Here is a 144,179-nt window from a genome sequence, read left to right on the forward strand (position 1 = left end):
GTTTCCAAGTAAGATATCCCTCTCCTACTATCCGAAAAAAGAAGTTGATAATATATTTTTAACATTTATTCTGTTCTATAATATAATTATTGAAGTATACAGCACAGAAGAGAGGTGAGGCACACTGTAACTTCTAGTGATATGCCATTTTACCAAGTGTTTTATATTTCAGAGTTTGTTTTTCTCATATCATAAAAATTATTGACTTGTTTGTAAAACTTACACTTGAATTAAGAATAAATATGTGCAGTAAGTCTGGCCACATCTGTAAGAAACCTGAGGAAAATATTGAATTTAGAATTATTCATAGCTCTGATTTCTAATAATCACAATTGAGGAAAATGTTGCTAATCTTCCCATGAGCAATAAAATGCTGAGGAATAATAAAATTGTAGGTAAAGACGGTATTTTATATCAGTGTACACAAGTGCACTTTGTGCATGAGGCAAAAGTTGGTTTTAAGAAAAAAACTGAGAAAGAATAGCAACAGTCTTTGTTGAATTATTCGGCTTTCCAGTACAAGGACTATTGTAAGACAGCCCGGCATCAAAAGTTGCTACTAAAGCTTTCCTGTCTATCCCCATTTACAAATTCTATTCTCAGTTGTGGATGGTTTTCTGAACTCTATTCATTTGGACAAAATTTTCCATTACTAGTGCCAGTTTTAGGCTGCATTATTTATGGAAAAATTTAGCCAAAACACTTCCAAGTAAAAGGGTGGTTAAAAATACATTGTTTTTCACACTCTAAAAACACCCTGGTCCCTTTTTCCTGGACAGATTCAAGCACTCCTCTGGAGCAAAACATGGTCTAGAAATTTGGCATGGCATGAAGGCTGGAGAGAAAGGGGTGCACAGGCAGTCCTGAGCTTAGAGCGCGCTCTCCTTGTATGTTTGTATATTTGCAATAAACCAGCAGTTCCCAGGGACTCCTCATGGGGCTCCTGACAGCAGGCTTCTGGAGTGATGCATCTTTTTCCGCTATTCCCTCACCACCGCTCTGCGCGGATCCAGCAAAACTGACCAAAATCTCACGCGCGGCTCCTGGTGGGAGCCGGGGATCTGCAGCGGTGCGGGAGTCATTCTGCCTTGGTGCCACAGGGTGGCAGGGCCTTCATTTTCAGCTTCTGTTTTATACTTCTATTATTTCCTTTTCTCTCATTTCGTTTTGGTTCTGTGTCATGCTGTGAGGTGCTGTTGCTTACATGGTTTCTCCTCGACAGGCTTAAATAAGGAGTTTAAACTCGTCTCTGTGGGTGATGAGGTTTGGTCCGGAAGGCATTTCTGCTCTAGCTCTGGTGCAGGTAAAGTACTTTTAAAAATGACAGAGTTTTAGTAGGATAACCCTTGATGTGAGCACTGCTACCCGAGGACAAAGGCTCCTTTTTAGAAGCAGTTATTTCCTTGCCCTGCTGGGAGCAGACCAGCCACTGCAGGCATTTTTATACCCATGTACATTACAAACAACATCACAGTTTACTCATACAATGCCTTAACTTTGCCGCCAGAAAAATCCTGAGGAAAATGATTTTTATTTGCAGAAGGCAGATGTTCTTTGCTGTCATAAGGGTAATTTCTGAAACAAATGGACAGCGCCCACCACTGGGCTTGCCCAACGTCAGCCTCTTCTCCGTCCTCTCCTCTGCACCTCCTAAAGCAGTAGGAGAGTCAAGCAGACTGAGACCTGGGACAAGTTTTGATCTGTGTCCCCCTGCTTGCTGCTTTGATCTCTACTGAGTTCTGTGCCTTAGCTTGGAGGGCAAGTAGTAGGGTTTCACCACTGACCATAAAAAATATTTCCTTGAATAGTTCCTTGACAGAAGAGGGTATTTTCTCCCCATCCTGCAAAGTGTGCATTTTAACATTAAGGAGCCTTGTACCGCTATCACATGCTAATCTCTCGGGAGGCAGCAGAGAGTGCTGTTCAATAAGCAGTTACTTTCTTATGCCTGGTTCTTTTTCCTTATTTGCTTTATTTCAGTGCAGAACTGCACAGGAAGATATAAAAGGGAAGAAAAATATCTCTCACTCTTTTTGTTCATAAGAAAGAGCCCTGCGCCCCCTGCCAAATAGGTAGCGTATTGCATATGAGAAAGTAAAGACGAGAGCAGCTTGTACTGCATCTGAAAGCCTTGCATTTCACTGTGCTTGGCAAGTCCATTCCTCCTACCTGGGTATCTCAGCTGCACATTTCTTGAAGACTAGCGATGGGAATACAGGAACAGACCCAAAGCCAGACATGGGACAGGTGGCAATTGCCTGCTACAAAGACCAGAATTTAGCACTTTAAAACTCCTCCTCTAGCGCTGTTCTTTGCGTTCTGACCTGCTTTTCCACATTTTTCCAGCCTTGAAGGGATTTTCCTCTGGTGCTGAAGGACAAGGGAGACTCATGTAGTCCTATAGCATATTTGGGTCATTTTATGCCAGCAAGTGAATCCAATCTGTCAAGATTAAAAATGTTTCCAGACTCAAACACTTGGATTTCAATCTCCCCAGAGATATGCAGTCTGGAAACAGCTTCTCCCAGATTTATTACTCGATGGTGCAAATAACGACCAACACCTGAGCAGCTTTTAGGGCTCTCACAGAGTATGGCAAACTCAAAGCTTGATGTCTGATAGACATCAATACTGCCTAATGGACAACAATTATAGGGTTTGCTGCATTCCTCAGAAATACTTTCAAGTATACCAGATTACAGTTAGCACAAATTATGAAGAAGTTTTTAAATCCTATCCCTTTAAATACCTTAATATTTCCTCTAACGACAAGCTAGGTTTCCAATCTTAACACAAGTAAGCAAAAGTAGAATACACTGCACAGCATGTCCTTTTAGACCTGAGAGCAGAACCTTCCAATAAAATCAACAGGAGATCCACAGAAATGCTATTCCTTTTTTCCTATTTTTAAGTGTTTTATCTTGTGTTGATAATCTATGCTTAAATAAAATAAACCCCCAAGTATCTGACATGGTCACATTACCTTCTTAAAGTGAGGCTTTTCCCAGCATTGTATTAAGACATAAGAACTTTTTGTTGCCACATTCCTTGGCTAGAGTAAGGAAAAGAATCATCATTTTTGGGGGGGTTAGATAGGTTTCCTTTCAAGAGATTAGAAATTAACCATGAAAAAAATACTGTGTTTTCCTTAAAAATCGCTACAAACTGGAAAGTCCATGAATAGTTAAATTATGATGATGTGCTGAGGAAATGGTTGCTCAGGTCTATAAAACTAAAGGACAAAGTAAATTTTTTTGAGGGCTACTTTTCTGTAAGGGAATTGTAATCTATCTGTAATGAGGCTGCCTGGTAGTTAATTAGTGAGAAAGCCACATTCATCTCCTAGCTAGTTTTTTTGCTCTCTAGGGTGGAAAAAATAGAAGCATTTACAAGGTGATATATGTAACCTATGGGAGACATAAACAGAAGAGAACAAAAGGCAATTTATTTTTTTCCGTCACTCTCTGTACTCAAGGAGAATTTATAAAGTCTGTTTGTGCTTTATAATAAGAGTTTTCTGTCTCTCTGGGCTCACAGTGAAGACCTTTGTTAGTGAAATTGCAATGTGTTGTTCCAGGTTAGATGTGATGTCTCATGTTCAGTGTTAACATATAGAGTAGTTGGAAAATGTATAAAGAGATATTTACTTAAAGTAAATATTTTGTTAATGTGATCTTGTGGAAAACTTTTCTTATGAAATACTAGCAAGGAGAGTTGCCTCTCTGGGAGGACTCATGTTCTGCACTGTCCTCTGGTATAAAGAGCAATTAAAGATCTCAGGTGACTTGCAGCCAGAAAGAGAGAATAGAATTTGACTTCATTTAAGGAGTACTATAATCTCCCAGGTAAAATTAACAGTATTTGAGAATGGATGACTAGGAAATGAAAAAAAAAAGTATTGCAGTGGGTACCAAAAAAAAGGAAAAGAAAAAATGTTATAAAAGCATCTGAGGTTTAAATGCGAGATATAAAGTATAAATTGAATGAAGAATATGTCCCACTGTGTATTCTATATCTTTCAATGAATAAAAGGTTGATGTATTTCTGGTAGGCAGTCCTAAGATGAGAAAGACTGAAACAGCCCTCTCTCAAAAAGCATGCTCTGCAAGCTAAAACATTCACAATATTTATCAAATTGGTTAATTATCTGTATGACATAATAAAATTTGATTCCTCTAGTATTGTCTGAACAAGAACTTAATAATTAAAAATGTAAATGAAATAATTTGACTCAAAATGAAATAAAAATAGTTCAATTCTAGTAGTAAAAATAGTTCAATTCAGTTGTCCATCCTAGTTATGAAAAACCCTTCTATGTCTGTCCTGGAATCTTTCAATCAAGGGAACAAGTAGAAAACTGAACAATGATTTTATTCTGAGAAAGTGGTGATAAGGAAGTTGCTACCAGCAGAGCCTGTAACACTATCTCTTACAGAGCCCCAGCAGACCAGCCTTCCTTTTTCTGAACTCATGTATTTACAATATTAGGGTTGCTTTTGTTTTGACTAAAGAGATGCCCATTTAATTCAAAGGTCTCCTTAAAAATGTTACGAACACAGGTCAAACTTCTCTAATTTTGAAAGGACACTTCAAGAGAAGGATAATCAACCATGACTGCACCGCTCATCAGCCTTCCTAATCATGCACCAGCTAAAGTAGGTTGTAATGAAGATTTTGTTTCTTGGGCAGGTTTTCACAGAGAATGTTTTTCCCTATGTACGAGAGTAAATAACCTCATTTATACTGTTAAAAAATAATGCTTTCTTTTTCCCATTAAATTCATCAGAGTCCTGCTGTTTAAAATCTTTTCAATATATTGATACAGCAGCAATACAGATTCTTCCATTCAGAAGAATCCTTGCATAATGTCAGAATATTTTTTTTTCTGGAAATTAGCGCATGTGTTTTAAAAACAAGGAAACATATTTCACCTAATCCTTATCAGTTTCATTGAGATTTGAGGAAATTTGTCGAGCAGACATGAAAAACCCAAGGAGCACAGTCACTTTTACCCCTTTGCCCCATGGCAACATGGCCATGAAGTAGTGATCAACAGGGAGCCTTCGGTGATGCAAATACTGGAAAGGCAGGACCCTGGAAAAAAAAGATTTTGCAGGACTCAGTTGAGTTGCCTGGTTTTCCAGGCAACTCCAAGATCTCTTTTATTTTAACAGTTATCATAAGTAGTCTTGAAAGTTGACAGATGTAGCTTTGATAATGGAGTGAGTTATCATTCTTCTGTACCATTTGCAGTTACATGAACCAAGACAAAGCAGATATAAAAACAATTATGTTAATGATGGCATTTAAAAATCATTTTGCACTGCTTAATGTTGGCACTGTTATACTATATAGGAGAAAATGGCCCTCAGTGAGCATTATCTCGTGTGTATTTATTTTAGGTTGAAAAAGAATAGGATGAATAGGAGAAGCAATTACAAATTTAGCAGAATAAAACCTCGGTACCTGTGAAAAATTCACAGTGCTACTGCAAATGCTTTTCAATATTGGAGTCTGTACATATAATGTGGGTAACGGAAAGAACCACATATGATTAGGTGGAACAATGTGCTCCTATCTAAAGGTGATAGGAGCAATTTTTACTCATTGGTTTGGAAAAAAAAAATGTACTGAAATTTAGCATGCAATCTTCTGAGCAGAATGTGATAATCTCAGAACCGGACTATAAATCACATTTTTAGACACTTTAAATCATTTAATATTCTCCTGGAATTTAATATTCTCCTAGTCTTTTAAACTAGAGGTACTGGAAAAATAACAATTCACTTTTGCACTAATGTTGCAAATAACAATGCATAAATATTGCAAGGTTCCAAATTTTATATTTGTCACGATAGAGAACAGAGTCAACAGAACTTTTTTTCTTCTTCACAGAATAATAAAAACTCACTAGACTAAACAAGTCTGTAGTGAGTGAGAGACGGAAGATCAACTCACTACTTTTGCTAGTTTTTGTGTATGTACATGAACAGTGCTCATGGCAGTATCACAGGTGAGTGCTCAGGGCCCTAGGATTTATATTTCTTTTCTCTTGTCCAATGAATAGCTATTACTTTGTGCAGTATAGCTAGATCGGCAGGGACGGAAGAAAGTGAAAGAGCAGACCTACGGAAGTAATTCTTTTCCATACTTAGCAGAGCAAAATCTTTAATTTTTGTTAACAAAACCGTTGACTTGGTAGAATGCTCTGGTTTTGGATGAAACATGAGAAGATCAAAAGAGATGATAGAACAAACAGGAATGGGGGCACACTGCTAGAATGAGACACTTTGAGACAAAAGGGAAGGAAACAGAGATGACAAGCCATATCAGGAAGGTAAAGGGTAAAGTAGCATTAACATATACCTTGACCTGTGCTTTACTTTGATGTTCTAAAACAAAAGTATTAATAAACATTTTCCAGTCACATTTTCCAATATTTCTTGAGTACAAGTTTAGGAATTTTATTTTGTTGGTATTAGTTGACTTCTGGATTCCAGAATCTCTGTCTTTATATAAAAAAATATGTGATTCACAGTAAAACTACAAGAACTCACTCTCTTGGCAGGCTTCATACCATATTATTCCAATAGCTAGTGACTTTTTCTGATTTTCTCCAAACCACAGAAGGACTAAGGTCATGACTCTGGAAGATACTTACCTGCCTAAGACACAATTTGGTAGCTGTCATGCATTTTTCTTTTTAAGAAAATAAAAATAAATATTTAACATCTGTGTGTTCCTACAGCCCACCACAGACACAGCAGTTGAAATGCTTTAGAAAACTGACCACGAGTGATTTATACTTGGAGTCACACAGAGATCAGAGCAGCAGCAGGCTGTAGGCCCTGAAGTTCATCCCTTTAGCCCTGAAGGCTCAAAAATAACAAGGCAGCTCAGAATGGAGTGTTTAAAATTGCCTTTAGAGACAGCTTTTGTTGGTTGTTGCAGTAAACTGCGATATTTATTTGTTCCTGGGCTCCATTTCATGACTCCTAGCTTGGCAATGGCTCCGTTTAGAGTCCTGCTGTGGCACAGCTCTTGGGAGCTCCCCAAAGCAGGAATTTCTGCATTTTTGCATAAACAATGAACCCATTGCTGAGTGTGTTCTGAATTATGATGACTTGAATGAAATCACTGAGTTTAACAGTTTTTGCCTGCTTGTGAGTCAGTGAACCCTAGGTTAAACCCTAATGGTCAGTGGATCTTCCTGATGCCTCACCTAGAGCCTTGACAAGCCTGGGGGTTTATAATACTTAACCATAGGAATGAGTAAAACATGCTTTATGTCATGGCTCAAGTCTCAACCATGCCTAAATACTCTTGGTAAGTTTGCTGTCTCATTCAAGACAGAAGGATCAGAGAGGAAGGACTAGAAATTCTTCAGCATTCCAGAAGTAATACATTTGGTTTAAAAATAGTCACATTCTGCATGAAAGGGGGAGAGTGGAGAATGAGACCAGTGTTTTCATGAGTTTTTATTTACTAAATTTGTGCCTCTTCAGCATCTGGGATAATATGGCCATACAGCCCCTCTTTTTAACCAGCCAGGCTGGTTATAAAAGAAGACCTCGCAAGCGAAAAGGCTTTGGAGCAGCACGGTTGCACTCGCTGCCGCTGGCTACAGCTCTTGCACCAAACAATACTTGCAACCAGCTTAGTTGTCCTCATGATCCAGTCATGGATGGACTGACATAGGATCTTATGAAAGACACTTGCAGTAGAGACACATCAACACTTACCCCTATATGGGTAAACCCCATAAGCCCCAGATGCTCTTTTCTCAGTATTCTAGAATCCTGGTTTTATGATAAACAGAAAAAAAAAAATCCCAGATGGTTATTGATTGAGAATATGTGAATATTTGACATGAGGCATGTCTTCATTAAATAGAAGCTTCATGTTGAATAAAGAACAAAATTAAAGGGACATCATTTTAAGGTAATATACAGGTGATGGGCAGCTGATCCATTGTATGATTCCAGAAAGCCCCTTCTTACCCTGCTAAGACATCAGATACAAAACTATTTACATATTTAGGCACTCAGTAGAAACTCTTAAATTATTTATTCACACAAAATACTTTCAAATGGCAAAATTATTAAGGAGAAGAATTACATTTGCTCAAGAGGTTTTCTGCTTATTCTCTCTAATGCACTTTTTGACAGCATATACTCAATATCTTCTACCATGGTATGCTTAAAAACAGTATTTGGTCTCATTCCCTTTAACTATAACTATTAAACTTACAATGCATAAGTGTATGCTTTAGCATAGTACAATACAGAAAAAGAAAACCAGATATTTGTACCTGAGGGCTTTCTCATGTGTAGTGTAACTACGTATATTTTTGTACTACCTGTTTTTTATCACTGTCATGGAGTTAGCTTGTGTCATTTCTCACCTTCACACTCATTTAGATTTTTTGACAATTTCCGATTTTCAGCTTTTATTTTCTTATTTCAAGTGTCATAAGGTAATGTGCTCACGCTTGTTTTGGATTTTCCTGGTTAGTAGCCCAGAACAGTATTGTCAGTCTCCCTTTCTATTTACCTGCAAAGCAATCTTTTCCCTTCTGTTCCTCCAGAAATTGTTAAACAGTTGCAGGTTAAGACAAAGCAAAGCTTCAGTGCATACAGCAGGTCCTCCACTTATAGCAGCCGTTATCTTTCACAGATATTCTTTCTGAGCCCGCTTTGCTTTACATCATCCCACAGCATTCTAGATGGCAACAACAAACACCCATCTGTTCAAATGCTACTAGGCCGGGTGCCTATGGAAGGGAAATCCCCTTAGATACGAAACTGCATCAAATCAGAGAACAGCCAAGTGAATGGAAAATAACCCCGGGTCTGCTTGATCTTTGTTGCAACCATATCAACATAGGACTGATGCCAGGAGCCCATGCGTCTGCTAGCAAACGCCTGAGATAGCAACGCTTCATTTGGAAAGAGCACCTTGTCCAACATGCACCCTCTTTTCTCATTTCATCCTCCTCTCTATGCTCTGATAATAAGTTGTGCAAACTTGCCCATTTCTAGGGATCAATTTCATAGTGAGAAATGGGGAGGCTCTCATTGACTGCTTTTATAATAAGATGCTTACTGGAGTCCGATGATAACAGTGGAGAGAAATCTAATTTTTTTCATGTCCCAGATAAATATGTACAAATAATCATTCAGAATTTTCTTCTTTTTTTTAAATCTTTTTTTTCTGATACTTTACAATATCTATAATATTTTTTTCCCCATTTTTCAACCATTTTTATCCAGGAACATGAAAAAGAAAAGTGCAATGCTTGCAGGAAGGAGTCTCTTAGGTAGTTACATGTGTTTATTTGAGCTTACGATTCTGAGTTGCTTTTTTTTTGACTCTGAGTGCAGACTGCAGCATGGGGAAGCCATAAGTAGTCTCTGTGAACCTTTATCTTCATGCCTTAACCTAAGCTCCCTTTGTACATAAGTGTCGTAATGAGATTGCTATATCTTACAGACGTTTAATCTGGCCTTGATTAATTCTCTTATCCCCACTGGAGGCATCAGCTTCTTCAGTACCCCTTTTCTGTGAAGCAGATAATCACAGAAATTGCCTTTTTGCATATCCATACAGGAGACTTCCCTTCTCAGTTCTGAACTACAGAGAAGACAGTTTCCAAATCCTGCCCCAATTGTGCTATTTGTCAACACTCAGTGAGCAAACATCTGCAAAACCAGTTCACCTCAGCTAACTCGGGTTCTTGACCCTCTCTGAACAGTGCACAAAAAGGCTCAATAACACGAAACGTGTGTAACAAAAACCATGGTGGTTAGTTGTGGTGCATGCACTGCCATGGCCTCAGAAGCACTCCCAACATCCAAACCAGCTTATTTCTGTATCAACACTGCATCACACTTTATGTAGCATGATGGACAATTTTTATTTACTTTTATTAACTGTGCAGAAGTATTGGTTTAAAAATAATTTTTTTTTGGTGTTGAAAGTAATTTTCCACTGTGTTGCATGATTTCACTAGGGGGCAGAAGGGTCTATTAATCAACAAATTGAGAGTCTTCTCTATTCAATACCACCTGAGTGAAAAAAAGATGCATATTTCCAAAAAATAATAATAAAAATGTAAAAAATTAAAAAAAGGAAAAGTCATGCACACAGAGGGCAAAAATAAACTTTTAACAGTTTCGCATATCATGATGCTCAAGATGTGTTAACAGTAGCTCCTGGCAGGCTCGTACTCTGTGTCCTTGTGTGTACCAGAGCCTGGCTACAAGTCAGATCTTTCCTGCTGTTATCCAGATCAAATCTAGCAAGGGTGTGCCTAACCCTGCTCCAAAGCTTTATTTAATATTCAAATACCACAAGATGTGTGTAAGACAAATGAAACACATTGAATTGCCAGGGACTTGTTAAAAAGTAAAGAATAGAAATGGGGAATGAAATGTCTGCTATGACAAAAGACATGTATATGAATCACTGTACTGAGTTGAGGCTCTGGCCACATTTTCATCCATCCTACATCTCTGATATTGGCTTGCCTGAGGAGGAGAAGGTTTGCCATGCATTGCTTGTAGAAATGTTCTCTCTAAATAAATCCTTCCTGCGGCTTTACTGCAGGTGTCAGTCAGGCATGCCTAAATATGTCTGCACGATCTGCCCATACAGCAATAATTTCATAACCTGTGGATGTTGAGGATCAAGACAAAATAATAAGCACACTCCAGGTTGAATGAGGTTAACTAAGTTGCGTTTAGTTTATTAATTTTACCCATATACATAGCTGGTTTTGTAAACACCATGTGAAGAGGAAGGATAAAGTGTAACAAATTGGTAGGGGAAAAAATTCAATATGTAACGTGCCAATGTACCGACTGTGCTTTATATATACTTTACATTGAAAACCAAATAAACCAGAGCTTTCCAGAGGAAGTACACATTTTATTTTGAACTAGCAAATTTAGTTTATTAATAAGTAAAAAAATAAATCTACAATAGCAACAGTGCAAACACATCAGAACTTGCATGGCATACAGTACACAAATGAATAAAAATTATTATACAAAGGGCCCGATGTTTCCTATGGTCCTGGCTGTGACATGTACAACAAACAACAGGGTGAGGAGTGTACTGCAACATAAACATGAAGATGAGCTGCATATTACTGGTTCTGTCTTGTATGGTCTCTCTATTTCAGGAGGTAAAGCTGTCATGCCTTGGATCTGCAATTAAAATCATCAGAAAGGGTCAGAATTTCTTCAGAGGAGATTAGGAGTCTCTGTTTTGCTCTCTAAATATTTGGTTGCTTGCATAAAGATCTATTGTTTGCTTTGTGTTGAGGTTGTGATTCTTACTGTGGAGACCTCAAGCTCAGTAAAAATTCATATATTCATATATTCCATGCCAGGTTATCAGTGCACACATCCATTCTTAGTTGGTGAGCAGCTGTATGCACTGCCTCCTCCAGTAGAGTAAAATTAGGCTTTCACTGGTGATTTTTATGACCTTACTTAGTTTTGTGGAGTTATAAGAGATAAGAAAAGAAGCATACATTGTTACAGTGTGATAGTCATATTGAATGATATTTGAACCCATTCTTTTGTACATACAAGGCTTATACTTGTATGTACAAGGTGGTTAATTGGGCACACATCTATTTCTATATACTTATTACCTCCTCCCTAAGAATTCAGTATAATTTTTAAGGGGGTTGACATATTCACTTGCCTGTCCTGGTTTTGATACTAAATGGGAAAAATGTGTGTACAATGTTTGATTATGCTTTTCCTAAATGTTTTCCTTACTTGCATATTTTAATTCTTAAAGTAACACTGCAAGTATGGTATATTGAAAAGAGAAGTTCTGTGAAAGGCAAGAGACTGAGCACAAACATTTCTGAAAGTCTGAATGTCTACTTATAAAGTATGAGCTTGTCTTAGGGGTTTTTGTGTTGCAAGTATCCTGCACTGCTGAAAAAATAAACTCTCCAAATATTGACTCAATCTAAGCAGATGTAATACAAAACTAAAGCCGACCATGACACCGTCCCTAGAGAAGGAAGGAAGGTATTTTTCAAGTCACTTCCTCTGTTCCAAGCTTTTTCTTTCTTGTAACAACTCACCGATTGTTTGGCTACTCAGTGTAAGTCTGTTTTTGATTTTGATGAGGATGGCAAATTAAATGTAATATTGCCCATGAGGGAAGGAAAAGGAAAGAGTCCTGATCTTAGCTTTGACGACTATGCCTTAGTCATTTGAAATTAGAAACTAATGATAAAAAGCAAGAACTAAGCACTCTCAGTTACAGTGAGATCACTCTTTGACTATGTTCTCTAAGTTGCGGGCATTATTCTTTCATCCTGTAAGATAAAAGGGAACAGCATTTTCCAGAAACCATACCATATAAAAAGAAAAGTCTATCTGCTCCTGATAAAATTTACATGTGTTTTCCATCTTTTTAACTTGTCCTCTGATAAATAATCAGGGAAAGAGTGGCTAGGCTGTTGCTACTGGTAAGTAGTTGTAAAGGTCAAGAAATTTTACCAAAAATAGTGACTGGTCATACGTATTGTCAATATGCTTTTCATAGAAGGACCGAAACAGGGTAATACAAAGAAAAATCAGAACATCTTTGATTAATTATAACTCATGGTATTTCATTCACATTCTGCAGGTAAAATGTTCTGATCAGTGTTGGAAATATTGGAGAATGCTATTGCAGGAAAGGTAATTTCTCCAATGCCCTTAAAGCAGTGTGTGTTCAGCAAAGAGGTAGAATGGCCTCTACTGGGGGAAGATCAGGGTGAACGAAGGTCCCTTCTCAGGGAGCACTTCCCCAGAAGTGTTTAATATAAGCTCTGTTAGGCTGGCTAAAAATCATATTAGGATATTGAGAAAACAGTTTTGAATTTGGACTCAGTAAAGGAGTTTAAGGCACTTAAAGTCACAATATATGTTTTTAGTGTCTCTTTCATGGATCATACTCTCATGATCTGGTAATTCTTTGCCAACAGGTATTGACACTGAAGATGATAGTTTTTCCCTGAGTGTACTGTTAAAATACCGTTAGACATTTAGAAGAAAGAGCAACTTACAGGACAACTATTTTTATCTTCTAATTTATTAATCAGGAGGAATGAGGAAGGGAAAAGCACAGAAGATAAAATCTTCCAAAGGGCACATGGGAGAGAGTTAGTGTAAACATACTTTTGTGATCCGCTACTGTAGTCATCTCTGAGACATTAGACTAACAAGAGGTAAGAGACGTAGGGAAGAGTACTTATATAACCTCAGACCGTGTAGAAGCCTGTGTTAAAGAAGTTTGTTTCTTGAGACTCCTTTGGCAGTTAATACCGCCAGAGTGATTCAGAGAACAAACCTTCTTTAAATCCCACTCATCCATTGAAAGACCCTAACTGACAATGGAGGGAGCCAAGGGAGACTTGTTTTTGAACTTGGACACCTTGTCTGGATACACATGGATGTTCTCATCAACGTTTCAGATGCAGTGGAAAACTCCATGCTTCCATTACTGCCTTCAAATACTGCTTGAAGTTCGAGCTTTTCTACTCTTTTTTCTACTCTTACTTGGACCTTGAGTCAGGTGGAAACAATAAAACCATTCTCATTATTTGTTATTTCGTTTCTTCAATGGCTATGTAATCTGTGTGAACACCAGCTACGTATTCACACCTGATCAAGCAGCAAATGTCGTATCAAGCAGTTTCATGTCATTGTCATTAACACTTTGAAAGCTCAGCAATAGACTTACCGACCACTCTGCATTGTCTGTCTTTGAACATCGCACATTGACTGGTAGTTTAAGAACAAGTTCGTTATAGGAGACACCTTCTGATCTGGACCATTTGAACTTGTTCATTGCGTCCATAAAAGACAGGTTTTTGTATTGCTTAGGACTCTTGATAATAAAGGGCCAAGTCCTAAAGAAAATAAATAAATAAATAGATAAAAAATAAACAGATAAATATGATACCATCCAGTTGAGAGTGATGAGGGAAAACTTTTGGATAATCTACTCAGAAAATGAAATACACTATAAACATATAATTACATGCAACTTACATTCTCACCTGGTGAGAACTGATGTAGTTTCACTGACTTTAATAGACCAATGAAAGTCTGGCCTCAGTGTCTGACCTGCTACCAGACACTTTTAAAAGTGAAGGATATTTAAGAAACAAATTACACTGCTCTTCTCTGATCTACAAACTGAATACACAGGAAATTCAAAACAAACCTTCTTTGGTGACTTTAAAAAAAAAAAAGAGAGAGAGAGAGAGAGCAAAACAAAAAAGGCACACTGTCTGCTAGACTTGGCAGGCAGCACTACAAATAAATGTTTGCCATTAGGAAGCTTCTTCCAAATCCCTCTGCCTAGCTGTGGTCACAACTTGGATAATAGGACTAAGCTCAGCATAGCTCCTGGGTTGCTCTAACATGTATCATTTGGCAACTGCCACAAAAGACCAAAGTAAAATAACTGGAATGGAAAGCATCCTGGACATTTCTGGTTGACATGTCCTGGCACCCTGTCTGCAAAGGAACTTTTGGTAAAGCTTGAGAAAGAAATCTGTTATGCTGTCTCTAGAGATCTGACAACTCTCCCATTTTCCCATTCTCCCACTTTTTATCCCCACCAGGAATGAGTCAGGTCCAAATCCTGTTCCCTCCCTGAAATGTGGAGAGAGAAAGAATAACTTCTCCTGCCAGTCCCAGAAGAGGGAATAGAAGAAAAAAATCATAAAGAAAACTATTCTTGATTGTTTCTAGTTTGATTCTAATAGAAGTAATGGAAAATAGCATGGTGAATATGGCAGGCTTTTAAAAACAGAAAACCAAAACCTGCTAGTGCAAAAATGAATGTGATTGATTGATTAAAACTTTATTTAACTGATCTAAGCAGTACTTTTGATGAAAGCATGAGTGAATCTTTTTGAAATAATTTAGACAGACCAAGTTGAGATCCATGCTATGCTTAGGTATGTGGGATATAATTTTAATCACACATTTATTTTACATTATTGTATCCCAATACTTTTTTATCTCAGCTCCTCATGACTTTTGCCACTGTTTGTGTCAGAGTAAGGAAAATAAGAGTTTTAAGGTGAACCAATAATGCCTTGATTCTGCTTCCAGTTTGTTTTCATGTGTAAGTCAACAGTGAATTTAGAGAAGTCAGTGAAGTAATTCTAGTGTAAAACTGACACAAGAGAGATGAGTATCAGGTCAAATATCCTAAGGCTAACAGAGCTTAATGAAACAAGAATTGCGGATTAGGTCATAAATACTAGAGGCATTAATAATCTCGTCTTCTAATTACTATTCCATATGCAGCAGACAGTCTGCATACTTACTCTATTCAAAACATCTTTATTTCCTCAGGCCAAATGTCCTTATTTTTTCCTTAAATACAGTTATCATGAATGAACACTCAAGAGAGCACGAATTTGTTAGAGTATTTTCTTTCTAAGCTCAGAAAGACTCTGGTAGGACCTGTTTAGAAATTATGTTCTTTTAGTATTAAAAGAAGTTGTAAATAGAAATGGCAAGAAAACTGAAGCAGGCATTGCACTGTGACTTTCTTCAAACTTTTCTGTTGCAGATACTGACTTAGGGCCAGTAAACTTATACAACAAATGATTTTGCAATAATAAATTTAAGAGGTTTTGTTAAGAGTTACTGCATAAGGAAAACTGATTTTAAAATATGATTACAGGCTATTAGTCTATCACTTGTATTTTAAAATCCTACTAGTGCCTTCATTTATGACAACTAACTTTATGAAAGTATTTTGCATTTCAGCATTAGTAAAGTACTATCACCAAAAACTAAGGGTCATTTGAAAAATCTATATAATCTCATAGACCAAAACAAATGACAGAAATATATATACATATTCATAAATATTTTACTTGCCTGACTGGTCTATATATTTCCTTTACCCCAATAAACTGGAGTTGTTCCATTATGTCTGGAATACTTGCACATCGCGTGAGGTTGATTCTTGGGTAATAGAGTAGATATGACAGGCACATTTCATTCCTGGTGCTCAGACCACCCTGAAAACGAAATTTTTCTTTTATTTAAGATAGTGTTGGAATTTCACAGATAAAAGCACTGATTAGCATTTATATGATAAGGAAGCTTGCAATGGGAGGTCCAATTTGACATATATCCTTTGCTCCTTAGATTATCAAGTAAAAAATTATTACATAATTAGTCACAAAATACCTTTCAAGCTCAAATGGCATCTCCTGAGCTTAAAAGATATCAGAAAGAATGTCTATCAATATTGAGTTGGTAGTACAGTTACAGTAAGCTTTATATCATGCTGAAAAGTATGATCTGAGAAGAACAGATCTATTGCAGACTGTCTGCAACATACTTATATCGACCATGCCTCAAAAGGATGGATTCAAACTGGAACAGCTATAGATAACAAGTAGAATGAGCTTTTTTATGAGAAGAGATTAAATGAATTTTGCCTAGTAGGTTGGGATGGAATATATATCTATATGTAATCCCATTGTAAATACATAAACAAAAAAGAAAAAGAGTTATTATCAATAGAAAATGTTGACTCAAGAACAAATAAGCACTAACTATAAATGAGTACCTTAAAATAAGAGTTTTGACTCTAAAAAAACAGAAGTGAAATATTTTTCCATTGAGAGTTGTGGAAAAAACAACTAATTTAAAATTAATCTTGATAAGTATGGACAAGGTTGTGACATGTGTGTTCCTAAATCCTGTGTGGAAGTGGTGTCATGGATATCACAAGTCTGCTTTTGTAAAATCTTTCATGTACTGGTTTGCTTATTTTTATAAGCTAGTCATATGAATGCCTTATACCACCAGACCAGACAACGTTCATAATAACCCTTATGCCTTTAAAATCTAAGTACTTGTGAATGAAAGATAACAATACATAGCAAACTGAAAGAGTCTAAAGCGTACACAGGAATTAGTAGGTGGGTTCATACTTTTAATAGCATCCTATGGGGGAAAAAAAAAAAGAAGAATTTGGTCCCTAATATTGTTTTTGCACTTATGTTGATCCATTAACATTTTTTCTTACCCATGTCATACGAATTCGGTCCACAGTACTGTAGTGACATTCTGTGATTAAATTATCCCCCTGAAACAGAAGATTTAAGGTATTCACTGTTATTAAGTTTATCAGCACTAGCTTCAGGTGACCGAAAACGATGCAAAAACTTAAGCAATAAAGGTTATAATAGTCGATATTAGTTTTTGAAAGAGCAAAGAAGTAGAAGTAGTTGGTCTAGACTAAAACTGGGCACTTAGCATTCATATTGTCCCAGATCTTCGGGGATCTGTGCCTGATTATACTGAGTCTTGTCCAGTATTTGATACATTTTTTTTTTCAAATAGCACTGAAAATGTCAAGTTATGATCCTACTTTCAGGGAAATTATATATGCAGACAATGTGCACACGATTTGTGCACCAAAACTCTTCCAGCACTGCTTTGGGTATCTTGCCCCAGGCTCATTCATCCTGCCAAAGTCAATAAAATTGTTGCCAAATCAGAAAAACAAGGTTTTCCACATCACAGTAACAACGATTTAACTACCAAGCCTCGAAGTAGAGGAGTGGCAGGCAAAGACTCATCTACATTGACAGATACGTATGAGAAAGGCTGAGCAATTACCTTCTCAAGTACCTGCAGTTAACTTTCTGATATTTTGACAGACTGATCTACAGTGTTTCTAAATAAAAAAGGTAGTACATTTATCCCCTGTACCTAATTAAATGCTTATCTCAAAATCACCAATATTATCAAATGGAAACAAAAATATTGAGGAATTACACTAGAATGTGTAGAGAAGTGTGCTGTAGAGAAGTATTTTTGCATAAGGTGAAAGCAATAAATGGCATTGAGCAAGGCTCACTTCAGAGAGAGAATTCTAGCTTCTGTTCTGCCTATCCTTTTAACTTTGCGGATATCATCAAATATCTCATTTCTCTTTTTTTTGCTGTCTACTGCCTTTTGTCCTGGAATTTTAAAAGGCCTTTCTCTATAATTTACTTGCATTTTCCTAAAAAGGTTACAGGCTTTCTCTGCAAGGGCGTCTAAACTTGTCATCTTCAGCCAACCTCCCTGCTAAACCCTGAAACGCTTCTTTCCTGGAGGAGGTAATATGAGTTTGTCTTTGAAGTCCCAGTAGAGTACAAGCAGTAGATCTTCAAAGAGTAAATGCTGCACCTGAACTTCTAGGTTAAATTAAATAAGAAAGTTGCTATTTGAGCTTCTTGCCTTTAAAGGACAAATAACAAATTTGTCCTGGTAGGGGAGAGAAGATATAAGGAAGGAAGAAAACCTGGCTGTTTCAAAGGATGATGTTCCTGACCATACCAGTCATTTCATCGGCCTTTTCAACTTCCTAGCTTCAGTTATGAACAAAATGTAGTTGTTTAGTTTTTTTGCATGCATTCCATGAAGTTAACGGGCTTGTTCACGTGCACCAGACAAGTGCAGCTGCTCTGCTGGCCAGATCTGGGGCACCCAAACCTTTGCAGCACTTAACTTTCTGTCCTCTGGCCAAAGCTTCAGAAATGCATTGCCACATAACGAGATGAGTGAATAATTTTTTAATGAGCAACTCATTCAAAGCATGTAGACTCTTTTCATGAAAAATCTATGGATAGTTAATGATTTAAAGTTTTATAATATGTTTGCATTTTCTTTTAAGTATATTACATTGTTATTACAAGAAGAGCAATAGGGTTGCATGATTTCTTATTGCAGAGTGCTTTTTTTTGTTTACTCAGCAAAACCTCATGTGGAACACTAGCAGTGAGTTTTTCTCCCAGCAGGAAATAAAAACATGAAATAAAAGCAGACCTACTTGGCTGATCTGTAGAGGCATGTTTGCAAAGCTGAATGCTTGCTGCGTGCAAGTACTTGGGATGGGCTGCTTAGTTCCACTGGCTCAGTAAAGTCACACTGTCTTGTTTCTATTCTTAGCTGGCTGGCTGGATGGATGCACAAAGATGGCACAACCATAGGTGAATGAATTTATAATCTCCTTTGCACAAACATATATGATAGTAAAACTCTGATCTGCTGATTGTGAACATCAAACACACGCCAAACTTAGCTTAAGTGGAGGGTCCAAATCAATTTTTTTGGTGAATGAGCAGAGACTTTCTTGGGCAGTGCATTTGTGACCTTGTATAAGTGGAAATATGAACAAAGCATCAAAGAAAATCAAATAAATTAAAGAAATCAAGGAAATTCTGCTGCAAAATTAATCCTTAATGTGAGTAAATGTTAAGCACATGTTCTTTTAAAGCACATTCAGGAGAACAGTGACGGGTGTCCTACAGGCAATATGGTCCTTTCTTCTTTCAGATACTGAAACTCCTGGAAGTTGAAGTCAAACTCATCATCATAAGCAAGTAGCTTCTGTTCCTCGCCGTTGCGGAAGTGGCGCATCCTGATGGCTCTGCCGGCAAGATGAGCATGAAGAAGTACTGCAAATACGTGGATTCCACCAGGCCTCTCAGCACCTAGAGCCTGGCCAGGAAACCAACATTAGTGTGCCCAGATGTCATGTACAAACAGAGCTAAGATATATTAATAAATGCATTTCATGTTCCCTTAGTCTCCAGTAAAATAAGTGGCATTAACATCTTTGCCAGGGAAAGTAGAGAGGATTAAATCGGTGTATGCATTGCATCATCAGTATTACTTACGTCAACAAAGCAACATGAATACTGAACATCAGCCTAACGATTTAATAGAACTCTCTGAAATCTGAGATAATCATAATTTAACAAGCTCCTTTTTTGTAAAGTACTAAGGTACTGATACCCAAAAATGTTGAGAGTTCTGGTTTGTGCCATGAAGCAAATGCCATTGCTCACATGTCTTCAATGAACATCTTTCAATCTTACCAGAAAGTTAAATAGGCTGCCCTAAATTATGTCTGCGAATATAACCCAGCACTGTCAGACAGGAGACATACCTCTTCCAGACATTCCAGCGTGCAGTGACCCTCTGACACAAATTCAGGCATGCCTGGTGGGATGTTGTGGAAGAGGCTAACCCAAAGACCAGCTTCAATAACCCCAGCATCGTATTTCCTTAAAACTGGAGTATAAATTAGCCTCAGTCCAGAGTTATCTATCAAGCCTGCAACAAAAGGACACAGTCAATTGTGGGTATAAATCTGCACAAAAAAAAAAAAAATCCAATCATATACGTTTTTCAAAGTTTGTCCTCTTTTTTTAAAATATTTTTAAATGCATATTCAGGAATTAGCCTCAATAACCCACAAAAGAGTCAAAGCATTCATGAGGATGCAAAAAGTATCTTGTGGGCAGCCCACAGGAAGGTTGTTAAGCATAATATGTTGGTATCTGCATTGATCAGGTGTAAATGAAAAATGTGTCATTTCTGTTAAGTGTTCAAACACAAAGCTCAGAGGAAAAAAGGTAGAGCATTGAGAGAATGAAGGGTAAAATAAATTAATTCTCAATAGGTGCTATATGTGATTTTTAAAATTAAACATTTAAAGAAATGTCTTAAAGTTTTTTTTTGAAATGTACAAGGCAAAGAAGACAAGAAAACTACAGAGAATTTTTGAAGACTCACAAACCCATCTTGATTTCAAAAAATAAAGGAATCAAAGTTTGCCTTAAAAAGGTTGACTTTGAGTGATATTGGTGAGACTTTTATTTGTCTAAATGTTTAACCATATTAATTTGCTTTTATATCTATTCAGAATTTATAGTCCCTCCATCAGTCAATGGTTTATAATGATCTCTCTTGTATTTGACAGTTTTACCTGGAAAGATATACACACCATAAAAGATTGAATTGCGGAACAAATGTTAATTTCTGTGTTAGCTCATCTATTATTTTTCTTTGTTTTGCCCTTCTAAATGTTAGCTTTAAAAATTAAAAATGCAAATAAACTTCCCAGTACCTGAGAGAAAGCAAGAGGCTTCCCAGTGACCTGTATTTGTCTTCTAAGAGACAAAACAGACATAGTAGTGCCTGAACCCAAACAGTTTATCTATATGAAATTAGCAGGCTATTTTGAGAGGGGCAAATGCTAGAGGTATAGAGTAGAGTCTAAGGTGTCCAGTAACCCTAATAGCTAACAGAGAGCAGTATATAATTACTAAAGAACAAAGGATATGAGTTATGGACAGCCAATTGAGCATGGTAATCAAGAAACCAGTAATAAGGCTTTCCACAGGATACAAATGATAATCACTGCTGCTGTCCCCCAACACCTCAATTTTAATGCACTTGGGAAATTGGACCAACTCCCTTTCCAATGCTCCTAGTACAACCTCATCAAGCTGAATTTTTCCCTTGCCATGTGCTATTCAACATTCAGCCTGCCTGTTACCAAGACTGAAGTGCCAGACATGTTTATGTGATCTAAGGAAATTTAAGTGTTTCTGATAAACAATTTCAAAAGTGACTGTCTTTCAAATTAAAAGCAAATGTTAACAATTTCAAAACCAGAAACATTCAAAAACATGCAAGTTAGAAGCAGTTGAAGTATTTATGAGTCTAACTGAGAGCCAACAGTTCCACTGCCTCTGAGTCACTTGGAAAAACATTAGGCAACAGCAATAAGTGACCCTGCTGGTAAACAGTGTGCTCTTTAACCGCGAGAGGCAAATCCGGGAAAAACAGATCTGGAACCAGGGAAAAAGACGTGCTTTTGTAGCAGTTTGACCATAGTGCCTGCAGGACTGGCAGGATGGAGATGGGGGAGCCAGCCCTGCAGAGCAGCCTCATCGCTCCAGCAACCCTCCAGCTCCTCACACTCTTCATCATTTGCTATCTTAGCAAGCAGAGAACCACAACTTTATTCCTGACACCCATTCTTGCCTCCACAGTCTGAATTTCCCTGCTCTTCTGTGGACTCTGTATCCACATATGAGCATCCCAATAAGGCCAAACTGTTCCCACTCCTTACAAAGGGGTAAGAAATGTGATTAATCCCTCGACTTTCTAGGGTATGTTGCATCAGTGATACAAATGACGTTTACTGCATCCCCTGAAAATGTACATTCTGAATGGACAACATTTGTCATTGCTTGTCAGTTTGTCAAAGATATTTTAAGATATTTCATCTGAGTTATTACAAAAAGGAGAAGTTGCACTAAGGCAGAATGCGTTAACTAACCCAGAGAGCTTTATTTAAATGCATGGGGATATAAAGACCAGTGCAGTATGCTGCTTTTACCCAACTCAAGTGCACCAGGCATCAGAAAATATTCAGGCAGCAGCTCAATATAGCTTTGTTTAAGAACAAAAAAAAAAAAAAAAAAAAAAAGTATTATTTATCTTTTCAAAAGTCAGCTTTAAACTATTCTAGCATTTCTGGGGCACTCTGGCTTCACAGCAAAATTTTCCTTTGCTTCTTTTAAATATAAGTAAATTTTAGAATGAAGATTTAAAAATAAAAAAAAAATACAAAAAGAAAGTTTATCTTTTAAGATAAACTGCTTTTGCTGAGGGAATGGTCTAGCAACCTGAGACTTTCCTTTGCTTTAAGAAACTGCCCTCAGCTGAGGTCTTAAAAATACTAGAAAAAAGTAAATAAAAAGCCCTAACTGTCACTTTTTTTTTTCTTTTCTTTTTTTTTTTAGTGCTTCAAGGCCATTAAGGGCTGCATAATTCTATTCTGCTACGTGTCAGTTTGATTGGATATCTCAGTGAAAGGAACAGGATATAGAAAGAGCATAAGGAAAGTAGTGATAAAGAGATGTATTCACTTGGTCTGTTCTTTGGATATCTGAATCTCTCCCTGGTAATAATCAGAAACTATTGACTTGGAAAAATGAACCTCAGATTTGCTTTTGCTCTGTTTGCAGTGGGATGCAACAGGAAGTGCTTGTGTCCAGTACATTTCCCAATCTTGCGTGTTTTAAAGAGTGTGAAGGTACAAACCTTCTATGTATGATGGGTTGTCATAATGCACTTCCATAAGTACGAACAGAGGATCACCTGCTGTACCAATGGATAAACCGACATGAGGGGGGTAGGTGAAGCCCTGGAATTCAAAACATATTGTCAGAAGATTTGTTTTACAATGATTATTGTTTTTTTTAATCTATCTATCTATCTGTCTATCCATCCATCCATCTGTCCACCCATCTATTTATCTAAACGTATAATTGTAACATTGTATATATATAGGGAGAGAGAGAAAATATTGAATACATTAAATTGTTTTGCCAATATAAATATTAGATTCTCTGCTTTCTAGAGGATAAAGCCCAGAGCAACCTGGTCTGACCTCATGGCTGACCCTGCTTTGAGCAGGAGGTTGGACTAGAAACTTCCTGAAGTCCCTTCCACCCTGAATTATCTTATTATCTTACGATTATTTACCTTGCATTTGTTGCCTCAGCTGAAAAGGAAAAGTCCATTTTAAAAGTATAAACATTGCATCATAAAGCAGTTAGTTTGACAATAAAACCCTTATGAAAAAAAAGAGAATCTTCATTTAAAATGCTCCTATTTTTAAAAAGTGGTAATTTACAGGGGATGCTGAGGTTGCACGCAATGAGATTGCTTTCATTGTCCAGATAATTTAATTCTATGGAAAATTATTTGAAGGGTAAAAATGAGCTTTATGCCTACGTCTGCATTAGCAAGTAGTGTGGTGCAAAAGGAATAGATCTGTCCAGTGCAATAGTTTGTGCTGGACCTGCTGCCCCCACAGGGGGCAGGGTCACATTCAGGGTCATTTCCTTTGGACAAGCTCTGGTCTGACCCTATACACTTAATGCCATTAGTGGCTGAGGGTGATGGGTTCAACCCCAGGATGTGCCAGGTGGCTTCCTCCCAAGGGAACTGTGCACAGACTCAAATTATTCATCATGCAAAACGGACCTTTGTATGCGGGGAAAACCTAGAGGGTTACTTCAAAAGCACTCTCCTGATCCAAAGTGCAATGCTTCCAACTACTGAGCGAAGTCATCAAATCAGGAATCATATCTGCACCATTTTAGAGAACACAGATAATAATATATTAATGTGCAGTTTGAGATCCTTTCTAATTTTAATGTGCTTTGATGATCTGATTGATATATAATAATAAATATTATCATCATCTCTGTATTACATATCACAGAATCATGAAATCACAGAACTGCTGAGGTTGGAAGGGGCCTCTAGAGATCATCTAGTCCAACCCCCCTGCTCCAGCAGTGACACCTAGAGCACATGGCATAGGGCGGCATCCAGGTGGGTTTGGAAGATCCCCAGAGAAGGAGACTCCACAACCTCTCTGGGCAGCCTGTTCCAGGGCTCTGCCACCCTCACATTAAAGAAGTTCTTCCTCATATGGAGATGGAACATATGGGTAAACTGAAGCACTATGAATTTCACAGCAAACTTGAGTATAACCCAGATCTGCCAGATTCTTCTCTATAGAGTTTTAGCAATGCAGCCATGCTTGCAAAAGCCTTCATAATCCTTGTTAAATGATAATTTATTTATATGAGTTTTTTATTTCACTTGGTTGAAGACAGTTGGAGGTACAAATACTAGGTCAGAGCATAGCTGATGGCAAAAAATGCCCAAAGTATACAACAGGGACAACGCTCAAAGTGGATCAAAGCTGCTTTTGATGGGTCTGTGTTGCAGCCCTGTGCACAGCAGCCCTGGGATCCCCACCAACAGTCCTCTGGGACAGTCCTTGGGCCGCACAATGCAAAAGAAAGGCCTTAGATACTGCCATCTGCCTGGTACCTGCACCTCTGTGTGGGCACGCCACAAATCAGGGGGGTACTGAAGGGGTGGGGTGTTTCTTTTTGTAGTAGTGCTGAAAGCACTGACTGGAGCCTAAGTATGAAAGATGAAAGAAGCTTGGGATCAATATGGCATCACAGACTCTTTTCTGTAGATGTAGCCAAATGCCATGAACCAAGAGGTCCTTGTGGGGGCTCTACACCAACATAGGATTGGTGGTGATGCATGAAATTAATTGAACCAATACCTAACTTCATTTGGAAAGTGTCTTTTTGCATCCTTGTCTTTTGTACAGTTGCCTATAGATGGTGCTTTCACTTCTCTCGTTGTCTACAAGCAACAGATGTTGGCCATTGGTGGTGGCAGTGTATTGGACCAGGTGGAACAATCTGATATGGGAACAGATTTTCATACTCCTGAGTTGCCTTTTTTGCTGTAGGGCAACAGCTACCTCTATATTATTATCATTTCATTTAGTTTTTCACTCAGGATGTTCAATACATTTCATACTTAAAGGTCAACAAGAACTTGGTGGTGAGACATTTGTGAACTGTGATTATATATACCTTTAAAAAGAGACAGATTAAGTAATCATTAAGATACTAGGAAGAAGCTTTATTACAGTACACACTCCCTTCAAGCCCTCTTGATAAATCATTTAGAAAGCTATTCATCCTACCTCTCCTCCAATGGCCCAAGCAAAAATTACTGTCTCGCACGTGAGAAAAGAATCTGGCATGTTGGGATGGTAACATTCATGCCCGTAGTCCAGCACACTGTCGTTCAAATTGCTGCTGCACTGATAGAGTAGGATATGGTGCACCAGATTCTCATGGCCTTTCTGTATTAATGGCTCAACCTATTGACATTGAAATAAAAAAGATGGAAAATACACCTCAGATTTGACAATGTAAATGCAAATAGAACAGAACTGCAAGTTATGTGGTGCATTTATTTTAAAAGAGGAGGTCTGGCATTAGACTGCAAATAGGTTCAGATGGTCTTTGGCTCTCTGCAACTCCAGACATTAAAACAAAAACCTCTTAGCTCTACTGTGTCAATGGGGAATAGAAAAAGTTCTGCATCCCAACCAAACCTATGCTGCCATTTGTCTTGTTTTCCCTTCTCCCATTCCAGTCTTGCACTCTCTCTTGTCTTTTTCCCTCCCTGATCCCATAGCTACATTTAAACCTGAAACAGACATAAACCAGTCAAATGTCTTTTTAGATGCACCAGATAGATTGGTATTTAAACTACTCAGAACCTTTTGTTCCCATTTTTTACCTCTTCTGTGTGATCTTGAACTAAGGGTGCCCATAAATTCTGTATACCTAGGGTGAGGTCTGGAAGTATACTCCGTATTCCTTAGCAGCTCAATATATACTTTCTGTTTCTTTTGACATCTATAAAAATCAGAAATAGTTTCCAATCTGTTAAATTGCATAAAGTTTACTAACAAGAACTCATTCCTTAGAGGCTGCGTGCTCCTGTCTTTCTGCGGCAGTGACAAGCTAGAGGGCTCTTAGGAGTGTCCCAGTGCCCCCAGTAAAATTTGACCACTGAACTTAAGGGTAGGCAGAACTGATTTCATTCCCATCTAACATTTTATTCGCTCTGTCTTTGGATGGATGATGTTAAGTCATGTCTGCCAGAGATGTCATGCCCAGGGCAAACATGAATACTTCTGAAGCAACATTATTTTGCTTTTCAAAAAGATCATATTCAAAAAACTCAGCAATGGAAAACAATATTCAAGTAAAAGGAGGTTTTGCCTTGCTTTTACTTTCAAAGATTTCATTTCATCCTCTACTAAATCTACCTTCAGTCAAATAAGAAACATTCTCTGCAAATGTTTTCACAAGAAAAATAAACAGTTTTGGCAATGCAGTACTTAATATGTGGATATGCTGTGCAGCATTGCCTTTTAATATTATTAGGAAAAAGAAGCTACTTTAAACAAGGAAAAAAATGAATATACACCTTATATTTGCATCCATTGGTTTTGCAAGCACAAGAACCCCACGTACTGAAGACACAAGCAGGATAAGCAAGAAATTTGGGTTTTTTTTTAAATTACCCTATTAAAATATCTTCAGCAAAATATTGTCACCAGAAGTGCATTCCTCTTGCTTTATACAAGCCACTAAACTGAAGTAGAAAATAGATCAGAGGAGGAAGAAGCAATCAGAACTTTTGCATATTAAGACCACCCTTGTTGACATAAATCAACAAAATTTCATTGAAGTCAGGCTCTAGGGGAGTCCAGTTGCTTGCTGAGTACCTGCATGTCTGTCCAAGAATAGTAAAGCAGTTCACTGCTCAGAAGTCAGTGGAATGATGCCAATTTAAATGAATGTTCTAAAGTTTTATTTTGACGGCAAGGCTGACATACTTCTTTGCATAGAGATCTCTTGTATTAAGTAATCTCTATTTTGGTTAGCATCACAAATTATAGTGCTAAGAAACTAAAGTATTTTTGAAAGGAACTAAGATAATGCAGTCAGTTTTCCCATCAGATAAGAATTCATTCCCAAATAGACCACAGTAAGAGACAAAGATTCAAAAGTTCTCTTCAGTTTGATATTGCTCCTTACCCCTTCTCCTTCATATAACTGCATATTTATCTAAATCACACCCATATCACACTATCTTATACATTAAATATCAGTCTATGTCTCACTGTCTCACATAATATATGGACTAGTCACTGGAGCCACAATGGGGACATAATCTCTGTATCTACCAAGAAATAACAGTGTATTGTTCAAAAATGTGATAGTTCTGCCTGTTGATACAAGATCCCAGCACCTGCTGTGCTTACAATCACTACTTCAAAAACAACTTCCCTTCAAAACAATGGGACATCACCAAAATTAGAAGCTCTCATCCTGCCATCAGCTCCTCAGTGGCAGTTACCTAAACAGTAATAGTACTTCACAAAGTATTTTTGTTCAGCTTTCTTTAGCTAAGAAAAGAAGAAGAAGAAAAAAAAGGTAGAACAAACCCCCAAGCATCTTTCCAAAGCATCCTGTAGATCATTTTATATTCTTCAGAACATTCATAAATAATAAAAAGCAGCAGTTTGACCTTTTACACATTTTTATTACAGTTTGATTAAGGAATGCCACCTTTCTCACCTTTTAAACAAACAGAGGGAAAAAATGACCAGGATGGGTAAAAAAAAAAAAAAAACTTTTTAATAAAAATAACAAGAACATTTCATTAATCACAAGCTGTTTATTTCCTAGGAGAGTATGGGAATATTTTCATGATCAGATCTCACAAGTTTCCAGCCTCATTTCTGACTGAAACAAGAGAAGGAAGAAGAGTAGCCTCCACTGCACTCTTTAGGTTCTCTTTTTCCGATCCAATTAATAGCTAAATATGTGTACTAACTGGAATAACTTCAGCTGAAAAGAAGAAAATAACAGTTCATTTCTATTCTCTGTCCTAATGATTAGATGAAGAAGGGATTTAACCCTACCATTCCTACATCCCAGGTGAGTGTTGTTCTAATTACTTGGACATTTGTTATTTCAGCTTACAGAATAAGCCAGTTGCTTACGCTGTTTTCCTCTTCCTCTCCCACTTTCCATGGAGAATATCTGTTCAGCTTACTTTGCTCCAAGTTGAAAATAAATTCCAGATTTTTTTTTTCCCCAGTAAACAGAATTTTTGTTCTCTGGTCAGTTTTATAAGCAACAATGAACAATGACAGAGTGCCTCAAATATAAGGCCAAATCCAGCAAGTCAGCAAAGAACTTAAAACATGCAGATAAGTAGTCCCAGCTGTAAAATGAGTTGCTAAAACAGGTATCTACAATAAAATATGATGACCTGGCCTGGTTTCCAGAACACTCGCAGCCACAGTGAACCGTAACTCCATTTATAGGGCTTATTTCCTACTAGTTTATTCCTATTTTAAAACTAAATATCAACCTTGATCCCTAAGTATAAGTGTTCAATCTTACAGCATGAACTGTTGAATGTATAAGTTCAAAGTTTCAATTAATTGAAAAGATTTAAAAATAAAATTTGGGGGGTTTTGATAGCCTTTAATTCCCAAACCATGAAATTGAAAACAAAGTTAACCTAAGGTCTACTCTTACAGGTCTCCAGTCATAATAGTAGTGAACCGATGCTGAAAAGTTACCATGATTTTCTTGCTAATTTGTCTTGGGAAATAACCCAACTTTCAGATAGTTATAAAAAGATAATAACTGAATGCAGTAAATTATAGCAAAATATTGAAATACAGACAAAAATGTGATAGAAATAGGCATATTACATAAAAATCAACATATTCTGCAGATTTCAGTGTTTAGTTCATTTTTCATTAAATTTTCAATTATATTTAGGCTTGTTTATATTGTTCTTGTAGTTTAAAGGGACTCTCAGAGCCACTGGCACTCGAGGATTTTAGAAAGTGCCAAGGAAGTTGATCTTTCACTTCCAGCAATTATGAGGAAACTTTAGCATGTAATTCCTTCCTCCTTCCTTGCTAATTCCTACCCAACTCTTGTTGGCCATGGGAGTCAAGAAAAATTCAATAATCAGACCCTGTTACTTAATTGAAAGAGGATTGTGAAAGGAAACTTATACCTAATGTCTTACTGACGTACTCGTTTCTCCATTTTACCCCATTCTGATCGGCAGTGTGGCTGAGATGCAAGGCAGACTCGGCTGTCAGGGTTCATCTGCTCGCCGTGTTGGGAACAAGCCTGCAGAGACAGTGCCCTGGCAGGGCGAATCCCCCAGTTTGGCCCCTGCAGGCAAAGTGCATTTTCTGCTTGACATTTCCCAACTGCCAGAGGCTCAGAGAACAAAAGCCCTATATCCACCCTACATCAAAATGCCAAAAGCCTTTGGGACTGCAAAAAAATATGCAGACACACAAGACGCCATCTCTGCTGCTTTTTACCAAACCTGCAAAAAGAAGCTGCTGTTTTATTATTCATGATGATTTACTTTCTGCATCCTGTCTATGTTTCCTGAAAGCGTGGTCTAAAGATATTTTCTAACCAAGCATGCCAATGTGTATGAACAAATCTGGCTCCCAGTGACACACAAGCAAAAATTAATACACTATAATACCCCATCCCATCAGACTGTAGTTTCTTGAGAAGGGAGTATCTAGAATACACCTGGTTCAAATGCAAAACCAAGACAATGCCTTTTGTAACGAAAAGTTGAGGTTATGGTGTTTCATTACCATGACCTGTACCAACTGTGTAGTTTCTGAGGTTTAGTGCTGAGAGATACAGCACTTCTCAGAATGTTTACTTTCAGAGAACATAAAATAACAATTTTTCAACTTATTGTCACGTAAAAATATGTAGTATGTATTTCTTCCTGTTCGCAGAAACTCTGTTAAAGTCAACGTACCCTAACATACAAAATGCTTACATTCTCTAGTGCATGGTTGTTTAGCTTTAGTTTTTCCTCACTGTCCTCTCTATTTCATATTATTCCTTCTCCTGTTGCACAAACTGAAAATACCACCTTTTTTAAATAAAAAAAAAGAAATAAGCCAATATTGTCACATAACAGAAGCTTGTATCTCAACCTGCCGATAAGGACAGTAAAGATACTAATGTAAGGCATAACAACGCAAACTGTTCAAATGATCCAAGCAGTCAGATTCCCTAGCAGGAAGAAATAGCTGCAGAAAGCTGAAAGTCTTTTTTGCTTATTCCTACTTTCTCTTCCTTTTTATTTGCTTTGCTTTCTTTGATGTCACAGCTGCGGTTTGGTCTTCAGGCCTGTTTGTGCATATGATGAAAATGAGTAAACTATATCCATATTCTCCTTGTAGTGTCCCTGTCAAAAAAAAAACTAGTCCACTGAACTTAAGGAAACAAAATGCTGAATTTAATGTTGTATACAAAAACAGGAACAGTTTTTGATCTAGTTCCAGTGAAATGTCAATTAAAAATAATGTTTTATTTGTTCAGGCTCAAAAGCTAGTTTCCGCTTAATTTTAACATCCTCAAATAAAATTATATTAAATTATCTGTTGAATTTAGAAAAGTTCTTCAATGTAGACACTCTCTTCTTTCTAGGGATAATCAATACTTTTCTGATTTTTTTTTTTTGTCTTTTCAGAAGTGTAGTTCTGGAATAAAGAAACATTCACCTAAAATATCTCTTTAAAGGTTTTACATTTTTTCTTCAGAAAAGTGAACACTCAGAAATACTTGTCCTTAAAAAGTTGGGACTTTTTCATCAAAAACTCCATGTATTCCAGAGAAAAATTCAATAAGAACATGGAGTTATGTTCACACAAATGTCCAGAAAGAAAAATTCTCATCATTTTCTGGATAGCATTGCCTCTTGCACTCAACCTGGAGGTGTGCTAAGCAAAACCCCCAAGAGTTGGAAACACACCTCTGCATGGGGATAGACATCAAAATCCATCAGCGTAGACAAGGATTTGAACCTCTACCATCAAACAGTGACCTTTGTCAGGAGCAAAGCCTGTCCTGGCCAGCCTCCTGTTTCAGTCTAACCTGCTGCAGACCTTCCCCCCAGGGCTCAGGAGTGCAGGGGGTCAGGAAGGGACCACCCTCCCCACTGATAAATTACTGGAGCAAAGCAGATACACTGGGCTGACAGGGGCACCCTGAATGCTCCACAGGCTGCAGTTGTGCATGATCGGTGGCATAATTTGCACATATACAGCCAGCTGCCCAGAAAACCTTGTAAACCTCTCCCAGGTGTTTCTGGTGCTTTTTCTTTAAAAAGGGAGTATATTTTGGTGATTGACTTGATGTTAATCTAAATTATTTTCATACACAGTTTTCAGATACTGAAGGTGGGGAGAATTTATATATGCTGTTTTGTTTTTAATGACTCTCATGCTTTTCATATTTTAATATAAAAGAGATGGACATGAGAAAAAGGTGCAGGCAAAATCAACTTCCTGCCACTCTTAGAACCAAAATAATGCAACTAGGTAAAGTTTCCTTGGAGAAAGGAAATTTTTCAGATGAAAAACAGAGGTTCCATACAACTTAAGACATTCACATCTGCATGATTCATCCCTAATACGTGTGCATGTTTCCCCCTAAAGTGAGATTCAAATATAGAACTTAATCCTGAACTGAAGTAACAGTGCTGGTTTAACTGGTTCTGCCTGTAACTTTAACCATATAACAAAATTCTGACATCAGTGTGAAGACAAAAATCCTTAGCACATGAACGAAAAACTTATTTAAAGTGTTAAAAAAAATCATTTTCTGTTCTTGATATAAAGAAAATGTTTGCTTACTTGGTGACTACATTGTTCAATGAAGTCTTTTATTCCAATCTTAATAATTCTATGATTCTAAGATTCAAGCTTTATTAGTGGTTTCATTATGAACTAATTGCAATACTGTAGTTTTAAGCTGCAGAATTTTCATAGGAATAAAATATGTATTTTTAGGGGAAAAAAGTTACTTTTGCATTGTTAGTTTGTAGAGGGAGCTGTATTTTTGAATTCACACAACTCCTTTCATCCATACATTTTACTATAATTAAATAAATGCTAATGCAGTTCTTCTAGAATTCTCTTCAGTGAGAAGAACAACAATTATTTTTATTGAGAAAGATGACCCAAACAATACAATAACCAATAAAAAAGATTTTAAACTGAAAACTAGACTTGGGCGCAGGGCTTCTTGTTTTCACTGCCATCCAGTCCTTTCCTAAATCTTTATTCCTAACTAATCACCTTGAACTCTGCCATTCACAAAGAGTTTCAGTTTTTTAAAGGCATTTTAGAATAAGTCCAAAAGAAGCAAACCTCAAAGTGATACCCATAAAAAAACTGTTTCTCCCTCAGGTATGTCTGAAGATTTAAGATAACACATTTAGAAACAGTTAAAAAATATAACCCTGAGGAGCAATCTGATAAAATGGTTGGGTCAAGAAGAAACATGTTTTATTCGGTTATGCTTCCTGGCAATACGTTCATTGCATCCCTAAGGAAGAGGAATACAGGCAGAGTAGCTGCTGTATTCAGCACGGCCACAGAGTCTCAGTGCAGGTGACATACACCAAACAGAATTCATCAGCAATTAATCAGTAACATCATTATTCATCTGTGAAAACAATGTAATAATAAAGTAGTAGGCAACCAAACATGTTTCAGATGAAAAGCCCAAATGAGTAGTCGGTAAAGAGCTTATATTTATTAAAGAAGAGTATATAATTTGGATAATATAAATAATACAGTCAATGAAGGTACACCTTTTTATTCATGAAATCACCCTTAACACGCAGTGATGTCTATCTGTTTCTTTGAGTTCGCAAGGGAAGAAATTTTAATTCCATTTTACCACTGCAACCTGCTCTCTTTGATGACCCAGCTTAATAATATTATATGTTTTCTCATATTTTATGCACTCCCGTATGGGAATGAACAAAAAATTTTGCCCAAAGACTGAATGTGTGTATTTACAATGTGGTTGTTTCTGGTATATGGATATGAAACCTACTTTCTGACAAGTAAATGCTGACTTCTACCAAGGAAAAGCAAAAGAAAACATACACAAGGAAGGTCTTAAGCATATAGATGCAGAGTTTCTACAATAGTCACCAATTCATATTCTTTGGCACTTAAAATTTATTAAAGTGAAAGAATAGAATAAAAACTGCAGAAGTCTTAAGATTTTGAAGTGGCATAACTTCATGAGTCAATAGAATAATTTTTGCTATGTTTAAAATGTTACCATAAGCATGGAGAGGAACTCAAAATATATGTTGCTAAGTAGTGTGTGATGTTAGGTACTGCCTATGTTAATTTTATGATCTCAACCTGAGCCAGATTTTGGTACCCTGCTTGCAGTGTCCCAACAAACTTCAGTGGTACTTAGTAACGTAAAAGCTCACAGAGCCACAATAAGGGACATTTTCAGATAACCTGGTTCTTCTGGTCTATTTGAAGAAGTACTATATATACCAAGTAAACCTTCATTCAAATGTCAGTGCAAAGAGAAAATGTTCATCATCTACCAGTGATTTGGCTTTCATCTGTGTGGATTCTGGCATTATGTATGTTATGCGCAGCTTCAAACAAGAACTTTTGTCATGTGGGATTGTCTAGCTAAAATATTTTTCCATTGTTGTCAGTTCTTTTTCTTTTGATTTTATCCTCCAGAGTCACTGAATCTATACTGTCTACACCAGTACAACTAGTGAGCATTCAATAACTGGTCAGTGGGAACATATATGAAGGTACAAAGGTAGGTACCTCTGAAGGTAGGAGAGTGAGCAGGGTACTGAAGAGAATTACTTCAGAATCCGATTGAAAGTGAAATTTCTTTTCCAGCTGCAAAATATATAAATGACTTTGTGGCCACTAAATGTGGCCCCACAGAGAACTTGCTTAGGATGTTGATACTATGTGACTGCCAGATACCAAGTTTACTGCCAGAAGCAATTGCAAAAAGTTAGCAGGTCCAAGGTAGAGACGTCCTGTGATCCATCCAGATGATCTCACTTTACAGAGAGTAAGCCAAACCCATAAACTGAGATTTTACTACCTACAAACCTTTTCTTCTGGCATTTACACAAAGATGGTTTATAATCGCTTATCAGAGGCCCAGTCCTACTTTTTGAAATATTTTATTGCCTGCCATGATAAGAAGTGAGGATAGATTGACTGCAGACAATTCCCAGGCATGTTTTAGTTAAGTTCCCAGCACACTAGCTAATTACAATTAGCTACTATTTTAAAACCACACACATACCTAAGGATGAAGAAGTAACAACAAAAAAAGATATGGCACAAGACCAAACAGGGTCATAATAGGAATCCTATACTGACGATCACCTCGTGAAAATCACAGAGATCCAAGACAAATCTCAGAGATATTCACAAGAGTCATACCCTCCTCATGTTCTATTTTAAGTCTTGTTTTAAGTTAAGGTTCCTTTCACTTAAGACTTACATGTAACCAGAATTTAGATAACTTAAGATTTTCAATTAAACACAAAGTCCCATAAAATGCTACTTTCCAATTATATGCTGGCATAGTCGACACATTGCCATAATAGATGTATACTGTTTCAATTTTAAAAAAAGAAGAAAAAGAAAATCAAAGAAACTGGACTAAACTGAGTAGATGTTCAAGTTTGCCAATAACAGAAATTGAGTAGATTATTTTTGCATGCTAAAGTTGGAATAATTAATGCAGCATTAGCTCCTTACTTTAAATTTTCTTACTGCAAATTATACTAGAGAAATCAAAGATGATGACCGCAAAATCAGAATATGTTCCACTAAGAAATACAAAGTTTGGTATGACAGTAAAATCTTCAGTCATACCTACTTTCATCTTTGATCACAAAGTCTTAGATATGCATATACCTTGCACATGAAATAATTAAGCAGGATATGAGAGAGGACAGTATTTCTCTTATTTCCACAGAGAGCTCCTTAGGAAAAATTGAATTTCCAGCCCATTTGGTTATACAATTCTTTAACACTGCAAAAACGAATGGGTCTATTCAGACTTGCAGTGACGAGAGAGCCCAGCAGATCAAAGGGCAGATAGCTCATGAGCTCTGCCGCGTGTGATGGTCACTGAGCTGCCAACCTAATTTACTGAGTCTGAGATTGCTTTTCAGGGAAGCATACCGTAAAATACAGAACATTTGTTTGTTTCAGGCTGCATGATGCAATTTGCCAGAGTTATCACATTTAGCAAAACGTGAAAGTTCAAGCCAGAGAGGAACAAGCAGTTACTGTCTGGTATCACCCAAGTTAAAAATCAGTGCCCTCATTTAGGTGCTGACGGCTACAAGCTGCCCCTCTGGCTTCCAATCAATCAGGCTCTTAAACTGGAGTCCCTTTGTGTTTTCACACTGGGGTCTTTGGTATTACTAAAGCATTCCACTGTCAAAAAGCTGAGTTCCCCTTGGCAACAAGATTTTTGGGAGTTTTTGCTTCCTTATCAGAGATTGTCCTGAAACTGAACATGAAGATTAACTTGCAGCTGCTGGGGCACGCTAATACAAGCCGTTCTTTAATGGAAAAGAGGCTCCCTTTCCTAATGAGATCAGCAACGGAAACTTTGGTGCTTTTATAAAAATATGTCCAATGTAGCATTTTGCTGCTAATGCTAAACAACTAAGGGTTTTTGTTGGTGGCGGTGCTGATTTTTTTTTACTGAGAGTCACATATTTGATCTACTCCAGGCTAGCTCTCTAAGTTTCTTTCTTCAGCCAATGGAGAGAGACTGAATCCTATCGGGAATGTCTGAACTCCCGTATTTTAGACACCTATTCTAGGACGACATAAATCGCTATTGGGAAGTATCTATTTTTTGCCACTGTCTATTGATGTCATCTAAATGGCTAATTCAGACTTGGGAATGGTTAGATGAGAGACAGCCCAACTTCATGGCTGGAAATTTACCCTCTGTAACATGTCGCGTGGGTTTAATTTAGTATGCTTGAGGAGTACTAAATATATACTTCATTTTGACCACATAAACCTAATCCCCAGCACAGAGCTTTTTCCCACTTCATCAGTGGTTAACCTGTTTGCTCCATACTCATAAGCAGGTTCAAATAGCACACATGAAAAGAGTGCTTTATGCAGACATCCAAGAGTGCTTTAAGTACTTGCAAAATGCAATCTACTGCTCTCCTCTCCACCTCTGAATGGCCTCTTCCCATTAAAGATTCTCTTTTACAGATTTTGAAGTATTTTATGCTCTGAGCACAGCTATACCACAACCTTTCTGCCAGTATTCCTCCAACTCTACTTCCAGTTTCCCAGAATAAAACCCAGAAAGTTCAGAACTATATGAACGTAATTGTTAAGTAAATACATGTACATATGTACATGTACATGAATGAAGCTACTACTGTCTCTGTTGTGTTTTTTATTCTGTATAGGCTTGTATTCCTATTCTTAAGAGTAAAATTCAATATCAGACATGCTTTTGTCTACAGGATTACCACTGCTCAAGCCTAGGGAACTACTTCCCCTAAGGTAAACGAAGTACATTTTAAAGAGGCTATTAAAATAAAGGGAAAGTGAATGTTGAGACTAGCATGGTCGTGCTAGTTACCAAAGATGAAAAAATTCATAGAAGTAGATTATGGCATGCCTGACGTACAATATACATACCATTTCTCCACCAACAACTACTGCAGCTTTTCAGAAGCATGCCCCCAGCATTAAGTAATTTGTCAGGTGTAGTGGTTAAGCACAGATATAGAAAATTTGTAGAAAATCAGAAAGACAGTGGGAGAAATATTGTATTTCAAAGTTTTTGATTACTTCAGAAAAAGCAATGATGTACATGGGAGACTGGAGGCTAACATAAAGTCAAAAGAATGACTCTTTAGTAGAAGCAGTTATATTCATAAGTAATCCAATTAAATAAATGGAAGATAAGTGGCATCGAACACTAAGCTATAAAGAGTATTAAAATAGCTATACTTGCAAGATTACAGATAAAAAGAGCCAAGAGAAGTAAAAACAAGCTTTGAAAATACAACTTTTGGGAAAAGTAGTTCTTATGAGTGTGAAAGAAACTTTCACTTTCATGACAGTGATAAACATCTGCATGATGCCAGCTCATAGAAAGCAAAAAAAAAAATCAAAGAAAACAATAAATAAGCAGAAAAAAATGATCATAACCAAATAGTCTTACAAGTTAGAGGGACCTTGCGTCAACATGTACACACATGCATGCACATTGCAAATAACAGAAACCAGACCTCTTGATTAACTAGAGCATTTCAGCAGGCAGTGTACCATCACTGAATGATTTTTTTTTAAATGAAGGAGACAAAATAGAGAGATATTAAAAATGGCCAATTTACAAGACTGAAGGAGCTGCACAGACAGCTCTTTCCCATGCGTGCTGCTTTCAGTGAGTGCCTCTAGCCGTCCAGGCCTTCCCAGGCCGAGCATGGCACTGACTGCCCCTCTATCAGGCGTATCCACACCCAGGGTGGCTCTGGCAGGGAGACAGAGAGCTTTTCATGAGAAAGGTGGTGCCTGGACGTGCCTGGGTGTTGGCTTTACCAGCAGCTTTGGGAAGCCCTTCTGGAGCAGAGCTCCTTCTCCAGGTACATTCAGCAAAACAGGAAAATTTTCTTTAGTACATGATGAAGAAGCCCAGGCGGGACCCGTCAGAGAGATGATATTTACAGTGCACTACAAAAATCTTAGCAAGAAATTACCTTAAATCCACATCCAGAAAGTCCGGGATAATAAATGAAATTCTCTTTTTATTTTTATTAAGAAAGCTTACTTCTGAGAAAACTCAGGACTAACTTCTATATGCAAGAAAAATAAAACCCTACTGTACATGTGGTACTAAGCCCTAAGCGTACAGCACAACCTGAAGCTTAAAGCAGCAAAACTGGCAAATGCACATTTTGTAGATAGGCAATGATGCGTGCTCTCCCACAAGAAGGGCAGTCAGGGTCTGGGGTTGCAGGACCACCAGCAAGCCACCCTGCAAGCTGAGTGACACAAGAGAGCTTCTCGCTACGACCTCCAAGTGATCCCTTTCATCTGTTCTACCTATCAGCATTTTCAAGATGAACCTATTACTCTGATGTTCGGTTCTGCAACAAAAAAAAAAAGGCAAACAAACAAACAAAAACACATGCAGTGACAGAGAAAACCCTTAGAAGTTTAAAGATTTTTGAAGTAACCATTGCTTAACCAATTAGACACCTTGGAGCTGAGGAGCTTGAAGCTCCCCAACTATTTAAAAATAATTTTATTTTATTTCTTAGCAGGCACATTATTATTATAAACAGTTTTATTAGGTATTTCTCCAAGAGTTCCCAGAGGCATAAGAAATCTTGTAATCAAAGGCATTGTAGAGACATGTAGGAAGACACTGTCTCTTCCCTAGGGAAGATGTTGCAAGAAATATAAAACAAAGGAAGACTAAAAAAAGAAATCTTCACCCTGGCCGAGTACCCTGTTACCATACTGAAGTACTATTCTCCAATGATAAATGCAGCATAAAGAGAATTTATTTATCCATGCCCTTATTCCACCTGAGATGAATGCCTGATGAAGATTACAATCTTATCAATTGCATACTTTACATATCATGTAGTGCAGTTTGCTCAAGAATAGTCAAAGAAACTATGCTGATTCTCATCACTTGAGGTTTTTGGAAAGTATCATAAATATTATGTAAAGAGCAAGAAAAGACAGATCTTACATAATTTACCTTCCAATGATTTTATTATCTTTTATGCCAGTTGCTTCATTATATTGTGCTAACAGAAAAATGCAATACACTGAGTCCTTACCCCAAAAAGCACTTTGATTCACTTAAAATCAACAGATTGCTCATGTGAGCAACACGCATGGCTGTGCCTTAACCACCCGAATGGCAAAGCTGGCATACTGGGATGTCTGCAAAATAACTCCTCACTGCCTAAAGAGTCATTCAACAGGCTTTTTCTATAAGAAGAACATATAGCCCAAAAGCACAGAAGAGAAAAAGGGTGCGGACCTGACATCCATGCCACACACTACAAAGAATTTTTATTTGGACGTGCTCCATCTGGTCCCCTGGACTGCTGGCCACTTGCCCCTGGGGCATACCCGGCGTGCTCCCAGAGCACACCTTCGGCTCAGTACCATCCGAAGGGATTCAGTTCACGAGCTCCAAAACTATTCCATGGTGCTAACCAAATCAATGTGCAGACTCACTTCTAAAGCACACTAATGTTCCAAGCTAAAATACTGGTGTAGACGCATCCTGCGACCAAGTGTATCACATCACGCAACTGCTAGACCACCGACTTATATTTATGAAATATGTTTGCAAATGTTTTTAATATGTTTTGTCTGAGAGCATGTATAGTTACCCTTTTTAAAAATAATGTGAAGGCCGTTGAAGATTAAAAATAATTTTCAATTTAGAATCTGTATTCAGAACCTGGCATTTGCTAACTAGAGATGTTTAAGAGTCTTGGCCTCTACCTTTACTGCGTGTTCTACTTTTTTCTTAGACATCCTCCTTCATGAAAATGTTGTGCTTTCCTGAGTAAAACGATGATTTTTTTAAATAAATTACTACAATTTTCCAGAAGAAACAAAGAAAGAAAGCAACCAAACAATATGAAACAAGTTCTCATTTACTTGTGGTTTCTGCAAATATTCATCAGCAGGCACACCTGCACATCTAAGCACATGGTTCCATGTTGTCAATGGCACACATCTCGTCCAGCTTGAGTCAAATAACTTACATGATTCATAAAATCATAAAGAAAGACGTGCAGATATAGCCAAAATCAGCTCCCTTGTACACTATCCATGCAGACGGAATCATACCAGAGATGAATTTGAACTATTCTATTAACTCTTTCTTTCCTCTATTAAAATGGTATGCATAGGTTGTATGAAAGTCATACTACAGAAGAATTATTAATTAACATCTACATAGTTATTTAGCTAACACAGTAATTTTGATCAGGGCACAAAATTCATCTATCTTTCCCTTTGTCAAATGTAATCTTTGTTTGCATGACTGATGTCCTTCGGAGTACTCATAAGTCAAATCATCTGTGTGTCAGTAAGCTTTAGGAAATGTTTAATAGATTGGCAAAGATGCACAGAATTCCAAAATAAATCTGCGTGCATCAGCTACAAAAGTCACATATATGAAAATTGAAGCTGTAGCTCTGAAAGAAGATAGCGATGTATTTCTAGAGTAATTCTTTACTCTTTTTCTCTAACCATTTTCTCTCTCTAAACATTTTTTGAGTTAGAAAAAATAAAGTAATATAAAATTTGTGTGCTTTTCTGAAGCTGGGAAATCTAGGAATGACATTCTCATTTTAATGCTTAATAATAAACAAAAAAAAATCAGTCCTCAAAATGTGATTTCTAAAATTATAATACTTTTATTCGTCATACTAAAAATAAAGAATATGAAACTTTTCTGAAAAAGTAACCAATGTATCTCTGAAAGAAAATTTTTTTAGCTTCAGGTGAACACAAGTTTGTCTTTACTTTTGTTTTGTTTTAATAACTGTGTGTGCTGTCTAGCAAAGCACACTCAGTTATTTAAAGTATTGCAGTTAAATTCAGTGGATATAAATAACACAGTTCCAGAGATCTCTTTTACTGAACTGCCTGTACCAACTTCTAACAAATTTAACATGGAAAGCAAAATCCTGAAGTTCTTTCGCTTCAAAGCAGAAAGCTAGAAATCCAAACAAATATATTTTATAGACAAGTAGAAAATTCATGGAATATTTTTTAAAGAAAATTACATAGGTTTTGCCATTTTTTAAAGATCAGAAACAATTTCCACTCTCATTCTCTGTTAGGGCGCACCGGAACTGGTCCTTGCGATACATACACAAACCCTTTACCTATTCTTGTGAAAATGCTCTAGAGGTCTTGCTTCTACTCCAGCAAGTAGGGAAACAAGTTTTGAAAGCACAAAAAAAAAAAGATTTGAAGAGCAATTGTTGTCATCTGCATTCACAGTCTGAACCACTCACCTTTGTCACATGATGCTTTTCATGTCGTACAGGAATCTTAAACATTTGGCACCAATATGTTGTATCTTTATCTGGTATAAGCACCTGTCTTAATAAAAAGGGAGAGAAATTACTATTATAAAAGTTGCATTGCCTGTTGCTTAGACCAAGAAGTCTAGATGCCACCTCACCCCAATCTCCACATAAATCCAAAACTCCAAGTAACTTACGTCTTTGTTTGTCAGGTCAAAGTATGCCAGAGAGACAGATGAAACTTCTTCTTTCTCAGGGTTCAGTAAACGTAAACTCTTTGAACCACGATTAGCCCCGTGGTAATTTTGACCCGCTTCTCCCATGTCTTTGTGGTGATAGGCCCATATTACCCGTACTGTGCTCTCCTTAAAGAAAAAGAAAATTAGAAGGAATAGGAAGAATGTTTTTCTCACAGTATGGTTCATATAACTGCTGGAATAGATGGGACTTAGGTGTTACTGTATTTGAACAATGACGATTTACACTAAATGAGAAAAGTAGATCTACAGAAGTTGAATCTCTCCCTCATAGTTTCCTTTCATTGATGCAGCAAACTTAACTCATATTTGCAAATACCAGAAAAGATTCATAAAAAAAGATGCCCATCAACTAAAGACACAAAATGATTTTTTCTAGAGGTGTCACTCATTTGGCCCACAATTGGAAACTATCTATCCAAAACAATTTCCAGCCTTAACTGTGTAAACATCTGAATACCTCCTGTGGATTAGTGTCAACTGTATGGGAGGGAAGATAGACATTAAATTACAGGAACAGATTTACATCTTAAAAAATTTGTCTACAGCTACAGTGTAACCTATTCTCAGAATGCAATAACCACCCATGAGACAAAATATTCTCATAAATAGCAAAGTTAAGCTATATTGAGGCAATTTGGAGCAGGTTCAAAAATCATAGATCCATTGGCTGCCTGGGGTTCTGACAGTTTATACAGCTGTGGATCTGCTTCCTGCATCTTTCATCTTCTCATGTTGTTATTATCACCCAAATTATAAAAACACAGATAATTAAAATAGCATTAAACTATTATAGAAATGCTTCTAAGATGAGAAGTAAAATGTCCAAAGCATACAAAAGTACAGAAGTCATCAGAGTTTAAAATTATTCATATGAAAGATTACAGCTGTCACTAGGACAGCAAAAGAATTTATCATGAAAAGTGAGGACCTATTATTATACTCCTTCGGTTTTTGTTTTAAATACAGAAATAAAGCCATAAAATATAATTTAACGTCATACTCTTGAAAGCTTTCTAAAAGCTTTGAGAGCAATTACAAGTTAGTGCAAGACTTGAACAGTCTTTCTGAAGTTGTCATGATGGCGTACCCTGGTTCACTCCTATGTTCATACACTGCCTTAGAAATTAGAAAATATTATGCACTTATTTAGAGGAATAAAGAAAGCTGAAAATAAAATGCAATAGTCCATACCTAGTAAAATATATAAAAGTAATTTCTTAGCAAATTTAAGTTGAAAAACTGAAGTTTTGGAAAATATATTGTGAGTTGGATAAACTAATTTTCTAGTCGAATTTATATAATTCTTTCCTTTTATTAACATGAGAAGATTTTAATAACCTGCTTCATATTCAGGTATGCTATCTATCTTAGTTACTTGAACTATCTACATATTATCCACACATCTTTCTTACCGTTATACTCTTATCATTTGGATCACAAGTGTGCAGTTCCCTGCTAAAAGCCAATATTGTATGTGTGTTATTTTCCATGGCATACTCCAGATGGTAATCCTGTTGAGGGTCCTTTTTCAGCACTCTGTTCTCATCTGTAAAGTAATCCTGTTGAAAATAAAAGGGGAACCATTATTAAAATCTAATATATTATTTAAAAATACAACTCTATGACAAATACTGAACCCCTTAAAATAGATATTTATGTAAAATATGAAGCTTCATGATTTTGTATGAAATAATAACTTTGGGGTGATTCTTAAGAGTTTGCTAAATAAAAATGTATAGTAAGCAAGTCTTCTTGATAAACTACTTATAAAAAGTCTTGATCTATGAATATATCCTGCTTGTACAAAAACTAAAATTAAAGGGCATGCTCCAAAATCTATTAGTCTACCTTATTGCAGTGGGATGCCAAGGACTTCTGGGGAAATTAGTAGGAATTTCACTTAAAATATTGTAACAACATGGAAACTGCATAAACAGTATTGTTGTTACTTCTTTCCCAATCACTTTTCTTTTTTTTTTCCCCCCACTAAAGACTAACACCGGAATCAGAAACATTACAATTAATTGGCATTAAAAAAAAAAAAAAAAAAAAAAAGGTCTTCTTCATACGCAAAAATCCCTGAAGTGGCTTTGGTGTTTATTTGACGATTTGGTGTTTTTTCTTTTTCCTTACTTTTTTATTTCTCTCTTTTTTTTTTTTTTTCAGTTGAAGAAAGATGAGCTCCATCTCCAGTTTAGCAGAAGTATTGCACACAGCAGAACCTGCTCTGTCATTAACCTCCTCACCCCTGAATTCCTCAGCTCTGTGGCCAGCTGCGGCCCGCCTGCACCCCGCTCTCTGCTGGAGCCCAAATGCAAGGCTTGGGCCACCCGTTTTCAGTTTTCAGCTCTTTCTGCTGACTTTGAAACAGGGGAGGGCGGGTTGGGGCAGCTGTGCTACGCACTGAACCCTAGAGGAGAGCATCTGCTCCTCGCTTAGAGAAACATCTCCTTTTCCCCGAATACATGACCTTCCTCTCTGGTGTCAAACTATTTTGTCAAGTGATTTTTTCTTTTTCCCCCTCTCCTCCCCCAAACAAGTAGAGCTTTTTCTGCTGCCAAACAGCTTACAGGCAGACACCATCAATCACATAGCTTTCTCAGCAAAATAATGCGACGCCTGCTCTTTCTCGGAGGTATTTGCTTCTGAAGATATTTAGACGTTATTTTTACAGAGGGTTGCAACTTTCATGTCCTTTGGCTGAAGTGGGCATAAGGCTGTAAATTTGTGAAGTCTTTCATATTTTGATGCTGTTAGATTAGCTGATGCCTTTCTAATTCACTAAAAGATCATTTAGAAGCCTTAATCCTATGCTTAGACCTAATTCCACCCTTGACATTTTTGTATGTGTACAAGAGACCAAGTGCACACCAGTTGATATGCACAAGCTGAACAGCCTTTATACATGTATGAATAACTGCACGTCTAATCATTTCATCAAGTATATTACCTTGTATGAACATTTTTATAAAATATTGTTTCAGTCAGGATGCACTTCCCAGGAAGAAAAGAAGAAATCTAAATTTCAAATTTTTTGAAAGTACTGAAAAGATTCATTCTTTTCCTGTCATCACTTTTCACGACTATGGGTGAATAAGTACATATATGGCAGAATACAGATGTGGAAACATGGCAGAATACAGGTGTGGAAACATAATCATCAACAAAGAGAGGAAACAAGGTCTGGCACTTGCACTTTACATGCTGAAAGAAAGGAAACTGACAGTTATGTTTGTTTAGAGAAAGAATTTGAGATTTGCTTTTCCATATGGAAATAATGGACTTGTTCTTGGCTTGTTCTTTAAGATGGATATTTTATGGGATCACACTGATGGAAACCCTCTTTACTCCTACATCAGAGCTTGGGAAAAGGCTGTGTATGCACATGCAGCACTCTTCCTGCTTTGAAAATATGGCTTTTCAGAATCTCTGCTTTCATCTAAGTAATAGTAAGGGCTTGCCTGGACTAGAAATGTAACCTTGTGAACAATTAACTTTTATCTAAATGTAATAGCTTTGCAGAAATGTTACATTAAATCGGAAGAGGGCAAACTTTATACTGGAGTAAGCATACACGTATTGAATTGAATTATCCAGAAAGAGAAATTTTAGAAAGGTTTTTACAGAGTAATTCCACATTGAAATAGATTGAAAGTCTTTGCCTCAAAAGGTTGTGAAGGAAACTTCAGAAATGCAAAGCAAAGTTAGGTGTCTATGAGCTTGGTCTACGCTGCAAATAATTTTCTGGTAGAACTATACCATTTCTCAACAACTCTAGGGGACATAACTCTACCAAAAAAAATTGCATGTGTTGTTAGAGCTCTGACTTCTAGGAGCCTGCAGGGAGAATGCAAGAATAACTCAAGAAGTTGTATAATTAAGGTAATAGCTCAACTGTGCCTTGATAACATCGGTGTCAACGTAATTATTTCATTCACATGGATGACAGTCAAAGAAAGGTCACAGATCTGATCTACCCCAGAGGGTTCATTTTGTCTTGGCAAGTGAACGCTGCTTCGAAGGCAGGACCACTGTGGCCTGTTCTAACACCCGGGGCCACAGGAGAGCAAGGCTCAGCCAGGGAGAGCATGAGGTGCTCGCCCAGCCGCATCATGGGCTTTGAGCAGTTTCTGATGACTCACCTCAACGTAGGTTGTGCGTAGATGTTAATCTGAACAATTAATGCTAATCTGCCCCATGTGAAAATTTCTGTGAAGCAAAGAACATAGAGTGTCTGTCTACATTTGCTGCCTGGTGTGTTCCACCTTGACCCTTCCCTTCAGTGCACGCAGAATGTCGCCCAAATCCCAACTCCACACAACGCAAGGAGGCACCACCAGCAGACTCAGATAGTGACAACGTTCAACTTCAGGAGCTACTTCAGAGCCACTAACCATCTTTATCACTATATATATTACTTCTGCTGAAAAATATCCAGATGCTCATCACAAAAATCAAGTCAAATGACAGGAAAAAAACTGACCTGCTCAGAATTTGATTGCTCAACTTCTGACATGAAAAAGGTTTGTTTAGCACTGTAAAGCCTCAATGTCAAGGAAACACATGGGCATCTTTCCATTTCGCAAAGTGGATTTTAAGTCAAAGTGCAGAGACTTTTCCCAATTTACTCACTATAGTTTAAGAGTGTTTGAGGCCTGTGTAAAGCATTAAACACATCATTGTCATTAAACAAATCTCCTCAGGCATTAGCATGGAGGACACATACCCTTTGATTTATTTGCTTAAAACATATTTAGTTAAGGTCCTGGCCATTCAGCGAAGTGGTGTCATGAACACTAGAAAAAGATCTAGGGATGCTTCCTTTCAGAGTGCAAAAATAAGAAAAAATTAAAGAAGTCTTGTGTTTTACAGTACAAATCCAATCAAAACGCCATGTTTGGACTGCTACAACAAAGACTGACACTTAAGTCTTTGTGTCTAATCAAAGAAAAAACTGGCTACCTCTCACTTTTGAAAAGTAACACAGAAGAACAAAGCCGAGCAGAGAAGATGAACACACCAGAAGCCAGACAAGAAACATCAGTACATGAACTTCAGTTGAAGTTAGGATAGCTAAACACCCTCCAAATTCTGCCTGGAATCTATTCCCATAACACATTTACACATTTCATGGACTCAATTCTGTTGAGAATAGAGGGCAAATATTTGCATCAACAGAGTAGCACAGTGCTTCAATATCTAGCATGGATGGGCTTAAATGGGCCTCCTGTTATAACGATTTCTTCTTTCTGAGTTGGAAAAGGCTCCAATACACTGGCTGCTTTCACAGAGATTTAGTTTTTCCACCCCTTGTAGTTAGTGTGAAAACCTGTGTCTTTTGTAAGAAAGATTATACTGATCCAAGTTGTCTGGAATTTCACGGAGCTCCAGAATAGATCTGTGAAAATCATAAAATCCTTAATACCAAATGTCTTAAACAAGCAGAACAAACCAGAAAAATATGGATTAATTTACTGATTCAGCACTTGAAACCAGATTCCTCAGCTTCTTGTACACACAAAAGTATATATTATACTTAAAATCAAAACAAAGTTGCTGAAGTTTTACATTAACTATAAAGAAAGAAGTGTAAACGGTTGCAGAAACAGAAGAAAAGGGTGAAATTAACCATATTTTTCTAGTACAAACATCTTATTTTGGTTATTTAAATAATAGATGTTTAAAACTTACAAAGTTTTGGAGGTGCGATTTGTCATGCTACATAAAAACAAACAAACAAAAATTTATTTGGGCATTTGACTCTGTATACTATTTATATTTGAAACATTGTACATTTAAAGTTTCTGTCCATTCTTTGATTATATTGCATAAGCTGGTATTTTATGCTCCAGGCTAAACTGTGCTATCAGTCAAATAATTAGATATCTTGTTCCTTATGCCATCTAGAAGTTGAAACAACATATGGAAAATGAACAATCTTTATGATTATACAAGCTATTTTATGTTCTTTACCACAACTGAAGCTGATGATGTTTCATTGTTTTTCAAATCCTATTAACTCCTCTTTCTCTCTTAAAAATTGTTTTGCAGCATATACGGTTTCTGATTGCTGCTACATAAACCATCAGGGAGAAGAATTTCTTATGGCTGTAAAAAATGATTCAGATGATAGGCTGTTTTATCCTTCAAGAACATAAGCACAGCTGCACAAGGAACCCTGACTGAAAAAAATGTTCCCAGCTGTCATCACCTACTTGAACAGGTGTCTATGGAAAGCCCTCCCTGGACCTTAACAACATACAAGATTGTTTTGTTTATGATATCCGTTTCCTATGCTAGATTATATGCAGCACTGTTCAACCTCAAGGAGCACAAACTAGCTCTCAGACTGAGGCCCCATGCAGCAATTGCCTGGCAGGCTCGGCTTGTGAGCAAAGTTCTGATCCCAGGATTCACAGACTGTGCTCAGCTCCAACCTGGGCATTGCTCTGGGTGCAGCACGAACTGAAGCTTCACGAGAGGGCCAAGGGATGAGCCAGCAATGGGAAACGGGAGGGAAAAACAAGGTGTGTCGCAACCAGTCCTGGCTTAACGACACACAGCCAACTCAGGCAGCTCCGAATAACCTCAAACTATCCAAACTTGTGACAAAGAAACAGGGCATGTAAATCTGGCAAAGGAATTGGGAGGCTGTACCCAAGGGGGAACTTGGTGCAAAGCAGGGTCTTTTTATAAACAGAATGGATGAATTGCTACGGTATGTAAAAGAACAGATCAAAACTTTTGTTTGAAAAACTCCACCAAGCTATGCCTTTCCGGATTTCAAAAAAAAAAAAAAAAAAAAAAAAAACCTAGCAAACAACAACAACAACAACAAAAACTCCTTTTTATTGTTGCATTTTAATTTAAATGGAATCCTCCCGCACATGGTTCCAGCACACACTGGATAATACCACAAAAAAAAAGATGTTTTCACATTTTATTTGGCAAGAAGCAAACAGAACATGAGTTTGCAAACAAGCAAACCCAACTATTCTCAACCCCAAATAAATTTCAGCTTGAATTGAAGGCAAAGATCTTACCATACTCTTGTTTTATTAAAAAGCAGAGCACACAGAAAAAAAAAACAACACCAAGCAGAAGTCTGAAAGCCTCACCGCATCACATAGAAACACCTTGAGATCATTCCAGTTGACTGACCCAATCTTGGGATTGGCCGCAAAGGAAAAAATAACTCCAAATAAAAAGATATTGTGTCGGCAATTAAGCGGTTCCTAAACTATTTGCGCAATAGTAAGTTCAGCTGCTGCTTATGGACACTTTTTTCATAACTAATTTATGGATTTTTTTTTTATCTAAACACCAAATTAGTAAGAAATGATTCACTCCTTGCTAAGAAGCCCAGATTTCACTCATGTGAATAGTTCCGAGAAATTGTATCTCCTCCTGGTACAATTAAACTAACTAGATTATGTTAGAGTAAATGTGGCTTGTTTACTTCAGATAACTTCAAAAAGGACAAAAAGAAAATTATTTGTACCACATACCTGTGGGTGTGTCTGCATTTTAAATGCACACTTACACAAATCCACAAAGGCACATATTTTCCACTTCTCTATTTACATAAACAGATAATGTGTGTGTACATGTATATATATTTTCATTGCAAAAGAAGGTTGAGTACTCATTACATGTGGGGCATAGTAATTTACTTAGAGACATCTTTTTCCTTCTTCAAACTGTAAGTCATTTACATGCATTTCAGTGTATTTCTTATATCTAATTAAATACAGCCAGGGGCTTCTTTTTTGCCTGGAAAATCCCTGTGGTGTCTGTGGCATTCCAGGGAGATTGAAAAGCCAGTTATGACACATACAAATGAAAAACACCAAACTGTAGAGAGCTCTCCAGCTTATCACACGAAGACATAAGAACTAAGGTTACAAGTTGAAAAATGACATCACTTTTGGGGATAGATAACATGGTTCCAAAAATCTCTTTGCCTCAAAAACATAAGTTCATGTAAAAAGTAATCCTCTAGCTATATCAGAAGCTATAGAGCTAGATTAAAGGCTATTCTAACAAAAGCAGACTAGACAAAACATGCAGCAATGTGTTCTAAGGGAAAGAAAACCTGTAACGAGGAGATATTTTATGATCCAATCTCACAACTGTGCTTTATCACAAGGAACATTCCTTGTACAGGAGCCACATTTAAACTGTTCCCATTTTATTGTTTTAATTACTTTAATTACTTCAATTATGAGGAACAGTTTTCAAAACACTTAAGGGATTTTGGAGCACAATTATCAATGATGCTGGTGTCCAAAATTCCTCCACGTGCCTAAGAAAATCTCCCTTTATCCTCCTGCTATTTCTAGGATCACAATTTATGTGAAATTATCCCCCTGTTATTTAGAACTTTTGCATCACTCAGAATGATTACATTCCTATCCTCTCCCAGGTGTGAGACACTGAACATTGAGAAGTACAGATTTTTGTGGAGCAGTAAGAAAAAAAATAGTTTTCTTGGTGTTTCTAAAATCCTAAGTACAAGAAATACAATAGAAATCAAAAAACCTCACCAAAAACAAAACAAAACCTTTACCAAACTCCCTACCCCCAAGCCTGCAACATAGGAGACCTACAGAAATATTCTCATCTTTTGTTCATCAGTTGTTGCTTCCTTGTCCTAGCTATTGTACCTGTGAAAGAGAAATACAAAGCTCCCAGCTAGCAGAGATGTATGGGATGGTGTCTCTTTATGCCTCGCACCAAAGCCAAGCTGGACTCATTAGTCATGTGGAGATTTTGCCACAATGCCCAAAGGCACGAAATACCTCTGACAAAGCTCCAGCTGAGATATGTCAATGTGGCCCGCACTTTGCATCTCCCTTTTGGTGCCTTTCAAGTTGTTTTCCAAACACTTCTTTTGTTGTTGTTGGCATGAGTGCACTTAAAAGCAGCATATCGTTAAGTACAGAGAATGCTCACTGTTTTCTGGCCTTTAAAATCTATTCCAAGTGCTTCCCTGCGAGCAATTAAGCTAACTCTATGGGATACATTTGATAACAGATATTCTTTAGTTTGGGTGACAGTTAACAAGCAAGGCGGTAATGAATAATAAAGTACTTTTTAGTGATACACAGTCCCTATTCACCCTGAGTAAGGACTCTTTCTGTGCAAGTTCAACAGAAGACTCGAACAATGCAACCCTCTTGTGTGACTTGCACAAAATAGGCATTCATCAAGGAGGATTACTCTCCCCAAAACAGGGCTCTCAGCAGCTACGTGCTGTGGGTGGGGATGCACAATTCCAGACAGGGGTGGAGACCAAGGAAAAACCATGGCTCTAGCATGAAAATGCGTGCAGTGTCAATTCATATGCACGAAAGAGTGATGTGTAGAAAAAGCAGAAAACTGGGTGCAAAAGCTGTCCCAAGAACTGTTGTGGTGAGTAGCGCATGCTGCAAAGGACCACGGCAATACGGTAGGGTAACATTTTTCTAAGTATGGACTGTTCTGCAAAGTGTCCCCCCCTTACAGAGAGAAAAGCAGCTCTCCAGCTTTCCAATGCCAGCCTCCACTAGACTGTTTCACTTTCTCTCAAACATCCTTACCCAAGTCCCACATAATCTGCAGCTGCATCATCACAGGCTTCTCAGTGACATGCCAGAATAATTTGCACGCTGATCTCCCACTTTTTGTCCATCTCCATGGTAGAGGTGGCTCCCTCAGAGCAATACAGGATGCTGTGTAGCTATGCTATGCATGCACTCGACATCCTCCCCAAAAATGTCTAGGATTCCCTTCCAAATACTGAACTCCTGAAACATTAAGATATTATTATACATCATTTTCTGATCATCCAAAGGCCTCTTAAAAAGCTATTCTGATACTCTGTGGAGGTTCTTTCTTCTCTCATATGGCTTGAGATACTCAGAGGGAATTAAAATTCAGTCTTTAAAATCATTTTAGCCTTTGTTCCTTATGCTGGAGATCCTTTTAGCTTCAGTATGGCTTCAAAACAGAGAAGCAAAGCAAAACAGGAAGACTACCTTGTTATACCAAAGGTCAAGAAACACCTAAAGAGCAAGACAGTACAATCTACTGCTGTCACATATCCAGGTCTTAGAGTCATCACCTTTTTTTTACAAGGAAGCATTGGTGGGAACAGCATCCTCTTGCTGTGAGATGGTGAAAAATAAAAGTGGGAGGAAATGCTTTCTCTCTTGGAAAACTTTTCTCTACCTCAAAGCACTTTCACAGGTTAAGGAGTATCTGCTTTTACTTTGATTGATGGTAGTCTAAGTACATTTACATGTCTGCTCCCAGAAGACCATGGACTTTTCCTTGAGTAGAACACTTTCTACTTCTATTTAAAGGAGGACAGAGGATTTAAGGTGGGGGGAAAAGAGGCTAAATTCTCCCAAGAGACTAGCAACTTTAATGCCCACTTGAAAGGCAATAAAGGTGTTTTTCAAACTTCTGAAAACCAGGCTACTAACAAGAATCTCAAAACTTTCAAAGAAACCAAAAAAAAAAAGAACTTTTTAAGAGTTTTGACCATGATTAACATTTTCAAACTGGTGATCATGGAATAAAAACATATTTCTAAAACCAAAAAGAAAAGTAAGTTCTTTCATTATAGGGTGTACATATTTTATAGAGCATAGCCAAGCATAAGATCATACACTTTCAAAGGCACTATCTATGAAAAAGTCTTGTTAAGTGAGAATATTGCAAAGATCATACACACTTAATAGTGCTCTTAAAATATTAACTGTGTTTGTGGCTTGAATCAAGGGAAGAATTAGATATAATTGAAATAGCATTTTAGAATGAGTTATTCTTTTTATATCAACCTATGTTAACTGCCTAGAAAAAGCTTTTGGACAAATTTTGCTTCTCCAAAGGGTTTACTCCATCCTCTTTGTTTTCAGCCTTTCCTTCTGTTTCTCTTTAAACTGCAGGGAGGACAATTGAAAAAGTTGCTCTGTTAAAAGTTGCTCTCAACAGAGTAACTTTTTTTTAAAAGACTGTACCCAAGTTTAGAAACAAACACTGCCATCTAAAACTGAAGAATTGGGGATGGAGAAACAGATACGGAGAAAAAAAGGTTGCAGCAAGTGCTGCAGGGTATACACAGCAGAATTTCAGCAGGGTATTACCCACGCTGAGAGTGCAGTGGAATAACTTATAGCACTTGGCATAGGCGATATTTGTATGTTAAATAAGAATTTCGGGAAAAAAAAAAGATTAGGAGTCTGTAACAGGAGGCACTTGCTATGATCCATTCCCTTTTTTTATGTCAGCTGTAATTTATTGTGTGCTGACAATGAATAAAATCTGTGGAAGAATTGGATTCTGTATGGATCGATCCATTGTAAAGAATCTTGAAAATTTGGGTGCTAGGGAAAATGCCTTGCAGTGCGATTTTTAAAGAAGAGCTTCTTCTATGTATTTTATGCAATAGAAAACTTAAATTGTCTTGATTACAGCACATAAATGACTACAGGACGGAGACGGGGAGTAGGCTTTTTAATTTAGTAAAGAAATTACATGGTTAGAAGCCTAGACAAGTCAACATTGGAAAGAAGAAATAGCAAAGACTCTTCATTTCCACTGACTATCATGAGAAAAGATGGATTCCCCATCTCTGGATATCTTTAAAAGAGGTTTGGATGCCTTTCTACAAGGGTCAGAATTTATGTATTAGCCAAACACAAGGCTTGGGTTTCTTCCACAGCTTCGCAGGAGGTGAATCTTCTTAAACGTACGGCTCCACCAGGCCTTATGTTCTGTGACCCAAACAGCTCCAGCACTAGAGGACTAGAATAGGGCTTTTATTATTAGAGTTTTATTTAGACTGAGGTTTTCTGAAAAATGATCTTCATTTTGAAATATGGAGAAAACAAACAAACATGAGGAAAATCATTGGTTTGAACTTAAATAAGACAAATATTTGCCTGCACTTTATGTAGCAAACTAATAGAAAAAAAAAAGGAAATATTTATATTAAAAGCTCCCCCTTTCTAAAAAAAGGTTCAATTCTTTGCGATTGCAAAAAATAAATAATAGGATGAATATTAAGCATTTTGTTTTCTTGTGCTGAAAAGATTAGTAAGATTCCATATTCTTAAAACTCTCAAAACTTAAGGAGTAGCTTCAAAGATCAGCCAGCAGTAGCCCGATGAAGAAAAAGAAAACTCAACTGTACTAGACGACTCAGCTCTTGAACTGCCTCCTGAAAAGTTATCACTTAGGCTGTAAGGCCAACAAGTTGTCACCCTGGGGCGCTGGGCCTGCCTGTCCTCCCGGTGACCAGCTGGACGTGCTGCCCCTCTCCCCGAGCTTCCCCACGGAAGCTCCTGTCCTCGGAGCTCCGAGGAGAAGGAGGAGGAGGGTCCGTGTCCCTTCCCCTCAGTTTCCACCTGGCCAGCCCAGCGCTTACTCCTGAAGTCCTTTTTAAGGACGGGATCGAAGTGCATCCAGGTGAGGAGAACACAACTGACCGGAGCCATGGGATGCTGGTGGCATCGAGCCCTTACGCGGGGTTGGAAAGAGGGGCGGCCCAGCAGCTCAGGAACGATAAAGCTCAGTTAATCGTTAATTGCACAAATAAGGTACAGCACCAGGAGGGAGGGAAGGAGGGAAAGGAGCTGCACCTTGCTGGTAGAGCCTCAGCAGTCCTCCACCCTCCTCTGCACTCGCTCGCTCAGGGGCCCCGCAAGAAAGAGCACCCAAGGAGATAAAAAAAGGCAGTTGCAACTTCTGGACGAAGAGGAAGGAAACCTGACACCTGGGACGAACCCAGCGTGGACGTTTGGAGGGAAGGTTGGCAGGGAGAGGCCCGGGAAGGAGCCGGCGCTCCGAGCGGAGAAGAGCAGCCCACAAAGCACTGACGGGCGAGGGAAGGCGCGGGGCGAGAGCGGGGGCGACGCGGCGCTGCCGCGACGGAAGGGGCGACGCCGGCGGCGCCCAGGCCTTACCTGCAGGTAGGGCTGTCCCCGCTGCACGCCGCCCACCACGATGTCCGCCGAGGCCATGCCGCCGCCGCCCGAGAGCCCGAAGCCCACGTAGCCGCGGGTGCGCACCTCGAGGCGCAGGGCGAGCGCGCTGCCGCGCCGGCCCCAGCGCAGCAGGTAGGCGGCCGCGCCGTCCAGCACCGCGCTGTGCGGGTAGCTCCGCGGCGGCGGCGGCTCCGCGGCGGCGCCCAGCGCCAGCAGCAGCAGCAGCAGCAGCGCCCCGGGCCGCAGCCGCCGCATCCTCCCGCCGCCCCGCGCACTGGCGGAGCAGGGGCGGGAGCAGCGAGCGCGGAGGGGCGTGAGCGTGGGTGAGTGTGTGCGTGAGTGTGCGCTTGAGTGTGCGCTCGTGCGAGCGCCGAGGAGGGGGGCAGGCTGCCCCGGCCAGCCCGCCCCCGCTGCGGGCGGCCCTTGCCGGCCGCGCCGTCGGGGAGCGCCCCGCGGCAGCGCCTCTGCGGAGCGCGGCCCCGCGCTGCGGGAGCGCCCCCGGCCCGGCCGCCCTTGGGGCAGCGTCACCCCCTGCAGCCCCCGGCCCGGCCGCCCTTGGGGCAGCGTCACCCCCCTGCAGCCCCCAGCCCGGCCGCCCTTGGGGCAGCGTCACCCCCACCGCAGCCCCCGGCCCCGCCGTCCTTGGGGCAGCATCGCCCCCCTGCAGCCCCCGGCCCGGCCGTCCTTGGGGCAGCATCGCCCCCCTGCAGCCCCCGGCCCGGCCGGCCTTGGGGCAGCATCGCCCCCCTGCAGCCCCCGGCCCCGCCGTCCTTGGGGCAGCATCGCCCCCCTGCAGCCCCCAGCCCGGCCGCCCTTGGGGCAGCATCGCCCCCCTGCAGCCCCCGGCCCAGCCGTCCTTGGGGCAGCATCGCCCCCCTGCAGCCCCCGGCCCGGCCGTCCTTGGGGCAGCGAGCGCCACTGCCAGCACCTGCCGCGGTTCTGCTGCCCACAGGGAAGCGCCGCTGCCCACGGGGGAAGCGCGGCCCCACTGCTGTCCCCGTGGGGTGTGGGGAGCCCCTTCTGGGAGCCCCATTTAGTGTGAAGCGTCATGCCTCCAAGGGCGGTGGGGTATGCGGATCCCGTGTCAGAGTGGAGGGTTATTCTTACCCCTGAATCCCCCCGGAAGGATTGGCCCCGAGGTAGTTTGAAAAACGCAGCTGGAAACAGCATCTGCACCCCTGGACAGCCCCCCAGCTCCAGTGGTAGTGTAGGCCATGTGCTCCTGGGTACACGAGTATCAGCAGCTGCATCCAGCTCCCATTCGTGTCCCATTCAGCACAAACCAGAAGGAATCTTTTGTGTAATGTTCCCCCCGCTTTCTGCAAAGAGGAATGGAAAGAAAAAAACTAGCATGGCATCAAAACTGGGGAAATCACGGTCAACAAGAAATCATATCAGCCCTTGGAATCTCCAAGTAATGTGAAATTAGCTTTTAAATTAAGTTACTCTGCTGGAACTGTGCTTTGCACATGCTTACATGAGACAGCACCTGGCAGCCAAAACAAATGAAACATTACTTCTGTGAAAACCAAACAGACTAGTGCATAAGGGAAATTAGCAATGTCTCCTTTTTTTTTTTTTTGGCTTTTGCATGAAAATATTTCATAAATACATATTTCACCAGGGCTTCCAGAATAGCACCACATACTGTAATGTGAGGAATACATCAAGCTACAAAACAATTTCTAAAACAAAATATGGTAAAAAAAAAAAAAACTTCAAAAGTTACAGGGAATGAAAGAAATATAATAAATGAAAAGATATTGGTCCGATAAAGGTATTTTTAAAAGAAATGGATTGGTCTGACCTTTCTTCCAATTATAGCAATAGCACCAAAGACACAGACTCTGATGGTCACAAAACAGACAGCAGTGAGTTGAGGACCACGTAGTTTCTTTTCTGAAAAAAAGAAAATTGCTGAACACCTGCAAGGCCCATTAATTTAAACAGAAGTTGGAAGTACCTCTCAAAGCCAAAGATGTGGCCCCAGCACCCAACTGGGGAACATCCCCTTGCAAGTCTGTCTTAAAGGAAGGATCCTAAAATAACTAGGAAAAAAAAGTACAATTATGCTTTCCAGGGATAGAGCCAAAGAAGGAATGGAGGATTTTTCTTAAAATGTGGCTTAATTTTCCTTCAGAACGGTATTTTGTATTCTGACATAACAGAAACGCTGAGGTAAACTTACAGCCATGTGGACTTCATAAGCTCGTGCATCAACTTGCCTGCCAGAACGAGGGTCTGAATTACCCATGTGGCAGGAGCATCGTTGCCATTCAATCACAACAGGTTGCCAAAGTCTGGCTGGTACTTCCCAGCTAGAAGCTAGCTAGAGCTCTGTTGAAGAAGCATCTGTACAAAATAATGGCAAACACTTGTTTCAGACTGTTCCACAATGTTTCCATTTAGCCAGGGCACTTCCAATAGCATCTTAAAAGCGATCTGGAGCAGGTTTATAAAAAGCAGCACAACAGGTCACTCACGTGACCAGTGAGTTGCCTGGGTCTCCCAAGCCCTTGAGAGCTCGTGGCCCCTGAATCGCCAGGCGTGCAAGTGTCCTGGGAATGCCGAGCCTACAGCCAAGGCTTCCCTGCTCCACGGCTCTGGAGCTAACACTCCATCGCTCCCGGGCTTTATTTTCCTTTGTGGTGAGAAATGACGTTCTGGAGGCTGAGAGCCGCGATGAAAACAATACTGGAGTTCTTGAAATCCCCATGGGACTGAGCGATCTTGCTTCCACACCGCTTGAGGGTCAAGCTGCTGCTTCCCAATGCGAGAGCGCCTTTGTTCAAGCCTTTATGCCCAAAGTCCCTGTGAGCCCCTCTCCGAAAGGGGCCGTGCTAACCTGTCCTTCCATTCTGGGGCTGGCCTCCGCAGCATTGCTCGCCCCTGCATGCTGCCTAAATCTGGAAGGGTAAAAATGCCACAAGAGCAGCCCTGTTGCTCTCAAATCTCAAACAGATATTTTTCCATTAAAACAAACCATCCAAACAGTTTTATTGAAATGCACGCTTGATCTACACATACAGTAACAAAACCAACCTTGTAAACTTGCTGCTATTTTTAATCCTAAAAAACAATGCTAATGTAATAAAACTTTCCTAGCAGAGTTAAAAGAGGCAGTTTGTGGGCAGAGGAGTGTAATTCCCAAAACTCATATTAAGAGATTTCAGTGACTTCACCAAACATTCTTGCATCATTAAGAGACCAAGCTCATATGAAAACACACTCTAAATCCAATCCTTGGCTAGAAGTAATCCCACAAACAGGAGTATATGTTGCCATCAAATTACCACCTAGTTGAATTCAATCCCATCTCTTCCTTTTTAAAGGAAGACAGTCACCTAACTAAGCACAGAATGATTCAACAAGAGTTTTTCTGTTTTAAATGTCTCAGTGTCACTATTCAAGATAATCTTGCCAATTCTTCTCTCCCACAATTAAAAGCCATGGTTCATCTACTAAAATGCCAAGGAAAAAAAAAAAAGGCACTTTATTCTCCATATCACAACTATTTGAGGAAAAAAAACACAAGTTCTCTAAAACCCAGAACAAAAAGATCACTAAAAATGTAGACATCGTCTTTTGATACAAACCAGTGCACTTTGTTCCAGGAGACATCAATTCCCCGAGCTATGAGACAAGGGAGAACATGTCACAGCTGAAACAACAAGCTGTGGACATCAGGAAGAAAGCTGAGCTTCAGCCAATGAGCTAATTAAACTGTGCAAGAAGCAAACCTTAAAGATCACTTGGTGCTAACAGTGACATCGTGGAACAACTTTGACATCTCTTCCAAACATACCACTTACCTAAAAAACAGTGCTGCACCAGATACCTCATGTCTAATCAATGTACGAGCATTTCAAACTTCCTCAGGGAGGACTACGCTGTGCGTAAAAAACATTTCAAATCTGTGTGACAGATATATGGGCAGACAGAGAGATAGAAATGTAATAATGTGTGCTAACTTAGTAAACACATATATCAAGCATAGACAAGCATTTCTACAATGCCTCAAATACTCTTTAAAATGTGTGTACTCAAAGATACATATTTTAAAAGTATTCCACTTCTGGGAACATCATTGCTAGTGTTGATACATCCTATGAAATGTGAAAGAACAGAGCTGAGAAAAATTCAAATGAAAAGGAGGAAATTCTTGCCCACACCTGAGGAGACACAACTGTGCAGAGTATTTCTGAAATATTCCCTTGTGGCACTTTCTGTGTATCAGCTCCCAGAATTACACCCTGTGAGTGACTGAGGCTAAGCACTTTCTTTCGCAGAGGTACTCTTAGCAAGAAGTGGAAAGATACCGGTCACAACCAAAAGCAACGAGCGACTCTTTGCTTTCAAGCTTATACGTTTTTCCAGCATGTCTAATAAGAATCTGTCCCTCCAATTTTCACTTCCAAGAGATGTAAGAAGTTTATATGAGCTTGACTTGAGGTGTCTGCAAATTTGGCAATGTCTGCAGACACCAACCTGGAAGTGTGGAAAAAAAAGCTAAATAATTCTACTAATGCCCCAAGCACAGGATTGGGAAAATACTTTTTTTTTTTTTCCTAATGCTGGTTTTGTTTTTCTGTCCTCAGGCAAGTAACTTAAAAAGGCAACCAACATGAGTCAAAATTCATTGTGAGAATAGCTGAAAGTATGTTATACTTGTTGGAGATTAACAACATTTGGAATATAGGTTGAACATAGCACAGATGATCTCCAAAACTATCCTAACTTGAGCCAAGGGCAAAGCTGTTTCAAGAACAGAAAGTTAGAAACATTCTACTTGTGTATCCAGTGGTGCCAAACATTTCCTGCAGCTTCAGTGATTAATGTACATTGCCTCATAAGAAGAATTTGTGGATCTACGGTATGTCAACCAGAAAGTGAGAACAACTATTTCTTCTTCTTTAATCTCTCCTGGCAAAAGAAAATAAAAATGCAAAACAAATATGTACAATGCATAATAAGAGGATTAAAAATGAGTTACAAAAGCCTTCATACAGTTATTCTGCTTAGAGTGATTGGTTATATGTTAGGGATTTTCCATTTTACAATAATTTTCAGTATCTGGGAAACAGTAGAAAAGGACAGGGAAAGAAATAAAACCTCTGGGACCAAAAGGTGAAGTAATAAAGCAAATTCCAGACAAAATATATACTGAAGTGCTGGAAAACTTGCATCCTCATTTTGTCTGACCCATTCCTGTAAGAGGCCTTCTATTTTCAGGAAACTAATGGGGCCCTATATTTTTCCGCAATATTTTTGATATTGATATAGTCAATATTTCTGATATAGTCAATATTTTTGATGCCTTTTCAACTAGAACACAGTAGTATATAGGAACAGTGTACACACAACTTCTGTTGTGCAATGCAACTTCTGTTGTGTGTACATGTTGCTATTATCCTAAGTGTAGCACCAACAACGATCAATTAAATTCACCACCATGATCTTTTCTCCCACCCTAATCCAGTAGATTAAGACAAAACAGTTGTTCCAAACTTGAAGATCTTTTTCCCGTATAAATAAAGCACTAAATAAGTAAACGTCTAACAGAAGCCAAATCATTACATGTTTCTGAGGAAATGTTTGGCACTGGCAGAAACACAGGTGGAACATTTCCACCTTTCTGCTCTTGAAACAGTTTTGGCCTTGGATCAAGATACAGTAGTTTTACATCTCCTCTTGTTTGTGCTGGTAGTGATACTTGTTAGGAGTCTGTCCTGCTGGCTCAGCATTACGGAAAGAATATTGAGGTCAATCCAAAGACCTTCCTGCTCCTGTCACCCTGTCTGTGTTGAGCATAGTCATGCACCTCAGAGTCACAGACCTCGGTTTTACTCCAGGTAGGCATCCTCCTGCTGCTATAAGCTAATGGAAAACCAAACCTGCATAGTTCTTGACCATCCTCTTTGTCTACGTATTGACAGATGGAATAAAGCACTAGGTTGGGCTGCTGTCTAGCAAGAATGCTTCAGTGCCATAGCACGCCAGCACAGGGCTCACCATCAGGCTAAATCACCATAATCAAGAAATGCATTAAGAAACAACAATCATGTCCTTCCCCTTTCTCCGCAGCTCATATCAACATCTTTGAGTGCACTCAGTAGGGGAGCGCCCGGAGCAAAAGTGCATCTCTTATTTTCCCAAACTTGCTACCGTCTGCTAAAACGAACTATTCAACACAGAACTAAAGACTGTCACATTTAATGTATGCATAGATCTTACAGATGTAACATATAGGGCTGAATTAATGAGACACTCATTATATGTAAAAAACATGAAAATAGAATACAGTTTGGAGAAAAATCTATCTAATTTTAAATGCACACAAACCATAAGTGACAAATTAACTTACTACCCTAATATCTTTATTCTATATTTAGAATAGAATCTTTATTTTTTTTCAAAACAAGAGAATGGTCTGAGGGCGCTGGTTCTGTTTGAACAGTTTAGAGTCCTCCAAAATCTCTGAAATTCTGACACCTGTCAGTTGGCTTCCCATAATCACATTAAAAATTCAATCCATCTTTTAGATCAATTCAACAATTTTGGGGATAGCATCTGGATTTGATTGACCAAAAGCCAACACAGCTGCCGTTGGAGCACAGCTTTTCCTTGTCCCCAGTCCTCACTGTCTCATTCTCTTTGTTAATATAATTCAGCAAACAACTAGTAAACATGTATTTTGCACCCACATGATTTTTAAGAAACTGAAGACCTCCCTCATGTGTAGTCTCCACAAAGTTCAATAGACATCCATTTTTTCTGAATCTAAACAATTTTCACTTTTTTTCTAGTTTAAATATGGACAGATGGATTCAAAGGACATAGCTTACCTCTGGATTTAATTTCCCTCTCTTAATTATAATGTCAAAATTTGTAGGATAAATGCAAAACAGAAGGACGATGGGAGGTGGGGCTTTGGTGCCTTTATGGAAATACATCATTCTGCAGAAATGGAGTGCGTCTCCCTGAAAACAGACTGAATAGCTAGTCAAAAACTAAATATGCACCAGAAACGACAACAAAAAAAATCAGCAGAAAGAGGATGCCAAACGTACTGCATCTTTTGGACAACAATGATAGAGTCTGTCTTCCCAACGAATTATGAAGATTAGCATGCAATTTCTCCATAACATAAAAGTTTCCAGAATTTTCAACACAGCAAAGCATTGAACCCAATCCTGTTTCCACTGAAGTCAGTAGTAAATCTCCCAATGCAAACAGGAGAAGTAACCTTCCATTTGAAAAAGAAAACATTCCTAGGAGGAAAAAACTTACCATCTCTAAAATCTTCAAGCACTCTGTTGAACTGAGTTTTTCTCCTCAGAACTGATGCAAGACATTTTACCTTTATATATAGCACCTCCAATCCAAACACACACATTCACATAGAAGTGGCTTGTATTTATGCAAACAAGCAAGTTTTGGTCACAGAAAGTGGTAAAATTAACCTGCTTAAAATCAACAAATGATGTCACCTGTGGACATTAGCGATGTTAAGAATGAAATACGAACTTCACAGAGCACATAAACCCAGGCTTGAAGAAGAAACACAAGATCATAACATCAAGAGTAGAAAAAAATGTCACTGTTATAGGATAGGAGAAAAAGCTTTGACGCAGTGACTCTGAAAGAGACCATGGGGTCATACTATATAATCTACCGAACATGAACTTCCAGTGTGAAACAGTGACAGGAGAAGACCTTGACTGTGCTACCAATAGAGGCAACAAACATATCTATGTTATGTTCTTTATACTGGGGTCCACATAATAAAAAGACAGTTAAGAAACTGCAAATATACATCAAATGACTAAAAGACTGAAATCCTGGAAAACCTGCCTCCATTTCTTATCTCTAAGCTAAAATCGAGAGACGATTTAAACGTAGTGAGTAAATGCTTATGTGGGAGAAAACTACACTAAAAGAAAGATATTCCTTTAAAAACACAATCCAATTGTGTCACCAAAATCAAAACCTATACAGATTCAGAACAAGGAGGAAAATTGTATGGAAAAGTTAAATGATAAATATAACAGTCTCCCGACCACAACTTCCAAAAGATCACAGAATCACAGAATAATTAAGGTTGGAAGATACCTTGGGAGGTCGTCTATCCCAACCCCCCTGCACACGCAGGGTCACTCTGAGCACATGGCACAGGACTGCGTCCAAGTGAGTTTTGAAGATCTCCAGGGAAGGAGACTCCACAACCTCTCTGGGCAGCCTGTTCCAGTGCTCTGTCACTCTCACAGTAAATTTCTTCCTCAAATTTAGGCAGAACTTCCTGTGCTTCAGTTTGTGGCTGTTGCCTCTTGTCCTATTTCTAGGAACCACCAAAAGAGTCTGGCCCCATCCTCTTGACATCCTCCCTTAAGGTATTTACACACGTTGATAAGAGCTCCTCTCAGTCTTCCTGTCTTGAGGCTGAACAGGCCCAATTCTCACAACCTTTCCTCCCTCATAGGAGAGATGCTCTAGTCCCCTGATCATCTCTGTAACTCTACGCTGGACTCTGTCCTGTAGCTCTATATCCCTCTTGTACTGGAGATCCTATAACTGGACACAGTGCTCTGGACATGGCCTCACCAGGACTGAGTAGAGGGCAGTATCACCTCCCTTGACCTGCTGGAAGTGCTCTTCCTAATGTACCCCAGGATGCCATTGGCCCTCCTGACCACAAAGACAGTTTGCAGGCTAAAGGGTACATGTGGTGGTGGGCACTCTGTTACGGGCATCTTCAAGGCGGAATCTGTTACATGCCAAACTAACAAAGAATTGTGGATTTGAAGCAGCAGGTTATCTACTAGCTCTATAATTCAGGCGGCCAACTTCAGAATCCTAATGGCCATTCCAACTTTAAAATCTACAGAAAAAGGCAGGACTTGGATTTTAAATAGTTGAAGTTAAAATCTTATTAATGAATTATCATTGCAAGAGATTTTCATCAACAGTCCCAACAGTAATATAATCCAAAGTGCATTTGGGCTGCTGCACATGTCCTGTTCTTGGTGCAGCTGGGTTATAAGATTACTGTCCCAGTCGAGTTTCGGATACCCAGCATCACTTTCCTAGCCTGTTTGAACTTTCTCCCACCTTATTTCCTCCTTCTTTACACTACTTCTGTTTCTCAGTATACTGGACTAACTACTTCCTAATTCAATGCTTTCAAAATGAACAAGGATATCCTGCTTTAAAATAATTCAAACTAACCTAATTCAAGATATGGATTGTTTTTTTCTTGCTTGCTATACAGCCCTTCTCCATATTTCTATAATTAGTGTAATCTCATGTGATACCACTTTTGCTCTGATCAGCTGTTTATCTAGAGTCTACACTGGATCGTTTGCTGCTATATGAGAATGTCATATTTAATAAAATATTCTTCCATGGTCATTTTGCCGCTACTTTGTTGGAAATACTAATAGCTTTACATTATTGTTCTTTCTTAATAGAGCTAGGTTAAGCATACCATGCTTTCAGTACCTATAATTTTATGAATTGCTAACATTTTTAAAGATGCTATGCAAACGTCAGAAAAGAAAGAAACACTGAAAAAATTCTACATTCCTTGATGATACTTAAGTTCAGATCACAACAAATCTCAGTCATTTCTTCAAAATACCACGAGAAAAACATCTGCCAAGTGTTTCTCTATGACGACTAACTATAAAGATCTTCAGCTGTCTAACATTCACAGACACAAACATTTTCAGATTATGGCTCACTTCACCAAAGCTAGAGCCTTCCAAACAAAAGCGAACAAACCATTGTTTATAGCACACAGTACCAATCCAAAACATGTTATTTCAATTTTCAGAGATGACAGGTTTGCTAATATACCCACAAGACTGAAGTCTGAAACCCATACTTATACAAGGAACCTTTCTACATGTGACTGTACCAGCTGAACTCAGAAATATCCACAGAATATTTGCAGGCTCCTGGGTGGAAACATTTTGTATTGGTGATGTGAATTTGGGTCTCTCTATGCTTTATAAAACATCAGATGACTCTATGGTAAACTGCGTGGGTGTGCTGGAGGGGGAGAATATAAATCACGCAGAAGCAATTGCCCATTTGCCAGCTTTTGTTTTAACCAAGGCTTTAATTCCTTTTGTATTAGTCATAAGTCATGATATTAACAAAATACATAGATAATCTCATTTTGCCAAAACATCACTGGGCTGTGGGAAAAGAAACTATCCCTTCCCGTAACCAAGCTTGCTTTGAAATTCTGGGAATTGCAGTTCTTTAATATGAAAAGCTGACAAGTAAGAAAAAAAAAAACTTAAATATTTATTTTATTTTATGAAAACATTTACTTTTAAGTATGAGGATCAAGCCCAAAGGATGGATTCCTAAATTTACTTCAGGCCAGGTTGTGTGTGGTCACTTCACGGTTAAGGCTGGATGAAAGAAGGGAAAGGGATGCAGAAGAACACAGGGGCCCTCCCTGCTCCTACTTTCCTACAGAAGGGTCCACTGCTTTTTGCCTGGTCCTGAAGGCCGCAAGAAGGCATAAAGGTAAGAAAACAGCTCTGGCTGGGGATGAATCCTGCCCAGTCTACATACTTTTAATCATTGGGAATGTCCCAATCAATGGGAGAGCTCCCTGTGGGAATGTCTCAGGGAATCCAGGGGACATTATTGGCTTCCATGAAGCACATTTACTGCAATTGCACAGTCAAAGTGCAACTATAGGATCAGTTGTCCAGACCTGTAGACTTTTGTACAATCTGGATATGGAAATACATATGTACAAACAACCTGCTGGCCACTGGGAGGGAAGGTAGAAGGAAGCCCCAAACTGCACTTTTGTGAAGATTTGCTTTTTCCTTGTCTGTCTGCCCTATTCCGGTGCACAGATTTTCAGCAGCTGTCCTTGCTGCTGCTGTGTGAAGTCTGTGCTGCTGTGTAAAGTCTGTGAAGCACCCTGAAAGCAAAAAACTCTTGGAAAGTGTTTTCAACAGACAATGTATCTCACAGGCCAAGATTTCTTCACGATAAGGCGTTTTGAAAACAGTGATGGTCTTCATCAGAGCAGGAAAATAAAAATCTTCCTCCAATAAGAGAAAAATAGTCTTACTGAGATCACTTGGATACAAGAACAATTCAGCAAGGAAAACCCACAGATAATTACAATCCCTGCTGGGAGTGAGTTTATTAGAGAGGATCTTCCATTTTTCGTTTGGAAGGGATGCAGAAGTAAGGTAGGCCTCAGAGGGCAGTGTTAGGGATCATCTGGCACATGGAGAAGTTCTCCTGCTTCAGTGACCTGCTTCAGTTGCTGAACTTGAACTATTTCTGCTTTTGAAGATCTTCTCAAGAAAACAGTGAATTCAGTGCTCTCCCCCGAAACCCTTTGTGGAAGCTGAAGATGATTGTCATAATACACATCCATCTGTGGTCATGACCTCAAAGGACTCCTGTGATACCAGTGCTCTTGTTGACCATTTCTTTCCAACCTAGAGGCACAATGTTTCATTTTCAGTAAGTAGTAACATTACATGAACTTTAAATCATGACTTTTTCTTGAGCTTCGTTCAGTTCTCTGTATTCCTACAAGCCGCACATTGCAACAGCTAAAATCTCAGTTTTCCACTAAATAGATGGTCTACAGGTAGTGACCTTTGCTTCATTGGGGCTACACTGTAATTTGATCATACTAAGTACAGATCAGAGACTGACTCCTCAGCATTTTTCAATGGCCTCTCTGTTATTTTAACACCATAGTCTTGTTATGTGCATTCCAAGGCCCTGGTAGGATAAAAGAGTACATTCCAAACCCAAACTTCCCTGCAAATTGCTAGTTTACGTTCACTAGATTGCAGCCTCTTGTCAGAAATCTCTCTGGGAAGTACATCACCACTAGTTCCGAATAAATAAATAAACACATTGATAAATCTACAATCACCTGTTCATTTTTATAGCAAATCCAATCAACATCAGGGAAGAGGACTAATGGTCTAAAATAAACCTAGGGGGCTTTTCACCCCTACAGATTTATGTCTATGCTGTATTTTGATGGAATCTTTTATTTTTTTTTCCCCATGGTATCCCTGATATGGGCTCTTACAGAAGGAGGTACAAGCGGCCGAAAAGTGTCATAAATAGACTGATTGTTTTGCAAATTATCCGGTATCTTCTGTGGCTTTTGGGGAGAAAAAGCAGTCTAAATATTAGCTTCACAGTTTTTCAGACTTCACACTCTACCACTAGGCAGTTGTTTGAGTTTCAAATAGACATTCAGGGCTTGAGTTCTTTTTAAGTGATTTCCTCATCACCACCTTGGAAGCAGCATTGCTTTCAGGTGCAGCCCTTGCCTATCTGTTATATACACACCAGTCCAGGCTAGCTTGTGGCTTGTGCCACCCGATTAAATCTTTCATGCCATTGCTCACAGCATCTTTAACAAAGTAAACACTCAAGATACTTTGGCACCCATTAAAAGCAAATCAGTACTATTAGCACTGTAATGACTAATAGTCATTAAGTACTACTCAGCTCAGTGGGAAGTATTTTGTAATGCAAATCCATGGAAAATTTTATGAGTCTGGATAGGTAGAAAGAAACAAAACACAAACAGCTCCTGAAAACAACTTTTACCAGAGGCTTTGTTAAACCTTGTTCAATTTGCACTGTCCTTTCTCATTTTAACTTAAAAAAATGCATTTTCTTTTTTCTTTGGCATTGGGGAATTCTTGAATAGACAGATGGTTTCTTGAAAGAGCATTTGATCATGCTCTGCTTCTACCTTCATTGAACACTTCTGGCCTGAATCCATTCAAGATCTCAACAGATCCGCTATGTGTCTGCATTGCAGAGCCTCCAAGCAAAGACAGCAATCCAGGGTCTGTTTTCCTCCAAGGTGCTGGCCCTAACCTCAAGGCTATGAACTCATGCTGCTGCCCGCTCTCTTGTTCCCTGTGCCTCAAGATTTATTTGGGGTGGAAGAGCCCCCACAGGCACTCAGAGCAGTTGCTGTGTAGAAGAGCCTGCTTTGACAGCTGGGTAAGAGGAGGGTTTGGGCTATGGTATTGGCACAGGGGAATCATGGAAAAAGCACAAATGAACACAACATGCATTGGGAACGGCAAAATTCCTTTGCTAGCAGAGTCCTGATAAAACAAGAAATGATCAGGGGACACATCCTATGCTTCAGTCCTTAGGACATTATGTCTTAGAATACGTTCCCCTTGCAAAACAAAAACGTAACTGGGAAGCCAGGAAAAGTTTAGGGATTTGAGCATTCCCTTAAACTCGTAACAGAAATGATTCCAGCAGTTTACTTATGGTCCAAATGAAACAACACGCAGAAAAGCCAGTGTTTTTTTTCCTCCTGAAGCTGTAAAACAACAACAGCAGAGAGTTTTTCTAGGTGCAGAAAAGGAGAGCTTTAGAAGGCTATTCATAAACGAGTAATTTTATAAATCTGAGTCATCAATAATGGATGACAGTTGGTCCCCATTTATTGCACAGAACAATGTTGCACAGTGTTACTCCGTACAGCCGTCTGCCACTACATGCAGTTTCTCAAACCTACAGTTGTCATATTTGTGTCTGCTTTTCTCTACTGCAGAAGTTATAGAAAGATTCTTTTCTATCTCTCCTACCTCTTCCTCAAACATTTTTCTGACTTTTGTTTAGTCTTGTGGTATTTATGGAATACTTCTGGTTTTCAGAGCATTACTAGTACATGGTTAAAAAAACACTTTCATTCTTTTTATCCAGAGTTGTGTTTCTAAGTGGATGAAACACAAATCTTAAGAAAAAAATCCACTGAAAATACAGAGGTATTGCAGTTCAGCTAGATATTTTAAGGACATCATATATCTGAGAGTAAAGAGAAAGTTGAGGTCGAAATTCCACACTCCTGGCTACCATGTTCATAAGGAAACTAAAAGGTGACAGAAGAGGTAATGGAAAGGTTGATTTACAAGGAATTACTTGACTCCCTGTGCCCTTGTCTACTTTCAGGTTCAATCCCATTGTAAAATCATAACTGGCACAATTAAAACAAACAAACAAACAAAAAACCCTCATCTTTGTGCCTGCCAGAAATCTATTAAAGTTTCTTCTTCAGGATCTACAATGAGATCAAGGCCGATTGAGAAATGCATGAAACCTACTGAACTGATTATGAGAAATCACTCTACTACTGAACATCTTCGATGCTGAGTGAACATAAGTCTGCTTTCTGTCTAGAGATACTGACTTGCACTGAGATCCTGTAGTCAGCCTAAAGGACTTCATTTTTCAGGAAGAAGGATTGACAGACCCTTAAAGACAAGCTGATTCTTGTCTTTAAGGGCACACATGGGCTGCCAGACAAACTGGAGCAGTGGAAATGGTACTGGTAGAAAAGACAAGGAGAAATTGTGCTGAGCCGCTCTTATAAAAATTGCCTGCTGCCTGGGAAGGAACCAACCTGAAAAACACAACAACTTCAACTATTAAAACTCTTAAGCTCCTACATGAACAACTCAAACAGTGACCCAGCTGACAACATCTCAGCCCATACAGCCCTATCTGCCCCAAACCAAAGGTTTCAAAAATCTTAGCGAGACAACCCATCTTTTCAGACTGTTGCCTACTTAGGGTTTAGCATAATTAACAACAAAGAGAATATCTGACACATTTTACAAAAATGCATTCATATTTTTCCTGAATAAATCTCAAATACTATACAGCAGACTGCCCTCCCTCTGTACCCAACTCAAGTAAATGTGTATGTTTCAAAATGCATTTTATATTCCAAATTTATTTAACAAAATTCATACTGCTAAAGGCAGATTAGGAGAAGGTAATTTCAACCCTTATGAAAACATCCAGACACCAAAGCGGTGAGTGAAACTTCTATAAAGGGATTCAAAAAGAAATTCTTAACTCATCTCAAGGCACCTCAGCCTTTCATGAGAACTATTCCAACACTAATCTGCAAAGCAAATATTAAGAGATACCCTATGGGGTTTGCACCAATAATCGAACTACATTTTCACACTAGCATTTTAGATTTTTCAGATGCTGAGACGCCAAACCCTATTCCTATTTGCAACCATTCAAGCTTGATTATCACAAAAAGAGCAACGTCTACTGGCTGACCAGGCTGTAGGAAAACCATTTCCCTGACTCCTAAACCATTTCCCTGACTCCTAAACTTAGTCACACATCACAGATATCTATTCCTCTTGCACTGGTGGATAATTAAAAGTATTTCTTCCTTTAAAAGGATGAAAAAGTGCCTTTTACCTTCAGAGTTGAGAATTATGTCTTGCTCTTTTTCTGGGCAGCTAAGGTGCCAGACTGTCCTTTTCCAGGGACACTGCTGTCCTGTCCAACATGGGTCTGCAGCGGAAAAGCTTTTCCCACGTGTAAGGATAGCTGCTTGTTGCTGTTGTTGTCCCCGCCAAATCTTCAAGGTTTACATTTTCCCAAGCATATGCCAATTTATAAACTAATAGAAACAATGCAGATCAGAGGAGAATGCTCTATTCTGCTTCTCCATTTAAAGTTCTCTTTTTATTACTTTAAATAAAGAATGATTTGCTGAAGACATCAAAACCAAGGAAGATACAGAATGAGAAAGCTTCTACTTGTTTTTATCACTTTACAAAGACAGTTTAAATCTGCTTTTTAATAAGCATTTCTAATCCTCCTGGCTTCTTCAGCCTAATTCTCCCTGACAACATAGCGGCTAGTCTCCAAGATGTTATGTATTCTTTATCTAGTCGAAGAGAAGACATCAGGGAATGGCATATCAGACAATGGGAATTCTTGCTATTTCAGTGATATTTTGGAAAACATGTTCTTGAAGAGCAAGACATACGAAAGTCTAATTCTTCCCTTTTGCTAGCTCTGGAAACCCAGTTTTGGATTCTTGGTTCCTTGTCTGCAGAGGGAATATTCACACTTAGGTAAGGGTAAGTGGGAGGAAACCCAGTGCAGATGGTAGGCAATATATTTAACTATTCTTTCCACAGCTTGCTGGTTTATATTCTCCCCTGCAGCAGAAAAGGGTCTGTGTTTGTCCCCACTTACATCCTTTAATTAAAGGTTAGTATAGTTGACGGGACTTGGGAGTAGTTGTAGCTTACTGTGTGTCTTGAGTATAGGCAAATCTTCTCTCACAGGCCACAGGCTTAGGAATTACAGTGAGAGCTACAGCAGATTTTCCCTTTTATGTAAAGGCAAAAAGGTATATTAACATTATACATTCCAAATTATTCATTTTGCTGCCTCCTTCCCACACATCATGACTACCATGGGAGCCTTCAGACTTCTATGTGCATTGCCAAGGATCAAACATCTTCTGCCTAAATGTTAAAAAAAAGTTAAAGCATGATCAAAAATCATTCCAAAATGAATCTTAAGTAACTGAAGGAGCAGGGGAAAGAAACTGCTGTTGGCATTTTTTTTTTTACTTTTTTAAAGTATGCAATATTAACAAAAACAAAGCTGTGATCTGATTCACTTTCTAGTGCTAACAAGCCTTTGAATCTATTTTTTTTTACTTTTTGCAAGACACATTTTAAAATATGCACCATTAACAAAGCTGTGATCTGATTCACTTTCCTATGCTAACAAGTCTTTGATTTTTTTTTCTTGATTCAGAAAAATCTATTTTATCAACAAAGCAGAAACATGTAAAGCACTATGTTTGCAGACAGAGACTTTATTATAGAAGAGTATGCATGCTCCTTTTCCAAAATATTCTTGCAAAGCCGAACTGAAACAAGGTTGATGTGTTTCCTTATCTCCAGTATGTTTTTTACATTTGCAATATGAGCAAAAAGAATCATGGCAGCTGCGATCAAGGTTAAATATTCAAAACAATCAAGAAGGAAAGCACATGATCAATTGTATAAATAGCAGACTACAACATGATTTGGCACTCTCATGATGATCTACTTGAGGGAATATGGTCTGTTTTCTGGAGATGAACACTCACCACCAGAACAACCACTTTTCCTGGTTACTTCTGGAGAGCTCCTTACTGTTGTGCAAACAGTGGGCTTCCTTTACCACTGAATGCCACAACACTCAGGATGCACAGAGAACTAAATAAATGCCTTACCTTAATACCTAAGGATCCCTATCTGTATCCTTAAGCTCCAGACTGCAGCTTTGGAGGCACCGCTGGAGACTACACAAGGACAAAGATGTGTGAAAGCTTATCAGTTTCTAATACTTATTTTCAAAACTCTAGGCTGCAAAAGCATCTGGAATGGCTCTGCGGCCAGGCACCTCATCACAGAATAATTATTCTTTGTCCCCCAACAGCTTTGGTGAGAGATATTTGGACTTAATTGCAAACTGAAAGTGGCACGTTACGCACTTCAGCACCACTTAGCGCTGCGGGTATCATAGGAAACAGAAAGTCATCAGAAGCTGATATGCAGCAGCACTGCTCTATCCTCTCACTAACCTCCTGCTCCTGAAAGCCTCAACTAGGTTCAAACAGACCTAAACAAAAGCAAAGTAAGTCTGCTGTTCCAAATATGACACCCAGCAACACAAGGCGAACAGTCCTTGAAGCAGCCCAAACTGGGATTAACAACAAGGCTATTTGATCTTTCAGTCTTTCCTAACAGATTCTGTCATTTTGTCCCTTCCCCCCACCATTTGATCACTTACTTGTCAAGTTTAAAAATTGTTGCATGGTTTCAAACTACTTTTGATAGCTGAAATCCAACTCCTTCCTCTGGCATCCATTACTGTTGTTGCCTTTACGCACACAGTGAGGGGTGTGATTTATGAAGGCTCCTGGACAAGAAATTGTTTTGGAGATATTGTGTAAGTTGCTGATTATCACGAAACATTTCCAAGGAGGAGGTGCAGGAAAAAAAAAAAAAGAAAAGAAAAAAAAGAAAGAAAAAAAACCCTTTAAAAAGCTGTCTGTCTTTGTGATTTTCAGCTCTTTCAAAAAGCACAAAAGAACAGAAAAGCACCCTGATGTGTGGTTAAGATAACTACAAAGCATCTATTCTTACCAGGTTTCTTCAGTAAAATGAGGGGTGCTTTGATTGCATTTTTTAGCCTTGTTAAATCTGACAGATGTTGAAAGATAATTTGGAACAGCCAAAAGAAATCTTTGTTCTAAAAACACTAACTCATACACACTATATCCAGATGTTTTATTAGATTCTTAATAGATATCAAAGCTTTCTTTAAATATTAGGAGGTTGCATTTTATATGGCTAACAGTGTACGTATGTAGAGGAGGAAGAAGGAAAACAAGAGTCCCACTAAGCGCAGCATAAAAAGTAGTATTTATGCCCTCCAACATGGCCAAAAAGAAACTCCTCCCACCCCTTTCCTTCTCCTAATCACGTTGGAAAACTAATAGTATCAATGTTCTTAATTAGCAACTAGGACCTTGCAGGCAGGTCATATCAGCACTGGCTGCTCCCTGACAGCGGCCAAGCCCCAAGGACAGGAGACACTTGCATGAAGAACACACACAGTTTGCTGAAAGAGCCATGTGCACCTGGCGAATAAAAGACATTCAGAGAAGTCAGAAATAGAGGCAGGGAACAAGCAGGGGCAGCAGGCTGACGCGTGTGTGTGGGAAATGTGATGCTGTGCAACTCAGAACGGGGTCACTGAAAATTGTTGCCATGATTGGACTCCGACTAGCTCCTGATAAAGAAGCTTCATGTCCTGGCTATTCTGCTTTGCTGTCATCACTGGCTAAGCTAAGGTCAATGGACAATCATAAAAAAGACCATTTCTATCCCAGATTGAATATAACTTTCAACGCCATAAGACTGTTGGTAGGAAATACCTCCTAGTAGAAAAACAAAGACAACCTGCAATGCATACAAGATATGACAAGTATCAAGCACAAAAAACCTACCCTGCCAGGGGTCAGAGCTGAAGATTCATTGCTGAAGTGGTGCGGTTCCCCACTAAGCACATCAGGGAAACCAAACAATTGCTGATAAAAGCAGATACCTCAGAAGAGAAAAGGACCTCCTGGGAAAGGTGGATCAGGCTATTTTTTTTTTTTTTTTTTGTGGCTATGTGCAATAGAGTAAAACCTGGGGAAGTTACTAGGATGTAATGTATTACAAAATCAGTTTCAGACGATTTGCTCGCATAAAGAAAGCTACTGGGCCTAAGTGCTCTTCTAGTTTTGCCTACTAGAAGGCTGATCTGAACTGAAAAGTGCATTTGCGTTAGGAGTTTATATTCTGGCTGGTAGCACCCAAAGGCTCTCAAGATATCTGATGGTGATTTGGCAAAGGTCAAACAGATTCTCAGCATCGCTTTCAACATAAAGGCAGCCACATGAACACAGTAGCTGAGATCTCCATACTCCAGCACCCACTTTGGAAGTTATATAAAAATTAAATTCCCCTTTAAATCTCGAGGTGTTCTCCGTGTTACAGAGACCATAGTCATGCAGTTTTAAATGAAAGGTTTTTTCTCCACTGCTTTTGGAATCCAAATGTGGCAACGTAAGCCCCGTTCCCACACTGGAAATCCCTATCCCACTGAAACTTCATGAGATGACGAAGGGTAAGGAAGAGACAGTGTCCGTCCCCAACACCACCTGCCAGCAGCTGTAAAGCAGCCTTTCCTCCCATGGTGGGAATGCAAGATCCACGAGAGTTTTCATTAGCAACATGAAGGGTAGCCCAGGCGCCGAGATCTTCGTGAGCTCATGAGACAGCAGATCTGGTCCTACCTGAAGTTGTTCAGAAAAGTTTCAGCCATTTACATAAAAGTAAAGGTAGCAGATGTGCTTGTAAAGGTAGAATCCGAAAAAAAAAATGAACTGTTAGAAAAATGTGCTCTTTAAAAGACCTTTATTTTGGTTGCAGTTACAATTCTGAAGTCCATTTATGCTTACAGTTAAATTGTTCCCAAATAAAAATTCATAGCTCACCACATAGACAGTGCGTTCTCTATCAACCTAGTGTACAAGAACTTTATAAAATACAGATTAAGTGCCTTTTTCACCTGTACACTCTTCAGATTAGTGCACCAACATTAATTAAAAAGGCAAATAGATTAATTGGCAAAAGAAGTGTTCAGTTACATTTCTAATATATTAGTAAAAAAATGGCACAAGAAGGAAAAAGGTCATTTGAAAGTCTATAAGCATTATCAAACTTCGTGAGCAATTTAAATCAGTTCAACTGATTAAAAATTTATTTTCATATACCACTGTTGAACTTGGAGTTTAACTTAAAATCTTCTTTTCGCCAGGTGTATAAACATCTTACATACAACTTCAGATCTGTTCACAGAAACTGGAACACAGCAATTCCAGAACAGTGACATTCAAGTGTAGTTAGGAAGTTGGGAATTTCTATTCTTCCCAGTAAATCAGACAATTCACAGGCTAGAAAGTATTTTCATCTAGTCAAGTTCATTGATGCACGCTTCAGATGTGAAGGTATCGGGTGTGGACACATTAAACACAGTATTTCTTAATGCAAGAACTAAAACAAGAAATCCACGCTCACAAGTGACACCATCCACCCCTACGTACCTTTGCAGGAGGCTTCCAGACCTAATGGCACTTAACGCCACGTAGAGAGACAGATGAAGCATCTGAAAGGTTTTAAGCGAACTGAAGGCTTACTCTGAAAGCTTCAGTTTCAAAAGAGACAAATCATACCAGCTTCAGCAACCTACATTTTATTTTTGAACCACCCATAACAAATGGACAAGTGGGTGGGCCAGAAGGGAACGAGATAGAAAGACATTACTAGCTTAAAAATAAAGTCCAAGATAAGAATTTGTTGCCCCAAGCAACAATTCTGGAGTTTGTTTTGGAGCAATATTTAGCAATACCTCCCCAAAGATAACTGCCCCCTCTTTCAAAACAAGTTATCAGCATTTTTGATTAGCCCCCAAAATATAAAAACCTCTTTTGGTTTAAACAGAGCAGTTTATGATGTAGACTGATTTCACTGATAAGGAGCACTCACATCCAGGAAGGCAGGCAGTTATACCAACTGGAACACTGAGAATGCTACTTCTCAGGTTCAAACAAGGTCTCATTAAAAAAAAAAAAAAAGTGGTGAAGTACAGAACCATTATTTTACTCAGCTCCACAATGAAAATCATGACTGTAGAAATTTCCTCTCGTAATTTAAATATCAATCACAATGCTCTCCATAAAGACTTATCTTGTTGTCGCCCATATGATAATTCCAATAATCAACACTCCAATAGCAAGTATAAAAATGAGGATGCACATTTTCTTTCGTGACTTTTGCTGCCAAAAGAGAAAAAAAAAAAAAAAAGTTGATTGAAAGTAGTGCTATAATATCAGAAGACCAGTTAAATGTTTTTATGGTCCTATTGCTTGCATACTGCAAATAAAAGGCATCCTTACAATGATGAGTCATATAAAGTTGTTTGAGAGAAGAGTAATTCATTCATAAATTAAGTTTAAGGCTATAATACTCATCAAAACAATTTAATTGGTGCTTTTTGGTATACATAATAAACTAACAAAAGAGAATGCAGGAGTCTTGACAATGAATAAAAATAATTAGAATACTGGGGGAAGAAAACATGTAAAAGCATGTGGACATATATAGGGGAAAATGGACATGCAGTTTGTATAGTAAAGGAAGCAGGAATTGTCTTCTGGAAAAAAAATAATCTAAAGACTATAAATATGCATGCAGAAGGGGACAAAGGATTGCCCATCTAGACCTCTGGAAGACTGACTCTGAGTTCACTAGTAGTGTTATTAAAAAAAAAGGCAGACCTGAACAGATACTCAGTTACACTGATGTCACTACAATACTCTACAAGTCATGAGCACATCCAGAACTTCTAGATCTCCCACACAGGTCTATCCCTTGAGATACCAGAACAACAAGGGTGAGGCACAGGTTGCCATTTTTCATCTGAGGCAGCAGGAAAGGGAATAATACATTTTACCAGTGGGTTCCACAGGCTTTTGCTGATATCAAGGGGATTCTAACACTCAAATCTTGGGATTTTGGCCCACAGCTCCAGAAGAAAGCCAGACTTTGCTCTATTTGGCAGATGTTCTTCTGGCTATTTTTTTTTCAGGACAGATGGCCTGTTTGTTTGTTTTTCCTGCAGAACTACATCTGTCTCTGTTCTTCTGTGGAACAGACTGTTCTCCACCCCGCTACCACCCAGACTATTAGGCTTCTTGTTTCAGCTTTCTCCTAGATTTGGTAAGCTTCACTGTCACTTCCCTCCTCCCACTGTCAGCTCTTCCCTTGGCTGTTTCATCATTTTACTTGCTAGAAGTCTTTGACAGAGCCTCTTTCATGTCTTATTTGTTACCAGATTCTCTCCTTTTATGTCTTATACTCTCAGCAAGTTCCTTTTTCATGCTGAAGACCACCTCTTACCAACACCGTGCTGCAGTCAAACACTATCCCTGTAAAGCTACCCAGGACTGGGCTGCTATTTTCTCCTATGCTTGACTGTCATTCCTATGATCCCTAAAGCAAAAGCAGTAAAATGCAAAGGACAGAGAGGAGAAGAGCGTGCCTTTGCCCTCTGAGCTCTCTAAACATGCTCCATGTGGCAAACTGCTGGTGCAGACTCCATCCAAGCACACACCCGTATCCTTTTCTCCCCAAGACGAAAGGCTTTTTGTACTACTCTATTTTAAATTACAACTCAAAAAGTAATATGTTGCATGGAAATTTTTTGCTGTTCTTTCTGTTCTTATGAAACTTGTCAGTAACAAAATAGGAGCTATCATTCATATTTCATAATGGGTTATGCCAATTAATACCATCTGGAAAGCAATTTGAGGATGCCTCCACCCCTTCTCTCTCCCGACTTCTTCTGAGATGAGCAGGCAATCCTTCAAATGTTTGTCATTGATTTACTGGCCTGGCTACTACTAGAACACATAAGAAGATTTAAAAATTGGAAAACTAACTTTAACTAAAGAAGGAGGATTTATTACTAATAAGATTATTTTTAATCAGTCAGTGCCAGAAGAAGAAAAAAAAAAAAAAAAAAAGCATTAAAAGGTCTTTAAAAGACTTTCCAAACAGTTTGAGAGATTAAAATGTGTTCTAGGAACAATGTAGCAATCGACAGAAGCAGAAGTTACATAACTTTAAGAAGATTTTGCTTATATATGCACAGCAAAAAAATGATGCTACGTGGCAAAATCTTCAGAAAGCTTCTGAGCCTACATTCTCCAGTCCTCCAATATGATCTTTAGAGGCTCTTTCTCCACATACACTCAATTTTTTCCTTCTTCAACTGCAGAGAAGGTTTTGGGTTTTGTTTTGTGTTTTTTTTTTTTTTTTAAACTAAGAGTAAAACTCCTAGTGCTGTGAAACGACCTAGTTCACTTTAGAGCAGACCCAAGTCTTATGGGGGTCACTGACTTTTGTTTCACAGAGATCTAGAAATACTGTCCTATTCTAATCATAAACTTTGATTTGATTCTCCAAGCCTTTGGAAAATGCTATGCAAAATCCAAACTGCAAAGGTAAGTGGGAGCCAGAACTACTGAAAAAGGACAGTTACAAACAACTGACAGTTGGCATTGACATTACCTGATAGTTCGCCGCTCTTGCCAGCTGCTGGTTTGCCTGTTGGACATGTACATCTGCATTTTCCACATTGGCTTCTATGCTGTCTTTATTATAAAAAGAAAAATTTCAAATTCTCATTAGTTATAACCCAATCAAAGGATTGAGATGCTGAAATTCACTTGAGATCATCTGTAACAGTAGCCTCCCACGTCCTTTCCCCTCTGTCAATTTGCTATTTTTATCAACTCTATGAGTGCATTATATGGTACATTATGGAAGTTTGACCTTTCCTGTACTAAACATTTTGCACAGGCTTAAGTTAACTTCTGATTCAATCAAAGATTAAGTGCCTGACTTCATATGTCAGTAAGAGCTCCCCTGTTCTAGAAGCAGGACTGAGCCTCAGAAATGGACTGGGGTAGAACCTTTCTGGTCCTCTGACTTGCTGCTGGCTACCTCTGCTTAGAGAAAATGCCCGAGGCCAAGAACCCAGGGGAAACAGACAAATGAAAGACTGCAAGAGCCATGAATACAGCTTGCTATTTAATCCTAGTGGCACAGATGTTTCTCCTGGAAAAATCTGATGCGATCTTGATCATATTAGTTCAAGTGCGCTGGACAACAGTGTGTCTTAGCAGCAGACTCAGAAAACATAGTTTGTGATCATTGAATCATAGAATGCTCAAGGTTGGAAGGGACCTCTAGAGGTCATCTAGTCCAACCCCCCTGCACACGCAGGGTCACCTAGAGCACATGGCACAGGGTGGCATCCAAACGGGTTTGGAAGATCTCCAGAGAAGGAGACTCCACAACCTCTCTGGGCAGCCTGTTCCAGTGCTCTGTCACCCCCACTGTTGAGAAATTTTTCCTTAAATTCCTGTGGAACTTTTGATGCTTCAATCATATTTCATGAAAAGAATAAGCTTGTCCATTTGGAGGGTAGAAAAGGAACCTTATCTGGCTCTGCATACATATACCATTAGCCAAAACAGTAAAGTTTCCTACATGTTTTTTGTGTGTTTTCCTTCTTTTCTCTCCTAATAAAAGTGACATTTCCCAATCCATTTTTTTCCTTTTTTAATGCTTTCCACCACGTTTAAGGTGGGAACAAAACAAAATGTACCACCCATTCACATTGCATTTTTCAGGGATCCTTTATATACAAAACGGAAGCTTTAGGCTGTGTCATTCCTTTGCTCTACTGCTTCACCCAATGTGTTCTTCCTTTAAACTCCACAAAACTACTACTTAACAACTACTCAAAAACTACTTTTAAATATGTTTTATACACATACTACTTTGAGCTACATTTTAAACTCACTCTTCCTATCTTCACTCACTCTGTCCCCATTCAACACAGCCAGGTTGCCCATTAATAGTTTGAATGTGATTTGTTTTTGTGTTGGCCCTCTTATTACAGAGAAATTTCCAATAAGTTCCACATTGCTGCTTTCCACACAGATAGGATTTTATTATTTGAAAACAACTTAGAACAAACAAATACCAAATGAAACAACTCATGGATTGAGGTGAAAGAGAGTGATTTTTCTTCCTTCCCTCCATCCCAGCATTTCTGCATACATGCTTTAACAACTCAACAGAGAATATCTAAAGTTGGACTTACCTATCACATCACCTTGTTCATGAATCATCATTCCTAAATCTTTGAAAATTTCATTGATATCCATAATATCTGCCTGCAAGGAAAAGAATCATCACATTAATTGGCATAACCTTTTAGAGAATATACATTCATGATTATTTATCATAAGAGGAAAAAAACCTTTAATAATATTTGAAAAATTTTGTACTTTTTGCACTTAACTTTGTACTTTTGTACTTAACTTTTGCAAAACTTAAGTTTATCATAATCAAATAGACTGAAGATGAATACGTGTACAAAACTAACTTCCTGTCACAAAACAGAGTCTCTCATACTGCACAAGTACACTTAGTTTAGCTGAACTGATTTTAAATTTAGCTAGTGCTAGCTTCTGAAATACCCTTAGTTCAGCTTAGGGGTAGGCTCATGCCAATTGAGCTTAAAAGCTTTCAATTGTTGCCAAGTGAATAAAAGCATATACAGAAAATGTTTTGCATTAGTTTTAGTACATCTCTTTAATTAAACACACACGCTTTATAATGAGCAGAGTTTAGAGATGATCACTGTAATATGGAGCGAGGCTATTGCACTGATATTATATTACACTATTACCATCTGGTTCTGATGAAATGCTAGATGTCACGTTACCATCGGGCATATGATCTCTTTCTTAACCAAGGATTGATATCTGCTTAGTTTACTTTATGCTATAACATGGGTGGCAGGGAGAGGATAGCACAGAACTCATATATAGAGCAGAACAGATTTTGCTGCGTGCATCAGGAGGATTTCCTGCTGATCTTTTCCAAGATCTTTCTTGTTCATGATAATGATATGAATTTGAGGTTTGTAAGAGTGTATTTTTTTTCAGCCAAAGTGTCCTTATAACAGGATTTCATCACATTGAATATAATTATTTGTGTAGTTTATGTCTTGATGTTAAACACTTTTACATTTTTGACAAGGCCTTAATTACAAAAGTTAAATGAAACAGGGCATCTCCATTTCCAGATGGAGCGTTTTCTAAAAAAATAAAATAAAATAAAACAAAAACCTTCTTACAAAACAAATGTCAAACTAAATTTGGAAATATGTGGTAGGGAGGGAATGATTTTGCTTCATTTATAATTATCTTTTTAAAAAGTTACATAACATGATAAGTTTCTGAGAAATCATGAGATGTATTTTCCCTTGTAAACACTTCAGCACTTTTGAATTTCTTAGCTGAGTAAGTGAAATTAAATGCAGTAGGAAAACACAGCTTTCATACATGAGATTTCTAGTGCATATTTCATGTACCAGGTAACAGCAATATTCGTAGGTTAAGCAATAAGAACAAAAAAAACCAGAAAGCCCCTTTAGGATTAGGGTGATTTTCTGGCATAACTAACACTTATGCCAGTAGGATCAATTCTTCCTTGGGAAGACTAGAAACATAGGGTTAGATCTGTTTAAAAGCCCTGGGTAACAATCACACATACCTCAAGCTGCCTAATGGAAGATTCTCTCTCCTCAATGAGGCGCAGGTCATCTTCTGTAATCTCCTCATCTTGTACTTGTGCTTGGGGTTGACTGTTAAACAATAAAACACCATAATCAAGCAATTGCAATGAGAAATAAGCCAGAATAGAAAGCATAAGATGCAAACTCTGTATCAGTTAAAAAAAAAATGCACATTTTTACCTTTGCTATCAGAGAAGCTATCTAGGATTTTGATACCAAAAACTGCTGCTTCATAACAGTGTTACATACTGCCTTGAAATAGCTGGCTTGAAAATTCCATGTATAAACATACAGACAAAGTTCTTCTGAATTAAAAACCACAAGTATTAAACCCATCTGAGACACAAGTAAGATATTAACGCCAATGGAATCTAGGGCTGAGATGCAACTCTTGGGCACTTTGAAGGAACAGGAGACCAAGCAAAGATCCTTTTATCAAAGCTTAACAGTCTTATTCTATCTACAAATTGGACAGTGCTTACCTACTTTAGGTGTCACAAAGCCCAGCTATACATTTGGGGCAGCTTAAGTTGATGAGTCACAGTGGAGTATGGAAAGAAGGAGAACATGCGAACAGCTCCTTTTTCTTCCCACTGATGCTACCAAGAAGCCTCCTCCCCACACCTGCCCCATGGAAAGAGGTTCAGCTGAACAGCCTGTCCCTGCTCCCTTCAGGAAAAGGTAGTTCAGCAGAAAAACCAGCAGCTGGTTTCCCTTAAGGCCATCTGCTATTCTGAGTTAAGCTCAGATGCCACTTACCTGTCCCACGAGACAAGTGTTCCTTCTTTGTAGCTGTCTTCAGGAGCACCACCCTACACGATCCGTGTTAGAGGAAGAAGGAGGAAAAAAAATCAATATATATGCAAAGTTAAAATTAGGTTAACTTCAAACTGAAACACGATTTAACATGTTCTCAGCCTAATTTTGCTTTATGCACGCATCAAGGAGAAGTACAAGCAAAAATATTCAACTTAGTAACTGCCTTTTAGAATGTACAAGTATAGCAACATGTATATGGCACAGTGCCAAAAGGCAAAATTGATATGCTAGCAAAATGTAAGCGTTTACAAAGAGCAGCATTACATTGTAATTAAGCCTTTAACACAAAATGGTTAATCTATGCACAGAAATGAGTAAAGAAACTGCTACAGTTATAATCAGATTGCACATGCTCTGCAGTACTTGAAGCCAGATATGAGCTCCTTTCAGTAGCATCAATGAAAAGAGCTTGACACCAATATTAGCAATGGCACTGGAAACAGTATTACAACAACACACTTTCTGATACTTACCGATACTCTTGAGCTGGCTCTGACTCTGGCTACGAAGTCTTTTTCTTTCTCAGCAGCTTGCCTTTGGAGTCTTTGGAAATTTGTTAATGCTGTAGTGAACTCCCCCACAAGACGATCTTTCTGTATTTTTCTTTGACGCTATAGGATAAAAAAAGGTTTACCAAGTTAAATATGCTCAGGATTTTCAAAGCTTTGCATTTTCAGGCTGCTCCGTGCTGACTAAGTCATATCCTCATTTCAAATTATAATAAGGGAAGGCTGTCTACAAAACCATTTGAAACTGCAGAGACAAACCTTCCTTCCTTCGAGGATCACATAAGTCTGTTATAACTTAGGAAACTTAATGAGAAAATTGATGTATTTAGTTTCATTAAACTGACGAAAATGAGCAATGAGCAGCAACAGGTCAAACAATGTTCTATAAGCTGATTTATGGGAAGCCTCTACTTTCCTCACTAGCTGTTTCTTATTAAATGAGTGTGAAATCATCACTTGAGCGTGAAATATTTTGATACTGTGAATTCTAAAGTATGCAAAACAAATGGATGGAGAGGTGGAGAAACATACTCCACATGTATTTTAAAATATATTTTGGAAACATAAATTAATGCATATGTAAAATGCATTTAGCGGTAGGTTCACACTCCCTCTCATGCACTTAAAAACTGTTCCAGAAACACCTGTTACAACCCATTAGCTTTATATTTTGCGAAAGTTCTAGGGAAGGCAAGAGGAATACTGGGCACTCAGGAGTGGCTCCATTAATTTCCTATATATATTATAACAAGTCTTCCTTCCAAATTTGTGAAAGCCTGTTGTCAGTCTGTTATTTTTGTTTTTCCTTGAGAGGTATCCTTAATGAAATCTGTTTGATCAAATCCAACAGTGAAGCATCTCACAATCAACTTTTCAGCTCCAGGATCCAGCGACAGAGAAAGCATAAAATACATTTAGACTGAGATGGAGGTTATATGCCAAGACCAGGTTTAAACAACAACATCAGGAGTTGACTATTTGACACATGGACTGCCTTCTGAAGTTAGTATTTCAGGACAATTCATTTTCCTAAAGACTCTTTGGTAAGAAGCCACAGGCCAGACAAGTTGTTTGAGTGGCAATAACTTGCTTCCATACCTTCTGGTATCCTGTTACTCTTCCCTTATTTAAGCTACAGATTGCGCTAGGATAAGAAACCACAGAATGGCAGCCAGGACTGTGCCAATGGCAACAGCCACTTTGCCTAGTACTTTCCATCCGGATTTCACAGCAGACTGGGGAAACAATCAGCTTAAAGACCCTAGAAGTTAATTTTAGCAGCAACTTCTCTCTGCTAGCCCTCCAAGAAGGGAAAAGCCTGTGGATAAGACCTTGTGTCTACACTGATCTGAGTTACGCAGAAGAGAATTAGTGGACAAATTACTCGGTCGGTGTGTGAGCAGGCCTGGTGCCAGGCCAGGCAAGCAGGTAGCTCCGTGCCATGGGAGCAGTCAGGGTGCCCGCTGAGCCAGCCAGGCTTGGCAGCGCTGAAGCAGGTTACAAGGAGCTCAGCTCCCTGCACCCAAAGGCACAAGGTGCTGCCTGAGCTCCTGCTGTTTTAGTCAGACTGCTGCTTTTCTCTTACACAGAAACAGCTCTGGAACAAGTCTCTACTGCAACAAAATACACTTGCACTATAACAGTCTGTCATGTAAGCGCGTTCAGTAACGAAACACAGCTCCGAAAGCCTGGTGAGGAGTACAAAAACAGGCACACACAACTGCAGTCACTCACATACTCTCCACGAGTCAACATTACAGCCAAACTAGCAGTGGTCTTTGGTGGTTTTATACCTGTTCGGTTGTAGCGGGCAAAGATCCAAACTCTTTAATGTATTTGTCAGTTTCTTTGGCAAGCTGGTTCGTGTACTGCTGCTTCTGCTGCCTAAAACCAAATGCAGAGCTTTATTAGAGACTGCTGGGCTATTTTGTTTAAATTTCACTGACATGTGTAACAGTAGTAGCACCGATTGCTTCGCTAAGGAGCATGACCCCTTCTTCCTTCCATTCTTCACTGTAAAGGCAGCACAAGAGCCGATGGCTCCGCATGCTAGGGGAGACCGACACCAAAGACTGCACGTTCCTAATGGAACAGCACAAACACCCACCGACCTCCCCCCACCCTTTTTTTAAAGAGATTATTTTTATAATATTCAAGAAGACTTGCTTATTTGAAGAGTAAACAAGAGTAAACTAGTTATTCTGAATACCTAAACATACTTTTTCATTGCTTTTTTGAGGCTATCAATCTCAAAAGTTGAGAAATGCCAGCTTATTTTTGATAAAACAGAGTTCGGAATAACTGTAGAAAAGACCAAGTTTTTCTGTGAGGAAGAAAACACCCTGGGCTTGGATCTCCAGGACCACAGCCCATGATAAAAAATAATTCATGATAACTACTGGAAAGCTTATGCAAAGAGATACGTAGTTTCCAATTTGCAGTAACTGAAAACTTTATGAATTGTTTACTGATAAAGTTAACAGTATTTTAAAAACATCCTTGCCTTTAGGAGCACTGCCATTCCTTCTTCTTCCATTATCACACACTCCTTAACTTCATATATATATATATATATATTTTCTCCCCTGGGGTAACTCAAACTGCTCCCTTGCTTTCCCACTCTCCTCTGCAATGTGCATAAATAGGTTTTATCTGGAAAGTTATTAGCAGTCAAAATCAGCACCAGATACATATTAGTGTGAAAGGAAGGGCCAAACAAAAACAGACAATGAAAATCAAGGAAATTCACCATACGTATTACCCTCCTGAAGGGAGTGGAATATGTCCCAACAGTTTCTAGCTCCCTTAGTTGTAAATTGAAGCCTAAATCCTGCCTAGCCAGTGCACAAACGGTGTATGCCATTTTTCACCCATTCACAGCCTCCCTTGGGACATCCCCTGGGCACTGAACGTGAACAGGGCACTGAACGTGAACAGTGCACTGGGCTCTGAGCCCGGGCCAGTGGAAGGCAATCTGGTTGTTCACACCAAATGAGCTGGATGCCTTGAATCTGACACACACCTCCCTCTGCCATTTGGGGACTGCACTCCAGAAATAGCCACACTAAAAACTGTCAGCTTTCTCACCCACAGAGTCAGCACAACACAAATGCCTTCCGTGCATGTACGGTGTGGAGTTTGAAGTGGTAAGGGAGTCTGATTAAAAATAACTAAATAAATAACATGGGTCCAATAGGCTGTGCCGCGAAGTGAAGAGCAGCTGACCATCTTGGCTAGTGACATCCCCTTCTGCTGTCTGGGCTATAGCACTGGCCATTGAGCCTTATTTATTTTATTTTAAACATTTCTGGTATACGTTCACACTATAACGTTACCTCTTGCCATAGCTTTCATCATTACAAAGACATTCCCCTTTCTCCCTCAGCGCCACATCTCACAGACTCCCCTAAACATTACCCTGGGAAACTTGATACATACGGATTTGAAGACTTGACAGGGTCGGAGTGGGGGGTTATTTTGCTTTGTTTTTATTTCTTCATTTGTTTTTAACTGTGGCATTGCTTTCTGTTCCTGTCACCTTCCCCTTGCCGACATACAGCATATGTTCTGTAGAAATATTGATCATGCTGCAGGCACAAAGACTACCCAGGATTAATTTTCAAAAAGACACCTCAACATTTAATTTGCAAAATTTCTTTATACTTGCCTTTCTCAACAAGATCAAGCACTCTGTTTAGCAACAAAAAGAGGCCTATCACCTACCAGGAGATTGTTTACAATGCAATGAAGATTTTCATGTGAAGTACTCACAGCTGCTGTCTCAACTCATGCGTGTCCTGTGGTGTTCCAAGTTGATGCAGAACTCTTTGTATTTCAGCAGCTGTTTGTAAAGAGGAAGAGAAAGTTTACTGTGGCACAGACATTTTTTTTCTCCTAGTTATATGCATTTTTACTAGACAATTCTAAAGCCATACTAAACATACTAAAGCTGGCAAAAAGTTACATGCATGACCTACTGCAAAGACTCGCAAGAGTCTTATTAAAAGAAAGTCCCAAACCAATCAATAAACAGTTTTTACCAAACTGAAGACAGATCCCAGGGCTTTCTAAAAGTGTATGAATGTATTTAAGTTTCTAGGCAGAAATGGGCAATATGAAGGCTAACAAGTAGGGTTACTCTGATATGTATAAACCCCTCCTTTTATATATATTTTATATATATATATATATAAATGAGCAGCACAAATTTTAATCTGGTTTAATCACTCTTAAACATGCCATTCTGGACAGATATATGCAAGATAGATATGATATTATTATATAAAAACATTTCAGAAAAAGCATTAGTGAAGAGAGAGGTAAGTATACATGGGCTTAAAGTACATAAAAGAACAAAAATCCTAGTATCTAAGCTTAAATCTAAAGTTTGAGACACTTGTTCTAAATATGTATATATATTTTTACTGTAAGATGCAAAACACTGGTGGGATTCAAATGTATTTTATAAAATAAATAGTTTTCAAACTGCAAAAAGTGACATTTCACCAGAGCCTTACTTTCAGCTTAGTATATTTACTGTGACATGAGAAAGCAAGAGGAGAGACAGGCAAACCCTTCAGGACATGCAGGTCATCACACCGCAAAACTGATGTTCACAGTGTGCTCTGTCTTGGCTTAAGACTCTCACCTCTTCCACCAAGGATGAATAACATGCAAAACAGCTTATTTTTGCTCAACCTCAGTCAGGAGCAGACTTGTCTCCCCTGCCTTTCTGTGGCTCTCTCCAAGCAGACCGGTGCCCACCCAGGCAGCATCATGCCTGGCACTATGATAATAGCCAGGAGCCTCTTTACTAGCACACATTTTTTTTTTCTTTCCCTACAAATACACTCAAATTTGTAATAGAAGCATCACACGGTAATGATGAAAACCAAGGCGGAGCGGGGAGTAGGGAAAGAGACATTTTTTCCATACACCACAGAAGAGATTTGTAAGAGAATTTACTTCAGTAAGAATAAGAAACTTATCTGTAACATTTGTTAAGCACTTAATGAAACTGGAATTCCTTAGGCCATATTCTAATGTTTGTTTCATAAGAAACCTCCGGCATATTATAGTATATTGGATTTTATAGACCGCTCTACATTGCAGTGCTGACGGCTGCTACAACCAATTCCCTCTATACACAGCCAGAATAATGGAGATACTAAAAAAAAAGTCAAAATATTTCAACTATCATAAAGTCAAAATATCAAATATGCATGCAGTCAAAATCAATTATTTCAAGATGAAAGTCTTTGGAGAATTAAGTGGGCTTAAGTTGCTACAAAAATTACTTAGAGGAACATCATGGCAAGCTGAATTTCACACTTCTTGCAGTTGAGTTAAGCTGAGAAGCAGATAAAGACACACCAAGTAGAAATTCTCGAATGCTTCCTACCATCCCCACCTGCCGACAGGCTTCAGTAGCTCTAGGGTTTGGCAGCTGCTGGGCCCCAGGAGACGGGTGATGGGCTGAGGTCTGAGCTCTGAGGCTTGCACTGGTGATCACACTTACTGCTAAGTAACTACCTGGGGTAACTGTGTCTGCCTCTGCCCACCCTAACGCATGGTTTTAAAGCAAAGGAGAGGAAAAAAAAAAGAAAAAGAGAAAAAGAAAAGGAAACTTAGTAGTTGCCTATGTTGTCTTTTGAGTTCAGCAAGTCTCCATTCATTGACTTTAACACCTACAGAACTCAAAGCAAACCATTCCAAGGCTTCATCTGCACAAACACCCTACCAAGTGACTTAAAGAGCCCAGGTGCTCAGTTATTCGTCCTCAAAGTCAAAACGCCTCTGTATGTATTTTACAGGGTGAAAAAAAAAAAAAAAAAAAAAAAAAAAAAAAAAAAAACTTTCAAGCACTCTCTAACATCTATTTCCCAGATAGAAACATTACCAGTGCCTTACTGCCACCTAGAGATATTTAACTGTAAATGAAAGAGTGAAAATGCAAGGTTTGGGTTTAAGTAAATACTGTTTTTGAAAAATATCCTGAAACAAAATCTGTATTTAAAATATTTTCATTTCAAGCTAAATATGTATCCTACTTCCAAAGCAGAACACAAGTAGGTAACAGAAAGGAAACTAAAAGCCAGTACAGCGTAACTGGTCAGCTACCCAGTTCTAGGAGGCAGAGGGAAGTTCATCCCGGTTCAAGTCTTGTGACTCAAGAACTCAAAAGGAAGTAAAACACATTTTACCAAGAAGACTGGGAATAAGCGTCAATATAGGAAAGTGCTAAAAGGCTTAGAAACCTCAGGGGGGAAGAGAGGAAAAAAAAAAAAAGAAAAGGGACTGAACAGACAGAATTTTTTTGACTCTCTTTAATTTAGCATTTCCCACTTTAGCTTTTCCTATTAAGGATATTATTTACAGAAAGAAGGATTTCTCCTTTCACCTGTTAACTCATAAGAGATATACTGCCCGGAACTGTAAACCATAACTTATTAAAGCAAACAAATGGAAAAAGAAAGAGGAAGAGTGGATCTAGATCTTGGTATACAGCTGATCTCCTGTCATTGGAATGCCAAAAGCCTGGTATTTTGTACAGAAAGCAACCAAATCAGCCAGGCCAGTGTAATGCGGGAATTAAGGAAGCCCTGTTCCCCGAGCTCGCCCACAGCACATCTGCAAGCCTGCACTTTGGAGAAGTTCCTCCTTTGTGCTCCTGTACAGCACAAGAGGCCTCCGGGGGCTCCTTCCACGATGCATTGCCCAGCTTGGGAAGTAAGCGGGCTGGGGTCTTGGGGCTGCAAAGCGCAAAACTGCTGGAAACCTGGGCTTACTTTTCACAGGATTGAGGCCACAGAGTCCCCAGCTTCTCTGTGGACCATGGTTAATACTGCTGCCTCCCTAGCGTGAATGGACTTACCCCCTGGGTCAGGAGTGCAGGCTGGTGCACAAAGGTATCTGGCTGTTGTCTGGCTGCCTTTCAATTTATCAGGAAGGCTCAAGGGTCCCAGAGAGATGATGGCACAGGCAGAAATCTCCAAGTCATAGCTCAATGTCATAAATAGTAACAGCCAGAGACCAAAGGTCTGCGTGTAGTTTTGCCTGGTTTCTGAGGTTACCTCTCCCTTCATGGTTTTCTTTTCGCCACTTCCTCATTTTTCTCGCTTCCCGTGACTCGGGGCAGAGACAAGCAGAGCTGGGGTGGTAAGTAAAACTGCTCCTCAAAGGCCATTTCCAACCCTATGTGAGAACTAGTGTGGAACTTGTGAATGATTTTAATCCATTTCATTGCAGAGCCTGGCACTTCAGGTGCCTGGGCATGCAGAGCCGGCTGCTGGGCCTCTCCCAGAGGTGCTGTGCAGAAGCACCACCACCACGTGAACACAGACATCCTCCAAAAAGACACCATCCGAAGTCGCCTCTGGCCTGCACGGCAGATCAAGGCACACACTTGCACATAGGGAAGGGGAACCAGCAGTGTGGGAGGCAGACCCTGAGCTGCGAGCGCACAAACTCAGGAGGAAAGTCCCTCTGCCCAACTCTGGCAGCGGAAGGTGCACACCATGAAAATGCTTTTCCTCCTAAGCAACTACTGTCTCCCATGAGAAGAGAAGGACCTCCCTCTTTCTGCCTGGAAGTGAGTCTTGTGTTAGGGAGAAGCAATCCCGTATGAGCAACCAAATTTTTCATTTCTCTTCACAGTATTCCCAATCTAGACCTCATAATATATAATTATTAGCTGACGAAAACCACTCAGCTGCTCTTTTGGGCCAGTCACATGCTCAGGAGCAGGTTGGACGTGGTTAATGATAAGCCACGGAAACAATTACAACGAAACCTGTATTCCTGCTGAGGAAGTTATTTAAGAGTCAGCTCATGTTTACTTTTACTGGACCAAACAGACATTCTGTTTATCAGCAGTGGAAGCTCTCCCTCTAGTTAGAGAGGGCACAACAGGATCCAGAAAACAAACAAACAAATGAACAAACGAGCAAAAAACCACTATTACAGCCTCATAGAAAAGGTTTCATTTTCTCTGCAAAAGCTGCAGGGACTGAGAGACACAAGAATGAAAATATTACATTTTTCTAAAAAGTAGGAGTGTTGTGGAAGCTTGTTCCTGCCAGATCTGTAATGCATACTATTTATTCCATAGATTAAAAAATAAAACTTCACATATTGTATCACATACCATGCTTGTTTAACAGCTGCCTTTTACCTGTCTAGGGAAGAAGGTTGTATCCCTTGTCTTCCCTTGTTTTTCACCTGTATATGCAAAAGTTGTTGTGTTACCTCAACTAAGGCAGTGTGGACATGGCTGATCGTAGGGCTTCATGAACTTGAAAATACTTAAGAGTGCACAGGAAGTTTCACACTTTAAAAAATTGTAATAAAACAAAGCCCAAAATGTAATCACTCCCCACCACTAAGAGTGGCAAACAAAGCTCTCTCTAATGAAGGGTTAGTAATTGCTGTGCAGGCTGTAACACCCAAGGAGTGGCATAAGAAAAATACCCAAGCGCTTGAGTCAAATCCTAGTTTCTGAAAGACAAAGAACCAAGACGAGGGAAAAGAAGAGAGGATTTGAAGACACCCACCTCGCCTGGCAGGACTGAGGGATAAACAAGCATCAAATTCATCCCTAGCACGAGACAAGGGAAACTGAGGCTGTCTTTAATTTAGGCCACTTGCTGATACGTCCAGCTACAAACCAGGCTTTCTTAGTTACCTGCAGTCTTATAAGTAGTTTATCTTCCCATCTCAATTCCCCTTCTGCTTCAAGTGTGAAAATAAACCCTTTAAATCCTCAGTTGGCTATGACCATCTTAAACTCATTGCAGCTTTATAGCCGGAAAGTGAGGTGAAAAGGCCACAAGTACAAGCACGGAACGGGAAGGTTTTTCACAGCTGCTGCCCATTGCCTCGCCGCAGCCAGGAACCTCACTGCTTGCTTGACTGCATTACGGCTGCGCAGCAGCAATTTCCTGCAGTCCCAGCAAGACTGTGCAAGTCCCATTGCACAGTTTCGTAGAATTATTGTCTGGTGCTTCCACAGGAAACGCAGCGCCCATTGGGTGTGAATGGAAAAAACCACCAGCAGCACCCAACAGCAGGGCACCTTGCGGCAGGACCGGCGGAGCAGGCAGGGAGGCGGAGGAAGGGCGCTGTGGCAGCGCGGCGGCGTGGGGACCTGCCACAGGAAGCGAGAGCTGCTCGTGCGGCAACACGCAGCCAGCCCCTGGGTAGTAACTGCAGCGGGGAGGGCACCCCTGCCGTGCCACTAACCGCTCTTCCGTTGAAAAGAAACCAGTAGGGTTTTGGTCGCTGCATAAGGTCCTTAGATCTAAACCCAGCAGGCCTGAAACTAATAGTGGAGATGTAAAGCTGTCAATCTGCAGTCATTTCCCTGGCTCTCGAGTTTAAGCAGACTAAACTGGACTAGCAAAGTCTTCTCGGGTGGTTCCTTTCCTGCACAAGGCTCAGGCTCAAGTACTGCCTCCTACATCAAACAAGCAGCATTTGCAACATCTGCTCCGTCACCTTTCAGAAAGGCTTTGCCAAAGGCCTTGCGCACAGCGCCTCTGGTTGGGTAACTCTGAAGAAATCACATGCTTGTCTCCAGCTGAACGAGTAGGTCAACAAACAGCATCCAGTTACACATTAAGTTATGTGAAGTGTAGTAAACCTTGAGAGACACTTCAAAACAGGTTACTGGAATAGACAGAATGATTTATACAAAATGTGCCTGTTCAAATCGCTTAGCTTTTGCCTGTGGGTGACATTCTCATTTTTTTTCTATATCAACCCTTTTTCAAAGCTGTTATCTACAGCAAATTAAAGTCATTGCAATAAATTAGTAGACTGGAGTTTTCTGTAGGACCATAAGAACCCATTTAAAGTTACCAGTGCAGTTCACACTTATTAAAGATTTTAAATCAGTCACAACGCTGCTGTGTTGCATTCTTTGTTAGCCTTGCCCTGAGCAAGAGGGACAGCCCAGCAGAGGAGGAGGAAAGAAATACAAAGACAGGAATAAAGTTTGTCCTCAGCTCTAAAGACAAAAGACTGGAAAGAGCGAGAAAGCACCTTTAAGTCTTGTACTCTCTTCAGATAGATTTTATTAAGAGTTCCTAGCATTTCTGAACAGAATCAAACTCCCAAGTGACCAAGATATTTGTAACGGGGTCTGAAATCCACAATTTGCCTTCAGTTTTTCAATTCAACTGTAATGGTTTCGTGCAAGTGTACGACCATTGGTAATGGTCTTACAATGAAACTAAGAGCAGGCGCGGAGGTCATGCCTTTACTTCTAAGGCAGCCATTTCTCATACCTGCTGCACACTGCTTAGCTGCACAGTAACAGACCATGCGATCGGTTAGCTCCTCTTGACTGAGCTGTAATAAGCCATTAAATCAAGGCATCATCACTCTAGGCTCCATGCCCATACCCTGAATTTTCCTTGGAAACTCCCCAAAAGCACAGGGTTTTAATACTTCTCTAAAGAATGCCAAATAATAGACTGTTAAATTATTTGTATGATGCAAGATTCTGCAGTAGCTGCACAAGCAACATAAAACCGCTTGACTTAAGAGAAGAAAGTTTGTTTTTATGGAGTCAGATCATTAAGACTGGATGACTCTGCAGAGACCAAACTGGATGCAAAGACACATGAAGGCATCACAGGTTGATGTTCCCAAGTAAGGATCTGTCACTCAGGGGTTTGGAAAATTATTTAAATACTGACCTGATTTTATTCTGAGCCCTTGTAGAGGAGCAGTGCTTGTACATCAGCTTTATAGGAGATTTCATAAAGGGCACTCCGGATAATCAAACCACCATGCATTCTCTGCCCTTCTGCAATACCCAATGCAATTGAACAGGGAGATATTTTAAGCCTCTCAGAGAGGCTCTAGGATTTATTCTTCAGAGACAGGAGGGAACGGGAGGGCCCAGGCGGAACACTGACAATGCTGTTTCCTCTCTCTGCTACAAATGCAAGCTGTTTTGCAAAAGTTATCTTGTTAATGCACCCATTGCTACTTCAGCAAAAACAATAGTGGCTCCAACAAAATTCAGCATGCCTTCACTATTCACATTGCTACTTGCAGATTGCACAGTAGTTCTTCAATTATTATTTAAGCAATTTCTGAAGAAAATGTTTAAATTTTTCAGAAATAGTTTCTTTAAGATCTGTGAGGTTTTGCATCTTCATCTATTGCAGATGACAGACATCTAGAATGACCCAAAACACACATGAACTCTTCTCTGCATTCAGCTTACGAACTGGATATAACAAATTCAAGTTCAATTCCTCAGCCTTGGGATAACATCTACAGCATGAAATATGGAGGACTATAGTAAATGCTTTAAGCAGCCAACTTCCTAGAGGTTTGACTGATGCACTAAAACATGAAATTCCATCCTAGATCCAAGAAGTCTTCTTGACATTAATGGCAACAATGACAAAACAAGATGTGTATATTCCCAGTAAGCTAACTGGAACTCAGGTGTAGCTAGTTGGAAATTTCTGACAAAAATCACTGTAGAATCACATACACAGAATCACATAATGGTTGAGGTTGGAAGGGACCTCTAGAGGTCATCTAGTCCAACCACCCTTCACAGAGCACGTGGCACAGGGTGGCATCCAGGCGGGTTTGGAAGATCTCCAGAGAAGGAGACTCCACAACCTCTCTGGGCAGCCTGTTCCAGGGCTCTGTCACCCTCACTGTCAAGAAGTTCTTCCTCATGTGGAGATGGAACTTCCTGTGTTTTAGAAGTCTCAAAACAATTTAAACTCTATTTTTTAAAGTCTGCTTGTTTTAAAATTGCACCTGTACAAAACCACACTTTACATACAGACAAAACAGAATTTTGGTTACCTACGGGCTTTGATTTCAACACCTCAGTGATTTCATTTGCCTTTCACTAGCCCATTTATATCCTTTTTAGCTAAAGAAGAATCAAGTGAATCTGTTAGTAAAAAACATAGTGGCAGAAACAGTTTCTCATGAATGTTTCAACTGGTAAAAGGCATATATCAGACCTTTGATATTTTTCAGGGCTTAATGTGTTCATGATTTTCCACAGTTTTATAAAGCGAAAGGAAAAGTCATATGATGGATATGATTCAATTTCCATTTTAACAACATTCATTGAAAATACTGGCTTTCAGAGCACTTGGGATACAACAAGACGAGGATAGAGATGAGACAAATAAAGTCATGGGAGAGGTATCACATGCTAGATAAATTACAAAAGCCGTCTCTGATGCCTGAAGTTGACCATCTGGGAATGCGGGATATGAACTGATGCTTGTGCTACCTTAAACAGGAAAGGAAGAGTGAGCAGAAAGCAAAAGAGTTCTTGTGAGAAAGAGCACCTCAAAGCCAGACACTTTACCTCTGTGCTACGTTGTGGCTACCTGAATATCTTGTTGAATCACCTTGCATTATGCAGCGCATAGGCTTCTCCAGCCAATCTGATTTTCAGTGTGCAAGGAAAAGCCAAATACCATATCAGTGACCTTGCCAGTCCTGAGCAAGGGCATATTATGATATTTTTACTCACTTTGCAGTTGCCATTGGACAAAATTCTGCTGCAGTCACAGGGTAGGAAAAGGGAGAGGAGAATAAAATGGGAATGCCTCCCTTGAGTTAGCGTGGGTTGTGCAACTATTTGATTACAGTTTTTAAATGAGAAATTTTCTGAAACACATCAAACACTGGAAATACTTTGTCAACACAAGGATTTGTTCTGCGTTCCTGAGTAAAATACAGCATATAAGCACATATGCAGTACTGCTCCTAAACCAACAGCTCTCAAACCCAGGGCTTGAGATGCCAGTGGATTCACAACAGTTATCTATGTTCTCTGTATTACTCATGTTCTTCTTTACCTAGCTACCAAAAGAAAAAAAAAAAAAAAAAAAAAAAAAGAGGAACAGAGAGGAGAAAAAAAAAAAAAAGCATAAACATCTACTTCCTCATTGACCTACCTATGGAATAAAGACTTGAAGGAAGGAGACTTAAGCAGCAGCATGTGTTGAGTGTAAAAACAAACAAAAACTGCTGGTTACCTCACCTCGCACAGTTCCTATCACAGCTGCATCAGTCCAGTCTTTCCAGCTGAGTAAATGGGGCCCTAATTCCTCCAACTATATCATTTTTACTCTTATGACTATGGGATTATTCCTCTAAATGCAACTGTCATGGTCCTACTGGGACATAAATTTGCAACAAAACATTTTCAACAAAATACTTTCCTTCTTTTTGCTGGACTGTTTTGTTTGTTTTGTTTTGTTTGTTTATTCGTCTGTTTTTGTTTTTAATGCAGAAAACCATCAGACTTCAACCATCAGATCTCCCTCATCTTCATATTTGTAAGAAGCCTGAAAGGGACATATTTTTAAATTAGGGGCTTTGCTTCTTTTATTAATTTAATTTGCACCTTCCAATTTGCTGAATTCACTAAAAGCTCTTCAAAGAGAGTCAATGTTCTCATACTACTAGGCATATCTCTAACATAGTAAATGAATAAGCCTGTTAAAAATCCAGATTTGTAGGAAAATGGGAGTTGCCTTGTCATAAATAAACTTTTTTTTTCTTTTTTTTTCTTTTTGTAGCTCATTCTGCTTCTGTATATTTTATTATGATTTGGTTATTTCCTTCTCTGACTGTCTAGTTGCAGCAAATGACCACAGAAAATTTTTAAAAGTGTTACATCCTGAAGGAAGAAGGAAGTGACTGAGATTTTTCTTAAGTTATATCAGCTATAATTATACTACTACATAAGTGAGAACGTCATCTGTGAAGCCAGTGGAGCTGAGAAACTACTACTCCTTTAGCAAATACTGATTAAAACATTTTGATAATAGGTTTTCTACCTGCAAAGGCCAAACTGGAAGGAGATATACAGCCTTTATTTTTAGTTCTTCATTATTTCCTTTCTTTATACACAGAAAATAAGGAGCAAACCTCAAGCATCTTTATATTTCAAATGTCAAAGCAAGCAACCTAGATTTTGAAATCTGATATAAAATAGGCCTGGAATTATAGTCATTTAGGCCTGATTACAGGCAAGGACCTTCAAACCTTGATCATAAATTGCATTCTAGGACACTGAAATTTAGCAACTGCCTAAGTCCTAAGAGATGTCAAAATTTATCACCCACTCAGCTTTGTTTTTATTGTTTAAATCTGAAATTTCCCTAGCTGTTTGCAGAGCTGCTGCTCATCAAGCTCACCCCAGACCCAAACACAAGGCAGAGACACTGGCAGCAGGCGGGCTCGCAGCCTGCCTGGCGCACGCGCACACTGCTCAGCTCCAGCACCAAACACTGCAGCTCATTCAAGAACATGTGAGTCATGCTCCTCATATTTTGCATGCTTTTATTCAGCAAGAGTCACATGAACTTCATACATTTTTTTAGGAGTAGAGCTCAGAGTCTAACTTTCCCTCTTCTGCCCGAGCACTTTGGCTATCCCGCTGCATGGAGTCTCGAAAAGAGCACCAATGTCTGCGCTCTCACCTCTTCAGGGGAACACCTTGGAGAAGCTCTGCACCCAGATGAGTTCCCAAAACTCTCCGGAGAACTCTTAGGTCACAGATTTTGTCGACTGGCGAAACGTGAATTTGAATTTCTTCAGACCAAGAAAAATTGACTCCACTGCCTAGAAGTTGCTAAATGAAGCTATAACCATTTATTGCTGCAGAAGTGTTCATATAAAAAAAGCAAGCAAGGATGCCTAATTTTAAAGAACAGCTTCTCAGAGAGTGTTCTAGAGTTTGGGATCTCAAATGCATACAGGTGCACTCCTGTCCCGAGCTTCCAAAAGATGCCACAAGTGCTAATGTGACGGTAGCATCAGACTGATGCATTATGAAATGCATTTAATGTATTCATTTTCTCTTATATATGTATGATTTGTTAAAAATAGCTAATGAACAATTGGACCAAATATTTTCCTTTTTAGGAGGCAATATTTCAGCTTTGCAGAAATGATATAGTCAAGATTTCAGCTTTGACACAAGTTTAATTTTCCATCTCTTTTGTAGTGCTTACTGCACAACACCACTGTATTATGAAACAGTGTTGCCTAATTCAGGAAGTGTTGTCTCTCTCCCAAAAGTCAAAAGGCAAGTGGAACATCCAGTTCCTTTCAAGTAATCTGCATTTCATCAGGATCTTCCTAGTAGTATATACAGTTTCCTTACATATTAGCAGAAGTGTGAATTAGTTTTAAGGAATCTCTTTAAGTGTACCAGTAATCTAACACTAAATTATCTGTCTTTCTCTCTTCCACTCTATCTTATTCTGAAAACTGAAAAAAAAAATATTCTGAAATTTTTGAACTAAAATGAAAAATCAAGTCAATTACTTTGAATGAGAACATGGGATACCTTTAAATTCAGAAATATAGTCCCTATAGAGTTTTTTCATTCTCAGTGAAGAGAGGTGGGCTTGCTTACTCCCTTCAGTGCCCTCCATGAATGGGAGAGAAGGACGAAAAATCGTGGCAGCTCCAACTTACCTCTAATGTAATCATCACAGCCGAGTGGCTAAAGAATTAGGTGGGATGAATCCAAGCACAGGTATATTAAACCTTGCACAATCTTATTTACTTATCCAATAGGCACTTCCAAGGACAAGCTGCAGGGCTCTGCCTCCTGTCCCTGCTATGCAATGCTAAGAACCAGCAAGTGTCTGACGCAATCCTTGCTAAGCACCCTCACCTACCATCTTAAGGAGTCCCAGAACTGGTCAGGGCAAAACTGGCTCATTCCCAGCAGCTGTCTTTTATTCACAAAGTGAAGAGAGAGAGAGAGAATGTCTCTGGGATATACACTGCATTAACTATGCATGTGAAGGACTGGATCAACTGCAAGGGGTGCAACAAACCCAGCACGCAGGCAGATGAGGTTGAAGAGTGAATTCCCATGAACGAACCTGAGAAACTAACCCAGAATGTGGGACAGCAACAGTAGACTTTTATATAAACATGGAAAAGGGTAACTTACAGCACTGGGTGATCTTCTGGATGTTAGAAGTGATGCACTGGGCTAGCTGGTTCGGATCCCCAAAACCTGCACTGTACGACATGGCTGAGAAGATGAGGTGTCGAGACCATCCACGATGGGAACAGGTCAGGCAATCTCCAATCTCCACCAATTAAGGGCACCTGAACCACCACAGAGAAGAGGGTTATGTCCTGGCCACGGCCTTTCAAAGACCTTCATCAAGATTAAACAGAACTAGTATTTATCCTCTGCTAAAAAGGTTTACTAGAAAGATAGCGTCTAAGAGAATGCTGTCTTAAAAGTATTAAGTAAGAAGACCTTTTTGAATTTCCTACAGTAAGATAACATTTGCCATTAATAGTCTTAACCATACACAGATCATAAGATCTGCAATTACTCTACAGCAGCTACATCACAGAAGCAGCTTCCTGTGCCAAATCTCTTATATGAGATTGGCCACTGCACAAAAAGAAAAGGTCATTTTCATTTGTCTGTCATTCCGGAAAAAAAGCTGCACATTTATGCTTCGAGTGCCAAAGTCTCTGAGGAATTAAGCCTAAATCCCCATTATATGGCATTCCCTGGCCCACCAATACCTCACCCATCTTATCGTGAACTGCTGAGAAAAAAAAAAAAAAAATTATCAGAAGATATCAGAATGAATGAGGCACCCTAATCCCTCCAAATGCCAAATATTTGCATCAACTTCAGTTTTACAGGCTTTCCAGTTTCTTCAGAATTCTATGAATAGCCATTTTGTGCTGTGTCAGATGCTGATTCTCAACATGAATTTATTTTTCTACTACTTAGGTATACAAATTTTTTTAGGGTATTTTCACCCCCAGAATTACCAGATCTTATTTTAAAAAGCCCAAAATCTGATAGCACAGCATATTCACAAATATGCTTGCCTTAGAAGGAATTATACAGGATGTAACTATTACAGGTATCCTAGTTTGTTTTTCATGAAGGGACACCAAACCCCAGCCCAAGCTCAAAGGCAGCACACGTCCAAATCAGCAAGAAAGCTGATGTGCAAATTCAGCCGAGCAATTAATCTATTCCACAGTGGGAATGCTGACTAATGTATCCAATACTATGTCCAGGCTGTGCTTAGTCTACTTGTTCCTTTCTCAGCTCCTGCATAGCACCTTCACAGCTTCAACACCTGAACTTCACCAGTCCCCTGCACTTCCACTGTTTGTCCCAAACACTGTGCTTCCCCCACAACCAAAAGAGTCTTCTTTTCCTAGACCGTCAGTTTCTGGTGAAAAGACATTGCCAAAAGCCAATTTTAAATAAGAGGGATAAATAATATTTTAATATTTAAACAGAAAGGAAGGTAATGAAAAGTCCAAGCGACCAGTCAAGTGTGATACCAACCATTCCAGTTTGCAAACTGAAGCCCTTACAAACATTTTTTTTCCACTAATAGAAATCTTACTGCCAAATACTATTTTTCTGCACCTTCATAAATGCCTGCATTAATACTGTGCAGCAGTACTCTTGGTGATTTGTAACAGAACCATTCTGCACCATTGCCAGGGACAGCAATTGCACTTGAAGGAAAAATCAGTTCTTTCAGTGTTCATGATCTCTAGCAGAGGATGCAACATCTAGCACCCAGGAAACAGCCCACCAGCATCCATCAAACTCCTCACTACAGAGCTCAGCCTGAGGGCAGGTTGCAGCTACGCTAGACTAAGGAGCTGCTCCTACAGTAAAGGCAAAGCCTAAGTGACTGTGAAAGGGCTGAGGCACCAGGGTCACAAATCCTGTTTGGAGCCCTTGGGTTCTGAAGGATTCCCCAAGCAATGAACACCCTGGGTTACAGATGGAGACTGGGGATGGATTTGCCACCTTCACGTGACTTGCTGCACAGTCACCCACAATCGTTCTTCTTCTCCAATCTTTGTCTGAAGATCCAAGTTATTTTCTGTTACAGACTAGAGCCTGAAGTCAGCCAGCCTAAATCCTGCTTATCTGGAAAGCTGTCTGCATAACAGTGCTTGGCCCTTCCAAAAACTCCAGGCAACACCACATGGATTCGGCACTGCAAGGCCAAACCCATGCAAACCTTATACTGAGTAAATACATTTACGCTTTAATAACAGAATAACTAAGGAAATACTACAGATTTTGTGGGGGGAAAAAAAAGAATTGAAAGCATAAAATCTACGTAAACCTCCTAAAAAATGACTAATAACAAAACATTCTAAGAACTTTTGACATTTTTTTAAAAATTATGACTATTTCTAAATATATCGGTAGCATGAAAACTAGAATAATAGTAGCAGACAATCATATTTTTTACTTAAGACATGTAATGCTACAGGTTGAACATCAGAATGGGAGGAGACACAGCAAGAGATCAATTATCTCATGTGAAAAGGCTACAGACCTAAATAAAACAGCCCTTCACAGTTTTTTTTCTCCCCTTACATTAGTATTCACCAGGCAGCTGCCTGTAACGCTGCTTTCAACAAGAGCATTACAATCAAGAGACAGACTATTTCATCCAAGTGTTGACAAAGCAAAGTGACTTTTTTATTCCTTCCTGAGAATTTCTACAACTACTATTTTAAGATATCTTTAGACTGGTTACCTCACGCTTTAGTAACAGCATTCTTTGAAACATACAGATTGTACAATGCACAAGAGCGTTTCCACTTCCCAGCTACACAGCCAAGCAATAAGAGGATGTTCAGATTATAAATTACAAACATGATACAGTTCAGCTCTCTGCATACATACATTATTTCTAAAGAATAAATGGCACCCTATCGAGAATAAGTTTCATGTAGTGCAGTACGAATTTGTCCCTGAAGTCAGGTCAGGCACCTGCTGGTAACAGCTATGAAGCATCTGCTGAGGTCTATGCACACTCCCAGAACCTTGTATTTTGCAGTGTCAAAAGACTGAATAGAGCTTAAAGTTAGCCGATAACTTCTGCTGTGGTGCTAACAATACTCAGCAAGCTTCTTAGAGTCAGTATTTGCATCTATCACCTTAAAAATATCATAACAGTACTTCATGCACTAAGCAAAGCCTGTCTTTCATAACCAGTTACGCTGCTCTGCAGAGTACTGAATCTAGGACCCACTTGCAACATTCAACATTTTTAGTTAGTAATATCTACAGCATGATTTTGTTAGAACTCATTTTAAAATCCCAGAAGAGGATAAAAGTTGACCCAATTCTTTAGCCTTTACTAATTTGAACTTGGGGTTTTAAACGAAGTTTTCTACTTCTGTGTATCATGAAACAATTCCAGGTTTTAGCATTTAACAAAGAAAAAAAAAAGTATTGTGAATTTTTTTCAAAAAAAAAAAAAAAAAAACAATTACATATCTAGTTAAAGTGCTAACATTCTTCCAGTTTCTCAAGTTACTCTTTTGGGAAGTTCCCTTAGTTAAATTTTGAGAGCACTAAAAAGCAAAAAAACCCACATTGTAATCAAGATTTATAGTCAAGTTGGAGGTTAACAATGTGAATTCACATCCATGATAACTCCTAGGGGTTCTTCCACCAGGAGTGGGAATCCAGAACACACTAACAGCTCAACTGTAGGATAAGCTCATGGTCTCTGGTAAGCCTGGGGCTAGAGAGGAAAGAGGGGTAAGAGGGCAGCCATCAGCCTTTATCACATCCCCTCATGACAGATTCCTTAAGGTGAGGGGGAGAAAAAAAAAAAAAAAGACAGACTAAAGAGCCCAAAAAAGAAACATTTTGTTTTAAAAACAGGAAGCATTAACTTCTTCTTTGCACAAGTATGTAAAGTAGCACAAGTTTCTGTACTGAAAGAACTCTTCACTACCACTCAAATATGCCTCATTTGTTAACTCGGAGTTGCCCAAAGTCCTCTGAAAACACAGAGAAACAGCTGAGCCCTTGGGAAGCCAACGCAATTGCTGCTAATGACTTTGCCAAGGTCAAGATATCTTTCACCAGAAAACTAAACACACATATGTGCCAAGTCTTTCCTTCCACACCAAGTTTGTAGGAGTATTCATGAAGACCCAGAATTTCCACCAAAATTACCCCCTTTTCATTCCACAGTATTTAGCTCTTCCATCACAAATCTATTTTGGTATTATCATCTACAAAGCTTTTTAAATGGAGGAAAAAAGTCAATAATGAGCTGCAACTTGGGGAAGAGCACTTGGCATTCAAACAGGAACAGAGCTTTATCTGTAGCAGTTTTTAGTTCCTCGGAAAATTTCACTGCGGTGTGTGCTTTGTATTATGCCTTTTATCTTCTTAACAGCTTTGTATCAATCTTCTTCTTAACAAAGTGTATCAATCAAGACAGATTGATACACTTTGTTGCAACTAAGCGTGCCTAACCACTGAAAAAAAGTCCAAAGAACTGAGTCTCTTTCCACAAATCATGTAAAGGACTACACAGATTAATCAATGCTGAATGAAGCAAGACCTCTTTGCATTTTGCATAGCAGCAGAAAAAAAAAAAAAAAAAAACGCATCACTATATATATTTTTCCCAATGTATGCACTAAGTTGTTCCTGCATTACACAGCCACTCCTGCAACTAAAGCAAATAACAAACTTTTGCTTAGTACGAGCGTGCCTTCAAGAAGGTTCAGTCCACCAAGGCATGGAAAACAATCCACTTTCCCCTGCACTATTTTCAGTAGAGTTACCGCAGAACTCCAGAACCTCTTTCCATCCTCTTCCACTGCCGCTCTTGAAAGCTGCACAAGGACAAAGTGCCGCCGTGTGTCAAGCACAGCACACGTCACATTTCAGCAGCAGTCGCCTGGCTATCAGGCAGGCTCCTGTCAGCTTCAGTTAACGAGCACCTAATTATTGTTTGTTTCCCCATTTAAACATTCCAAGAGTTTTCCTCCTCCTGAAGAAACTACTCCATAACAACAGTAGCATAAAAACCCTTTAAAAATGATCTTGCTGTTTAAGCGGTGCTTTAGGATCAGGACCTAGGAATATTTACATGGTTCCTTATCTTACACTAAAGCAAATTTACAGCTCACTTTCCAAAAAGTTCTTGAAAATTTAAGTCTGATCTGGATTAGGATTTTGCTCCCTTAAATATCCAGAGATAAGTCATAAGATATGTACATATATCTTCTTCTTACATGTGTATATGTGCATCTTTTAAAATAGAGACAAAATTTCTCCTAAATGATTTCTGAACTATAAATGTGACTTCCTTTGTAAAGGTAACTCCGCCCCTCACCCCATATCCCATAAAAGGACTTGTGCAAATGCCTCAAATAAGGAAAAAACAGTCAAAATCTATGAACATGTAAACAGCAGAAAGACTCTGGCAAGAGAATTATGGATGGTCACAATCTTAGTAACAGAATATTCACATCACACTAATAAGAAGGATTGATAAGATTTCTGCAATATGACATTGCTTAATCTATTTCACCTCAGTAGGTTTTACCACTCACAGCACTGAGGTGACACTAAGTGCATCTACAGACTGACACTGGCAGCTATTTAAGGCAACCCAGAACACATACTGTCTTTGGACAGCAGCTTTTGCTGACCTTAGCAATCCCTTTGGAGTAGGTAAAAATAAATAATAATGATAATGATGAAATAAATCTTTTGGACTAAAAGACAGACTGTACAGATAAGTACACTCTGCTACAACACCAAAGGGATTTTCATAACTGACTCACGATATATGGTAATATACAGGTATTACATTATAACAATATTTACTCCAGGGGGGATGAGAGAAGTAAATTTTGTCTTGATACATCAACGTTTTGTCCCCTGCTTATATTTAGGTGAATTATTTTGGGAAAAGAAACATGAAAAAGAAAATTACGGATCATACTTTCCAGCTTGTGCTTTTACAGTTCCTAACATGCTGAAATCCTGGACCACAGAGGGACTCCGGGTATTTCCACACTTCAGAAACCTATGGAGCATAACCAAAATAGAGGTAAGGAGAATTCTACTTCAAAGGAAAAATAAAAATTAAAATCCAGAGGCTTTTTAAATCTAATTTCAGGTCAAACTCAAACCCACAGAGGGTACTGAAAAACTGCAAAGTTTATTTAATGCTTCTATTGTTCTTACACAAGGGACATAAAAGGTACTTTTCTATTCCACTCTGCTAAATTATTGCATAAGTTGTATCCTGCAAAGCAATCCCACACAACGTACAGAAAAATTCTGCTTTCAAAGCCTTGACTATGATCAATATGGGAATTCTTTGATTTCCCTGACAAAGTCCTGAGGTGCCCAGTTAGTTGTCAGAGTAAAATGGAAAGGGTTCAATTTCCATAGATTTTGATTTTAAAGATAATTGCTAAGAATTTCTCGTTTAACGTATAGTCACAGAGCCACACAGGCTGCTCAAACCAGGGTTCAGACAGGCTGCCCAGAGCCCTGAAAACCTCCAAGAACTGAGATTTCATCTCTCAGGGCAATTCATTCCAATGCTTAATTATCCTTGTGGGGATTTTCTCCCCAAATCAGTCAGACTCCCATGTTTCAATTTACAACCAGAGTTGCATCCTGCACTGTGCAGCTCCATATAGTGCCTAGATACGTTTTCTCTGAAACCTCTTTGCAAGCTGCTATTAAGTCCCCTCTAAACCTTCTCTTCGAGTTTTCCTCTGCCTCACCTCAAAAATTGGGCTGAAACAAGTTTTACTTTGTTAATAGTTTGATATATATATTATATATATATATATATATATTATTTTGAAATATGAAAAATAAGAAGTATTAGGCTGTGCAGGAGAACATGCTGGTTCCCAAGGAAATACCTTATCCAGGGGAATTAGGCTCCCCAGAGGACACTCAATATTTAGAGATTCCAGGATCTTTCCCCAGATCCTGGAAGTGCTGGCAGGCAAGCCAAGGGAAGGCAGCAGAACATGGAACCGAGATGAGGGTTCCCAAGTGCCATCTTCCTTGCAGTCCTGGCTAACATCATCTTAGTGGAAACGGAATACAGACTGAAGCCAATGACCATACACCTTTCCTCACCCAAAACTGCCCAAAGGCAGCCTGGGCCTTTAACCAAGGGCTCAGCTCAAGCGCCCTGATGTAGAAACTAAGGTCTGATGTAGAAGTTAAGGGAGAAAAGCTGGTCTGATCAGACTAGACGCTGATTTTCTCTGAGGCCCACCAGAATGACGCTGTGCTGAGACACTGCCATAGACAGTATATCCTGCGTGAAAATGCGCTGCTTGATGTTTTCATATGGGGTTACCAAAGGTATTTTCAGGCAGGATATACGAACACAGCTTATGGCAATGCTTCAACACAGCATTCAGGATCTCTTCCCAGTCACTTTAAGCTCTTTCAGTATATTTTAAATTATGCTTCCCTTCTTGTTTTGCTTTTTGCCTCCTTCTTTTAGCAGCACAAATCCTCAGGCTCGCAGGGCCTCCCAAACACATGACCCGCAGCCGCCGCTCAGCTCGGGGCCCCTCCGCACCACTACAGGCGCTAGGCCCTGGCTCCCCGCTCCGTACAGCGGCGGGGACGCTAAAGCCCCGCCGCCCGAACCGGCACGGCACGACATGGCACGGCACGGCAAGGCGCGACAGGGCACGACACGGCACGGCGCGACAGCGCAGAGCCGCCCCGCGGCTGCCGCCGGGCCGGTCCGACGCGGCCTCCCGGGCGCCACCGCCCCCCGCCGCCGCTCCCGCCTCGCAGCCCCTTCCCCCGGCCCGGCCCGGCCCAGCCCGGCCCGGCCCGGCCCGGCCCGGCCGCGGCTCTCACCGGCCCCAGCGCCCCTGGTGCCCCGGGCGCGGCGAGCAGCCCCACGGCAGCGACGGGGGCGGGCCGCGATGGGGCCTCCCCGCCCGCCCATCCGCCCGGCGCGGCGGCACCGCCCCGGCCCTGCCCGAAGGGGAGGCGCCTCGGCGGCCGCCCGGGCCCGCAGGCCGCGCCGGGGCCCACGGCCGGGCCGAGCCGGGCAGGGCCGGGCCGGGCCGGGCTGGACGGCGGCGCTGAAAGGCCGCGGGGCGGCCCACGAAGAGAAAGGGTTTTGGAAAACGCTAAATATACTGAGAGGCCTGTAATCATAGAGGCGCACGGTATTTGGCTGAAAGAGAAGAAAAGGAATGTTTGGAGGAATGAAAAATAACGTAAATTCAGACATGTCTGTTAGCGGTCAGTTGAGTGCGTCAGGGGTAACCAGCCGCGGAAGATGCAGTATTAGGAGGCAGAGCCAGGAAATGGGGCATCTGAGGCGCTCTGCCTGGCCCAGTTATCCAGGAAATGGGACAGAGGAGCCTTTGGATGAGCTTGGGAATGTTTCTGAATTCTGCTTGATCTTTCAAAGGGAAAATTACAGGATCGGATATTCTCCAGAGCCCTGCAGGCCACCCCACTTGGGCTGCTAGGCTCTCCATGTGCGTTAAATCCTGCAGAAGAAGCAGTGCCAGTATACGACTGCCTTGGGAATAATCTTCCCAGCAAAACTCAGCTTGGCCTCAGGAAGAGCCCAGAAATTGGGCAACATGCTCCTCCACCAAGCCTCGAGGTGCCTCCTGGCCATAGAGTGTATTTCTGCTATGGAAAATGTCTCAGTCATTGCTAGGATGTAGAAATAATCAGAACAGAACCTTACTAATTTCACAACCTAATAACACTCATAAAGAAATCAAATAAAATACAAATGCAGTTTGGTGAAGTTTATAAGTTTGAGACATCTATTTGTTTCAGAAAGGGTACGGAGGTGACTTCATGTTTCTTAAAGCATCCTCAAATGAGAGACAATGTAGTTTCCAAGATTAGCATGTCTACGTACATTTCTTTCATCAACTGATGAAAGAAAGAACCTCTTTTTCATTTGTATAAGTTAAAAGTTACTAAGAAAAGTATTCTGATAACATCCCTTCCTAATGGCCATCCTTTCATCTGCTGCAGGCTTGTTGTTTCATTCTAGCTCTCACATGCCATTTTGGTAAGCAACTACCCTCGCACTGAAGTGTCCTATGGCTTTTCTCCTAAAATAGCTAAGACAATCCGGTATGATCCCACTAGGTGGTGCACTAATGGCAGTGCCAGTCACTTCCCTTCTGAATTCAGGCCCTGCCTTGATTCCTATCTTAACATTTTTGTCACATTGGTTGATTCATTTCTCTCCATTGAATAACCTTTTTATAAAGTCTCACCTAAAGTCGGTTTTTCCTTCCCGGCAGGTAATACAGCTCTTGCTATCTGATTTTGAATACGTACTTCTAATTAAATGAGACATGACCCTGTGTCAGTGAGAATGCTTTATCTGTGAATCATCGTTCGAAAGCCTCTTTTTTACAGCTTGGATGTACAGTCACCATAAACACAGGTCAATGTTCGCTCTTATGCTACAGAAAAAAAGTATCAAATTGTTTTTGTAGAGATACTTGGTGCTTTATGGGCAAAATGCTGCTGCTGAAATGCTGCTAGTAGCTCAGGTAGCATTTGCAGTACCGTGACACCCCTTCCTCCCAGACCATGCCCCATGGGCGCCTCCTGCTCTCCGACTGTGTCTTTCCTCCTGCTCCTGCCCTTGCGTTTGGGCAGCTCCGGCTGTGTTTGGGCACACAGGGCCCTGGGCCGGCGGCCGCGGCGCAGGGGCTGCCTGTGGCCGGGAGCGGGCGGCTGCCCGCGCGTGACGCGCAGCGCCGCGGCAGGGAGGCGGCCCAAGCCCCCGCGCACCCTGCATGAGCGTCCTCCTTCCGAGGCGTGAGCGACGCGTAAGCGCGGCGTAATTCACCTTCTGGGCAGATTTCATTCTCTGCCATCACATTTCGTTTATGGCCCTTTGAATCTCAAATTTGCAGAGCGACATTGCTAGAATTTGCTACAAATAGCAAGCAGTCTAGCTGAATTTCTCAGGCACTTGTTATTAACGCATTTCATTAGGGTGAAGAATATTGCTGTTATTGCTGTTGTCTCTGCTTGATAATTTAATTAAACTATCACCTCAAAGAACTGAAACAAGATTATGTTCATTTCACACCCGATGCTGTACAAAACTATGATGTAAGATGGTTTCCAGCTGGAACAAGGTCATGGACTAATCATTTTGCCAAATTGTTTATGCAGCCTATTGGTTTAAACAACTGTACTGACTGTTTGTATGTTATTTAGGCTAATACCTATTCTTTAGCAGAGGTGATTAATTAAGTTTTAAATGAGTGGAGAAAAATTCTGTTCCCAATGTTATCAGTTGATAATGTTTTCTGAAAATGAAGTTCACTACCAAATTATTTTCAAAACTTTCTTTGCCTTTCTGTTCAGTTCTGCAAGACCATGTTACATTTTTGTCCACAGTAGTGAAAGAAGCTGATATTGATAGTATGGTATTTCAAAGCCTTCAGTCTTTAATTAAGAAGAACCTGCAGATGATAGATAATCTTACAAACTTGAGCCAAACCAAGATTTAAAATGATAAGGGGTTATACAGGACATAAAATCAAATGGCAATATTTTGTTTAGATAAAGAAATACAAGTATGTAGAAGGAAAGCTATTTGCTTCTAGTCCATAGAAGTCCTTAGATTTAATTCTCTGATAGAATCTAATAGATTTTCATTTTGAAATATGAGGTCATTGTTGAACAACAAAGCTTCATCATTTTAAAACTTATCATCACTTTTTTATGATTCACAAACACCGTCATTGCTATTTGCAATCACAGAGGAAAAAAAAAAGAAGGGATCACGACAGAGTCTGACTTTGTAAACCAAGCAGATATCAAAGGCAAAGGGGGGAGTTAGGAAGGCAAGTAAAGCATCAGTTAGGGCTGCTGAGAAACAAAGTGACCGGTTCAGCTCCTCCCTCTCTCTGTTTTTCAAGCCATCCAATGACATGAAAAGTCGAGCTTGAAGATGTGCCACCAGTGATCGCCTGATATTATGTGCAATATGGTGATATTGCCCTTATACTGTTGCATAGACAACCAATTCAGTAAGGTCCATCTATTCCTGTAGGACAAAAGAAATCCGTAAAGACATTAATTATGCAGGGAGACCCAGAAAATCTCCACTAGTTACGTGCACCTGTGGCATATACCCTGTCTCTTGAGGACTGATAGAAAATACTAAAACGAAACAAACAAACAAAACCCTCCTGAAACTCAGTGAAAATTCCTCTTCTCTGTTGCTTTGGCCAAAATCACTTCAGGAGGAGAAGGTGTCAATGAAGAGTGCTGCTAAGATAGGCCCAGACGTGTCCCTCCAGGCCCTCAGCAAGTTCGAGCTGAACACTAGCCTAAATCATCATAAATAAAATAAATATCAATAAAGTTCCCTAAAGCATCGTAATTGGCACTAGGCAACTGATTCATATTCTACATATCCACTGGCTACAATCAGAGTGTAAGTGACTACACTGGCCATTGCTATAAACTGTGCTTAGACATTTACCATAACTATAGACACCGACCTGGGTAGATTAATGTTAACAGCCTTAATCTTGAAACTCAACCCATAATCTAAGCCTTTAAAAATGTTATACTGCAGAATTCATATATATTCCTCTGGTAAAATCTCAATCTCTGTACCAATGCCATTCTGCATTTCTCTGTTCAGCTTGGTCGCTGAGTTTCATACAGGTCCACAGGCATATGCAGTACAATTTTGCCTTCCGATGCAGCTTGGAGCAGAGAGAGGAACAGTAGAAGACTCCTTGGTTTCTGTCCTAAGAAATAATGAAGATTAGTATTGCAAACTGCTGGACCAGCAGGCTCTGAGAGGTTGAAATTAGATTGAGTATCATGCTTAACTGCAGACATTAGGTTTCATGAATGTTTCAATTTAAAATACTGAACCATATTCTGTAGTCAGTTTGTCATTCAAGACATCCCTGAAAAAAACACATAAGCCCTGCTTTTCCTCTGTTTCTTCTCTCCTTCCTCCCCAAATTTGCTTTTAAATAAGTATCTTAAAATATATATACATATATTCTTTTTTTCTGACTGACTTTTAAGATTATGGACAAAACCCAAAGGATTTGAGATAATTGTTGTCATATCTGATGACAACATCCTGAAGCTCTAGCTCATTTGTACTACCAGTATGACGAAAATGAAAGCATTTTACTCTTTGCTTTATTACATATATTACAACATGCAGCTCCTACGCTAGTCATTTTACATTTTATTGTCATAATTTCTTACACTATATCTGCTGTGCAAATCCCTTTTTATATTTGCATACATTTAGGGCATGATTCAGATTTCTGTAGCTGCATACATGTACGATGTGATTCAGATTTCTGTAGCTCCCTGCTCTTTTTGTGTTTGTGAATTAGAAAATGAGGTTTGGCTGTAAGATGGAATGACCTCTTATTAGGAGGCATTTATATAATTTATAATATTATTAACATTAATAATAATAATTAAGCTGCTTTTGATATTTTATAGAGAAGAGTTTGTTCTGCTTTCTACCATTTAAAGTTTTTCTGTAAAAAATATACGTAGCAGTCTAGTGAGAGAAAAAAAACTCCACTGTGTGTAGTATAAAAATTTATCATACAGCTCACTGCTGAACAAAGGATTCAGCTTATCAGAAATCTCCAGCACTAAGATTAGCCCCAAGAAAAAACATAAAAATCACTGGAGAGAATGAATAATCTATACTGGCATTTTATGCTCAGCCCAAGTATGTAAGCATATGCTAGATTCCTCTTTTTGGAAACAAATTTTAAAAAATGAAATATTGATATTATTAAAAAAAAAAGAACTAAACATACAATATCATAGCATCATGTTAATGTCCAGAGTTTGAATACCTGGTGCAGTTCATGTCTTCCCTTTTCCCACTTCCACTCGCTATGTATAGTAGATAGAGGTAGAAAAGGTAAAGAGAAAGGTAACAAGTATGTTGAAAGGTAAGAAGAAGTCTTCTTACAAGCAGTGATTCAGCAGGCAAAGATTCTACAGGTTTCTACAGGTACAGCCCTGTAATTTAGGATCATACTTCCCAGAGGCAGCCTTTGATTCAGGGGCTGATCCCTGCATGCCAGGTCAATAATCTAAAAAATATCAGCATAACTCTGTTGTTGGCCAGTGGTTTGGTAAATCTCTGATCTCACCTGCAGTGGCACTTGTATGCTTTTTTGTGCTTAAAAAAACAGACACATGCCCTGTGTAACTTGCCAGATCACAACCTCTTTCTTCATTTAAAAATAAGTTAATTGCCTGTGAAAAAAAAAGGTATGTTCATAAACGAGTTGCTATTAGTTCAGGATATCTCAGGATCAATATGGGTGCGCTCTTTTTTTTCCCTTTCAAATAGATTACAATGCTTTAAACACTGTACATTATTGCACAACATTATTACAACAAACATAAGAGCTCAATAAGGCATGTGTGCCGGAGTAAGTGTTCTGGAAGGGAAAATGCAGGAAGGCATGGCCCGTTAGACCGGGGATCTACCCAAGCCACTGACTAACTGTGTAGTAAATAATATTCACGAGGAATGCTTTGCTGTGTGCATAACCTACATTATTGTCTACAGTGCATATGGTCATTCCTGGTACAAGTCTACTGTAGAAGTCCTGGAACAAAAGATTCCATGAGTTAGGACTAATTTTGCAGCCTTCCTGAACCAACGATACGAAAATACATAGATCAAGGGATTGCAGGCAGAATTAAAGTAAGCAAACCAGATTAGGATGTCAAAGAGAACTGGGGGAGTAATGAAGTCTAGAAGACTGTCTACCATGGTATCAATAGTAAAGGGCAACCAGCACAGGAGGTAGATTCCTACAGCTATACCAAGCGTCTTTGCTGCTTTCCTTTCACTCTTGGATGCCCCTACATGTAGTTGAGACCCGATGCTCTTATTCATGTTATTTATGAGTCTGGCTTGTTTGTTAGCAACAGCAAATATTTTTACATATAAAACTATCATTATGAGGCAAGGGAAGAAGAAAACTGGGAAATTCAACCAACCCCAGAGCTTATTGAACAGCAGCTGACAACTACCAACACAGGGCATGTCCTGTAAGAAATGGCCCAGTCCTTCTGTGATTGCTTTGGCATACAGGAAAACTGAGGTATAAACCATAGGGACTGCCCAGCCCACCCCAATGTAAATGCAGGCCACCCTTACGGTGAACTTAGTAGGGTAGAGCAAAGGGTCGCAGATAGCGTAATGCCGGTCAATGGAAATGAAACATAGATGAAATATGGAGGTCAAGCAAAAGACCGTGTCCAGAAAGGTGTGCAGCTTGCAGAAGTTGTCTCCGAAATACCAGCAGCTCTCTACAGATCGTATCGTGCTGAAGGGCAGCACGATCAGCCCGAGGAGGAGGTCAGCCAAGGCCAGGGAGAGGAGCAAGAAGTTAGTAGGGGTGTGCAGGGCTTTGAAATGGGAAACTACAACGACCACGAGCAGATTCCCCAGCACCGTGAGCAGCACGCAGAGGGCACAGGCCACATAAATGGCCAGCTGGATCCCAAAGGGGTGCAGGGTCCGAAAGCAGGAGCCGTTTGCCTCATAGCACAACGCCGGCATCATCCCCTCTCCTGGGCCAAGTCCCGGGGCTGGGGTCACGTCAGCCTTCCCAGGTCCCCAGGACCTTTTCCAGGATTCCCACAAACCTGGAAAAGCACTCAGCTTCCAGCAGAGCTGCCAGATGACTACCTGAAAAAAGATAATAAAAAAGCAGGTTAGAAAGAGAGATGCGTTTTTTAATCAAATGCTTTGTATTAGAGTAGTTGGACAGTTTCCATTTTTCAGGGGAAAATAAACCCATTTTACCTGGGTTATAATTCTATGAAAGTAAAGTAGTTTCAGACCAGATTAATGCATTCAATTTTTATGGCACCACTTCTGTTTACATTTTTGATTTGGGTTTCTTCATCCAGTCATGATAGTAACACTTAAAAAATATGCAGCAAAACTGGAGATGTATGAGCAAGCAGTAAATAAAGACAAGTTCTGCATTAAAAGAAAAAAAACAGTGCTGACTAGCAGTCATTGCAAGACAAAGCTCATTAAGGGATTTTAAAGCTGAATCTAGTATAAAAGTGCACCAATTCTTGTGAATTTCCCTGGAAATTAAATTCCCATTTAGTAAGGATTCTTTTTATTAAGCAGAAGGTCTGAAGTGATTACTATAAAACAAGTAATTTCTCATTGCAACAAAAAACTCTTCAGGGTAAGCTGCTCGTTTTGGAATATTTAACTGTGGAAATACACATGGATATCCATTGTGTTGATGTCACATAAATATATAGGAGAGCAGATAGAAAAACTATATACCCAAATATGGCCACTACTTTTTATTTAAGACATTGACATTTAAGTTTCAAACACAACTGTAAGATATTAAAGGATTACAATGGATTACTCCGTTACTCTGTTTAATAGAACAGACAACGATACGATTTTTAATAGTAAGATAGGTACGGTTAAGTACATGATGTTTTCTTGTACGTATTCTGTTTTTCTTGAAATGACTGGAATAATAGCTGGAAATTATTCCCACTTTCCCACCTTTCCCAGCAACAATAAACAACAGTAAATCTTTCCTAATTATTTTTCCGCAAGCTTTTACACCAAGACTACTTACAGTGAGATACTTGTTGTATAATGGGAGCTGTACTGAAATGTATTGAAACGCTCTTCCAAGCACATGCCTATCTCCTGTGTGGGTGCAGAGCATGAGATCAGTCAACACTTATATAACCCAGACGTACAAAGAGTCCCTATAGATGGCTAATTTACCTTAGGGGCATTAACGCTGTTGTTTATTTGGTAAAAATGCCATTTTCAAATAAGAAACTTAAACACACATGCTCAGGTGCTGTCAAAACTCTAAAGATTTCTTTTAAGGTTATTCTAATTTTCTTTCTTAGGATATTCCAGAAGCATAAACAGCTAATACTAGCTCATCCAGGAGAGCTGCTGATCATCACAATACAGAGGCCTCCCCTTCTCAAATGAGTCACATCTGCTACTCCCAAATTTTCCTTGCTTCCCTGTAGCAGTCCCCATTTCCACCCTGCAATAAATTAACAGAGGGACAGGTACAACAATCCTACCACTCTGGCAATTTGGTGATGTTTCTTTCATGCAGGACCTCCTCCAGCAGTGGAAATGTCTGTCTGTAGTATGATCTTGGGCATTAGCGCTCAAGCAAGACCAATATCACTCAGGAAATCCCCAGGTATCTCATCGAAGACAGAGTTTTAAAATTTGCTTCTGGCTTAGAGGATATTTTACAGATGCACAGACCCTCCGCTCCCGTCCCCTGCTCAGCCAGGGCAGCCCGGCCTCATGCCGGCTCCTGAAGGTCTCCGATCGCACATGCTGCAGAGCTTGGCTGCTTTCTTCCCTAGCCTGCAATTAGTCGGCTTTGCAAGCATCTCTAACGTGGCCTCCGTCCCGTTCTCTCTTCTTGGGATCTCTCCAGCTAGTAACTGGCCTGCCGCCTAACTCTGCTCCCTCTTGATGTTTTTGAGACATGAAGTCGCAAAGGCTGCTGAGGCCCAGCAAAGAGGCTGTCACAAAGAGGCTAAGAGCTGACTTCTTAATACAGGAAAAAGCTAAAGTTGTCGTCAGTTTTCCTTACATTTGCAGCTGCTTCCTCAGGTCTACAAGAGGACATAAGAAATAGCTTTATAATGGGAATCTAAGAATGTATGTAAGAGCAAGATATCTGAGGGTTTTTTTTCAGCTGTATTTCAACAGTTTAAGGTAGCATTTCTTCACTACTAAAACTCCCAGCGCAAGAAAATATAGACTGGGCATGGTTATATAAAGGACCAGGCTTAGTAGGAGACTTGCTGTAAAAATTGAAAGATGCTTCTTTTTTGTTCTTCTATTTTCACATTTTAATAGATGATCACTTAAGATTTTGGATAGTTCTTGATACTAATAATAGGTTTTATGTCCTTGGTGCTCTGCCATTGTCATTAGTTTTCATTCTTTCTGTATTTTGTATTGCGCCTCTTGCATATCTTTTTTTTCAGACCAAACTGCTAAATATCTTCCCAAAGTGAGTTTGTCCTGAATGTGAGAGAGAACAAAGGATTAAAGAGTTTCCAGGAAGGCCACCATCAGTGATCTTTTGCCATGACACTTTTGTTCACAGCATCCGAAATAGTCAGTCTGGATTAAATAAAATATAATAAAATAGAAGTCTCATAAGGCTATGGACTTACTAAGATGGCCTGTATTGAGGTAGTGAACATAAAACCGAAATCCTCTGCCATGTGTATTGCAGTCTTTGCTCTCCTCTGCACTAGTGAGTAGAGATTATCTCAGAAAAAGCAGGCCTATTAGTATATGAGTGCTTTATCACTACTGAAGAGGGATAGAACTGTATTTAAATTAAATGCTCATCCAAACTACCTTAAAGTTCTTCTAGGTGTGGAATGCAATCAGTTCACTGCAATCTCAAGAGGACAAGGGTTTCCACTTGAATAGTGAGTGATTTTCTTTATTTTTTCTGAGAAAGCAGCAGCATTTGGTTTCAGTTTCGTAATTATAGGAAGTTTTTTCGGCTGCAGCACTCGCAAGTAATTCTTCCACCCACTGTATACTACATTTACATAGCTCTTGCTTTTAAAATTTCCTCTTCATAGAACGTTTTCTATGTTCTGAGCATTCAGATGCCCATTCAATACACACCAGCATTCTTACAGGCACAATTAAAGCCTTGGTCCGTTAGCTGTGGTAGTTTAAAAAGTGTTGCAAAATTGAACTGATGATGGAGGGATTGGAACTTGCTGGCATTATCCTCATCTGTAGCATCTTTGCCCAAAATAATCAACTGAAAGATTAAGGCCCAGGATGTGGTAGGTTAAAGAAGAAGTCAAAAATCAACATTTTAGTTCAGAAAGCTAATAAAAAAGAATAGAGGAATGAATTTAAATATTTATCTGTCACCTTAGAAATTAAGAACTCATTATTTTTTTCCAGTTCTCGATTGTCTTACTCAACCTAAAATAAAATATTTTCTTTCACCTTATTGAACCTGTTATTCTTTTAGAGTCTGTTTTTTTGTTGTTTCCTGTTTATATCTACTTTGAAAGGAAAAATATCACCATAAGGTGAAATTTTTCAATATTTCATCATATTAAAAATATTCCTGCTCAGGATTTTTTTTCTGTCCAAACATTTTGCTGAATGTGATCCCAAACTGCATTGGCTGGTGAGATTCATATTTAGTGATGAGGCAAAGGAACTGCAAAAGAGATCACAAAAAAATCCCAAATACCCACCCATTTGACAGTGATATATGACACACTTTATTTCAAGAGTTCTCGTTCTCTGAAGTTTATTCATTAACATGCAATGCTAAGGTGAATCCCAAGACTGCAAAATTGTGCCACGGATACAAGTGCTAGAGCCCTTCCCCAGAGCTCCTCATTCCCTTTGCTGTTGTTTGCCGCAACTGAAACACGGCCGGTGGGAGTAAGATAAGCAAAACAACCAATATGTTAATAGGGCCAGTTAATTCTCATTTCAGAAGAAAAAAAATAGTGGCTGAAGCCATTTTTAAGCTTGTAGAAAGAGAAGCAAGCTCTTGCACTGAATGAGATACTGATTCCTGCTACCTTGTATCAGACAATGAGGGACAAAAAATCCGACTTCTGCGCTTAATAATATTAGAAATGCCAGGCATGCTGGAGCGTTTGGGTCTTGCGGCCTCAGCAGTGAACACCCGCTCTGCATCCTCATACACCAGAGCCTCTGAATGAGTCGGCTGTCACCTTGGCATCCTACCTGTGGGCAGGAAGACAGAACTTGAGCTTTGTTTATGACATCTTTGATAGATGTGACCCCATTCTAAGATGGTAGCAGTAATATAATTTTATTTATTTTTAGTTTATTCCGCTTTTTTTCAAAAAAACCACAAACTTTAATTCCCCTGGGCGAATGTACCCACTTACATAAAAACATATTTTCATGATAAGTTATTTATATGTGCAGTGCGAGGTGCTGCAGCAAGAGAGAAGTGATTATTCAGAGGCATCACCTAAAGGTCATGCCATAGACTAAATCACCCTACATTTAAAATATTTTTTTTTTGTTATGGACTAAAGAGTTACCTTTATAGAGACAGATTGAGGGCAGCTTATAAATGTCTGTAAGACTATGTCAGGCGATAGGCTATAGGACTATATATATATAATACTAAATAAGACTATTTGTTATAAGGAGTCTTTATTATTTAACTAACTGGAAAAAAAAAATCTGCTTCCCTTGTTTACTTGGAAAGTTTGGCTTTCAGCATGACTAGAGCGCTATTTTTCAGACAAAGATATTATTTACCTCATGCTTAAACTCTGCAGTTTAAACTTGAGAGTTCACACTGGCCTTCCAAACAACTGATTCTTTAATGTGGTTGCTGAAATGATGTATCATAGCTTGCATCTCTCCTCACACAGAAGAGAATATGGTTAATGCATCCTGCACATTTTGCCAGTATGATCTGTCATTTCCTTGCATCCAGACATAAAATTCCTTACTGAATTTTACTGCCTTTCTGAATTTAAGTTAAGGGGTATATTACATATTATCTTATTTGACAGTGTATGCCAGTGTTTTGGCCTATTATCTAGATTTTTTAAAGTTATTGTACTTATCTTTATGACAGTGTAAAGAAAAGAGAACCCACATAAATATTTCCAAATGTTTCTGGAAGTAATTCCAGTGGCTGCTAATTCATTTATAGAGTACAACAGGTTAACCAGGTTCTTGCAGGGGACACTAGAAAGCATACTAACAGTAGGAGAGTCTGAAGATTATGCTTCCATGACTATATTAAAAGTTTTTTGAAACAAAAGATAAACTAAACCATAAATGATTGCATTGCAGATTAAAATAATCTAACCAAAAGAAGACACTGTACAAGTCCTTAGGTGTTGAAAAGTTAGTAAAAAGATTGACTGGTGTAGAAACAGAGGAAGACATCAACAATCAAATATCTTATGATTATAATAGTGTTTTGTTACTTCATTCCATTTCTTGAAGGAATTTTTTTTCTTGCATCCTGTTGTGACACATAGAGAATTTTAATAATTTTTCTGGAATGTTTTCCTGCTGCAGAAAATGTATATGTCATATACTACTAGAAAGCAATGGATGCCACAGTAACATCAGTAACTCTGAGAAAACTGTGCTAAGGACAAACAGGAGTAAAAAAAATGAGCTGCCTAAGAAAAATGCTTCCATTGTAGGGGTGGTCATTCTGATAGAATACTATTATAAGTATAATAGCAATATAATAACAGTCAAGAGAGAGAAAACAGAAAAGACAGGTGATGCACAGCAATATGCCATGACATGTATGGGTCAGCAGAAGAAATCTCCAAGATACCAGCATGATTTGGAAAATCTGGCTGTACTACAGAACATAACATGACGCTAACAAAAAGCCAGTTATGACTGTGGAACAGACAATAAATTTGCTGGGGGAGTGAATTTCTTGAAATGACAAACGGAAGCAAGACAGAAATATTTCTCTGTCTTGCAAAAAAGGTGATGCCACCCATGCACATGTTCATAACACAGAGGCAAAGCCTTCATCTTACATTCCTAGACCCTAAATTGTTTATTTTGCACTTCTAGCCTTTAAAATGTTAACTAAGTAAGTCAAAGCAATTCTGTGCAAGCTGTGAGCTCCAGAGAGGGTGGATGAAGTCATGGTTTGGAGGATGAAGTCATGGTTTGGAACACAAGGAGAAATATTCTCTGAAGTGTTATAGCACAGGCAATCCTGGGGAGGAAAAACAGATAAGGCCAAAACTGCTTAAACATTCAAGAGTTAGTCCTATAAGGAAAAATGCTGTCTTTTTTTAGACCATTGATAAAATGAGAAAAGCGGGGATGTGTCTAACCACACAGTTCCTTCTCTGAATGAAATCTTGACCTTCTTGCTTTAATTAAAATGCATCTTTATTTCTTCAGAAATACCCTTAAAGCATCACGGCAGCAAAGTTATATCAGGCCTGGAGAGCAATAGCAATGCAGATAGTCATTTTATATCAGTCAGCATCTGAACTGAAGGAAGATGGGGCACAATCTGGCTCTCAGGCTTTCTGCTGCCAGCTAGCTCCATGTCAGCACACTTCAGCCACCGCTGCGAGCAGGGATCTGGGGAGCCTGGGTACAATATTCTTTATTTAGAATAAAAGTAATTTTACAGCAATTATTGTTTCAGACCCCCGGCTTTTGGTTTTCATTTATTTGGTGGGGGACTGGACAAGGAGAAAAAAAAAAAAAAAGAGTACACTTAGAATTATTATGAAAATGAAAAATATCTAAAAATAAAATATTTATGATCCTGTTGCTTCTGCTGTCTCCATTTCCGTGAGCCGATGCACAGAACTGGATCTGTGCATGGATTGTGCAGGTGGCTTGTAAAGGTGAAAGTATATTTGCTCTGTCATGGTAAATTGCATAGATTATTTAGCCAGACAATTTGCACTCATTTATTTTATGTGTTGCTCAAGTATTTAAGAATTTTTATGACATGATAATATCCTTTAATAAGAAAACTATGATGTCATACTACCCTCTATAATCCTCTGGCAGACTCATTAGAGCATTTTTATTACTTTTAACCCAATATTTCTTCTGTTTGTCTTTATTTTTTTCTCAGGTGGCTTGATAAGATGCACTTGCTTCCATACAGCATAGAGAAAAAATATTTCATCCAGTCTATCTGTTCCTTACTGTCATTTATGCCATTTTATTTGTTTGTTTGTTTTATGATGCGTAAGTGGCAGCAAGTCTTAGATGCCATTTTCTTTAAAGCTGTTCTTGCTTGTGGACTCCACAAGGGGGTAGGAAATCCTTTCAGACAGTTTAGGTAGTGACACAAATATTCAAAAGAAAAAAAAAAAGTGAATTTACAGTATTCTCACCACTAGCAGGCACTATATGAACCTTTACCTTGTTGAGTTGCAAATCACTCTAAGGAAAAAAAAATAGCATACATTGCACACATTTAGATAAAAATCACTAAAATCACTGAATCTGAAGATCGATCTTCTTGTTGCTGTTAGGGGTAGAACAAGAATGAGGCTACATCTGGATAAAGTGGCTGGGATGCTCCTCAGTGTGTCTTGCCACCCTGCGCATCTGAAGTGAGGAGTCCTGGAGCAGGAGAGCCAAGGAGGGTGCTCCTCGTCCGAAGTGCCTGCCTGGACATAAGCTCCCTCCAGAATCAAGAAAAGCAGAGATATACTCAAGGGGCAACATTAGCTCCTGCTAGAATCAGTCATTGTAAGAAGATAGAAGTCCAAATGCTTCCAATTGCTGTCCTAAGGAGAAGAACGCAGTCTGGATTTGACTAAGGATAGAATTTGTGCTAAAATGCTTCACATTATATATTGAAAAAATAATTACTGTGTTAACATGAATATAGGAAAAAATCTTAGCATAGTATTTCAAGAGATGAATCATCAAAGAGATCTGCAGTACTTGCATTTGAATATAAATGGATTACCCTGTTGAATTGAACATAGTGAGCACGTTACAGCAAAAAACAAATGCAGTCCACTTCTCCTGAGCACCAGAAAGTATGAGCCGCAAAGCTGAATATTATTCAGCAGCTGTAGGTTTTGTACAAGGCAGAAGACCCCAAGTCTACCACAAGGTGGAATAGCACAGCATCTTGCAAAGTCATTGAGGTTTCAAATCCTACAGTCCTAAATCAAACAATAAATGTCCTCCATCTCTCCCTGCTTGACCAATGAGCAGAAAAAAAAAAAATCTTCCAGCATGATTCAACCACTTTACATTGATTCCTTCTCATTTTCTGAGAATATCAGGTGGAATATCAGCTGGTGGTCATTGTGTGCAGAGTATTTGCATTAAAGGCTTTGGGTTTTGTATTTTTTGTTAAGAAAGGTAAGAATGTTACACTCACCCAATCAGCCTTTCATTGCTATCTGTTCTTCTCCTTGCTCTCTCTCTCTTTTTTTTTTTTTTTTTTAAGTGTTTGAACTTCAGCAGAAGGTTCCAAACCCAAAAAAGAACATGCTCCCATCGTCACAAATATGCTAAAAACTTTTCAGCAAAGAATATGAACAGCTGTGGCTGGTATCGTATGCCAGCACCAATGTGATCGACCAGTAATCAAATAAACACGTGGGTGCTTTTGCTAGTCTGACCACCGTAGCTGCAGTCAACAGTGGCAGTTCAGCCCTCCTTGCTTCAAGGATGTGTCTGGTCTGAACATTGACAGTGACTCTGTGCTGGCTTTGGAGAGAGCGGAGCGAGGTAAAGAGTGGAATTAGAGGCTTCAATTCAGTGTTAAAGTTTGGTGGGTTGAACCTCGGACGAGTTTTTGACCAGAATAGTTTGTGGTATCTGGAGCCTGACATCTGAACTAAGATCACGCAAGCACATGCTGGAGTACTTGCCATGCTGAGGGCTGAAATCTTGATTCTGTTGATTTCAGAGGGAAAAATATCCCTTCAACTTCAAGCCTAAATTACAGTCACAATCTGTTTGTTTTGAGAATAATAGCAGACTCCATACAACTATAAATGTCCCAGTTGCAAAAGGGTGCAGAGTTTGTCACCCTACCTAGTAGGGGGTGTATTCTGCCTATGAGATTATTTATTTACATTAAGAAAGATTTACTGCATGCTTACAAAATTATTCATTAAAAGATTGAGGTTACAGATCATATATAAACATCTTCTGAAATCAAACAGTAAGACATTAATGGATTCTAGAAAGAGTCCAACTTCTAAAACATCATCAAAGCACTAAGAGTGACCACAGAGGGTAAATATAAATAAAAATCAAAATAATGAGTCTTATTTTTGAATGGAACATTTGGTAAGATAATTCTACAATGCTAAGACTAAAATTCCTATTGTCCATTTCAGAGTGCGTTTCTTGAAACATGAATATCCAGTAGTCTGTTAATTCCTTGCATTTTTTAGAGCGGCTACCAGTGTTGGAATACATTACTGTGACTCATCTTCAGAAGAAAGCTTTGCTGTGCGATAATGTGGGTTGAATATTTTACCCTTTAAGATATACTTAAGTGATTTCCGAAACCATGGATAAAAAAAGCCATATATTAGTGGATTACAGAAAGAATTGAAATAACCGAACCAGTTTACAGCATCAAACAAAGGTAAAGGAGTAGAGAAATTTAAAAATGGATCGACTAAGATGGAAAAAAAACAAGGAAACCAGCATACTAAGAAACCCAGCATAACTATACTCAGCGTCTTGGCAGCTTTCCTATCTTTACTCCAATTTTTCGTAACACCTTTGGTGTGATTGTGTACCTGGGACACTGAACTTGTGTGCTTCTGGGAGACTACAAAAATTTTGGCATAAATCCCTACCAAAATACAGCTAGGAACAAATAAACCCACTGTAAATAAAACAGTGCCCCACACTTTGTTGAATACAAGTGGACACAAACTCAAGCACTTAACCAAATTTTCATAGTCCTCAATTCCAGAAGCATAAGCTTCTGAGAAAACCACCCCAAAAGCAAATGCAGCAGGCACCAACCAACATACTACTATTATTTGTCTTGTAGCAGTGGCAGTCATCGTGCTGGAGTAATGTAAGGGATGGCAGATTGCGTAAAAGCGATCAACAGCAAGGGAGCAAAGGTGGAAGATGGAAGCTAAGCAGAGCATCAAGTCCATGCTGTAATGAACTTTGCAGAACGTGATCCCAAAGTACCAGCAGTTCTTCACAGACCTAACCATGCTGAAGGGCATAACGGTGAAGCCCAGTAGGAAGTCTGCGGCAGCCATGGACAGGATGAGCAAATTGGTTGGAGAGTGAAGCCACTTGAAATATGAGATGGAAATGATTACGGCCAGATTCCCTAAGACAGTGAGAAGGAAGACTCCAGTCATAAATAGATACATTACCCCTTGGACTCCTGGTGACCTCGAGGGCTCAGGACAGGACCTATTTCCAAACGCAGAGCAATCAGTCATTTCCCTCGTTATATTCGGAGAAAACATTGTCAATCTTTTATCAACTTTTTCTACGGGAGACACGACTCCATAAACTTGTTCAGTTTTCATGTGTTTCCAAAAGAGTCCAAATCCTAACATGAGAATAAAACATAAAGTTCGTCAAAACTCTGAATTAAATCGAGCTAATTAAATCAGAGAAAATCTTCCTACTGACTTAAATAAGGAACAATTTGACACATTATTTCTGTAGTAGTACATGAAAGTTGGAAACTGGAAGCTATCACAAAAATTCACTGCAAATATTTTAAATAAAGCAGTTGAAAGTAAACATTATAATCTTCTAAATTAAGTAAATAATATGAAAAATTTCCAATTTCATTTTGTGCACTCTGCAGTGTTAAAAATATTTTGTAAAATATGGTGCTTGGGTTTTATATGTATCTTAATGTTAGCCATTTGTTGCAGGGAGGAAGAAACTCCTTAAGTCACCTCAGTGTAAATACTGTATTAGATTTATTTGCCTCTTCAAACTTAGAATTTTGATATTCAATAAAAGAAACGTTATGCCAGCTCACATAACTGTTTTCCTGGAGATTTCAGCTAATGAGATATAACTAAATTCTGATCGTAAGAGTCAAAAAATCAGCTTTCAAAACTCCAATTTCCAAATTATTTGTGATGCTAAACTCACCTTTGGTAGATTATAAGGTACCATGAACGCAGATGATGGAAATGGGTTGCAAAAATCAGCATCATAACTATCATAAATAGCATCTATTTTCCCTACATATACCCTTGTTTTGCATCATTGTTATTCCACTGACTGAAAAGGAGTGGAGATGGAATCAGTTGCCTCCCCTGTAACAGACTGAGGTCCAGATGCCATGTTTATAAATTAATGCACTAAAGATTACTTTCAAAAGTCAAAAAAATCCCTTTATCTGCCTCATCTCTTCTTGTTCACAAGTTTTGGACTAAAAGTAAATTTAGAAACAGAAGCAGAAATACTCTTCTGCAATTTAACCACCTAAAAGGAACTTGGCAAGCAGATTAGTCCACTGTTTTCTCTTGTCATTTATCACCTTAAAATGAAAATACAAAAATAGAGCATCAAAAGACACAAAAAAATAATGCTAGACAGTCTGTTTTACAGGCTAACCTATCTGTACCTGGTTTTGCAACATACTTACAAACTCTTTTAGGAAAAATAGAATGCACAAAGCATCAATTAGATTCTTTAAGTAGATATTTTCCTGTTTGTTTTTCATTGCCCTGCGAAAGTAGAATATCTGCAGAAGGCAGAGCACTGCCTTTGAAACTTGGCACAGAGTAATGAAAGGTGGCAAATTATTTTTCTTTTATGGCATTACATTTAGGTCTCAAGAGATTCTCAGGTAAAAAAAAAAAAAAAAAAAAGCTGCATATAATTTAGGGGGTTACATCTACAGGAAGTAAACAAAGACAAATGTCTCTATTCCCAAGTCCATTATTTTTGTTTTTTTTCTATGAATTCATTTACCCTCATGTATAGGATAACTACTTTGGTGATTGAATCTAGATACAAATCATATAAGAAAGAATCTTTGGAAGGAGAGACCAAAGGAAAAGGTGAAATATTGGGGAAAATTTTGTGTTTCCTGTATATTTCAGTGAACAATACATTCTAACTGTCATATCTTTGAATAATTACCAGCTCTACTTTCACAAAAATGAAATGTAATCTTTTTAAAGATTACTATTTTATAATTCAACAGGATGCAACAACATTATCTCTCACGCTGACTTTATCCACAGATTCCATATCACAGAAAAGCTCCCCCATAGATCAATGACAAACAGTAGCAGATAAAAAGAGGTGTTACTATATAAAAATCTGTCATCTTATTGGACAGTATATTATTTATAAAGAAAATAAACCAGAAAATGTAGTATTTACTTTGTCACAAGAAAAGACAAAATGAATTCACTCTTATCATGAATAAATTAAGTCCTCTGAGATCAGAGTTAGACAGTCAAACACTTTAGAGATGTACTGAAGATGCATTATGTCCATTGTAAATGATTGTTACGCAGCACAATGTAGATCGGACTCTTACAGAATGGAAAGTACAGTAAGTTATAAAAACAGGGCAGACACCATTTTTTCTTTTTCTGATTAACTGAGAGAAAAGTAAGAATACTTAAAAGATTCTACCTTTACAGCAATTGCTTTAAGGGCAGACAAGGAGACCTTCTTTTGGAAGTAAACTACAAATCACTGGGATTATATGAAGTATAATAATTTAGCAACTCCAAAAAAAGATCTTTCAAGAAAAAATGTCTTTCAGATCAGTCAGTACTTCTGAGGCAGCCACATCTAGAAACTTTATTTTTACATCATCAAGGGAGACGCAAGCTTCACACATATGATTTTTTATTAAAACAAGCTATTAAAACACGAATCAATGGAAAAAACAGACACATTCATATTAGGTATAAAAAAATGTGTAAAAAAGCTATATTTCAAATAACACTACCTTCAAAAAGCAGTGGCCCATGCACCTCAAGACTGGTCCTTCTCTGATAATGGATTAACCAACAGTGGCAGCAGAATGGTCTGGCAGTTCATCTTTAAAAAATGCCATGTCTGACTTTACTAACAAATTCATAGGAACCAAAACCTTTATTTAAAAAAAAAAAAAAAAAGTTTAATTGTGTTTTAGTTTATAAAAGCATGGATATCAAAAGGACCTTGGAAACTGCCTCTGAGAGTTAGTCACATTAGGTTCTGCTCTGTAAAGTCATCATGGGGGACAAATTGTGTGATAATTATTTTCACTGCCAATCCAATTTAATTTCTTTAAGGCCTAAGAGTTTCCCTCTTTTGGTACTTTGTTATTTCCATGCTCATTATTAACTGGGAATTATATTTATTATGAATACAAATGTGGTTGAAATAATGCATTGCGAATCTGGACCTTTCTGAATCTGGGTGTCCTGGTGGACGACAAGTTGACCATGAGGCAGCAGTGTGCCCTCGCAGCCAAGAAGGCCAATGGGATCCTGGGGTGCATTAAGAAGAGCGTCTCCAGCAGGTCGAGGGAGGTGATCCTGCCCCTCTACTCAGCCCTGGTGAGGCCGCATCTGGAGTATTGTGTCCAGTTCTGGGCTCCACAGTACAAGAGGGATGTGGAGCTGCTGGAGAGAGTCCAGCGCAGGGCCACAAGGGTGATCAGGGGCCTGGAACATCTGCCCTGTGAGGAGAGGCTGAGGGAGCTGGGCCTGTTCAGCCTGGAGAAGAGAAGGCTGAGAGGGGATCTAATCAGTGTATATAAGTACCTCAAGGGAGGCAGTGAGGAGGATGGCACTGGCCTCTTTTCAGTGGTGGCCACCGACAGAACTAGAGGTAATGGCCACAAACTGAAGCACCAAAAGTTCCACAGGAACTTAAGGAAGAATTTTTTAACAGTGAGGGCGACAGAGCACTGGAACAGGCTGCCCAGAGAGGTTGTGGAGTCTCCTTCTCTGGAGATCTTCAAAACCCTCTTGGATGCAGTCCTGTGCCACGTGCTCTAGGTGACCCTGCGTGTGCAGGGGGGTTGGACTAGATGACCTCTAGAGGTCCCTTCCAACCTTAAGCATTCTGTGATTCTATGATTCTTTCTTTTTGCTTTGCGCTGGCTTCAGTTATGCAGAAGTCACAGTAATAAGGACCAAAAGATTAGCTCATATTTTCTCAGAGAGTTGTTTCTTCTCTTGGCCTGAGAAGGCCGAAAGGGCATAAGATGCACTCTGTCTTCAGTGATCTCTTTCTAAATGTCATAGTATCTTCTATGCTATGATTACTTAAAGTTAAGGAGTCTGGCTTTTCCCCATATCTATGGGAAATAGGAAGCCTAGATATCTAGGAGAGAGCTATGGGTTTTGTTCTAGGCAACAAACTCCAAAAAGTTAGCACAACAGATATATATGTTCCCACTAAGGTAACCACTAAGTTCTCTGTGGTTCTGATTTCTTAGAAAATTATTTTGTTTTAAAAGGCTATCACACAACCATCACGCAGAAATATTTTCAGTTGTCTGCACTCCTGGATAGATTTAAATGGCAGTATGAACGTGAAAATGTCTATTAAAAAAAAAAAAAAGAAGTTATTTTTTCTCCTCTCTTCCTTGTTGAACAGGTGTTAATGTAGCATAGAAGATAGGGTATATACAGTGTATACAGGATGGATGAGTTAATGATTTCAGGAAAGCTGTATGTTTTGCAATATTTACACATTTTAAGAGCTCAACTTTTCTGTTCAATCATTGCACTAATGTTTCTTTTAACCTAGCAGCTTGAAGTACTCCATTTTGTTGGTAAGACTTCTATTGTGGGTACTAGAATTGTATCACCTGAGCAGTCAGGGCTACTCCTGTCCCTCTACATGTGCTGCATCTTGGGAGATGTTGTGTTGGTCAACTGGAGATGGGAGTATTGCACAAGATGCCATGGCAGATGCCATCCATAGCTGCAGCAGTGCTGCATCTACCAAAGTGCAAGCTACGGACAGTCAGGCAGATGAAGCAGGAGGCAATCAGGGAGTCTTAGTCTTCACGCTTGAAACCTGTCAATTCTGTAAAAAGCACAAGAGAAAAGTTATGCTACGAACTGTGTTCTGTGGGAATATTACGATTAACTTCACTAGTGGTAAAAGAACAAATATAGGTTTTTGGTCAAAAGGATCCTATCATAACACTGGAATAATTGCTTTACAGAAGTTTTCAGAAAAGTTAAAACATATGATATCCACTGGAGGGCCATTTGTTTTGCAAAAGGTAGTCATCTGGGAAGTGTTTAATAAGGTTGCTAATTAAATGTGTTGATGAGGAATTAAGCAATGCCCTTTGCACTTCATTTACGTGATGAAACCTTGAAATTGCAGTCAGATACATTCTGCCCAACTAGGCTTAACTTGTAATCTGATTGGATGACAGTGTGAGACATTTTGCTTGTGCTCTCCTAATTTATCAAACTGTTGCATTCAGAGACCCCAGAGCCTCATTAACACATCTTACTTTTATGTCACCTTCACAATGCGAAACAGTTTTGTGCTTCCAGGGATTAGAACTAATGAAAGCAAGTAGCCTGGGGCTTCATTAAAGTTACTCTGGCAGAGAAGACAACCTGTAAACAGAAGACAAGGAGGTTCTTTGAGAGTAGTCAGATACAAGAGGGAAAAGTTATTTCTGAAACCTTCCGAATTGGGCCAAACACAAAGCCAACTTATATGGTAGTCGTAACTTCAAAAGAACATGAACGGTTGACTTCTCAATTGGGATGAAGGTTTTATCTTGATCAACAATTGTTTGTGTTTGAAGGGCAGTTGTTACTTTAGCAGAGAAGAAATACTGGTGCCATCTGGATTCTGTTGTTTCCAGTGTCCTGTGGCAAGACAAGCTTGCAGGAGGGTTGCTGGTCTGTGTAATGAAAGCATCTTTATCTATAAATTTTCATTTATATTAAAAAGATAGTGGTAATATTATGCTGCCATAATGTGGAAATGCTCTCCTAATTTAATCACAGTGTGCATGTGATGGCCAAGGCTCCTCTAGCCTGAGGTCCCTCCTATTTGCCCTTCCTGCCAAGTCATCTCCTCAGTTTAAGCTACAAGCTGCTCAAGAGTTTTGACTAGAGATCTTCAAAACCCACCTGGATGTGACCCTGTTCTGTATGCTCTAGGTGCCCCTGCTTGTGCAGGGGGATTGGACTAGATGATCCCTAGAGGTCCCTTCCAACCTCAACCATTCTGTGATTCTGTGACTTGCTTCCCTTCCAATGTACTGCAGAACAGAATGTTGGGAAACAACATGTGAGCCTCAAGGGACTCCACAGTCCACCATCCCACTGCCTTTCCTGACCTGAGTTACTCAGACAAACCTTCAAAAATAGCACCTTGGATTACTTCCCGAATATACAAGCTTATTTTAAGGACTCTTATTGCTCAATAACAGGTCCTGAGAAATTGTCTAAGTGCTAATGCCAGAAAGTTGACCTTCAAAGGAAGTGTTTTTGAAGCTCCAGGATCTTTCCAACTTTTCCACTGTGAGATATATCTAACCTAAGAAGCCCTCATTCCAGTTACTTACAAATTATATCTAAATTTATCTTAAAAGTCCATGCTTGTGAGAAGAAAATTCCTATTGACACAGAGAGAAAGAGTATCTGCAGAGAAAATGAATCTTATTTTAATATGTGTAAACTGGTGAGATAAACCACCCTTTGGAGGTGACTGTTTGTCTGTACTGAGTATAAAGAAAGATAGCAAAACCTAGAGCAGATGCAGTGTCTAGCTTTTACATGTCTAAATTTATTTTGGATGACTATCAATCTTCAGGAACGTGGGACTGGCTTTTGTAGTTTTAAGTGGATTAGTGTTGCACACAGAAGGTCTAAGCATGGGGTGCAGAAGTGTGTGCACTATCCTGCAAGCAAATTGGGGTCATACTCATTCAACAAACACCTCCTGGAACTAGAAGAAGAGAGCAGAAAGAATGTCTGAACAAGTTACACAAAGAGACTGATCAATTATGACCTCTAGAAACCTAGTTCTTTGGAAATATGGTAGATGCCTCCAGATCTTCAGGGAGATATTGAACTGTGTAGACACAGGAAGTTATTACTTAAAAAAGGCAAGAAAATCAAAAGAGATTGCACTTTTGAAAATTACAGGTCCTGGGGACTTGATTTTCAGTTGCTCCAAGCAGAGAAAGCTATTTATAAATCCTATTGCAAAATGTGAAAAATGAAAACACTTCCCATAAAAATGAAATGCAAAAACACAGAGGTTTAGAATATAAGAGTGTAAAAGGAAAAGTTGGGGGAAAGTACATAACGTGGTGTTTTGCATACATGTGCAAGAATTGCAAGCGTGTAACTGAAACGATTAACAGTTGTAATAACATCTTGGAGAGGAATGCGCTGCTTTTGGACATGAAGTTCTTCAGTATAAGTAGAAAGAAATCTCATTAAAGTGCATTTGGTGGAGGAACAAGTGCCAAAAATATTCAAGGACTAATCTGTGTGTCTGTGCACTTTTTTTTCCAGAAATGGGGAAAAAAAATTGTATACTTCCTGCTCTTCATAAGAAAAAAAAATCTGAAACATGGCTTGAACTTTCTCCTTCTCAACTGTTTGGAAATTTTGGAACTTCTCAAGAATTTTGAACAGACTCACAAAAGGAAATGCTAAAGACAGTGGGATCAATGTATTTACCTAATGGAATAGATAGATATTTAATGCCATTTGCATGGTGTATTTCAGATATCCTTTCTGGGGCTGGCAGACCTGAAAGGAGATATGTGGACAATTAGATATTACCTCCCAACAGTTGTGAAACTTTTATTTCAAGAGAGATTCAGATCACAAAATTTACTTCAGAAGTCATTTCTGAACATTGGAAAATGACCTGAATCAGGCCTGAATGAGGAAAAAAATCATCAACTCATTTGTCTGATTATAGATTTTTTATATAGAATTATAGAAGTATAGAATTATAGTTTTTTTTGTATTAACTTTATTTCTGTGAGATTGTTGAAGTACTAAAACAGTCATATTATCACTGCTGAGAATTATCTTTCACAGTACATTTGTTGATGTGTTTCAGCTCTTCCAGCCCTTTTATGTAAATACCGTGCCTACAAAATTACCAGATCGCAATGAAAGTAAAAGACACAATCACAAATCCTGATATTTTGCTTGGGCTGGAATTAACATAATCCAATTTTTACACTCCTTGCACTCAGTCCTATACAAAAGACAGAAAAGAAAGACAAGATACACAAAACGTGCACTTCTCCCAGCAGCATGAATGGAAAGCATCATTTACTATAGAGCATAGCTTTTATTTCAGCACAGAGTCATTGATTTCTTTCCTAGTCTTTTCTCAAGTATTAATCTATTCCTTGTACCAGTCTGTAATAGTCCAGCCAGATGTTGCAGAAACAGGCCAGAGAGGTACTATTTCCTTCTGTTTGCTGATATGTTAAATCTAGCAAAATCAGCTCATAGATTTAAAACTGACAACCTCTGTGTCTTCTTTATGGAGATTTTGATTTACTTGCCTGCTTTTTTTGTGTTCTTATCTGCACACAGATTTTATCTTGAGAACTTACCACTCTAGGTGTCCTCAACCAATGGAATTTTATGGTGCTTCTTCTAATATTCCTTATGGTGCTTCTACATCCAAGCTGCCCCATTCATCCTCAATTCAGAGCAATGCTATCATCTTTATAACAATTCTCTACTTACTTTCCTCATCAACTGTCAGAGCACTGCTATGTCACTCAAAATAACAATATGACTTATTCAAAAAAAGTTCTGAAAGATATAAATGTGCATATTTTACATCACAGACTTCACTACCCAAATGATATGAACATCAATATCACTATGTCATGTTCAGTGTTCATTTTCGGTATCGGTTTTTATTCTTTATGTTGTGTTTTTGCTTATCTTCGATCTTATTAAACATGTCCTTGATCTCATTAAGTCTCAAAGCCTTTCTTTAAGTGAGGGAGTCAATATTGACAAGCTTTAGTTGAAATGCAAGGAGAAGGATCAGCATGACTTCTCTTTTGCCCTCTCTTCTCTGTGGAATGTACTGGTACACACAGTGGAAGAATTAGCATGACGGTATAGGGCCTAACTTGACCACTAAACACATACTGAAGGTGAAACACATCAAAGGCTTTTCTGTTCTTTCTAGAAGACAAACACAAATATTGTAATATAACTACAGCTTTCTAAAAAAAAAAAAAAAAAGATTATATCAGAATCATCCTTTTATTAGCTGTCATAAAGATTTTGCTTTCTTTTATATTATAGCTAATTGCAACCAAAATACCACATTCAACTCCCAATCTGTACTGCAAGATTTAAGGCAAATTGGTCTGTTATCTGCTTGAACAAAATACGATAAGTGAGTGAACAAACAGGTGTTGTTTCCTTCATTTTCAGCTGTTACTTCTAGTAGTTCAGCCTCTAGGCACAAATTCAGAACAATGAATCCAGACATTTGAAGCATTTATTCTGGAAATAATTGAGTCCTGGAAGAGTCTTGTTTAAAAACTTTTCCAAACAGAACTATCTTTAATGCCCTGCGAAAACAAATGTAAAAAAATGCATAAATAATTGGATTAAATGTAGAATTTAAGTAACCAAACCAAACCAAAGCATCAATGAGAATAGGAGGTATTATGTAGTTAATAAATGGATTGATTGCTGTAAAGAAGAAGAATGGACTCCAGCATATAAGAAACACTCCCATCACTATGCCCAGTGTCTTCGTAGCTTTCCTCTCTCTGCTGCTTGAAATGTGGTGCTTCGTCTCAAATTGGATCCTTTTTTGGCTAATGGCATCGATGGATTTTGCTTGTCTCTTGGCTATAGAGTATATTTTCCTATAGACGTACAGCATAACAAATCCAGGGATGTAAAAAGACACCACAGAGGCCACAACACCTGAAGTTTCACTAAAAAAAACAAAGCATCCTCCTGTACAATGGATATGATTATAAATCTCTTCTGCCCCTCTCAAGTTCAGCTCTAGAAAGATCATCCCAAAAGCAAAAGCTGCAGGAACAGTCCAACTTACGAATATCATGACCAGGATGACAAAATTATTTATCTTTGATTTATATCTTAGAGGATCACAAACAGCATAGTAACGATCAACAGATATGAAGGAGAGGTGGAAGATGGAGGCTGTGCTCAGCATTATATCTATGCTTGTGTGGATCTTGCAAAAGAACTTCCCAAAATACCAGCAGTGCTCAACAGAGCGCATCATGCTGTACGGCATGATGAAGAAACCCAGCAAAAAGTCAACGGTAGCCATGGAAAGTATCAGGAAATTGGTAGGCATATGGAGCTGCTTGAAGTGTGCTATGGAGATGATAACTGCCAGATTTCCAACCACTGTAGCAAGAATAATGAAAGCCATGATGACATACATGGAAACGCGGATGCTGTCTGACCAGGTGCTTTTGGTGCAAGAGTTATTTACGGATTCACAACACAGCTGCATTCTTCCTGAGAGCTCAGATCCATTGAAGTATACGGGATGTGGCATGGGGACTGGTTGTCTTAATGCGGAGATACATTTGTTTGTTTGTTTGCTTGTTTGTTTGTCTGATTCTTTCTTTCTTTGGTGAAAATACTGCACAAGGAGCTGGAGAGATAAAATAAATAAATAAATAAATGCCAAATAATTAAGGATGAAGTTATTTTGTAGTTACACTTTAACAAAATTACACCATTATCATTAGACTTCCCTAAAGTGGGAATCTCATTTGATTAGATAAATTGTATAATGAGGGGTCCTCGTACGAAAATAGCAGTAGGTCCCAGAGACCTACACTGGAGGATGTCTTGATGAATATGAATAGTCAACCCCATCACAATAGCATATCCTTTCTGCGAGTATCTCTTTTTCAAAAGTATTTCATAAAACAATTCAAGCACTTATCAAGTCATATCCATTGCCACAAGATATAATTTTCCTCTAATTAATGGAAAAACAGAATTACTGTGAAAAAAGAGATAACAGTAGCCTATGCTATTCTGTAATTATCATTAGGGCATAATATGATTGCTTAAATTGGAAAATTATTGACTGAGAAATTCAGCTGGTGCCATTGGAAAATTATTGACAGAGAAATTCAGCTGGTGCCAATATAACCCATTTGCTTTGAGACTGCTGTGTGTGTTTATTGCAGACAGAACATAAAAGAACCATTTATTTTTTCCCTTATCAGAACAACTGTTATGACAAGCACACCGAGAAACATTTAGAAACTAAATGGAAGCTCAGTGAGGATGATAAACTACGTCTTGCCACCCTAACAGCTGCCACTGACAACCTGGGTTACACAGGCAGATTTCCAGGCAGTGCCAGTGTCCGGCTGTGGGAGCCCGAACACCTGGGTGAAGTTGCCTCCAAGATCCACGCTCAGCCACACAAGACATGTGTAAGTCAAATGGATTGAGTGGCTGCTGGGGTGCCTCTTGCTTCCCCTTTTTCTGCCAGCTAATCTTAAACACTACTCTGCTCATCTCCGCTTTGCTATAAATTCCACATTTCATACATCATTTCCTTTGTGTTCCACCAATCTCCTCTTGTTTATTTTCCTGCCTATTATTCTTTCTTTCAACATGCATAAAGCCAAGATATAGAAAGCATGGAATAAATCAATCTGGAATTTATGGACTCATATCGCCAAACTTAACAGCTGACAAACTTACCTCTCCCCTCCCTTTTTTAAGTATACACATTGGACATAAATATCAAAATTTTAAGTTCATGCACATTGTAAATTTATCACATAGTAGAAATTTTCAGCTTCACTTGTTTTATATAGAAAGAAATTACATAAATATCATAGAATATGAAGCCAACTGAAAAAATAAGGCACTATTTCTACTTTTCTGTTTAAAAGATGAAGAAATGCTATTGCTCTCTGACAGTAAAACTGTTTAGCCTAAATAAATTCAATCTCCCTTAGAATTTTCCTGAAAAAAAACCCAAACACCTTATTTTCAGGGTCTATTTGTTTGTTTTAACAGGAAAAAAAAAGAAACTAAAACCAAAAAGCAGCAACCTGAGATCAAGCATGCAGCTTTGAAAATAGGAGCAAAATAAATCAAAACTCATGTGGCAAATTCTCCAGATGAACTCGAGACTGAAAGATGTTTTCAAAAGAAAAGCTGAACTCTCCCTTTCCATAATTAATTACAAAAAAAAAAAAAAAGAAAGAAAAAAAAGAATGGATTTTGCATTAATTAAAACCTATGGAAATATATTTTAAAAATTCTTTCTTTCTACCTTTTCCTCTTCATGCTTCATAGAAGTCTGGTTTTGGTGCTCATTTGCCCTCTGCTTATTCAATGGCACTCTTGCTTTTAAAGATCTCCTCAAAAGGCAGCTGAGTCCTGGGAAACATAGGTTTGAGGAGGACAGGCACTTAGCCCTGAAGGCCCAGAGCAACCTCCAAAGCTCCCAGGATATTGCTCAAGAATGCCAGATGTAACAAATAATGTTCTTCCTGTAACGAATAATGTTCTTCCCCTTTTGTCTCAAGAACAGCTGTTAATGGCAACAGTGCCCCAAGCTGCTTGTTCTGTTAGACACTTAAGAACAAAATAATGGCCGTGACATTGCTATTTGTTCAACAGGTCTTATTTATAGGTAAACTGATTTAATTTGAAGTACGTTTATCTGTTTAATTAAACCATGTCATCACCTTGTAAGCAGCCCAAGATTATCTAGGAACAGAACAAAAACAACCATGCAGTCTGCCTTTCATAAGCTTCCAAAATATAACCAAGTACGTAAGCAAAGGTAGCATGTAAGTGTTTCTTGAAAGGGGTATTGTGTACAGAGTGACATGATGTGCTTTTACTAGTCTACTTACTGCTCTTCTAACAAACAGGTTTAATGTAAAAGCCTAATCTGTTAACAGCTGTTTGCAAAATACAGCTACTGAAAAGATGTTTACTTTAAATACCTGCTATTGGCTGTATCACAGTCACAGAAGTGGAGCATTAATCTCCTGCTCTACGAAGGACCACGCAACCTTTTAAAACGGTGAAGCTGCTGAACATCATAGGCTATGAATATGGTAAGCATCGGCTAAAGCCACTTCTGCCAGGTGCCTCATGGGCATATGGAATCAAGTAGGCTGAGATACCGCTTCTTGCGAGCTGTGCTGCATTGCCCCAGTTAGCTCCTTCATGGTATTATGAACCAGAACAATCCTTTCCCATGGTAGGTTTGGGCAGGAGGGAGAAGAGCTGATACCTTCAGCAACCCCATCGCACAGGCCCCGGTAGCCCCACCTGGGTCCCTCGCTGGTACAACTCAGTCTACCTGGCAGCACGAGGCTGCAGAGCTCCACTAACCAGAGCTGCTGAGAAGGTCTAGGGAGCTATGCAGGTACTATAGCTTTATGTGATGCTGCACATTTTTATGCTTCCTGTGACAACCTTCTCAAAACCCCCTTAGGAGAAGATAAAAGTCGGTCAACAAGCCGTTGACTATGGACTGGTTAATGAGCATTTCATATCCACACCAGTAATGATCTTAAGCAGGCCAAACCAATCTACCTGAACATTGCAGGGAAGAACTGGAGCCAGATGACCAGAAAAGTCTCAGATCGCCTGACCTTTCCCTGGGCTTGGTCACAGGGCAATGAATAAACAGCCTGGCAAAGAGCAGAAAGTGTTTTCCCAAGGACACTTTGGGCCAGTACAAGAAGGAAATAGATAAATAAATAAAAAGCAGGGGGAACTGTAGCACTTGGCAGAACTCCTTCTCCTAACCAGCAAGACACTTCATATTTGGTGCATTGGACCATAGGGGAGTTACTGTGAACAAAGCAAGATATTTCTGGATAGACTAATCTCGCATATGCTCTTTACTCTTCTATCAAACACCAAGCCAAGAGCATAGCATTTAGTATTCATTAGCTCTGACTACATCAGCTTGTCCTGAATAACTGATAAACATCAAAAACTGAAGCATATTGGCTATAGAAGAAACTCCCTACAAACCAAGAGGAAGCTGCGAGTTACAGTATCAGAAGAGTCAAAGCTTAATAGGATATTTAATAAAATTAAAATACAGTTGCAATTTTTAAATTATGAAGACAATTTAGTATTTAAGCAGCCCAAATTGTCAATTAATTTAGAACAACAGTGGATATTTTAATAGTAGCTTTCATAGCTTTCATAGTGTTGTTGTAGCAACTTCAAAGAGACGTTTCTTTGCTGCTTTAATCCGGCATGAATCACAATAATGGTCTCAAAGGTGTTGTTTATAATATCAAAGAGGAATATGTCTAGCTGTATTTTTGGAAGACCTCAGAGCACTTATGAATAGTCAATATTCAATAGTTTTTTGAGTCAGTAATATTACAGTAAAACAGTTGCACATAAAAATTTGAAATAAAGTGAAAAATGTGAAGTAACAATTACGTCTACATAATTGTTGTTGTGTCTTTCTTTTCTATAATATTTATATTTCTTCAATAATTAGCAGATTTCTGAAAGGGAGAAAACCAAGAAAAAAATTCTGACACTGTCTACCATACCTTGGGCCACCTGCAGTGGTTTTTTTTTCTCTAAACATTAAACTATTAAATTTGAAAACATCACTGTGAAGAATAGAAATAACACTTTTGCTAGACTTCAGGCCCATCTGAAATATATTTTCAGAAATGGTTCTGTCCTTCTCAGGCAAGACTATGAAAGAGACATTGGAAAAGGGAAGTAATCAAAGCGGACTAGGGAACGAGAATTCTAACTAAGAAAAAATGTAAAAGGCAGGACATGATTGATTTCTACCATGATTCTATTAACTTGCATTTCCAGGGGTATAGTTTGGACCCTATTCAGACAATATCATTTATGGTTTCTATTGGACAGATGGAAGTTTTTTATTAAAAAAAAAATGGATCTTTGCAAGGGAAATTACGTATTTAAAACTAATGAAGTCTCTAATATGGCCCTGTGGTTGGATGGAGTTATAAAAGTACTTTACTCCGCCACATATGCAGTTTTCAGAAAAAAAAGCACAGCATACAAAAAATCTTCTTGTGTTTCCATTTATTCCTGTTATGTTTTCATTACATTCAGTCTCATCGAATGTAAATCTGTGTGCATTCAAGGGAAAATGCACAAATTCCTACTGAACCACTAATTCAAAATAAGTATTTCACTGAGTGGGTTAAATGAGATGTGTCAGCTATTACCGTACAGCTCATAGCCTGGTGTATTAGTCCTGAAGTTAATACGATTTTTTTTCCAATTTTATGTCAGAGCAATAGAGAGAAGAATGAAGAGCTCACTGACCTCTAGATACTTTCCCATAGTTTATATTTTTACTTCTCAGTGCAAACCACTGTTTTCCCTGGACCAAGCAAATGTGCTCTTTATATGGAGAAACGCTATGCTTATGCTCTGAAAGTGCAGTAGCTTGGATCATGACTGTAAGCCCGGGGGAAAAAAATCTAAATGTGAACTTCTGAAAAATGAAGAGGAATACGCAACCTGAGCATGAAAAAGAACATTTCCACAGCAAAGCAAAACATATGCATTGAAAACCCAAGAAATTATCTTTGCACTACTCAATCGCCACAGTAAGTAATGGAGTAATGCAGTTCGTTGCCTCCACGCACCAGCCAAAGCCACTGGTGCCCAGGCTGCCAGGAGCAGCCCCCTCGTGCCTTCGCTGTGAGTAGCGGAGTTGATGGTGGCAGCCACAGCAGTGCATGTGCTGGGGCAGAGCCAGTGCACTCCCAGAAATAGAAAAGGGTCAGGGCTCTCACAGTTTAGGACCATGCGCAGTTTGTGGGTATTCAGTGGTGACAAATTTGCCTCAAACACGGAGGCAAACAAGGAGGGGTAAGATGGTCAGGACAAAGCATGTGCAATCCCAGCTACATCACTGTATGGCTCTGGAACAATCCCACAAAAAGCAACACTTTACACCGAATTCATAGCCGTGCCTGAAGAGCGCACAGCTCTTGCTATCCTTCTCTTTCTAGTTTTGGGACTGACTTGTATGATTTTCTCAGCCACCGCCAATGCCTTATTGCTGTTAGAGGTATGTTACTGTGGAAGAATTGTTTGAAAGCAGGGACTGAGAGGAAAACCAGGGCCTAACCAAAGTTTTGGCATTACAGAAGCTTGCTTGGGGTGCTGCACAGTTGCCACTTCCAGGATGGTTGGTACGCATGGATGCAGCTCCTCCACAGTTCCCTGGGCAAACACAACCTGCCCTCCTCGCAGCTGCAAAGGGGAGTAACGGAGGATGGAGCAGAGTGAAGGCACCGCGGCCAAACTCTGTCACACCCCCTGTGCTGGGTTGCTGATAAGCCGCACAGTGGCTGTCTAATGGGAGATATACGATAACATGTCCGGTGCTGAGCCAGCAAGGGTGGCAAATCACTCCTTTCATATGAACTTTGCTTGAACTTTGCTCATTATAATGTGAAAACCACACCCCCATCCCAAAAGTCACCCACCTCCGAGGTATGACCACTCCTCACTGAGCATGCGCTCTAGATTTTTGATTGACTGTACCTTTAAATGAAAGCGAGAAACCTTTTCACCAATCAATAACAATATTAAGTATGATTCTAGTCACTCAAGCTCCACCTGAATGTAAAGAAAAGTATAAAAGCTGAACTAAGGATGAAAAGGAGGAGGGAAGAAACCATCGTAACTCCTGGGTCAGTCGACGGGCTGAGTCCCCTTCCCTCCTCTCAGACTGGAACGCTGCCTGAGGAGACTCGAGACTGAGAGCCCTCTCCCATCTTCTGGGGTGAGTGATGATTGCACATCTGTACATCAGAGCCAGCTAAAAACAACACGCTGTAGTAGAGAATTTCCTGTACTGACATCCGACACCTGCTTTGTAAATGTTGCATTTGAATAAATCATACTGTTTGTGAACTTGACTACTTGTCTGGGGAGGCGATCGGACCTACAGTCCACGGACTGTTCGTGAATCCAGTACTGCCAGAGTTGAGCTTATAGGTGATCACACTATTTGGGAACTCAATTCGCTCCTAGGAAGGTGATCGGACCTACGGTCCACGGGCTGTTTGTGAATCCAATACTGATTTGATATCTCCCTCCCCGCCCCCTCACCACTACCACTACGGCTTTCAAACTGCAACATTTCACAGTTACAAAATGGACAGCACTCACTATAGAATGACAAATATTATCTTAAGGTCTAACCAGGGAAAATACATCTTGGAAACAAAATACTGTCCTTATATAGCTTATTAGCCACTAACATTATTTCAAAAAGCATAGCAAGAAAACTTACTGTACCTTGTCAGAAGTTATCTCCTCTTAATGAACCCGTAGAACTAGTAGATACTGCGCAAAGGGGACTTATTCCACATGCATCCCACAGCTTAACTGTTGTACCCTTCAGTCTGGCTTCATCATACTGCCACTCGGAAAAATCTCATGCCAGGATGACGCAAACATTAAATATTCAGAAAAGATAAGCAGATAATAAATCTTTTCTGACACGAGCCAGAAACATATGCAAAGATAAATGTATTTGTAAAGCCAGACTCATGGAAAGAAACATACAAAATAAGACAAGCATTAATTACTGTCCAAGCAATAAAGGGAAGGAGCTAACAGCCATGAGCTATTATTAAGATGTTTTTCACTTCAGGATCCTCCTTTCGGTTGCATGCAACTTTTTCAAACCTGGGAAATTTGAGTTATCTTTGGAAACTTGGTGTAGCTATTCCAGACTGGACATTCAAAAACAACAACAACAAAAAAAACTTAAGCAGAGAACAAGACCGACTAAAAAGATACTGTTTTGTACTGACTTGTGTATTTGATGTTCCCCTAAGCCTTGAGCGGCACTGTGAGTGGTTCAGGCCTGAACGTCTACCTGGGGACTTGGATTTGTGGTGGGCTTGAGACATGTTAAAATACAGGACCAGCAAGACTAGCAGAACGGACATGGTGCTGGAGAGGAGGAACAACTCATGGCTACGTGGGGGTCTTTAAATGTCACATGCTGTCCTAGAAGTGTGGCTACTCTATTGGAAGCCATTGAAAGATAAAATTGCCAGTAAAGCCATGTAAGTCAATTAGTAATGTCCCAGAGCCTCCATTCTCACTAAGAACTCTCTTGTTGCCTTTCACGGTTCTTGATTACAATTTTCACATTCTGTTTTCCTAGAATATTGAACAAGTTTCAGCAAACAACTGCCATGTGTCACCTGAAGGTGCTTTTTGGACTGCTGAATGGGAGGTAAATGTCCACTGGATTCAGTTTGAATTTGATTTATTATTTATTATCAAGTTCCTGCTTGCTAGCTGCCTCCTGCACAACACCAGAGAGACTGAGAGGGAACAGATGGCAACAAAAGAAGGCCTAGATGCTTGAAAGTACCTGTATGGGATTGTGTAGCTTTTTTCTTGCAGGTGGTGGCTAGTAAAGTAAATCTCTTCTTCTTATCCTGTACTCCCTGTTGTTCTCAGCTGCATTTTTTTCTGCCTTTTCCTTCTTCTGCAAACTTTGTTGCCTTACCTGTCAAACATGGAGTAAAACCCCACGCAGTGCCTGGAGACCTCTCCAGGACCTTCCTCCTTTCCTCTCACTTTAACATGCTCTATGTACATCTGACACCACTCCATGGTATGTGTGTCATTTTGTACCACAGGTTTTCACTGACCATGTGCTCATTTTCTGGGTGCGTGTTTTCGGATGCTGAGTGCTGGGTGCTGTGTCTGGGTGTGAATCTTGGTCAGCCTCAGCTCTTGCCAGTCCCTGCCCATTCTGTGAGCTATGTGGAAGCGTAGCAACTTAAAAATGCACAGGTACAAAGGGAATTCAACACTGAAGACAGCCCCTCTCCTGATCTCTTTTTACTTTAAAGCTTTGAGGTATGTAATGCAAATATCGTTCTTCGTTTTTATAATATATCTAATGAGTAATTTGTGCATACTTTCATTACTACACATGCATGAAGTATGATTATTTCCATCGCTCTTTTGGATGGTGTGTGAGTTTGTATAATATATCCTTATTTTAAATCATTTTTATTAAATATATTTTGAACTCCTATAGATTAGACCTACAGTGTTGACAGCTTCAAACATTAACGATTTACCACCCAGACCCTTGAGACTGGTGAGACGGTATTTAAAATCCTCTTCCTTTTCTTGTTGCCCGTACTTTTCTGTGAAGTTTATTTCCTACTCCATTTTTGAATCATTGGAGTGCACTGAGAACACAATTTTAAGGCTTTCCCTTCAGCCAAGGGGCCAGAATCATGCATCTGGAAGCAGCAGGGGAAATTTAACATGTTCCCTTAATCATTAAAGGAATGAGAACTAAATTGTAATAGCCTTTATGAAGGTTTGTTCCTTCCTTCCCTCCTTCCTTCCTTCCCTCTTTCCTTCCTCCCTCAATGTGGTGGATATTATAGGGCTGGGAGAAAAAAGCAGAATTGTTAGTGTCTTTGCAGGGTAAGCGTTTTCAAAAAAGCCCCACGCTTTCTCCTTGTTTAAGCGTGGTGCTTGTTTCTTTCAGAAGTTACAAAGCCATGCGTACCACCTGTTACTGCAAGGACTGATAATGATGGAGCTGATCTCATAAAATATGGTGGTTCTACGCTGGGATTCCAAGAAACCAACTCAGACAGACAATTCTGTAAATTCAGGAGACTGAGCTACTCAAGAGAATTTGAATTATAGTTATGAAGAGATTAGATTCACAAAGGCCAAGATTAAGTTAGTAAATATACATGCCTTTTTAAATGTCTTCAGGCAACCCATCCTTCTTCCAGGTGTTACTCTGCGTGACATATTGCTTCTCTAGGATCTTCCTTTATACACTAGCCACATATGGATGTCTTGCATACCACAGGAAGTCTCAAATTACACTAGATGTTTATGCTAAACCACCTGAATACAATGCGGAAGATTGCTATTTCAAATAGCATTTTGCACATAAAATGCAAAATGTGTGGAATAAACACTCTGATTGGAACTGGGAAAACACCTTTCCCTTACAGAAATGCATGGTAAAACAACAGCTGAAAAAATATATTTCCTTGTAAAGTACAACTTTATTAAAGTATTCTCCCATAATTAGGCCCAAACTTAAAACATTCCATTGCAGGATTTAAATGTTATGTTTTATTATTAATATTTAGCATATATTAGCATACAGTGCAAGATGCAAGCCTCTTCGGATATTCAGTGTTTCCCAAAAGCTATATTTTGGCTTTGGAAGGATGAGTTTGCTGTGAGAGATATGTACATTTAACTATTTGCAGAATATAGAATCCTTATGATTTATTTGTGCGCTATTACCTATATATGTAGGGGAACAGATTTACAAAATATCAATACTAAGTAGCTCTCATTTAGAATCCTAAATATGTGATCAGATTTTATGAAAAGCTGAATTTCCGTTTGGATTGGAAATGAATTGTCAGATAGCTAAATCATAAGCTCATCAGCATAGGAGAAGAGAAGCTGAAATGACAAAGAAAAGGTCAGAAAAGTTGTATTAGATCATTGGGTGAAATAGGAAAGAAAAACTCTTCCAGTGATGAAATCTCTTGTGCTCATAAAATAATGTCTATGCACACTATGTGAGAATACTGTAATGCTCAATTAGAATTGAAGGAGTAAATGGAGTGAAATCAAAATAAAATGAGATGGTTTAATAAAGCAATTTTCATCATTTTAAGGAGGAGGGAGATATTCTAAAACATCAAATGAAGCATGGAGAAGCAATTTGAAGCTCTCTGTAGAAAACAGATCCTCAAACTCTGACTTATAGTATATCTGCTGAAAAGTAATGACTGGTTAATGGTACCAGTTCATCCATCTTCCTTCAGTTACTAGTTAGTATAAATTTTCCAACCAGTTTGTTTTTTTTGTCTAAAATGTTATCGAACATAGAATTATCTATGTGATCAGGAAGGGGTATGGGTCACATATTTGGTGGTAGAAAGACAGTGGTCTGTAAGACAAGACTCAGAAAAAAAAACAGAAAAACAAGCAAACAAACAAAAAAGCATTGTAAGGCTTCTTTGATAAAATGCAAAGATGGTTACATTAGGCATGAATCTAGTGATTTAGTGCCCACCTTTCACTAAATCCAACGTTGAACTTGGAAGAACATCTGCAAATAGAGTCTGCTGTTAACATATAAACAATCTAAAATATCTATTGTAGCATTAAAAATAGGCTTAGAAAGTCTTCTACAAACTGAATGTTTAAGCCTGTTGCTAGCTAATGATGACTAATTGAATGTAAGCTTTATAATTCTGTTCCTTATACAGAAAGCCATT

The 144,179-nt window shown here is 39.2% G+C and overlaps 5 protein-coding genes across 5 annotated transcripts; all 5 read right to left on the reverse strand.

The window, feature by feature from the left end:
• Positions 1-10,721: 10,721 nt before the first annotated feature.
• MOXD1 (monooxygenase DBH like 1) lies at positions 10,722-54,753 on the reverse strand. Its single transcript, XM_088533891.1, has 12 exons — positions 54,478-54,753; positions 42,937-43,083; positions 41,462-41,629; positions 41,253-41,336; positions 25,441-25,620; positions 22,953-23,055; positions 20,002-20,168; positions 19,359-19,550; positions 17,086-17,145; positions 15,924-16,066; positions 13,759-13,927; positions 10,722-11,210 (listed from the first exon to the last, which is right to left on the reverse strand). Exons 1-12 carry the CDS (start codon positions 54,751-54,753, stop codon positions 11,046-11,048), a joined length of 1,854 nt encoding a protein of 617 aa, XP_088390017.1. The 3' UTR covers positions 10,722-11,045.
• A 19,556-nt stretch (positions 54,754-74,309) lies between these two features.
• Positions 74,310-106,298, reverse strand: STX7 (syntaxin 7). Its single transcript, XM_088533888.1, has 10 exons — positions 106,168-106,298; positions 98,431-98,591; positions 86,226-86,295; positions 84,248-84,338; positions 82,419-82,556; positions 81,886-81,938; positions 81,105-81,195; positions 79,645-79,717; positions 78,042-78,124; positions 74,310-75,745 (listed from the first exon to the last, which is right to left on the reverse strand). The coding sequence occupies exons 2-10, from the start codon at positions 98,510-98,512 to the stop codon at positions 75,653-75,655; spliced, it is 774 nt and encodes a 257-aa protein (XP_088390014.1). The 5' UTR covers positions 98,513-98,591; positions 106,168-106,298; the 3' UTR covers positions 74,310-75,652.
• Positions 106,299-111,907: 5,609 nt separating this feature from the next.
• On the reverse strand, positions 111,908-114,856 carry LOC104564423 (trace amine-associated receptor 5). Its single transcript, XM_010211062.2, has 2 exons — positions 114,764-114,856; positions 111,908-113,029 (listed from the first exon to the last, which is right to left on the reverse strand). Exons 1-2 carry the CDS (start codon positions 114,854-114,856, stop codon positions 111,908-111,910), a joined length of 1,215 nt encoding a protein of 404 aa, XP_010209364.2.
• Positions 114,857-122,325: 7,469 nt separating this feature from the next.
• Positions 122,326-123,354, reverse strand: TAAR2 (trace amine associated receptor 2). The gene has a single exon (XM_010211061.2). It carries the CDS (start codon positions 123,352-123,354, stop codon positions 122,326-122,328), a length of 1,029 nt encoding a protein of 342 aa, XP_010209363.2.
• Positions 123,355-132,280: 8,926 nt separating this feature from the next.
• TAAR1 (trace amine associated receptor 1) lies at positions 132,281-133,412 on the reverse strand. Its single transcript, XM_010226953.2, has one exon. The coding sequence runs from the start codon at positions 133,397-133,399 to the stop codon at positions 132,353-132,355; it is 1,047 nt and encodes a 348-aa protein (XP_010225255.2). The 5' UTR covers positions 133,400-133,412; the 3' UTR covers positions 132,281-132,352.
• Positions 133,413-144,179: the final 10,767 nt, after the last annotated feature.

The sequence above is a fragment of the Tinamus guttatus genome, unplaced genomic scaffold, assembly GCF_059628265.1.
Source record: "Tinamus guttatus ecotype Peru unplaced genomic scaffold, ASM5962826v1 Tinamus_guttatus_pri_ptg000525l, whole genome shotgun sequence".
Taxonomy (NCBI): Eukaryota; Metazoa; Chordata; class Aves; order Tinamiformes; family Tinamidae; genus Tinamus; species Tinamus guttatus.

Excerpts from the sequence above, each read along its gene's own strand:
- MOXD1 (XM_088533891.1), bottom strand. The coding sequence starts at position 54,753 with ATGCGGCGGCTGCGGCCCGGGGCGCTGCTGCTGCTGCTGCTGCTGGCG. Across the intron at positions 41,630-42,936 it reads CAAATGATAAGAGTATAACG|GAGAGCACAGTACGGGTAAT; the intron begins GTAAGAAAGATG and ends TTTTTCTTTAAG. Across the intron at positions 23,056-25,440 it reads CTTGGGCCATTGGAGGAGAG|GGCTTCACCTACCCCCCTCA; the intron begins GTAGGATGAATA and ends TTTGAATTCCAG.
- LOC104564423 (XM_010211062.2), bottom strand. The coding sequence starts at position 114,856 with ATGTCTCAAAAACATCAAGAGGGAGCAGAGTTAGGCGGCAGGCCAGTT. Across the intron at positions 113,030-114,763 it reads GAGAACGGGACGGAGGCCAC|GTAGTCATCTGGCAGCTCTG; the intron begins GTTAGAGATGCT and ends ATCTTTTTTCAG.
- STX7 (XM_088533888.1), bottom strand. The coding sequence starts at position 98,512 with ATGTCGTACAGTGCAGGTTTTGGGGATCCGAACCAGCTAGCCCAGTGC. Across the intron at positions 81,939-82,418 it reads GAGCCAGCTCAAGAGTATCG|GGTGGTGCTCCTGAAGACAG; the intron begins GTAAGTATCAGA and ends CGGATCGTGTAG. Across the intron at positions 78,125-79,644 it reads TGAACAAGGTGATGTGATAG|ACAGCATAGAAGCCAATGTG; the intron begins GTAAGTCCAACT and ends TTTATAATAAAG.
- TAAR2 (XM_010211061.2), bottom strand. The coding sequence starts at position 123,354 with ATGTTTTCTCCGAATATAACGAGGGAAATGACTGATTGCTCTGCGTTT.
- TAAR1 (XM_010226953.2), bottom strand. The coding sequence starts at position 133,399 with ATGCCACATCCCGTATACTTCAATGGATCTGAGCTCTCAGGAAGAATG.